Raw genomic sequence first — 144,179 nt, forward strand, 5'->3', positions numbered from 1 at the left:
GAAAATGTTAACCAAATTTTTTCGTTGTCCTATGTCAAGTCAGCTCCCTCAAAAATAACTGTTATTAATACTATATGCATATCAACTATATCCTTTTTAAAAATTGGGATACAAAAAATTGTTTTGATCAATCCAATTAAAATTCATATGTCAAATTCCTGGGTATTCACTACTTGCTGTTGTTAATGGCCCTCAGCTCAGCCTTGGACCATTAACTTTTAACCGGCAGTAATTTTAAGTTGCTGCTGCAAGCTGTTATTGCAGAGTTCTGTTGAGAAATCAAAATAAGTTTTCTCAAAGAATATTACAGACATTGTCAACTACTACATACTACTAGGGTGAAGTATGTCACAATATACTGACAAGATTAAGAAATCATTAGCTTCCTTCATTTAGCTATTTCTAGCTATTCCAGCAAGGACTGTTTGTCTTGTTTATCCGATCCAAGGACCCTCTAGACCACACTACATAAAATGCTTAAAATCACAAAACTACATCACACTACTTCACTGTGACAGCCTTCTAATGTATCCAATTCCTATATGAACCTATAAAATTTGCACTATTATCAGCACATTGCAATCAAGTATTTAAAAAAAAAAAAGACAAGCAAAGAACAGAACAGAAAAGAGTCAAGTATTCTTGTGGCAGTTTTTCCATTTCACCTTAAAATGCCAAAAGGGTAAGTCATCTGTTCCTCTTACTAAGCTACCTCATCTATGTTCAAAAGCCATCAAGTCCCTTTCACTATTATTTCCATCAACCTTTTGATGTAATGATTAATTGCTGCAGAATTACATGATGTAACACAATGCTTAAAAATAGGAGTATCTTTGCTTTTTCTTATTGGCAGCCATTGCTTCACGCCCACACATAACTTTGTACCTCTCACACCTTACAAAATAAATTTTTAAGCATCTTTATGACCTTCAGTAATACTCATACATCAGTTTGCTCACACTATATTCTATGCATATGTATCCATATTTATAATTATACACAAAACAACACTGAAAGAGTATTAAGACTAAAACATTAAGTGCTGAAAAGTTAGCAGTTACTGGAATTAGGGGTTTTGGTGCAAGCCTACTTAAAATGTTACAGTGACAAGGGCCTTACAAAAATTTTTGAAGAAATGAGTAATTCTGGCTTTTGATGAGGATTTGAAATGCCTGCAATAAAAAGGGCTTGAGGCCATGCATGATAAGGACAAAGCAATATATTTAATAGCTGCTCATTAAGTGCATCCTGTGCGAGGTAGGAATTCTGTGGAAAAATAGTGTAATCTCATAATTAAAAGCAAACATATGAAGGACCAAGTTTACTCTATAAACAGCTCCCAGGCTCTGCTTCCTTCCTTCTCCCTATCTACTATCACAGTTCTGTCATCCCCACTGTCCATCCCTCTCCTGTTCTTGTCCCAGTCTGTTTATTTTATTTACGTATTTGCCTTTTTTGCCTCTCTACATTCCAGCAGAGAAGAAAGAAAGAGCACATACAAAACAGATTCCCTGAGCTGTTCCAGTGACTCGACCTAGATCCAATCCAGCTTAAAGCAGTGCAGGAATGTATATGAAGCAAGAACTCTGTTCAAGGTTGGTATATAATGAAGAACGTAACTGAAACCATGATTTTGTCATGGGTTGTACTGGGCAACTTCAGTAATATGAAATACCATCAGCTCACCTACAACAGTAGAGATCGTGCCTTAATATGTATTTGTCTGTTCCGAGCACTGTGGAACACAATGTATGAGATCATGTAATTAAACATAATGCATACACAAAAGTTCAAATTCAACTGCACAGGTCACATTAATCTAGTAATTCCTGTTATTTGATTGCTGAACTTGATAACTTTAACAGTGTTCTTTTAATACAGGTTGTGTGTGTATGTGCCTGTGTATGTATATGATTTGCTATGTATACGTATAATAAAACTGAATTTGATCTATGCCTTAGGTATAGAAGAGGTTTGACTCTCTTCTCACAATGCTTTATACTAGTGAAACTACATTGATTAGAGTGAAGTTATTTCTGATGTATATTAATATGATAGGAAATCGTGGTTTTCTTTTAATACAGATAAATACCCACACACATACATTGTGTTTTACACATACAGTCATATACACACATGTACATGCATACTCACACATGATAACAGAAAGAGAGTACAAATCGTGTTTACTGTGTGTTGCGTATTGCCACCTTTGACTATCATTTGTTCCTACTGTGTTTTCTGGAAGAAGATTATCCTACTATCTAAGATCCTGTTCCAGCTTGCTGCCAGAAATTTTCAGTTTAGCCCTAAACTAAAAGTTAAACTAAGGCAATAAACTAAACTTGCCCCTTACTCCCTGAGGGAGTCCAACAAAAAAAGGCATAAAAGCTTCTTGTTCAGCTGTGGCACTCCTCTTCTAAAACTACTGTATGACTGCTGTTATTTTAGTGACACATACTGCTTTGTCAGAAGGTGATTGTCTCTGTCATATTTATTAAAAGCAGTTCTGGTACTAAGCAGTCTTAAATAGCTTACTAAAGACATAAATTACATATGACATTATATGACATGAAAAATGGTTCTCAAATTAGTTACCAACCAGTGATCCGGCTATATTTTATATATTTATATACTATATATTATATACTTTTTTTGGTATATTTTTCTATAGATTTATGTACCAACCAGTGACCAACTATGTTTTAGCTACACAAAATGAACAGAAAAAGTATTGACTTAGTGGGCAGGAGATTCAAAATTCTGGATGTCAAAAACCATCCTACCCAGGAGTTAAATTTGATTTTGCCTCTCTTTGATAACTGAAAAGGTATAAAATCTTGCAGGCTAAAATGTTTCTGTTGGGTATGCCTTTTGAGACACTCATGAGAATTGTTCCAGTATCTGATTAACTCTATTTTTTAAAAAGTGTTCCTGACTGTTTGCTGATGAAAACATGCAATAAATGATGCTTTGTTTTAAAAACTACTTACTTACTAAACTTCTTCTGGAGGTGATCTTCTAATGCATTATTTTTTACACAGCAATAAAGTAACATTTAAGACTGGTATGCCATAGCCAATTTACAGAATGTCTGTACAGAAATGTCTGTACAAAGTCTGCAGCGAAGAGATGTCCAAGCTCACTTTAAACAGCTACAAGTAGCCATCCTGCTGAATGGTCGTGGCCACCATATCAACTTATTTTCTGCTGAAAAGTTTCAGGTTCTCCCAGCAAGAGTTCTTCCAGTACTTAAACCTTCTTAGTTATAAAGGTATTTGGGTATCTCTCCATTGTACTGTGTGCACAAGTTAGATTTACACATCTCTGGTCCTGCCTGAATTTAACAAGACTTCTTGATCTCGCAGAAGTTGCTATGTTGTTGCTACTACAAGCTTGGAAAGTGGATTCCATTTTCCCTTGGAGATCCCTACTGTGCAGTCTTGGTACTTGGATCACATACCCCATTAAGTTTTATAAATACACTATTTTTCCCATAAAGTACCTAACACTAGTCCATTACTGGGTTATCATCATTAAAAATGGAGCAGATTCCTCATGTCTCTTGTTCTGAACAGTAAAAAAAAAGCCATGTATTTTATTTTGTAGTGTCTCTTTAACAGTATATTTCAGAATATTTTATGAGGCTAAATATTAAACATGATTGTGTTAATAAGAGAGCAAAAGAGATGCTTACTAAAGAAAAGGAAAAATATTTTTGGCTGCCAGGTGAAGAAGAGACTCTGTAAAAGTCCTTCTTATAGTATTTACAGTAAAGCAGAGTAAACTTGCAGGTAGAGTGGCTTGACTGCATGACACAACAGAAACACCTGATCTCTGCTTGACTAGAGGAGAAAGATATGAAGTAAGTCAAGCAGAGCAGGGGTAGCACAGAGGTTGAAGTGAAGTCCTAAAACAAGCTTGAAATGAATCAGAAGGGTGTGACATACTGCAGCTTATTTCCTTCTGCAAGGAGGTAGATAGCAACATTCTACACATACTGGAGTCCACAGATATCAGGTCTTGAAATTATACATCAAATAAACATATAACTCCAAGAAAAAAGAGAGATGAAAGCTTAATTTACTGTATGTAGTACCTAACAGTTTTCATGTTGTTAAATTCCATTTCTTATTCCTAAAGATTCTATTACCATTAGACTAAATAGCCCCATTTCTGTAAAGCTATCAAAAATACCCTATTATTAATAGCCTGGATATTTTGTGGATAATAACTTGGAATTTTAAGCCCTGACAAGAAATGACTTAGAATGAAAGCTACTGACAATTGTTTTGCTTCATGCTATTTGTTGACATTCTAGCCGGATTGGAAAAAGTTCCTTTCCTGTGGAACTCTGAAATCTCAAAAATATTTCTTCCCCACATTAGAATCAACCCCAGAAGTTTCACAGTTTTTCCACAAAATAAGAGCAAGAGACTCCAGAATAGCAAAAAAGCACAATTGTCAGTGCCTTTATTTTAAAGTCAGAGCAGGGATTTGAGACTGAGCCTTCTGCAACCCAGTCACAGTGCCCTGTTCACTTTTCATTCATTCTTTCTCTCTTCTTCATTCCCAGTAAAAAGTTCAAGTGTTCATGAATTAGCATGTTCTGGCCAAAAAAAAAAAGAAAAGTTTTTTTTCTCTCCCTACAGCTTTAGGAGAAATAAAAAGGAATTATTTTAGCAAAATAGGTTTTCAGCCATTGTACAGCTACCATGGCACCATCTACCATCAAAATTCATGCCTTTGAGCTTTAGGAACTAAATAGTTAGTCAGTAATTCATAGTAATTCAAGATAGTCAGTATTTCATCTGCTCTTATTGCCACAAGCAAAAACTTATATGTAAAAAAATATAATTATTTGCTTGATAAAAATACTTATTTTAAGCAACATGAGAATATTAGTGTGATCAGTTCTAAAGTGTGAGTAAAAAGATACAAACCATTCTGTTGAGTAAGATATTAAAATAAATCAACATACCGTTAACAACTATTTCAAATATTTTAGATTAAGTTGGAAGTGAAGAAATCAGACTAACATTATTAGCCAAAGAATTTTCATCACCCTTATGAATTTAAATTATTTAAGCCAGTTTCAACATCTGAAGAACTTTCCTGCTCTCAGGGGAGATATTAAACATATACATCAGTAATTCACAGATTGCTGCTGCTGCTAGTCATCAGAATCTGGCTTTAATTCCATCCAGTTAATATTCTCTTAAAATCAAGAGTGGGTTAATTCACAAAAACCATCTCAAATTCAAACTGAGAAGAAAAGATCTTATTAATGATAGACGAGCTAAAATGATATATTACCTTTCGTACCTGAGAAAAAGAGATACTTCATTATCCAAATTATCTGAAGAGCAAACAGTGAGCTGATTTACATAGTAGTAATGAGCATATAGGTTTCATATGATTTCCTGAAACATGTGCACACTGAGCTGACTGAACCTGGAGTCTAGAGAGCAAAGAATCTGACAATATAGGGGAAAGGAAATAGTCCAAGCAAAAGGAGATAATAATAAATGTTGGGATGCAATTTACATGGACGTGAGGAAAAACACAGGGTCATACTGTGGCAAGGAGTTCAATAATCTTCTTTTCCCACCCTTCATACATTTTAGGGCAACTGTAATGCTTGTACTGTTCCCAGGTAAAGAAAGAGAAGATAAAGTAGTGGTCTCATCCTTTCAGCCTGGGTTAGCCAGGACTCTTGGCTTCATCTTTTCTTCCTGAACAACAGTATGGTTGCAGAATGACCAGCAGAAATTTCTTTCCAAGAAATTCTTTTGTATTATTCTTCAATAAACCTAGCTATTACAGATGGATTTAAGGATAGTCTCCAACCATGGGAGAGATTAACAAACCATTTAAATGCTACGTGACTCTCTAGACGAAAGCAAGGCTTTTATATTCAAGCTCTAATACATTCTCTACAGATACTGAAGCTGACCACATTGTGAATTGCTAAAGAGTTTTCAAGGAATAGCAAGTGGCCCCACTGGTATGTGAGAATTAATTTATAGTTATATTTATTGAGCAGCAGGGTAAGTCATTTCTTTTCTATTTCTTCCTTGAAATGAAACCAATTGTCAGCTAGTGGTCATCAGAACTACACTAATTTTACACCAGACAGAAAGCTGGCCTGACAAGCCTTATTTCATGTAGAGAGTCAGATATACATGTTAAAAATTCCCGCTGAAACTTTTTTCCCAGAAAAAAATACTTTTTCTAGAAAATCCTGTACTACAGATAAATCTGGAACTTTCTGTAATGTTAGGCAAATGATGCTTTCTCTAGGAGTCTTCTAAACATGTATGTGATTACACACTTTCATTTTATGGTTTAACCCCATTTCTGTAAAAGAACAGGTAAAGAAGCTAAATTATACTGTTCTGGTTGTGATAAAAAATTCTTAATAGCTATTTCACTGAGACGGTCTTCAACCTTCATTCTTTGAAGAAAGGGCATAAAATTGGCAGGGTGATCTTTACTACACAGTCTCACCCTGTTTCGACAAGCTATAAACTACTGACAAAAATCAAGAGTTTGCACGTGTTCGATGAAAGCTAGTTCGAGGGTTTCAAGCAACATTCTCTATGGAGTCTGTTATCACATTTTGTCTTCCAGAACTGAACAGAGCTTTTCCCTGCAACTGCTCCTCTTGGCTGCCAGAAACAATTATGGCACTGGGCACCAGAACAGAAAAGAGGCAAACAGTCTTCCTGTGTTCTCAATGTTCCTCTTGTTATACACACTGCTCAGAGAAAGAATCATTTGGATTGGAAGACATGATGCTCATAAAAAAGTGAGTGAAAAGAGAAGCAGAGTGAATGGGAAGGCTTGACAGGAGACAAAGGACTACCAGTAAAGGTTGCAGGCTGTGTGTGATGTGCTAATGGACAAGAGCAGAAGTGGCAAATTGATGGGAAAAGTATGCAAAAATTTAATTACTACAACTACTTCCCACAAGAACCTGGAATAGGACCCACAGTTCTCAAGTCTCAACATTCCTCTGCTGTAGGTAAATGGTTGGGAAAGTCACTGCTGAACTGCAAGTATCTTCTGCTTGCTGTGGCCAGCCCACAAAAGAGATGATAGCTTATGGCGGATGCCAGATACTCCATATGGAGACATGCACAAGTCTGTGCTACAAATCTGTAAAAACCCTATTAGCACCAATGTTGCATTCAATATAGATCCACCTAACAGCAATTCTGTTTTTCAGGAAAGTCTTATTTTGTTTTCTATAAGATAGGATGTCACTTTAAAATCTGTATAAAATATGATACATATTGCCAAGTCTAACTCAAAATTTAGAACACATCAGCGTTTTTACCTGTGCAATATTTAATTGCCTCCTGCATCCATAATCATTGTATTGCATTTCTTTTATATGAATATATTCTATTCTGGGTCCCTATTTCATACAATAGTCAGGAAGGACAGTGTTTAGGGAATGATTAAGGCTTGGGCTTTGAATGAGAATGCTGTTATGAGACTTCTGCCCCATTTGCTCCAGAAGCTGGATGGCACCCTGGAAAGACCAAGCAAAATCAAAGATTGGCCCTCTCATGCTGAATGCAAATTAAAAAGTCTGTGTCCAGCTGAATAGGAGGGGATCCAGAGGGAAAGATCAGCACCATAGCCAATGAGGGAGTAGACTGTGGCAAAGAAAGGCAAAAGGAGAGAAAGCAAGGTCTCACTCATGAAATGGAAGGCTGCTTCGTGGAACTGTGTTCTATCTCTGAAGTCTGCCAGAAGACCTGAACTCTTACAACAGCAGCAGAAGTCAACAAGAGCTATATTTTTCACACTTCAAGTTCTATAAAACATGCCAAACGGTTCTATAAACCATGCCCTATGAGCAATTAGGCCTAAAGTTTCCTAAGCTCTGAGGATTGGACATTTTTGACAAAGGAGGATTTGCTCTCTCAGTGTTTCAAGTAGCCACATATTTCTGTGGGGACACTGACAGCAGCTCATTTCACAAAATAAATTATTTCATGTTTGCTAAGAACTCATTTAGTATAGTAATAATGGCATAGAAAATCCCATATGGAAATTAGTCAGTCAAAGCAGGGTTTGGCTAGAGGTCACAAATGAAGCAAAAGGGGAAAACATTGATTATGCAACCACAAAGCTATGCTGTGTTGTCAACTCAATTGAGGTATATTTAACTGGACCAACACAGTACCATATACGGATAGACAAGCTTGGTCTGAATGACAGACACCACTTCCTCTGGCTCAAAACAACCTACTGCTCAGTAGGGCTATGCAGATAAAAGAGGAGATTCCTGAATTAATTAAAACAAACCAATTGTCCCAAATTTATCAATATTCCTGTAAACAAGAGGGGCATGCCAGGAACTAGGATGTAGCACTACAGGAACACAAAAGGAGTAAGATATCCCGAGTTCCCATGTCTATTGCTGGGACTGTCAGTTCAGAAGCAGCCAGGAGAAAAGCATCCTCAAATACAATTGCTTTTCTGCACATTTAGTTTGGAAGCAGATGAACCCTTAACTCTTCATCCTCCTCTATAATATGCTGCCCCTGCAACGGGTTTTACTTACATCTTTGGAGATACTGTAGGGGTTACAACTTTCTCTGTCTCTTTTGGAGAGCTGTAACTACATGCCATTTCTTACAGGGAGTTACACTTGAAAAGCACAACCAGCACCTAATTTAGTAAACAATGTTACTAGGATAGGAGTAAATCTGCATATTGCAGAGTCCTGAATTCACTGAATGTTAAACTTGTGAAGGACTGTCTTCATCTCTGAGGATCAGACCCTTAAGGCCCAGCCGGGATGAAAGTTTGCTTACATGGCTCTTGGCTCAGCTGAGGGACCACAAACGTTGCGTACTATGGAGCCACTCAACATAATCTGAAGAGAATATTTCCTTCAGTGCAGCTGCAAAATACCATAAATAGGCATTCCCTTTGCTTCCTTACAAAGAACAAAATCTCAGACTTGGCTCAGCAGAACATGTTTCACTTGGGGGAAAGAATCCCCTTCGTTTCTTTCCTACAACTATGAGTATGTGATGCAAGTAATATAAAAAATCTAAAGAACGAGCCTATATTGTGTTCATCTTTTCTTGTCTTCACCCGCATCTGTAAAAAAGGTTACAGATCTATGATGGAGTAGTTTTCACTCACTATGTACCCTCAAAGGAAAGTTAATGCTCAGTGAGGAGGACAATAGAATAGTATGGAAATCAAACGGCTGTTGTAACCATTCTCAATCCTACTTGACCTCACTCAATTTATGGGTAGGAAGCAAATGAAGTTTTGTAGGAAGCAAATGAAGTTTTGTTCTTTCTGTCAAGTGGCTTTCTCCTTGAACAGATTCACCTGTCAGGAAAACTGTTTAGGTATATACATTCTGTAGAAATAAAAGACATAAATGCATGGATAAATTAGATACTGAGACAACTTAGGCATATTTCAATCAACAAGACTAGAGAGCCCATAACCATTCACTGTAAAGAATTGCCTGTTCTTTTTCTGTTACTGTCTTTAAACTGCTATAAAAATGAATCATTCACATGTTAAAATAACACCATTGTTATGAACCTGTAATATGTAACCTTTCTCCAGATAAAATGTTCCTTTTTTTAAATACATATTTTCAATCTATTGTATTTTTCTCTTTCTTGAGACAATAGTTGAGAACACTTAAAATATAAACAATGCTTACTCTTCATTCTTTATGTCTCAGTCCTGTAGACACTGGTGAGAATTCTGTAGCAGAACAAGTATAGACTGCAGTACTTTGGGCTGTCTTCCTTTCTATCTTTGTCTGTAAATTTGGTTTTCTGCAAAATGTTGCATATCTTGTTGATATTTTAATTAAGGATACGCTTCTTTTGCCTTCATTTAATGAAACTGGTGGTACTCAGGTGTGTGAACCACATGTCTAATTTCTCGTGGTACTACCATTTCCTAACACAATACTTTTAGGAAATATGACTTTCAAGCAGAAAAATGTTCTGAGCACAAAGGTTATGCTATCAAATTATTCACTATGCTGGGAAACTACAAAGGATTCATTGGTATTACTATGAGGTTTTCAGGAAACAACATACTACGATAATACATACCACCTGATCATAATCTTTGATAGTCAATGAGGGGTGACTAGTATTTTAGAAATACTGAAGAAGCTACTAAAAAGATCTTTTATTTTGAAAACTGATTCCCTGTGCAATTGAAAAGTCTGTGACATTTTTATAGGTCTGTTACTCCAGTTATGCCAGTGACTAGCTAGATTCTGCCTGTGGTTGTGATTTCATTAAGTAAGGGTAACAACTTTGAAAATAGATCTCTCCTCAGAAATCATGAATACAAGCAACAAAATCTGAACAAAACCTTGAGACCCTACTATCACCAGTAAAGTTAAAGAATATTGAGAAACCACTGTCCAGTGGATAAGTATGACCTAAATTTTTCTAGTTGAGCACTTTCTGCCGTTCAGACAAAGAATTTAATCAGCATGTGCCATATCCTCTTTGAAACCTATGCAGCTTCCTAGCACTTCATTGTCTTACCAGATAGCTTTGTGTCCTGCCTAAAATTACTTTAATGAATAGTGTGTGTCTGGTACCTTCAGTAAGCTGGTTCTGCTGGCATTTCCATTGCTCCTATTTTTTCCATCTTGTGTAACAGAATAATCACTGCTTTTTTTCAGTTCTGTGGTACTTTTTCTGTTTTCAACCTGCTCCAAATACTTGATGCAGGTCATTATTGCATCTGATTCATCAACTTTTAATACTTCAGTTATGACTGCATACATTCCTGTTCTTATTTCTGTGCTTATTTCTTTCACTAGCCTCTCCTCATCCTCCAGCAGCATTTGTTTCTCTACGTACATTGCCAGAGACACTCACTGTACAACTATTTAATAATTGTATTTTTGTTCTGCCCCTACTTAAGTTTTATCTGTTTTTAAATAAGCTGTCATGTAGTCCTTCTACAACATTGCTGACTGTAATTTTTGAGTAACAGGATTCAGATTCACTAATGAATACTTCTGCAGGTTTTTTTGTTGTTCTTGTTTGATGCTTCCATTCAATTATTTTTTCCTGAACAAAAGCTTTCTCTGAAAGTCAGCCTATGTCTTAATTCCTACAGCTGTTGTCTTCCTTTCCTCTTTTCTGTCTTCATCAGTCATCCCCCCAGATGTAAGACAACGTTAGGGAAGAGAAAGGGAAGCAAACAGGTCTGCAGGATAGAATGTAAAGTGAACAGGGCAGAGAGAAAACTGAAAAGACAGACTGAAGGATATGGAGAGAAAACTACAGGCGGGAAAAGGAACACCAAGGAAGACAGGAGTAAGTCAGTATGAGAAAAATAGGTGACCGTTAAAGTGGGAAATGAAGTAAAGGGAAAGAAAGATATGAGGAAAACACGAGAGCTACAGATAGTATAAAGAGTAAGTAAGAAGACAGCAAAAAAGAAGAGACAAAGAGGAGACAGAAAACAAAGGAGATTAATCAAGACAAAAAAAAAAGGCCCTAGGGAGATGATCTGTATCAGAAATAAAAATTTTTTTAACCAAAACTGGAGATGCAGAGTACAATGGGGAACACTACAGACCAGTGTAGAGGGCCTAGGACAATAAACAGAAGAAATATTTTAAAATAAATGAGCACAGAGTGAATAGAGCAGTTGTGCTGCTGTACATGCTAAACAGGAAAGGGATTATAAGTTATGACCATTAGTCCAGCATTTATCTACAATTTAAAAGGTAAGCAGGATGCTAAAAGGCATCAGCAAAGAAACTTACATGCTGTATTATATCTTTTTATTTTTCTACTGTATGCTCTTTGATAACCCTATGTGGTACAGTGTACTCAATAAGGAAGCTAAAACTGGCAGAGCTCTGCTGTCATCACTCAATGATATATGTTAACAGTAAATGCTCACTTGGGTATATTGCTTCTGATTGCCTTCTTAGATTTTGCCAAGACGTAGTCTGCCTCATCCCTGCTAAACATTATAAATATTTTTAATGGAAATGGAATACACATCAAAAGAAGTGATATTACTGTTTTATGAGACACTGGTTAGACCTCGTGCTTAGTTGTGCTCATTTTTCCACAGAAAGGCTATTATTGTACATTATAATGGAATAAGTGGGATAAATTCAGCTTTTGAGATAATTTCTTACGAGGCGTGTTGGCATGTTGGCAGATGGACTGATTTAAAGTGAGGCACCCATGCACATGATAGGTAGAATATTCTCCAACAAACAAAGACAAAAGTGCGCAGTAGCTAAATGAAATCCTTTGAAATTATATACTGTACAATTTGACAAAATATAGTTGGTTTTTATGGTGCTTTTAATGCATAGTGCTTGGTAATTATCATTATGCTCATCTTGCATAAGGGAAAAAGATACAGTGACTTGACAGAGGGCACTTAAGGAAGTCAGTGCAAAGCCAGCAACAATTCCAGGAATTAATATATCAGCTTTGTTGAAGTTGATATTAAATCTCCAATTAGCTGCAATTCACCCAGGACTTAAGCACAGCTTTCCTGTCACTCTGTCTATTCATTTATCAGTCTAACCAGGAAAAACAACAGTGGCCAAGCTTCCTTAGGGACAGGTGCTAATTTCCTTTTGTGGCACCTTCTTTGAAGATTGTTTTGAAAGGACAACTTGCACATCTACACACTTGGCTGTGCTTGAGAAAAGGCATAATTCTAGTCCCAAACACTTTTCTGTGTGGACATGGCATAACAGTTGGGCTTTAAGCATCTAAAGCTTTATGCATCTAAGCAATAGGTAACATTTGCTTGTGAGGGCAGTGCAGTGCCCTTACAGGCATTTCCTAGCTCCTCCTTGGCAAATGCAGCAGGCCAGATGGAACTGTTCCTTGGGCTGCCAGTTGGACCACCCTGGTTTGTACCAAACAGGATTTTAAAAAACCCAAGGGGATGGAAAAAGTCTGAAAAGTAGCAACTAAAAATAAACAGGAAATGTAGGCAGAACCATTTCACATGAAGTGCCGTTAAGTACATGAAATAGAATTGTCCAGTTAACATCATCAAAATGATGGATTTAAGTAAAAACACTGGGGACAGCAAAAATAATGCTAGGACAGAGAGGAAAGGAAGAGTCACATTTAAACAAATAACCCTAAACAACCACAGCTACAACAATGCTACCACTAGAACCACACATGGAATTTCCTTGATGTGAGGTAAAGGAATGTGTCCAGAAGTGTAGGATTTTGAAACTCTGAAACAAGATTCCTGTAACCTTCAATGGAATTCTTTATTTGTAGCAGCAGGTATGATTTGTAGTTTGAAGTTTTTATTCCTTTAAATAATAGCTTTGGGATATTAAAACCCAGGCCAAGTAGATAATGGAAGTTTGTATTCTATCACTTGCAATGCATAAGCAAGAGCAGTTAGACAGGAGAAAGTTACTGCATAATAAAATAAAAAAACCTTTACTTATTATCCAGTATCAGTTCTTAAGATTTAATGGTGATTTTTTTCCATACGGATATAAGATGTGGGCTGCCTGGGACAATGCTATTTTCAATACATATTATTTAATGAAAATGTAATGCCAAATAGAAATTACACTACCTATGATTTGATAATACTGTTTAAAGCTGGAAAAGTCAGAAGAAGCTCTCAAAAATATATGGCACAATCCTGTATTGCCAGGAGAGAAGCTAGATGTTCTAAACATGACCTTTTCTTTCTGCAGATCCTGTTAATGAAAGAGCTGTGAAACTGCTTTTTGATCATGGCATTTAATACTCATCCAACAAAAAGTAATATAGAAAATAAAGTATAAATTTACTTTACACGACACACCATATATGCTAATGTTAAGATTGTAAAATACTGCAATATGCTGTGCCTGTATTTCACTGATATGAGACCGTGAGATACTTAAGACAGCCTCCTTTCTAATTATGGAGTTTTACACAAATCTCAGCACCAGAAAACTTTTGTTATCTAAACAGTTCCCCCCAAAATTTAAACACAGTGAAGCACAGTCAAGCCTTATCAGATAGATTATTAAGCAGGACTTGCTAGGATACTTGAACTGCTAACCAAAATAACATATGCAGCATATATTTGTGCAGCAGGCTGAGAGTCTTAAAAAGTTTTCCTGCCCTGCAAGGTGAATTCCACTGAGTAACGCTTTGTTCTCCAAAAGAAAAAAAAAAAAGATATTCCTTTTCTGCAGGACACAGGGAGTGCAAAGCATCCAGGACAACAAACTAGAGAAGTATCACTTCAGAGTTCTTTGGATTTGGTGAGCTCTCTCCCTACAGTTACGGCCAACAAGACAGGCAGAATCTAAGCTATTTCCATAGCATCTTTAAGTCAGCACTTTTTTAGCCAGCTGTCCCTGAAGTGGTGCCATAAATAAAACAGTGATTATTATCTCTCAGTGGTTATGCTTGTGTACCAAAACTCTTAAGTTTGCAGGTGAAACAGCACTGGATTTCTTTTTAAGCCTCAGTGCTACAAGTATAATCTGAAGATGATATTATATTCTTTCTGGTTCACTCTGCCTTATAAGTAATAATAATATATCTATATTTGTAATTTAAAGACATGAGGAGAGAACAGTAATTCAGTACAACAGGGGCTGGCAAGCAAAGAGGACATCCTAAGATCATCCAAGATGGCTGATATAAAACTGGATCCTGCTTTGGTTGGCAGGGTTAAAGTATACCACCTTCCTTTCTTCCGCAATCTCACTAGACTTTAATATTCTAAAAGGATTGTGAAAAAGATACAGCATGAAGCAATTTTTTTGTTGTTTCATGGTGGGGGAGGGAGGGGGGGGTGCATTTCAGAGAAAAGAGTACTGTAAGGTCTTTACAGAGAGACCCTGGGGCAGATTCTTACGTAGTAGAAGTTATCACAATTGCTATCAACAGAGATATGGCAGTTTCAACCAGCCGATGATCCTTCTCTTCTCTTCTAGGAGTGGGTCCTGATAATGGCCTGAGCAAGATCATAGGCAGTCCTAACACAGAATTCCCATGCCTTAGTCATCTAGGATAAAGTTTTGTCTCCACTACAAGTTTTAGCAAAAGTGCTTACTGATTTTAATGAAGTGCAGCTGTTTTTCACAGAATCACAGAATGGTCGAGGTTGGAAGGCACCTCTGGAGATCATCATTTTTACTTGTTAGAATGGTAGAGCATGAACTTCTCAACAGGTTAGAATTTTTCAAATTTCTGTAACTTAGAAATTTTCAATTTCTTAGAGCAGTAATGGCTTATGGTTTCCTTTCCCAAATTTAAGAAACACTTTAGAACCTAGACAAGCAATGAGGAAGAGAAGAAATGCATTAATATTTCCATTTTTTTCATAAAATGTAATCTGTAATCATTTACTTAGAATTAATCACATCACAAAAACAGGAAATCACCATTCTGCATATTATCTATAGCTCAGAATTCACACTAGCATTCCGCAAGTCTCAGTTACTACCTACACATATATAATTTAATAACAGAAGGAAGCATTTATTTTCTGCATATACAAGACTACTCTAATAAATGTTCCTCCTATAATCTCCATACTTCCATGGCTTCTTTAAAAAATACTCTAATATTACTCTGTAGACTACTGTAATATGAATTAGATGACAAAATCAAACATATGTTGCCATTGTGCTGGGCAACATATAAATACAGATAAAATAAACACAGAAAATCCAGGTCCAAGAGGCCTAAGAAAAGATTACAAATATAGTAAACCGATTTAGATTATAAAGGTTCTTAAAATATTGTAATCAGCTTTCCATTTCATTATATGCCTCATTCCAAGGCACAGTTTCTTCACAGTAATCATTACATTTCCAAAAGCTAGGTATTTCAAGACATTGTTTCACCCACAACAGCGTGTGAAAATAAAATTAATTTTGATGTACATTTTACCAGAAACTCAATATAGGTCCTGCAAATAGTATTCTGTAGCAATATCTGTATTCTTTAGCGGCAACTAAAGTTTTTAGAGAAAACTAATTACCCGTTCTCAGTATGAAACATCGATGGAGTTGGCGGTGGAATCATACTTGGGTTGCAACACTCCTTACCATCTCAGCCAAAATTCATGCAGCCAAGGGGTTTGGCTACCTGTAAAACAGTGATATCATCATTTCCAGTTGCCTCCTTTTTAAGAAATGTAAACAAAATCACAGTATCAACCAACACAGCTCTTAGCAAAGCTGTATTTCCACACGGAAAGCAAATTCAAGAAATAGCTATTCCAAAGTGTTCTGAAAATGCGACTATGAAAAAGAAGGAATTTTCATCAGTCACTTGTATAGGAATATTTGAGTATTCACCTGCTTCTGACATATATTGATCCAACAGAACCTCAGTTCTTTTCTGTCCTGTGGATAACAAATATTTTAAAATGTTTATGAATATGCACAGTCCTAAAGCATTAAGTCTATATAACAAAGTACAAGACCTCTTGATTTTTTGAGTTATATTAAAACAGTTATTCAGAGCACTTAATACTTGTGACAGTGTGCTCCTTCCCCCCGCTGACATGCTCTCTCCCCCTCAATCTGACCTCCCCATAAACAACACATAAGCAGGGGCTAATTGAGCATGCACCAACTAAAGCCCGTCTAGTATGCAAATATGACTATGAGTCAATCATCTCCCCCCCCCTAAACAGGGGGCAGCCCAGAGCCCATTGAGCTCTCCTGCATGGCAGCGGGCTGCACTGCAGCACCTCCTCTTGAGCAGGGATGCCTCTCGAGGTTACTCCTCGAGGCTGAGAGACTCCTTACCCGCGACAGATCCTCGGTAAGTGATTAATAGCATGCCGAACTTTTGCTAACTTCGTGAAACTTTCCTGAGTTATATCTCTGATTGATTGTGCACATAATCCCTTAGACATAAACCGTTGACCAAGTCTGAGACTAGGACTGGATCCAGCCACACCCAGGCTCCTCTGAGGAGGAGTTTGGAAAGCAAGGGGGTCCTTTCCAAACCTCGTCACTCAACAGGAGGGTCTCCTTTGCACTTGCATCTGACCCTGTCCTCCACGCAGTAAATAGCCTAGTGAACCTTGCCAATCAAACCTCGTTAAATCATTCTTATTTACAATTGAACTTTGTTAAGTCACTATCTTACTGCAATAAACATAGTGCTGCTTCTCTCTTACGAGTGAAGTGCATTACTCCACTCATCCACGACAATACTGATGAAAAATAAATGTTTATCCCATATAATAATATAATAATATAAACTGCAGTGCTACAGTTCTTTCCCAGTTTGTGGGTTCTTCATCAGCAATAATTGACTGTATCTTACATGCCAAATGATGCAATGAAACCTTATTCTCATTTAAAAACTGTGGAAAGCTCCAGCATAGCCCAGTTAAACCATCTTACAAGAAGGTCTTAGTTCAAGAAGCAGAATACAAGAAAGATTTCCTATTATAAACAGTACTTAGCACTTACATAGTGCTTTGCATTTTTACAATACATCCCAAACAAGCAAGTAAATATTGCACTCATTGTACAAGTCAGGTCACTAAAACAGGGCATTCTTCTCTGAGGTTTAAAAATAAATGTTTTCTCAAACAAGAATTAGAATATCTTACAACAATTTCTGTTTCAGAGCTAACCAGAAACCATGGCTTCCTGTATTGTTCAAAAGCTAAGTGGTACATGAACCAATTTTCTTGTCCTATCAATGCACTACAGAAAACATACCATATTAATGTGGTATGTAAAGTATATATATAAGTATATAAATAATAAGAATATAAATAAATAGACATTGTATGTGTAGCTAGTTAACACCATTGTACTCATAAGGAATAAAATGTCAAGGTGTTGTAAGGCTGAAGTTTTGGCCTAGGCTACAAGGAGGTTACATAATAAGGGAATGATCTAGATATAACTGATAAATCTAGAGAAAGCTATTCAATGGACTCCAGATTAAGTCACCTCTAAGAGGATAAAATAAGTCCAATAAGAACCTTGACTTCATTATTCATTTTTCCTTCTTATTTTATCATTATTTTTTACCCATTAATTCTACTTTTCAGTGATAGACTCATTTTCCTTTCATTCATATATTTTTATTTTCTTCAAAGAAAAGGACCGTATCTTAGCTCTACTATAAAATAAACGTATAAGGTAATCAATGGGTGAATTTTGGCTTACTTTGAAAAATGATGTCAAAAGTCATAGTTCAGGCATTTAAATGTTACATCAGGGGATTTCAGAATTCCATTTAATCCTACTGGCTGTAGGCAGGTGGATCTCAAGATACAGTGTAGAATACCATTTGATAAATCTATAAATTAAAGATCAATAAGAAACAGCAGAAGCACAGGACTGTTTGCCCATCAAGTCCTCTTTCTAGAAGTGTCCTACGTGTGAAAAATAAACTTTATGGCTCCCTCCCTGTAGCAAAACAGAAAGATATGTAGCTCATTATGTCATCTGCTTGAAATCACCACATTTTAAACATCATGTTAAAAAAATGATTATTAAAACTTTTTAAAACTCCATTTCCTACTCAAAAATACTGGAAACTTTAGAATTATTACCTGTCCACTCAGCTATGTCAAAACAATTTAATTCTGAAGACTTCCAGACTAGTTCATTGATTTCTCGGTACAACAGCACTCTTAGGGAACATAGAGCTGTCACTTAGAAGTGCTTCCCAAAGTTTTGTCTGTACAGATTACCTACTCTTGAGACATACAAATGCCCTTAATGTTAAAGTTCGAACCCTTTGGAAAGCCATGCTTGGTGGAGCAATACACAAGCCTCCCAGAAGAACTGAACATTTAGTGTAAGGTTATATAAGAACCCATAGGTCCAGAGGGAACAACCCACACAGTCCTTCAATTCCTTCAAGCTGCCAGAGGCACAGGACCAGACTGTCCTCTGTGCCTTCCTCCATTAGGTATATTCAGGTAAATTTATTGTAAACAGTTCCACTGAAAGTACAACGTTAGTATCTCAGATTTTGTATTAGAAAAGATGATTGCTAGAAGAAAGTATTGCCTTGGGAACAATCAATTGATCCTTGAGTTTCCAAAAAATGTTGAATGGCAGTATAAACTCATTTGCCTCCCACCCATACTTGACTGATTTGCTAGTAAAATCCCACAATTAGTCCACGAAATACACATTGTCCTGCAAACACTGTATTCTCATATTAAAATGTATTCCAGTTGATGGGTCTGAAAAACTGACCCTGACTGTCATCTTTTATGGAAGTCAACGCTGAAATCATTGATAGCAATATCATATCTGTGTGGTGACCTCTACCTATTAATCTTGTCCCATAGCTAGAAAGTGGTTTGTATCTTTGTACCATCCGTAGAACATTATGATCCCTATTTTAATTCACCATTTAGGTCCTACTCTAGATAATTACATTGGGAGTAGCAGAGGTTAAAATGCTAGAATCATGACCACTTTAAATCATGTTTTTGCCAGAATCAGAACCAAATCTCTGCAGTAAGGGTTAAGTGCAGTCTATTAACTTCAGTCAGACAACATGTAGCCTGCAGTGACCATTCCTTGGGAAATGAGGGATTCCCTCACATCTGTAACAAATTATGTGGAGCAGTACAGCTCATCCTTAAAGTTCATTTGATAGTGATTGTAATACATGCCTTAAGGTTAGGACGGAGCGCTTAACTCAATTGCTTGATTATATAAAGAAACTCAAATCCTGTAGAAGCTAGGCTGCATGTAAAGGTTCTGGGACTGAGGACAACTCACGCGGACTTCAGGGACTTTCTTGTGCCTGTCTCATCACAGGCAAACTGCACTCAGACAGACAATACTACTGAAATCAACTACCTATCTTGTATTATTTCATAGCTGCTAACTCAGAAAGGTGCTATATCCATTAAGAGACCTCAGCTGTTGCTCCCTGCTCCTGGAAATGACCTATCATACACACAATTTAATTAATGTGTCCAGTATAACCGGACAACTGAAAGATCCTGAAGTTGGATTTTTACTTCTTGATATGGAATTTATTTTAGTGTAGTTATGGTAAAAGTGAATATGAACGGTCACTGCTTCTATCACCAAGGAAGAGGGCTCTTAGGTTCCCTGAGGAATATTTTTGTGTTGGGTTAGAGCCATGAGTTCTTCTATATATTGACTTTGATTCCTGAAAATAAATGAGATGATAAAAATGAGCAACTGGTTTGCTGGTAGCTCCTGACAGATTCATGTAATTTTTGGTGCTCTGTCCTTCAGTTCTGGCAGTAATGTAGCCCTAAGTTTGACTTGTGGTCTTCTTAAGTTTCCTGCCCTAGGTGTTTGCTTGCATCATGAAAACTTGAAAGAATGAGACTATTAGTGCACACAGAAGGTGCAGCATATTCTTTTGCAAACCACAAGCTAACAGGGAAACACACAATAAACTAGAAGGTTTCTATTAGAGCCATTCAGGAACAGATGGTTCCAGCATCTGCTACTGTGTCTCCTATCCTGGCTTATTTATTTATTTTTTTTAAATATGGTTCAGCCTTAAGTTCAGTCAAAGTTCATCTGGCATCCACATCAGTTTACATCTTCTTTGTTCATACATCTTACAGTCAGATGAAAGAAATGATTCACACATTGCCACCTGCGTGTGAACCTACCACCTACTTAGATTTATTTCTCACCAAAGTTAATGGAGTCTTCATCTTAAGGTTGAGAAGAATGTACACGGTCTACTCTGTCTTTGAAGACCGCATTCCTGGCAAAATAATATCAGTCAGGAGAATCAGAGAGTTCCAAAACCTAATGGTTGGACAGTGTTCCACGTGGATAAAGCAGCTTTATGACCACATCCTAAATTCCCAGCCAAACTGGTGTCTACATTTCATTTTAATTACAGCTAAGTTGAGCACCACTTTCTAGTTAAAGACTGACTATTGTAAATAATCTAAAATCCACATGCTTGAAATTTACTGTTCATCACAGTAGTATGAGGGATGGCTAGCAGGCCAGACTCAGTCACTTGAACGATAGGTTCCCAAAAAACAGCCTCTGTAAGAATTAGCTGTTTACAAAATCACCTGCTTCTTCCAACTTTTTCTGTGCATGACTGGGACTCAAACTATAGATTTAATCCTCTCCAGACTGATTTCATTCAATCAGGATTTAGGTCAGCTAACACAATACTCCCAATGCTCCTTCAGAGAAGCAAAATAGAAAAAGGTATTTAGGGTAAAATTTTTAACTCCAGGTCAGTGCAGGCTAAATGGACACTTCAAAAAGATGGTACTATGTATGCATTGCACTAGTATGGAGAAGACACCTAAAGGTGTACATGAGCTTGCAGAAGCATGTGTGCCAGAAATATGAGGGAGCTTTCAGCACCATTCTGTAGTCATTTAACACAGCCCAAAATCATTGATTTTGCGCCTGGTGTTGGCATATGTCTGAGAATGATTGTTAGATATTGTTAGGTACACTGATACTTTCCCCCATATGCCAAAGGACTTTATAGTTCTAAGAGTCATGTGTGGAAAAGCATATATGTTTGAGATGAACTCTTAAGTATTTTCTGAAATATAAATTATTCTGCTGAACTAAATAAATCTTACTTCTGAAAGCTAAATTACACATATGAATTAGCTGCATGTTGTTCTATGAAAATATGTAAAAATAGTTGCTGATTTCACTGTTAGTTTCTATCTATCTGTGGGAAAAAGGTTTTTCTTTGCTTGGAAAGTAGCCTCAAAGAGCATAGTTAATATAGAATATATGTTCTCTATGCAACAATGTTGTATATGGTGCCTTAGCATGTATTATGCAAAACCTGCTATGGAGAATTTCCCAAACCAAAGCTTCCAAATCAAATATGGACTGACTCACACTGACTTATATATAACACAGCAAAATGCACATGCACTGCATCAACATGGAGAAAGTGTGTGGAAGCCCATCTGACATCCCAGTCACTGAACAGCTCACAGCGGAGTTTGGGACTGCTTCGCCTTAATGCTGCCAGGCTGCAAGCTCCATCCCCACCCTTGGCAGACAACAAAGAACACCAGGCACAACTATTTAGATCTATTGTTTAGTTTTGTCATGCACAATATCACATATTCAGAAATACCTTTACCCCTTTCATAAGTATTAAAAACATCTAAAAATTTCCTTGTTGACATCTTATACAAAGTGTTCCTACAGAAAGTTGAGGATTCTTCCAACACTACAGCAAGGGATGGCACACGTGACTGGTAAACTACAACAGGCAGTGGAGTTACTACAGTTCCTGGTAAGAATGAAAGATTATTCCATGGCAGCTTCCTTTGTCTCTTTGTAACACACATAAATAGAGACATGTTGTTGAGGTGAATTACAGCAGGTAGTAAAAGTACACAGTCCATAGGTAAGAGGGCCTCTTGAGTCTTCATTCCCTCACAAAATGGTTTGCTTTATCTACCTTCTGGTTAGCCTAGCCTACGTTGCACAATCGAACACAAGTAATTGAGGGTTTGTGTTAGCAGCTGATATGATGTACTAAAATAATCTGTAGTTCATATTCCCTGATGGGCCAATCAACTGGACCTAAAATCAGCCCAATACTGCTGCTGTAACCAAAAAGGACTCAGGTTTTTTTGAAGTCATGTTTAGAGACTAGACACATTAGTTTATAGTACCAGATGTTCCAGGTGGCTTCAGCTGTTTTAGAGGATTTCTGTTAAGAGCCTAGGGGAACTCTGTGGTAAAGACATACCCTAAAAAGCTGTCTGTGACTGTCTGGGCACCTATTTTCCCATAAAAATATCCTAACAAGTCCTGTTCATTCATGTTATACCAGCTTTCACACCTCGTATTTGTGGTATGCAAAAGATAAGCAACATGTTATTCTCAATGCTGTAAAATGATGTGAGCTATGGTATATGATGGATAGAATCAACCAGAAATGTTCTGACCAAACTGAAAAATTCTGTTACATCACAAACAAAAATATAAGCAAAAATATAATGGTTTTACAAACTTCTGACTAACCACAAAATATTTTAATGAAACCATTCCAACAGTTTTCCTTCTTCATTACCAGAGAAGCTGCTACAGAGAACGGACTTGGAAAAGTCACAGCTGTGGGGAACTCCTGCCATAAAGACTGTCCCAGAGTCAAAGTTTCCTGATATTCCAGTTCTCTGCCTTGAAGCCATGGGAAGCCTAGCTCTCATGATCCAGCAGAGAGCCTGGAAAACCCCTCAACTTCACTTCTGATGGAACTATCAGAACATTCAGACTTTCACCCAGAAAAGCCAGAAGGACAGGAACTCAGACTGCCAAACTGTGACATTCCTGTCCAAGTCCTCCCTCCAAATTTCCAGATTCCTGAGTCTCTGTCCACCTAGCTGACAGGGAGATGGGGAGATGAGACCATTAAGTTTCAGAAGCCATAGCTGAGGCAGAAGCTTCAGAGCTTGAACTCTCAAGCTCAGTTTTGTTTCAGAATAATCTAAATGAATTATCTGACTATTTTAGAAAGATTTTTCTACTTTCCTTTCTGAGTGAAACCTATAAAATTTAAAATTTAAGGCTTTTTTTCAGAATTGAATCTGGAAATGGAACTCCAATTCTGAGCATCTATAATGGAGAATTTATGATTGTTTGACCATTTCTCACTGGTCTGTGACACAGGGTGGCCCCAAAAAGAACAGGAGTAAGTAATGAAGTAGAATCATTGGCTTCACAACATGTCTCACACTTTAGGAAGAGTTCTTTAAGTAACAAGAATAATGTTAGAATGGACTCAATGAGAAGAATAATGTTGATGAGATATGGAGCTATTCCACCCTCATTTCATCTAACAGTGAAGTCGTTCTGAAAACAACTTTTTTCTTAACAAAGTAAATGGCACAATAGAACTGTGTTTGAGAAGTTCAGCTCAAATGTCAGCTAAAACAAAAGCAGAGCCACTCTCTAAGAGCTGAAGTGGTCCTGCTTAACCTAGTGAAATGTCCCTGACACCAAACAGTGATCTTTCTGTTCCAGTATCTTAAATGCCATAATTTCGCAGATACAGATCAAGGCGAGCATTGATTTGCCTCCTTGCCTGCTCCAAAGCTGCAGCATTCCTCTTGATGGCATGCCAGGTGTTTTCCACCAGTGTGGAAGGATGGGATCTGGCCTTGGTATCACTGCTGAGAAGAAGCTATCTCATATTGCATGGGCCTAGCTGTAGAAGTGAGCTTCAGGTGACCATATGTGAAGTTCTTCTGTGAATCTTAAGAATATGTAAAGGTGTGCTGTCGAACTACTGTACATCTCTTAAGCGTCTGGGAATAATTCAATGCTTCTGATTGCTTGCATCAGACCTGATCCTCATGATGCTATGAGATTCCTTTGCCCAGCTTCTCTTCCTATCTGCAAACCCATATGATAACTATTCTTTCCAAAGCTGACACTAGCTATTACATGTATCAACATATTTCTTTTTCTGTTAAAAATGGTAAGGAATTCACTGACTCAAAATCTTAAAACAGGTTTCTTGGTGCAATAGAATTCCCTTGCAAAATACCTATGACTATCCAAATTCAACCGCTGAGCCACAGAAAGTAAAAAGAGAGCACACAAAATAATCTGAAACACAATAAAGTTCAAGTGCATGCCACAATCTTAACCCTGTCCTCTGCAAATGGTATTCTGACACATTTAACTTGCATGCCATAGATACCATAATATATCATGATAAAGATAATAATCTAGATAATGAAGGTAATGGTATAAATAAGCACTCTGCTTATCTTCCAAGACAAAACTAGAAGAAAATCTAGCTACAAACACTGTAGCAGCAATAGCTTTCTTTTTAAAACTTTCCAATTCTCTCACACATAATCGTAGTTTAACCCAAAGATGATTCCTATGTACTCTGAACAAATTACAGAACTTACTCATCTCTACCTCTTACGGCAATACCACATTTAATCATTTCCAGAAATGAACTTCATATGACAGAATACAGTTGCCTTAAAAAAACTGATGTGCTTATTAACTATATTTCCTATGATGTATACTTTCTACTTCATTAGTATTCCCTTATCTCTGTTCATCAGAGGCTAAAAGTTGCCTGAAGTTGACACCCTGAAATGACAAATACTAACACCAACCTTAACTTTGAACTATCAGAAAGGTTTATAAATAAATTCATGTATCAACCAGCCTATGGAAAATATTTTGTTAAAGAAGCTATCATGTACTTTTTTAAAATGTGAAAAGGAACAAAAGATTAAATCAGGTATTCTTGCACAAAACCCCATTAATCAGCAATTTTAGTCAGAGATTTTAAAGAACATTCAACCTTCTTCAAGTCTTGCTTATACATCTTTATATTCCTGTATCACTACAGTGCTTGAAGTTTTGAACACTTTATATTATACAAGGTCAACAGTACATTCCTCAGAATTTCTGGGAAATGTCTCCATCATAGATGTATGTAAAATTTCTATGTAGAATGTGACCTTCACAAACTGTCAGTTCTTTCTGACTTCGGCAACTTGACCTGAATCCCATTTCTGGAAATCATTCTCTATTTAATTAATACACCTCAAACTCACTTCCTCCAAGAGCTGGTACGGTTATACACAGAAACGGATCTTTATGCGGGCAGCACTTGAAGGAGGAGAAAAGGTTATTTACTAATAGCTATACTACTTTGATCATATAGATTTATATTCCTCACTTCCTCTCTCCACTTCCCTCACAGAGACAGGAACTGTGTGGACCTGGCCGCAACTCCTCACAGAAATTTTCACTCAACATTTGTTTTTGCATGAGGGTATCTGCCCTATGGCCACTTCCTTTGACAGAGTTCCAGTTTCCCATTCCAGTAAGGTATATGCAGAACTGAAGCATGAAATCTAGTGTAAAAATATGAGCATTGCCCCTGCCTACAGAGGGAAACAGACATACAGACCTTCAGCTGCGTACTTACGCCACTATAACACTGCCAGTATAACCCACTCTAAGGAGACTGCTTGGGAATATAAGTGACTTTATCCTGATATTGTTGTTCTGCTTTATACAATAATCACTTTTATTTCACAATAATCTATGTAGTAATCCAGAGTAATAAAAATGTCATAGGTATCGTAGTATAATTACATAGCTACAGTTCTGCCAGCCAGGTTGCTTATGGCACAAGTCCCAGTACTGCAAAGTAGTATTTTTTTCTGAAATTACAAAGCAAGAAAGCTGTATTTCACTCATCAACATGAGTGCTGGGGCCCATGCTGCACCAGGGTCTTCTCTCATTCATTATATTTGATGTAGCTCGAGCCTTGGTCGGGAGCACTTTCAACCAAGTGAGAGGCAGTAGTAAGACAAGTGGTGGTCAAGAGTTTAAGAACCACTGCCCTCCAAGAAATGCACTAAAAGGGATAGGAAGCAGTTTTTATGTCTACCCAACGATTTATCTACTCAATGATTTATCTGATGTACTTTTTGTCCATGCCAAATTCCTATTTAGTTCAGTGTGGACTGTTTAGAGATAGAGTTCAAAAGTAAATCTGAAGAGACTCATTTTCTTTGGTTAAAAATAAATGTGAGGAGAACAGTAACAGGCTGTAGTTTCTTTAGAACAAGATTACTGCACATCAGGAGCTCCCTGCAATCCTTCCTTTTTGTCTCTCCCTCCCCAGGAGAGAGCCCCAAACGGGCCCCCCGGATGCAAGAGATTTTTTCCCCTCTATTTCAGGGATAACCAGCAAGTCCCCATAAAAACCCCCTGGGGTTCTATTTGCCGCCTTCCCCTGTCTCCCTGAGTCAGTGGCTCTAGGTGCACCCAAACTACATCTTTCACTGGCAACTTTCCATTCCTTCATCTCTCCCACGGGAAGAAGCTAATATCTCCTTCCTGTGCTATAACTTCCTCTTCCCATCTAAAGGATCTGTATGACCTCTTTTCTAGGGACCTCCACCCCTACCCTTGGCTAGAGCTCTGTGTGCTCTCATTTTTTCTCTTTCCCACATTTGCTCCATTCCCATTCACATGGGATTGCCCATTCCCTCTTCGTCTTATTCCTGGGTTCCTGTGTGCATTCCTTTCACCCAGTACTAGGCACTCTGTTTGTCCCACTCTTCCCATTTAAAAGTCTCCCATTCTTAGTACACTACGTGCACACTCACTCCTCTACACGCTGCTTCCTCCAGCCATTAGTAACTGCCACATGTTAACTGCCACAATATTAATTTGTAATACTTTAAACTCGCTTAAGTTGGACAGAACTAAGATGTGAATATTATTACACTGAAAGCCACTAAGAGTCAGCCAGCTGTGCTTTCTGTAGAAAGCTGCAGAAATAATGATGCTGGAGCTGTGCAAAAAAGATACCAGGAACTAAACATGCCTCCCATGCTCTCCCTCATAGCTTCCCAAGTTTGCCCCTCATCAACACAGTTTGGTCCCTGATGTCTAGAACATTCCATGAAATTTGGAAGTTAATCAGAGCTGGCAACAAGAAAAACCCCGAGAACAAAAAACCTTTGCCAAACTGGTCAAAAAGTAGTTGAAGGCCGCGGACAGGGCGCCTCGTCGGGCCTGCTGGCCACGCGCCTCAGCCGCAGGGGAAACACCCACCTAGCGAGCTCCGCTTCCTCCGCGCGCCGCGGCGGCCCCATCGGTTGCCGCAGGCCGGGCCGCCGGGAGAGCGGGCACCGCAGGACGAGCAGGGAGGGCACCCCGCTCCCGTGCCCGCTGGCAGGGCCCCGAGGGCGACTCCCTGCCCGCGGAAGCGCGGGGGTCTCCCATTTCACAGGCGGGAAAGCTGAGGCGAGGCGCGGCGCTCCCCGCGCGCCCCCCGCCGGAAGACCGTTACGGGGCGGGGCGCCGCCGCGGCCCCCGCGTGCCCAGTAACGGTCCCCCCGCGCGAGGGGGGGGGGAGGTCACGCGGAGGGGGGGTCCGCCTCTCCCGCGCTTTCCGCGGCCCCTTCTCCCCGCCACCAACGGCCGCCCCCCGCCACCAACGGCCGCCCCCCGCGGCGGCGGCGCGCGCGGCCGGTGCCGCCGGGTGACGTGCAGGGCGCGCGGTGGCAGCACCTCCCCGCGCGCTGCTTAAAAAGAAGAAGAAAAGAGGGAGCGAAACATGAGAGCCCTAGTGAGCCGCAGCCGCCGCCGGCAGCGGAGGGGGCATCGCCCGGGCCGGCTGCCGCCGCCGCTGTCCTACCTAGGCGACATCCTTCCTATGGGACGACAAGTGAAGCGCTGCCGCCGCCCGCTGCCCGGCCCGCCCCGCGCCCCGGCGCCTCGGCGCGGCAACTGCTAAACCTGTGCCACTTGCACAACTTCAGCCCGCCGCCTCCCGAGCATCCTCCCGCCGCGCCGCAGCGCCGGGGCCGCGGCTTTTGCTTTTGCCTTGCTCTTTTTTCTTTTTTCTTTTCACTTCTGCCTTTTTGCATCCTCATTTTTGGAAGCGCGGGTGACAGAAGTTCCTTCCCTCCTTAGTTTTTTTTTTCTTTTATCATTATTCTACTGACTTTCCCCTTCTGGGGGGAGGGAGGTGATTTCCTGATTTGAAGTGCAAAGAAAAGTCAGTGGGATTCCCCTCCTTCCCCCCCCCCTTCGCTCTTTTTCCTTTTTTTTTTTTTTGGGTGGGGGTGCATTCACACGCTCCCTCAGGCATGATGCTCAAGATGCTGCCGTTTAAGCTGCTGCTGGTGGCCGTGGCCCTGTGCTTCTTCGAGGGGGATGCCAAGTTTGGGGAGAGCGGCGCGCGGAGGAGAAGGTGCCTCAACGGGACCCCGCCGCGGCGCCTGAAGAAGCGCGACCGGCGGCTGATGCCCCCGGAGGCGCCGGGCGGCGGCGAGGCGATGTGCCGCGGCCTCTACCCGCGCCTCTCCTGCTGCTCCCGCGCTGACACGCAGGGGCTGCTGCTCGCCGAGACCAAGGTAGGCACCGCCGGGGCTTTTTTCCCCTTTCCTTTTCTTTTTTTTTCTTTTCCCCAGGGCTGCTGCCCGGGGCGGGGGTGCTAACCTGCTGCTCGCTGCGCGGCGGGCGGCACGCAGCGAGGGGCTGATTTATCTCCCGCACGGAGCTGCCCCCCGCTCCGCTCCGCGCCCGCGGCCGGTGCGCGCGGGGCTCCGCTCCGCGCCCGCGGGGGGGCCGGGCCGGGGCCGCCGGGCGGGCGGCGGCAGCGGCCGCGCTGCGAAGGGACTTGGCGGCGGTTTCCGGTTTGTTTTTCTGGGGCGAGAAAAGCGCGTGCGGAGCTTGCTGCACATGCTGAGGCAGGAAGGGTTTGGGGTAGGAGCAGGAGGTGGTTGGTGCTGGTGGAGCGAAACCCTGCGGTCTCCGGGCTCCCTGGGAGCGCCCGTGCTTACGCGTGGCAGCTGCGAGAGCTGCCGGTTTCCGCCGGGACACCTCGCTCCGGCGGCTGGGCTCTCCCCCGGGGCCACGAGGCTCTCTTCCTTTTCACATTACCTGGCAGCGCCCGTGCCAAACTTCAAGCCGCGGTCATGTGAAGAGAAGCACCTCCTCTGCCTACTGCTTTTCTAAAACGCTCAGCTCTCTGCATCCTTCAGCAAGTTGGTATCTGCTTATCAGCCTGTTGCTTGAGATTCTCAAACGCGTCGGTACCTAACTCTGCAGGAGCCTGTTTGATGAGCGGTGCTGTGCTGGTCAGTGCTGCGCCCCGTGTGCACCCCCGGCGAGGGGACTGCTGAATAATGTCATTAAGAATCACTGCACGTGAAATAAACAATCAGGTGTCTTTTTTCTTTTTCTTTTTTTTTTTCCATCCTGGTTTAGGTTTAATTAAGAATTCCTCAGTTACAACTCTGTAGTTGTCAAGGTCTGAGAGACTCTCGGAAAACTTGTGTTTCAGTCTTGCTGGCCCAAGCATAATAAAAAAAAAATACCCAGCCTGAATCGAATTTTTATGCTCAGTTCACGGTAGATTTCACTCCATTCTTATGTAAACAGCTTCTACGAATCAACATATGTGTCTGGGTGGTATCTCTCACTTTGTTTTGTAACAAAAAGCCATATTGCATCATTTAATTTGCTCAAGTCATGCAAATAGGAAAAAATCAATAGGACAAAAAGGGGTCGACTTATCCTCCTCCCCACTAAACTGCTGCCCACACACAGAGTCCTGTTGCTTATGGCAAAAGAATAACAACAACACCATTGTGTTTGTTAGTTGGTTCACTAATGGGTGAAACTGGAGAACATCATTCTCCTTCAGTCCCCAGCTCTGTCCAAATGTTCATGCCTTTTGAGGGAGCATTTGTCCTGCCCCCCCCTATTCCCAGATGAGTGAGAACTGTCTTGCTGCAGGTTTTCAGCTGCAGATCTCTCTTTATTCATACCATATGCAGCAGCAGTTTGAGATTCAAGGCAGATATATTTCTTCATGTTGTCTAGAGACAGCGTCATTAAGCTCCTGTGTGATAATTGAATTAAACTATAAACTAACCACATGCAGATAACCTGAAAGATCTAGCTGAAATGAAAAAAAAAATACGGACTGGAAAATATGTCCTTGGTTCACCCTGTTTGTAATAGCTCAGTAGCATATATGCTACTGAGATTATTCAATGCTTGGAGACCCTTGTACTAATTAGGTTCAATGCAGTAAATTAAAAGTTGAATTTCAGTCGGTTTTCAATTTCCAGGCAGTTGTAGGGTTTATTCTTCTCTAATTACTTGAAAATATGTTTTAATTCCCTTTGTTTTTTTTGACTAATGGTATTAAAACCTCATCAAAACATGAGAAGTGTGACCATATATGCCATAGTATCTATTTCTGAGCTGTTGAACCTGTTTTATAAATATAAATATACACGTTCTAAGGAATATTATCTTACAAGGTTTTAAAATTGGACTTTTTCACCAAAGATTAATGGTGATGACACTCTCAAATCTGCTTTATCATATCATATGTTTAGAAAAAATGTCAAAGTATATGACATTTATACTTGACAGAAGGAAGTGACCATTCCATAAAAGACATTACAAACTATTATGCAATACATTTGAATGGAACTTTTCAAAAAGCACCTTCTACTAGAGCTTCAGTATGCTACTAGAGTTCCCAAAGCATTTTTTGATGTTGTACGCCATCGTGTATCTACAGTTTGGAGTGGCTATGACATAAACAGAAATCTGAACACTAGCTTCTTAAAAAAAAATAAGTTGAGCATGCTCAGTAGACATTTTCATTTTCTTACTAGCTTTTTGGTTAAGATGTTGGGTGTTTGAGAATTTTTATGACCAAATTATTGATATGTATTTATAATGAAAGCCCTACCATTGCCTGTGGTTTTGGGAACAGAAATGGAGCTACCATAATAAGCAGCTACAACATTGAACTGTCTGAAGTAAGATTTTTGTATACTGTTGTTGACATTTAACTCTTTGTCTTCTAGTTTTCTGGAATATCTCCTTGTTTATGTATGGCTACTACACCCCAGTCAAATATTGCAATATCAGATTTTCTAAAAGTTTGCCTACAGCCAGACAGGCAAAGTCCTTTCTACCTTAGATGGTTTCACAGCCAAGGCTGTCAAGGAATGGCTGAAAAGTAATTGTTTTCAAGTGTGCCCTTTTACAATCATTTGTTTGCTCTGCCTCTTTCACGAACAAAGGCTATTGTTGAACACATCCAACTAAACAAATAACTCATCTTGGGGCCCTTTAACAGCTGCCTTAGTACAATGATCTATTTACATATTACCCTAAATTGAAACCGAACTCTTTAATGACATAATCCAGCACTATAATACAGAAGAAGCATATGTTCAACCCAACAGCTGAACAATCTCGTAGACATATGATTTTTAGACATGAATGCTTGTATATCGAATACAGCTTAATGCAATGATTTATTTCACTGTTGTCTTCTGTTAACATCAAAATTATATTGCCTTTCTCAGACTAGATATGACAGGGTACATGAAACAGAGGACTATATTCAATGTAAAGAATTTCTGCCTATAGTGCATCTTCTGTTCCTTCTTCTTTGCACTATTCTTTTTGTTGATAAACCAATTTTGCATGCTATGCTTTCCTGCGCATTCCAGGATTTATCTTACCTTTAGTCTACCCATTTTACTTTCATGTGGCTAGAGATTAAAGGATGATCTTACAGATGTTGTAAGTTAGTCAGCAGCAGGCATAATCATTATTAGGCATGTTGCAATAAATGTTTGGAAGTTTTACATATTTTCCAGAGCATAGTTAGTTTAAACCACTGCAGTCTGATGGTTTCACATATGACTTTAAAAACTGAAGCAGGAAATTAGTTTACATTTCTTCAAAAGACCAAAGCGATTGTCAACTTTAAGGTCATTTTGAAAGTAGAGATCCAACAGAAAGTGCCTTATTCAAATAAGTATTTCAGCTTTTGCTTAAAACTGCTTTAATATTCTTGAGGGTAAATAGATTATCAGTTTACTGAGATTCAGGATAGAACGGTTGCCCTGTCTCCCACCCAGTATAGAGTTATACATCAGACCTCACACAGAGCAAATGTTAACACCCTATTTTGCTGGAGCATTCTAAAAGTTAAATAACACTATACTTGATTTTCAGATAATTGATTGACTCTCATTCCTTAATCTTCCGATTAGCTATTATATGACCAAGATTCATTCCAGAAACGACATGAGGGGGTGAATTCCTGTGGTTAATTCCTGGATAGCAGCTGCTCAGGAGGATTAGGATCCTTTTGTCTTAACTTTGACGACTGAAATGTTGGCAAGCATTTCTTCGGCTGTATCACCAGGCAACATCAATTAAGTTTTCCACAAGAAACAGTAAATTAGTTTTGCTATCCTGTAGGTTTTTTTCCTGTTCAAAATGTGCTCTGGAGTCTTCCAGTAGATATACAGTGTTATGTGTGCATCACTGTGGAGTTAGTTCAATAAACATGCTGAATATTTACCTAGTAATACCTAGTGTTTACTTGTACTTCTAAACATACCACCATACTGCTACCACAAGAAAGCCTGCTGCCTGAATGAGATCGACTCACAGATGAAAACATCTGAGACCTGAGTGAAGCAGGTGATACTACTGAACAGAGAAAAGTACTCTGAAGAGTTTGTAGTCACGGTGTGATTTTCTTTGGCGGAAACACCCCAAACTGGTCATTTCATCCTTACTTTAGGAGAGTTCCCAGATTCTTTGCTGACATCAAATTCTGATAGACTGGCATTTATGAATAGTGCTTTTGATCATCCCCTGCTGGCTTAAGACTTCATGCTATTTGGCAGATGATGACTTGACTGAACTATATAGGTCACTGCCCGTCAAACCTACAGCAATGCAAGGTACCTTGTCAGAATGCCATCATCCCTTAAGAAAGCGCAGCTAATACAGCATGGATTGCTGTAAGCATATAAAGTCTGTTCTCTACTACCTAGATTGGAATGCTGAAAAATATCAAGTCAAGTTCAAAGTTTCAGTTATTATGTATTTTGTTTTAGTTATATGTTATTACTGTTATATTTTTAGTTCTTGTCTTCAAGGCATTTCTTCCCAGATCCGCCATATCTAGAACAACACCTGAAACTCAGGAAAGATGACTAAGGTTAACAGTTCTGCTACTATGGCCCAGACAAGCAATCTAGCAAAAAGAGTCTGAGCTTTTTCAGCAGATGAAGGGACTAGGGCTGTGGAAAGAATTCCCCAAGAATTCAGGGCCAAAACAAACCTTTTACCATGCATGCAACATGCAATTAATTGATTACTGTCTTCAAGGTAGAAAAAGACAGCCCCTTGCTAAAAAAGGCATGAGACACAATTATATTTTAAGGAAAGGTCTGAAGAGAGATAATTAACCATATGTGGCAGCTGTTAGTCACATTACTTATTTTAAAGGTACTATGAAGCCAAGGATGATCTGAGAACAGATAGTCTAAAGGACAGAACATTTAATGCCTAATCCTGGCAAATTCGGGAGAATTCTCTCTGAAGCCAATGGCAGCTCTTCCGGAATAAGAATACAGGCCAAATGCTGTTCTAATCAGTGGTTTAACTTTCAGATGGTCACTAAACTTTTAGACGGCCTTTTGACAATATATGGTAAGACTAAATGGCTTCTAAATTAAGGTTCCTTTAATTAGGATTTTGTGTAACTGCAAAGGCCATGTCATTTTTAATATTTTGAATACGTAACTATTTAAAACAATGGGGGGTGCATTTCTCTCAAATGTTTTATATTTATGTAGTTATGATCTGTAAATAAAATGAGTTCAGAATTACATTATTGAAGTAGTGCATCCTAGAAGAGAGCTGGCCTGTGAGACAGCACACTCAAGTTACAAATCAGAAGTCTTCACATATTGAATATTCTGAATTATCAGAAGTAATTTAGATAATTCCAATCAACGTTATACTGCAGGAGAATGACACATTGCAAAGGTCTTCTACAAATCAGTTCAGAGATATGAACCATTGCAAAACTGTGTCAATATTTTCAAATGCAATATTTACAAATATTTACAAATTTTACAGAATACAGATATTTGCGGCATTAGTATTTCTTAAAATAAGTCTCTTAAAGTATTTTTTTATAATTGTATTAAACAAGTAGCAGAAAGAACCTGAGCTTTGTTTTTATATTGGAACAGATTCAGTCCTTCTCTGCTGAGAACACATTTCTTATTATCCACCATTGGTATGAATGATCAAAAAACAATCCATGTGGTTAACAATAGATTAACAAAGTGCACTGCATTCAAAGACTAATAAAGAAGACTATGCTGTTTTCCATTATTTTTCATGATTTGATGACATTATGCTCCTTAGGCTCCTGTGTTTACTTAAACACATCATCAGTCGTGGTTTAGTGCTTCTTCAAGTACTATGCATAATATATGCTTTTTTCAGGACAAAGTTACAGTTTCAGTATGGAGACAAACAGGATGCTACTTCCTACTTATAAACAGAAATGTCTGGAAACCTATGGCTTTTCCCATTTCCAAATAGTTTCCATTAGAAAGTGCAAAGACCAGAGCACCATTTGAAGCGTAAAAAATCAAAGGCACCTGCTGAACTCCACAGCAATCATTTCAGTAGCTGGACTACAATATAATTCAAGATACGCATATTTAACAAATAGCTATATATGGTTTTCCCGATGTGTTTTGATAGTAGAATTTTAATTTTTGATCTTTAAATTGCTTGAAAACATCACCTCCCAAGTTGTGTTTTTAAGCATTTCTCATAGGAGGAGTGGGCAGAAGGCCTGTTCCTCTAGCTCGTCCTCATATGAATGATGCCTCTAGTGCAGAGATTACCTACGTCATTAAGAGACTGCAGGCTTGTATCCATAGAGAACTTGAGTACAAATATCCTTATCTGGGAAAGAGAAGCAAGCACTTAAAATCTCACTGTACTAATGACATTTTGCACATTTCATAGTAATAATTTTTGCATTTGATTATTCCTGAATGGTGACATAAAACATGATGCATTTATACTAACTGTATTGGTTAAATTAACATTATTTATTACATTAGATCATACAATCTTTTTGTGTAAGATGGGCAAACAGATCATATGTTTACTTGTCTCTGGTTTGTGGCTTGCAGATACTTTCTGTTACCAACAACACAGAATGTGCGAAGCTACTGGAGGAAATCAAATGTGCACACTGCTCACCTCATGCTCAGAATCTATTCCATTCACCTGAGAAAGGGGAGACACCTGAAAGAGAACTAGCTCTTCCCTACCTGTGCAAAGACTATTGTAAAGAACTCTATTATACTTGCAGAGGTCACATACCAGGTAAAACCTCTAACAAAATACGGGACTAAAAGATGTCTACTTTGAATTGTTGATATTGCCTGAGAAGTCATAGATCCAGCTCTTAACTAGGTAAAATGTCCCTTGATATCCAAGGGATTTGGCCTGAGCAAAGACAGAACATCTCAGGGCTGTCATGGTGGATCTTACATAGCAAGGTAAATATTCTGAGAACTTTCTTACCGCCCTCTTATTAAACTCTCCATGAAACTCAGAATTATCTGTTTTAATATTTAAAGGCACCAGAAATTATTGCCTTTACTGAAATATCAGCATGCTCATTCAAAGCATGTAAACAATTAGTTGCCCATCCAAAAGGCTCTTCTAAATGATAGAGAGCTTTAAAATGAAAGAAATAAAGAATGCTGGCTGTCCTCTGTAGGTACTAAAAGCTGATGAATAAAGTGTTTTTTCTGGTTTTGTTACCCTAGAAACTGAGGTTTTTCCATAGAGTTTAAAGCCCATTGAAATCAAAGGGAGCTATTCGATAGACTTCTGTGATCTCTGAATCAGTTCCAACATGCTGTTAACAACCAAATTCTTAACTAACCTAACACTTACTCATTGTAGTCAGTAGGATTAGCTGGACATAACCAAAACCAGAATTTGACCTGTGTTGTCTAAGGCAGTCACCAAATGTGTGCTATCACTTGTAACTAAATCAACAAAGTAACCACAGAAGATGGTTCTTTTAGAAATATTGTCTTAATACATTATTATATTAAATAACATCTTTGGTATTCTCAATAGTAAATTATTTATAGCATTACGATTGTCATTTTTAAACTATGCTTTTTTCCCTGTCCAAGTACTAGTTATAAATAATGTCACACATGAGAAAATAATTAAACTAGTGAAGATTTTTTTACTAGCAACACAGACTAGAAAGCAGAGTTGATAAGGATATGAAAAATGAATTTATGAATAATCATTTTTAACATATGAACAAAGCTTTGTAATATAACATAAACATATTTGAGCAAAGGGTATAGTTTAAGTGGATTAGATTTGGAGGAGGGTTTTTTTAATTGTGTGTGTACAGTGTGTACTTGTTTTCTCTGAAATCCCAAGAGTGCAGGGGGGTTTTTGCAGTGTTGTTTTATTGACTTGAGAAAACATTGTGAATTGAGTTACTTTTTCCCTTTAGTGTGGTCTAACATGTATCTCAAACCATTCAAATATGAAAATATTATTATTGTCTTTATAAACTAAGAGATGTTTCTAAGGCTTTCTTAAACCAGCTGTTTCTTGCTCTTTATCACATTCCCCAAAGCAAAGCAGAATAGATCATAGTTGCCAAGACTGCCTGCTGAACAGCGATAACAGATTAGATATTTTAAATGTTTGGCCCATATAAGAAGTCAGAGACTTTTTTTTTTGATGTGAGTTTATAGCTAACACAAATGATTAGCATATTCTGCAGATCATGTCCCTCATTATTTGTTTTGTGAAATTCTATGTTTCTGAGGAAACAATTTTTTTAATTGGAAAAAGTGAAAGATGGAAAAGGGAGAAAGGAGGAGGAGACAGAGAGGGAGAGAGAAAGAGAATGGGCTGAGCAGCACAGGAGCTATAGCCACAGGAACCTCACTCCTCAGATCAACATATGTGGTGACGAATGACAAATTTATTTTTCTACAAAGTTTGTGTATATGTAAAACTGCTGAAGTGCATCAAGATGTCAAGTGCTTTTTGTGACCACCCAGGCTGCCTTGAAAGATAACCAGATGAAAGCATAACTTTAGCACTGGACAGAGCACTGTGCAGAAAAAGAGCTTACATACTTTAGCATCAGTTAGAACAGGATTTTTCCTACATCAATCAGATGCTAATAATCATTCTGAATACTTGTTCTGAAAGTGGGTCATACTAACAAAAAGTTGTTCCATACTTATATCCACCAACGGGATTAATTTGGTGATTTGATTGGCACACGGTTGTTGGTACATATACTAGTATTTCCTGAAGGTGTTAAGATTCAGGTCCCTCTTCTTGAGAAGATGGCCTATAGGATTTTAATGTAATTTAATATTCTTATACATTCTAAAATACACATAATTAAAATGACAGTTTATGTGGATTTTCTACTGTACTTGTGAGATCTGTCTATCCATAATAAAACTTATTGAAAAAGAAAGAAAGAAAAATAGAAAATAATGAAGCCACGTTTTAAGTGTAGCCTGGAGGATTAAAGAAGGAGTTGGAAATTAACAGGCCCCAAATCCTAAGTCTCTGCCAGTGATTCACTGTGCATTTGTTAAAAAGTCAAACAATTCCTCTTTCTCCATTAAGGAGTGCTAATTGTTTCTGAACATCAATACAAAGAGGTTTAAGAAACTACAAAAATGATTTTATCCCTTAAGTCCTGCATAAATTAGAAATATTATTAGTGACTTAAGATGTCAAGCATCTTTTCTGGAATTGAAATTTTAACAGTACACATTAACCAAGATGACTGAGAAATTATAAACCAGTATTTTGATGGGTTAGCTCCAGAATAAACTCCAGAAATTCATGTATACTTCTTTTTCCATTTGCAAAGTCAAAAACTCTAGTAGACTCTTGGTTAATTATTTTAAAGATATCTGTTTGCCCATGAGTTATGACTGCATCACAATTCCCATTGACTTTTGGGGGAATTTTGAATATCCAGTGAATAAATGGACTTGATCCTTTATTCAAACAGGATAATAGCTGTTAGGGTTGTATGGATGTATTACCACAGGAGGGTGTAATGTTTCACAAAAATCTATGAGTATAGAACTTCCCTGATTCATCCCAGATGACTAATTAAGTGACCTAATGAAGTCTCTTTGATTAATATGAATTTTAACTTTTTCAAGGTCATAAGAGAAGACTGTCCAATATTTATTATTAATACGGCTAAATAAAGACAGGCATGGCTGATTCTCCCTTTATGCATAAGCAGAAACTTCATGCATGCCAGTGGAAGTGACATGTTCTACGGAACAAACCTGTGCCACCGCCAGGGAGGGTTCTGCCATCCATGGACATTGGATAGATTTTGAACTATGTTAACTCCCTGTTGTTTTCTTTAGAAGAAATGGGTTCCAGATGACTGTGGGTGAATCCACATCTGGGCCCAGATCTGAATCCAGGCATTACCAGAACAAATGCTAGATGTGAATTTTTTAACTCCAAAATAGTGGCACCCCAACCCAAAATGGTAGAAATCATCAGAGAAATTCTGTAAGCCACACAACACTTCCAGAAGTTCTAACATAACCAACTAATAACTTGCAGAAAAACTGTAGAGGCTCTTAATGTTGCTACTGCTAATAAGTGCAGCAAGAGGATTCATCCTGGCATTGCATGTGTACTGGTACATGCAATGTGTGACTATCACAAGGTTAGGGCGAATAGTCACTTGAAAAAACAGTAGGAAGTGATGTGAACTACCACTGCACCTATTAGGTTTTGAAAGAATCCATTTGGAATCACCTCTTAGATATAGTTTTCACTATGTGCTGAGAAGAGGGAGGAGAGCATGTTTGTTGTCAACAAATTTACATCTAACTGTAGAAAGTGCAAATCACAAAAAAAAAACAGTAAAATTTTTTTTTAGTAAAATACAAAACTGTATGCTCAAGGTCAATAATGTAGCAGGAACAAAGTAGGTGAGCCTGATGCTCTTTAAGCCAGTGTAGGTCTAGTCAAATAAGTGCACGATATTCAATCCTGTGCGCAGTGCAAACAAGGAAGGGAGAGAATGGTAACTTCACTTGCTGTAAGGGCTGGGACAAATGCTACCATGATGATTCAGTAATATATCAAAGAGAAGAGACAGAGTAATGGTTTAGCAGGCAATTCAGTGAAGTAGAATTTGGTGAAGGCACATAGAGCATTTGGAAAACCTGGACCACAAACACTAGTGGAGAGAGGAGATGAGGTTCAGCTGAGAACAGAAGTCACTTTGCTAAAAGTTCTGCCTTTGAGTTTGAAATCATGCAGTATTCCCTTGGTTTTTAAAAATGAGAACACAGAAAGCCTTCACTCTAACTACCTTAGCTGAAAAGTTTGTTTATCAAGAATAGTTTGATTCTTATTTGCAGGACAGAAAGTTTTAAAGGCACAAAAATATAAGCCTGTGCAAAATCTGACATGTACAACACTTAAACATTTTGTTTAATCTTTCTCTACGGTTCAAGTTTTCTTTGTTAGCACAGTCACTGCTCTGCCAACACCTACGCAATTGGTACGAAATTAGTAATTATATGTATGATATTTTAAAAATATAAGTACAGAAATTCACACAGGACCAAACATTGCAGTCCTCACTCAGATATATTTCTCATAGAGGGCAGTGACAGAGCTGTATCTGAGTAAACTCAGACTGAGCAAAATGAGTTTTTGGAATAATTTTAATGCGTAGGAGAACTTGTCATGGACCATTCTTCTGGACACTGTACAAACACTGAACTAAATGGCAAGCTCTGCATTAAAGACCTTAAAATCTAAGCATGACAAAGGAAACACTAAATGGCTATGAACAGATAGGAGAGTACAAGCAAACTGCATTGTAATTCTGTCTTTCCTGAAGCCGTTTGTATGTTGAATCTAGCATAGATATCATGGCAGCAGATCTTTTGTAAATTACTGTTTTCTTACAGAACAAAATTGCATCCCTAACACACAGGTGAGACTGTCTTTACAGAGGTTACATTCCTTCCTGTAATGCCATCATTTAGGAATTTACTGATAATGCGGATTTTCATAATTTAATTCAAACTCCACTTTCCAAGAACGTTCCTAAGAAAAATGGAATGTAAGCCATGCTTTTCTTTGGAACCTTATGATGGGTTTGTTAAATGGCAAAAGGCAAATGCAGTACAACACATACTTAAGCTCATGATAGAATATTTTATAGGAAAAAGTGATTAGTCTTGCATATAAAAAAGGCATTGCATAAGGCATTAGTTGAGTGAGTTTGCATCTGATTATAATTTGAAATGAACATCTACTGAGTAAACAATATGATCATCATATGATTTCAGTTTTTCTTACTGGAGATAAAATTCAAGTCAGAGTAGTTTATCTTTAATAAATAGTAGATAGTATACTTAGAAATTCTACACATCCAATTTGCTATTGCATTTTCTTTAATGATCTAGTGCATCTAGAGGAAGACACTAGTAAAGAGAAAACTGTGTATTCTTAAGTCAAATAATTCAACAACAAGATTTTAGATTACTTTTTGATTTTGGTATTATATCTACAAAACCTTGGAATACTAGTCTGTGATTATATCAGAGTTCTTCTTCAGTTGTTCCATTTGAAATTATATCTCCTATTTTCTCCAAATAACTACTATAAATTAAAAACAGCTCCTCACAGCTGATTATTTACTGAAGCTCCAAATCATGGTAATTAAACTTTTACACCACAACACACCACCATGTGTTTCCAGATATTATTTTATAGAAACCAAAGTCAGACTTTGTCATGTTATTTGTCCAATATTTTTAAAGGAAGATACATATGCAAAGAAGTATAGTTGGGTGGGAGAGGCTTTCCACTCCACAAAAATTCTGGGATCTAAAAAATTTTCCTATTCCACATAAGGAAGAAATTGAACTCTTTCGAAATTTTCCATGAAGAAAGCCACAGAGGGACCACCCCAGGATAGCTAATAAAGTGGTTGTTAGGACATTTACTTGGGAAATGGGAGACTTAGGGTCAAACTCTTGCCTGACAGATGAGGGGCACTGACATGAATATTCCTCTTCCTAATGAAACATCCTAATTACAGGACATTGGGGTATAGTGACATGAGGTTTGCTGTCTGGTTCTCTCTTTTTCATTTAGACCAGAAGTTCCAGCTTGTACCAAAGACATAATTTTAACTAAAATTTTATCAAAACTGATAATGTTTCTGAAAAAGCTTTGCTTTTAAGAAATTGGCATTTTCCCATGAAACACATCTGTCCCTGATCAGCTCTTATTGTAAGTTGTAAGCCAGAGGTTTTATGGCCAAGATCTATGGATTACTGCATTACTCACAAGTGGTAAAACCATGCATAAATTAGGCCTCTAATTCCAATTAAGTGCCAATAAAACCTCTATACTATATCATATAATTCTGAATGCTGTGTATCCTATGGGTTAAGTCCTGGACCATAGTACATCCTAACAAAGTGTGCCAATAGTGCACAGAGGAATAAAAGTGACTTAAGACAGATTATCTTAACAGATCTTATAGTAAAATAATACACATATAACTAGCCAAATTCTGCTGTCTTAGATTTGATACTAATGATTAAAAACTGGATGAAAATGACTAGAAATAAGCTTGTGGACAAAAATATGAATTCTTGCTGTCATTAAAACTAGTATAGTATCAGTAATGGCAGGGTTTTTTCCTCACAGACTCTCATTTTACCAACTTCTTATTTCTCTGGTCTTCAATTTCCTTCCCATTGTAACCTAAAACATACAGCCCACCTTTCATCCAAGCTAGCTTAAAGCCAGCTCCAGTGCAGTATGAGACACATCCCCTTCTGCAAGGTTTGGAGGCTAAGGAAGCCACAGGACTGTGTATTCAGCCCCTCCGGAGCAGGGAATCAAGCAGAGGCCAATGGCACGGCAATAAGGTGCCATTGAAGCAGTACTGAGACAACTAATTATTCACCTCTCTCGGACTGTCATCCTTTGGTGCCAGCATTCCACAAAATCTTTACTGCATGTCTTCTCCCAAAGTCTTTACCAAAGTTTTTACTACAGCAAACCACTTTTTAAAAATTAAATCAGTGAAGAGTTACCATCTTTCATTAATTTTTTGGTATAACAGCTAGTAGCAGAATATGTTGGGTTTTCCTTAAGTAATTAATGACAGTAGGAATTAGATATAAAGCCCAAAGCAAGAAAAAAGTTAAATGGAAGTTGCTTAAGCTATTCTACAGCAGATACTACATTCATTCATAGGGTTAATATCAGGGAAAAGTGTATGACTGCCTTAACTCTGAACTTTGTCTCTTAACTTTGAACTTTGTCTCTTAACTTTTTTAAGACTGAGCTGTTGAGTTGTTTTGAATGAATTGTTTTTTCTTATTTAAGCACACTGCAATTAAGGCTTAAAATAAATACAGATGAATAAACTATAAAAGGTAACACTCTATTTTTGTACTTATTCAGAGCAGGCCTCTTTGCAGATAGTACTTTGTTTAAAACTATTTCTGTTTCCACTCAATATATAATCTGTTTGAAGATCAGTTTGATGGCACAAAACTGCAGACATGACAACACACTAAATATTTGTATGCTCTTTTGTATTTTTAAGGTTTTCTCCAAACTACAGCTGATGAGTTTTGCTTTTACTATGCAAGAAAAGATGGTGGTGTATGCTTTCCAGATTTTCCAAGAAAGCAAGTGCGAGGGCCAGCTTCTAACTCCTTGGACCACATGGAAGAATATGACAAAGAGGAAGAGATCAACAGGTTCATAAAGATAAATGCTGTTTAATCTGAAAAAAAACTTACAAAGCCTGTGGTTTTCACAGTGAACCAGCTCAGTCTGTGCTTATGCTCAGCAGCTGTGTTTTCCAGATGTTATTTTCTTTTGCTGCTGCTAGTATACATTGAAAAAGTTACATTAGCTTCAATACTTCAGTACCTCTTAATATTTAAGTGACGGATGATGTGTTACAATCTTGCCTTCCCTGTAGATCATACATATGCCTTCTAAGAAGTGATTTCAACCTGAATTTTACATTAGTAAACAACTACAATAATTTTATTATTAAAATATCTATTTTATGATTTTCAAATGTGTATTTGCCATTGTGAAAAAAATTAGATTATTTAAATAAACTGCCCCATAATAACTCTTATTCTTAAATGGACTGTAGAAACCAAATTTTGTCAAACTGTGGAGTTGCTGGAATTTACTGTTTATTGTAGAGTAGAATTTTTCTATTTATATTTTGTTTTCTCTTTTTTTAATCACATATTTTCTCTCCTATTCCTCTGCATTTCAGATCTAAGATGACTTATTTTTCTCTGTCTTGTATACAAAACAAATTTTGCTCAAGTCAAGTTCAAACTGACTTTCAGTATGATATGCTTGCATGCATTCAAGGAAATAATTTATTCTGCCTTATATAATTGTGTTTGTAGTATCACAGAACATTCATTGTAGCTCTTAGGGACACTGTTGTGTCATGGTTATGAGAAAGAAGAAATTGCTCACAATTTTTTAAAATTTTTTTAGAAAACACAAGCACAACTGCTTCTGCATTCAGGAGGTTGTGAGTGGACTAAGGCAGCCTGTTGGAGCAGTACATTGTGGGGATGGATCTCACCGCCTCTTTATTCTTGAAAAGGAAGGATATGTGAAGATTTTCAATCCTGAAGGAGACATAATCAAGGAACCTTTTTTGGATATACACAAGCTTGTTCAAAGTGGAATAAAGGTTGGAATTTTTACTTATCTCTATCTGTTTATATTTTAGCATGTATATAAGGAAAAGGGAAGAAACTCTTTTCAGAAAATATTTTAATTTAAATAATATAAAGAAGAGCAATGATAACAGACACTACAATCCTAACTGGCAAAGAAATGAAGCACAGTGAAAACTCTTCTTTGGTTCAGGAAGTAAAAAGATAGCGTCTAATACCTGAGGTCACATTTTTCTCTGTCCCTCCATTTTCCCTCACTTTAAATCCAGAAGAGACTATATAACACCAGCTTCACACAGCCCTGTGTTTATATTTTCATCATTTGCATTCATTCCTATCCCATTGAATTCAGTACAGTTTTGCTGGGATTCCAGTGGGAGCGGGTTTGGTGAGGCCCTGCGAGCCCGAGCTGGAGCCTGAGCGCAAGCCGGAGGGGGCCCAGGGCGCTCTCCAGGCATCCCTGGGAGAGGGGCTGCAGCGCTCACTCCCTCTTGGCTCAGCCTCAAACGTGGCACAAGCTGCCCTTGAGGGCAGGCTCCTTCCAGAGAGTTAGTATTTGAGATGCCCCTAAAAAGTGATTGAACTTCTAAATTCAAACACGCAGGCTGACTGGTGTAACAACTCTCATTAAGTTTAATGGGAAGACTGCTCTTGACATTTATCGCTATGGGAGCAGGGCTGGTGGTGACTGGGCAATGATGGGAATACATTGGAGGGTGGAGGTAAAAAATTACATCTAGGTATGACAAAATAAATCATGGGGTAAGTACTACTAGAAACCTGTGAAGTCTACTGGGAGATATTTTACTTAGGAAATGTCATAAATGTTGTTCCATGTTGATTTCTTGTCACATTTTACAGTGGTAACTCAGATAAAATCCAGATATATAAAACAAATCAAAATTGTAATCAAGTTTTGCCTAGGACAGTCATGACTGTGCACCATAAAGAAACTTAATGGATTAAATAGGATATATTGGCCTACTCTTGACACGGTAATTTTTAAATAAAATCATAAGGAACTATATTGATTTAAAGTGCATATTACATGCTAACTAATCATTTTTGTGTTTCAGATATAATGTCAATAAGTCAATTTAAGATAGCCTTTTCTGGGAGGAAATCTGAATGGTTTTTGGCTTGTTTTGAAACAGAGGGATAAATGAAATACATGACACCTTTTTCATAAAATTTATATATTTCTGGGATTTCTTGAACACTTCCCTTTTTGTCTCTGTAGCTAACGATCATCTACAAGACTCTGAAACAAGAGGGACTAATCACAGGCATATTTGAAAATCAATCTAAATTTGATTCAGATTTTTAAATTGAAAATCCTGAAAGTTTGTACTGATGAAAAACTGACACTGAAACTTTCCACAGAACTCTTATCAGTCCCAAACAAACATTCCTAAAGGAAACTTTTACAGCTGGAAATCACAGGCAAGACTAGATAGAAGACTGATTTTCCATACTTCTGAACAGGCCATAGCCTAGTTGATAAGACTCTGAACAGCTACCCTCAGAATCAGATTCAACCTTGAGTTCTGTTTTAAATCAGTGACCTGATCTTTTAGTCTTTACTACCTTAACCATCATATAATAGAGTACTCTGCACTGGATCTGTTTCAAGTATAACATTTGGTGTAAATAATTTGATGTTCTCTAAGCTAGAAAGTCTAATTCCATATCCATGAGATAACAGTCCAGTGACTCAGGATAATTGTTTTGCACTGTTTAATAGAGGTTGGCAAGAATGGCAGCTTTGTATACCTCACAGGTAAGGAGAAAGGGAATGTGCCACGAAGCAAGACACTAGCTTTTAAATAGATAGAGGAAAGTACAGGAATTGTAGGAATTAGTATATTCAGACTTACTGGGTTCATAGTTACAAAAAAAACGCCACCAATAATTTGAAAAATAAAATAAAAATAAATAAAAAGAAAAATAAAATGACACCCAATTTATCCCTAATGATAATTTTAAAACAAGGGTTCTCAAACATTTTTTTGTTTATCCCCTGTAGTCTGATTCCTAAAATTGATGTCCGTGGTCCTTTACTTACAAAGATACAAGACCACTGTGAAAACTGTAGCAATTATTCTCATAGAAATAGAATATTCTCTCAGATTATAGATTAAATAGATTATTCTCTCAGAAATGGAATACTTGAAGGGAATTTCATTTTACTAGCCTTTTATGTACTTTAAGATTAGAAATCAGTAACAGAGAATATTATGTGGACAGGAAATGATCTGCAGCCAGCAATTTGAAAGGACCATCTAAAACACTGCACCCAAATGCAAAGTGTGAGAATCACTGAATGTGTCCTCTGTGCCTAGTCAAGACACACTCCCTGTATTAGAAGAAGCTATATGTATAGATTCTGTGCACAGGATGCCTGATTCTTCTCTTATAGTGGTGTAAGTCAAAAAGTACAATGAAATCAATGAAGTTTTAGTTGTCTCAGATCAAACATAGGCCCGTGTGTTCCAGCGCAGTGTGTTGCCAGTGGTAACCCTACCTATTTTCTGAATTCTCTGTTCATTTACTCAGTCATAGATGTTTCAGCCAAACATATAATCAACTCCTGTATAACTTCACTTATAAAATGTTATTCCTGAATTACCATAGAGACTCTTCTTTAAAATAAATGAAAACTGTTCACATCTTTTCCAGCCTTGAAACAGTGGTAGCAAGAAAAAGCAAACTATTCTTTTCCCCTAAAAATCCTGGATTAGGACTTTATGTGTTCAGATTTTCTCTCTTATATCCAGGTGTTTGAAAACAGCCATTTTTGTTCCTTTTGTACCTGTATCTAAAATACTAACAAATACTTTATTCTAGTGACAATAGTGAAAATGATATTTTCAAACTTTTATAGCTATATGTTGTATCCAGTAAATAATAATAATTATACAGCTGTGGTTGAATGAAAGGCAATTTAAATCGATACCTCTGGAGGGTGCTTTGGACAACTATCCCAATATCCCAATAAGATATTTCTAGTGCTGATAGATGGGACAAGAGAGCGGTGGTTGATTTCTTTTTGTACATGTAAAGAGGAAATTTAGTATTGATAAAATTATAACATTGTCATAGAGCAGCAAATCTGTTGAATGATAATTTTCCAAAGAATAATCTTAAAAGTCTGTCTTGAGGTTGGTATAACCAAGAAAAAGAAATGACATATTTCCTTCGTAAAAATTAACTCTGGACTTAAGTTCTGATCTCACTAACATCATTTGCCTCATCTGGCGGTTAGATAAATAGGAAAACAACATACAAAAAAAAGAGAAAAGGAGGTGACTGCACTGTAATCAGCCATGATACAATCCTAAAAAGATGCTGTTCTGCTCCTCTAATGCAACTAGTAGTCCCTGTGTTGATGAAATTCATTTGGAGCTCCTGAAGGTTTTGTTAGTGAGCTCCTAGTGCTTTTTTACTGGTGCTGCTAAGCACACAAATAGGGTTACTAGAGTTGCTTCTTGGCAGTCATTGCTGTGAAAGTCTGTAGATGTAAATGGAAATTAAGTAAATAGAATGGTACAACCTGATGCCTATGCTTTATTGTTCCATTGGCTTTTAATGTTCATTTAAGTCAATGGGGGTCTCTGCTTAAAAATTATTGCTGCAGTAAAAACTATTGACAATTAGGTGATTTAATTTTAGGGAGTTCAAATGAAAGAGAAGAAATGATAATTTTATATGTAGTCAGTATCTCAGAGGGAATTATCATAAGCACGTAAAAGTATTTCATAACAGTGAGAGAGATGTCATGAATGGATGAAGGCAGCCTGAGCTTCAGGGAGGCCTTACAAAATTAGATGCAGGATTCCTGAAGGTAAAAAAGACCAGAATCTGAAGAGCGTAAGAAACACTTTTTCTCTGCACATCTTCCAACTACTAATGCTCTTTGACAACACAATTAGCAAGAATGTGTTTTTGCTGTTCTATTTTTCAGCTTGGTTGTTGGAAGCCACAGATGAGTCTTAATGAAGAAGTTGTTAAATCAACATCTGTGGCTCTCTCCAATGTATTTTATGTCACACTGGCTACACAAATGTTAGAGTAGGTGCAGATGGATTGGACACTTGGCCAACTCCTTCCTGTCAACTGTAGCCTTTTCTTCCCTATCTCCAGAATGTGGTGAAAAGAAGGGAGCTGGGCACATCCATCTCACCCCAAAGTTGAGTAAGGACATGAGGGAGCATGCGCTTGTAATTAGAATTTAGGATATGACCCTGGGCTCTGCCATTAAGGAATATATAGCCCAGTGCAGTGAAGAAAATATTGTCTGATTCTGTTAACTGTGCCCATTGATATTACAGAGAATCCTGAGTATGTGGCATAGATGTAGAAGGAAAAAATAATATTTTACCAGCAAAAAAGCATTTCCTACATACCCTAAAAGTCTGCTTTACACACTTCACACACTTCACTTGACCCAGTGATTTACTGCTCCATTGTGTTGTGACGAAGGCAGTTGTTAGTTACAGAACATTCTACAGTTGTTCCTTCAAAGTTTTGTAGCAAAGACAATTTTAATACGAAAATGTCACTACCCGTTTTTTCTTTCAGACTCATTTTCACTTCTATTATTTTCTTTCTGTCTTAAACTATTGTGAAGTATCAGAAAGATGGAAAGGTTGAGTGAGAAGCTATTGAACTGATTATAGTAATAATTTGATTTCACTGGAGTTTAAGGAGACCTTCATTAAGTATCAAGATAGCTTTGTACATCTAAATCTACTGTTAAAAAGTTAGGCAAAATAATTGAATGCTTAAAAAATATCAGTAGTCAAATATGAATTTTACCCATAATGCACTCAGCAGAAAAAAATGCACCAGAATATTCCGAGTACTTAGATTTTACCATTTCTTGAGATGGAGCAGTGCTGAATATGGTACTATTACTAGATCAGTCACCTTGTACTCAAGATTGTATTTAACTTACACAAAAATGCTGAATACTGTAGCAGTTCTCTCTCCAAATTTTCTTACAACTGTGGCTTAATTTTATTTTATTGACTGTATTATTTCCCTAGATTTGGAAACCTTAAGGAGCCACCATATAATGTAACCTATTACATTGATTTTCACTCCCTTTCTTGTCTACTGAGCTGTATGACATATGTTGGTCTAAAATATATTGTTCAGAAGGCATCCAGGTATGATTTGGCAACAAAAAAAATGAAAAGCCTTCCATTTCTCTTGGGAGTCAAACACTATGATCATCTTCCAAAATACTTTCTGAAAAGCTAAGTAACTCTGTGGCTCTCACTGTAGGGAATTTCCTCCCAATCCTTACATCATTTTTGTGGTCTCTCCCTACAATCATGCCACTTTTCAACATCCTTTTAAAATTAAGGACCTCAGAACTCGGTACGAAGTAGCCAAGTTTACAACTCACTACTGCCAATGGTAAAATCATGTCCCTATATCTACATGGTATTTCCCTATTTATAAATCCAAGCTCTGAATTAGCTTTTTAGGTGTGGAATTGCAGTTGGGCTTCATGTTCAGTTGCTTGTCGTCTCTGAGCCTTAAGTCATTTTCAGTACATTGTTACTTTTGTTACTTGTGACTTCAGATATTTTGTAGTTTTAGTGTCTATCTGCTGACTATGGGGTCATACATTCTGCAGCCAGCCTGTGTTGTAAGCAAAGTTTTTCTGATGCATTTTGTTTCACACAGTGGCCAAAGCAGAAACCTCTCCAAAATGGGTATCCTTAAAACTGCCCTTATGGAACTACCATTTGCACTTGCGTAGAAATCAATTTTTTAAAATGAGCAATAAAGTTTTAATAGTACATCTCATGGGTGTACTGTGATAAAGGGCGAAGCCTTTGAGAGAGGAAAGGGCAGAGCAGGGAAGGAAAGGGCAGAAAGGGACAGAAAATGTCAGTGAAATGGTGTTGGAGATATGCTGTTGCATATATATGAGTTAAGACTCCTTGACCATAGTCACCTTCTTCTCTGCTCTAAGACTATCATCACAGAAAGGCTTAGATTTTAATAGAAACTTTCCCTAAATCTTAACACACTAACTTATTTTGTCTTACTTTCAAATTACTCAGTAAAACTAGCTTTCCATGCTTTTCTAATACCCAAAGTTTTAAAAATCCTATATTCCTATATAGTTCTTTGTAATTATTTTAATGGCTAATTCTCTTTGCAGTGAATAAAATGCATAAATATCTGACAACCATTATTTTAAGTGTTTACTTAGCTTAAGTTTATGAGTAATATTCTTACAAAGAGTTAAAATGCAGATATAGTCATTACTGTACGTCAGCTTGTTTTTATATCAGAGCACAAGTACCCTTCAGTCCTGCAAAGCCGTATTCATGAGTGAATCCAGTGATTCAGATGGGAATCTTCTGTGAGTAGGAACACAGAGAACACAGGGTTTTCAAGGTGAGGCCCTAAAGAGTAGCACCAAACATATGCAGTAGACCCATTTTCCACCCATAACAGTTCACATGTTTGGTAGAAGACTACTAAAGTAGACTGTCAGGTATTAAATATGCTAACTATGATGCTATGAGTCAATTATTCCAGAACTTCTCAGGGTGAAATGAGCACCTTGTCTCCATAAGCAACTTTTTACAGCAATGCAGGATTAGTAGCAAAACTTCTACTATGCCCTCTTGTGTGTTTGCATCATGATGTAACATTTAGTCATATGATTACATATTACTCAGATCATTCAGTGTAAAATACAAATCAAAAAATAGAAAAAACACCACTACCTCCAGCATTGACACGGCATGTTTCAAGCTTTTTATAGGTTGTATAGCCTCTGCAGTGAAGAGTGCTACTACAGAAAACTAAAATAAAACAATCATAAAATCTTTTTAAAACTCAGTGTGTGAATAGACTCAGCTTGTTTGTGTTATTTGCTGAATTCTATGTTCAATTTGTCATTACTAAAACTTCCTGCGTATTCCTCTAGACAGTGGATATATACATCTATTTTTGCATTATGTTGATGTAAAGACCTCAGTTAAAGCATGCACTTTCCATTGATATCAATGGGATTTCTGTTACTGACAAAGGACACTGCAATACCTGAGCGGTATTCATACTAATTCTCCCATGAAAACACAGTAAGTTCAATGAATGTATTTTCCTCTGAATTCTTATGTGGATGAGGGTGAAGCCAATGAACCCTTCTTCAGCTTCTTCTTTCCCTGACCTCACAGCACAAGGAGTTCTGCTCCATTAACCAGTAATTTATACTGCTGCAGAGGATATCCCCTGTCATCTGCTCCCTAAAAAGCCAAACTTGCAGTTGCTACTAAATTTGTGACCAATTACTCCCAAAGCAAGAAGTATTATTTTGATGCATGGAGAGAAAGGGGAGCAGCAGAAAGTATATATTTCTCTCAAGGCCTTCGAAGTGGAAGAACTGTGAGATCCTATTAAAATCTCTTCCTTCTTCAACCTAATGGACCTGCAACTCTTCAGAGTTACTCAGAAAACTATGAAAAAAACCCTGTGTCTGTGAAAACTCTGGGAAATAAATCTTCTTTGTTCTACCACAACAAGCTCCCATCTACCTATGAAAAATATGGGTAGTCCATTAAAATAACTGAGTTAGATTACAGAATATAAATATGACATATATCATGTTATGAGCAGTGTAAGATTTCATTTTCGTTTCATTCTAGAATTCATTCCACCTATGCTAAGCATAAATGCTATTTACTATCTTGCTCCTATACTCTTAACAATCGATAATTAAATTTTAAGTCTGTTTAAGATATGTGAGTAGACCCAGGCAGAGTGGCAAGAGAAATAAATTTATTGGCATATAACAGTGATAAGTTTCGGGGTACTTTTGGGGGTTTCCTGGATTTCCTCTGCTGGAGTAATGAAAGGAGAGACTTGGCTATCTTTGGTGAGAAGCTGAAATGCCACTACTGTTGCACTACTGTGCGTGTTGCTGCTTTTCTCCTGAGCTGTGCAAAAACCAACAAGGCGATCAATACACATCCAGCCCAACTTTCCACTGGGAGACAGCAGGGAGGGAAGTGATGAAGGCCGGTCTCCAGCACAGGGCTTAAACATGAAGTCATGTAGGGTAACAGGACATGTGGGTTTTTCACTCATTCCAGAGGGCAGAATGGCTGCAGTCAGACTGCAGCCCAACAGATGCCATTTCTTTGGCCCCACCTCATCCGTGACCTGCCCACTAGGAATCACAAAGAAGTAGTTTTAAATGTCTTGCCATCAATTTGGGCAGAAAACTAGGAGAGAAGTAATGGTTAGGGCATGCAAATAGCCAAATCTAAAAATACTGGGCATGTTGAAGATAAATAGAAAAGACTGCCCTGTTTATGGTGACTTTAAACATGGATGAAATAGACACAGTGCATACAGCATAACACCTAACAGCCTGCATGAGGATTCAGCCCTCTGCATTAAAAGGAAGACTTTTTTTTCAGTAGCGATGAGTGTTTTATAATGATGATTTTTGAGAGGATGATAAAACTCTTGTGAGGACTTAATATATTTAAACTGTATTCAGAAACTGTAAAATACAATCAGTGTTTTAACAGAGAACTGTATAATGACAGTGAAATAGGCCTAGATTTCCCATTAAAGATTTGCAGATCTTGATTTTTATCCTAAAGGACACAAAATAGTCCATTGGAAGAGGCTGTATTTTATCACCATATAGCACTGGTTGCTTGCGTAGAAAACAAAGGTTCTTACTACTCTGAAATGCATGTGCCCAAAACTCTAGAGACCTCTAATTTTTGTATGAGAGACTGAACTAGATAACCATACTCAAGCTAGCAATTGTGGAACAGTGCAGTGATTCTCAGGTTGTAAGCTGACCAGATGAAGAATTGCCAGTTTATTCTATGGAAATTTGAATCAACAAAACATTATTGTTTCTGTTGATTTTGGGTAGCATGTCTTAGATTTGAAGAGCTGAGAGGGGAAAGAAGATAATACTTTATCATTTTACATGCACATGTGTAGATTTTAATGTTCTGTGTTTCCTTGAGAGGAATCCCATGGTGCCAATTAACCTAACTTATTCCAAAACAATTCTCTGTTTGGAAAGAATAATTTTCATTGTGGGTGTTCCATGAAATTGTATGCCTCATACCCTGTTATTACTGAGATGTGTGTAGCGCAATTGAGAGTGCCAGTTTCTTTTCCATGCACTGTATAGATTATAGCTGTATCCCACACACAGTGCTAGATAATCCCTGTTTTAATTCTGTTATGTGTACAAATGCTTTTTGAACATTTAGCAGTTTTAAAAATGTAAAAATGCATCATCTTCTGAAAATACATTTGTTAAAACTGAATGTTGAATTTAGAAATGATCAAAACCAATGAATAACATGGTAATTATCTAATTAAAAGGCAAGTATTGCATTTGCTGAAGTATAACAGGCAGATCACGATATCCAGCACAAAATGGCAAAGAAGACATAAAGTTATGCAGAAAATTCCATGGTTGTTAGCCAACACAGTTTCAACCACGTGATTTCCTTTAATGGGAGGAGTTTTAACAGTCCACTAAGGCTACAAGATTTATCATCCATTTAAGCTCTTGGATACCCCAAAATCTGTAATGAGGTCCTAGAATACTTCAGGGAAGCCATGCAGGACTGGAGCTCTCAAGGAGAGCACCCAGTGTCCTGGAGATCTCTTCTGTGCATCTCCCAGTCCATCACAGCTAGACGATTCCCTTTCGTGTTACGTCCCTTGTACCACCCCATTTAGAAAATGGGTCCTGTCTCTTATCTTAAAAGAGATTCGGAACTGAATAATATATAAACTTTGGTAATTAATGCAGCCCATCATCTTTTCCTACATGTACTTCCCTCAGATACCACAGAACAATTTTCCTCTATATCCTTTTCCACATTTTTTCACACAAGCTCTGAAGTCCTAGTCCTTAAGCAGGATCTGCAAGTTGGTTTGAGGGAGGAACAATTCCCTTTCTCCAATGGCTCACTGGTTATATTATCACGTTTTCCACCCATTTTATTGCCTTTTCAGTTAAAATTGGAGAAAATTATCTGTCCCTAATTGAATGGTTTTATATAATTTTAGTTCTAAAAAACAGTCAGAACTAATTTTTCCCATTACTGAAAAAAACCCACCCCTCCAAAAGATGAAACCACTTCGTAGCTGACACTTATTTTTTTCACTCTCAATGCCTGCATTCTCATATTGCTGGAATTTTAAAATAAATTATTCCATAAATCTCAATAAAGTAATATTCACTCTTAGATTTAATTTGGAAAATGGTATATATGATCTGTGGGAGTGAGCCTGGCAAAATATTTTCAACCATTTGTTTTTAATTTACAGCACATATTTTTAAAAACCTTGATCTATCTTTACTGGCATTGAATCTCAATCCCTACAGTTGAATTGCAGCAAATTTAATTTATGTAATAATCATTATTTTTTATGCTAACTGAATGCCCAAACAAGAAAAGAAAGAGTGAGTAATTCACCAAAACTTTTATATTTTGACATTCCTAACAATTCCGGGAACCTTTATCAACTAGATTTTCAATCACTGTAACAGCCCAAAGACAACATACCACAAGTGCTAAAGGATGAACGGATCTGAGTCACACTGGCTTAGATAAATGGCAGGAAAAAGAAAGAAATTTTTTAGATCAAATATATAAGAAAAGTGGTACTTACCCAAACCTGAAGTAGTGATACCAATTTTTGGAAGTGTGGGCCATTTTCATGAGGTACCACTTTAGAAGGAAGTTAGTTGCTCTAAGGTCACCATTTCAAACTCTTCTTTAAAGAAGACACATACCTTTCCTTTACAATTAGGATACATAATTGTGTGTTATTAACATAAATAATATGGTACACTTCATAGGAGCCTAGCTGAAGATGTGACTAAACACTATTGACTCTCCTCATCGCCTGTCAGACAATGTTTAGATATGTTAATGCATGCACTAAATCTTGGACACTTTAAAGGTAATCAAATAAATACAATTTCAGATTAGAAGAAAGGCAATGAGAAAAAGCTAGCAGCTTCCTTTACTGCTGTTTTCCTCCCCCATAACTGACTTATAGGATATGATCACTGGGACAATATTGCTACACTGACTTTTTGAGGGATAGAGCAAGAAATCAGTGGTCTCCTAAAAAGCAAGTCTGTGTGTAAGTAAGTCAGTAAGATCAATTAAAACTTAACAAGCCACCTACAAGATTATGCAAATCTGCCCATACCATTACTTACAGATCATTGAAACTGCAATACCCTGCTGAATACAGTGAAGTTTCCAAATGTCAGGTTAAAAGTTTAAAGCAAGCAGACAAATCAAAAGGTAGGGAATATTAAGGAACTGTCTAATAGCAAGTAGTCTCTGTTACTTCTTACCCCCCTACTAGGTTGCCCCTCCCTGGGATAAATCCAGATCATTTCACAGCCAGTATCCATGTTCCTCAAAGGTCTGTGAGGTGGGAAGGCCACAGATATTTTCAGCTGGATAAAACCCATAATCTATGAATGCTTGGTAAAAAAAAGTTACAATTATTTAATTTAAAAGAAAATTCAGGCCTTGAAACAGAAACATTCAGAACCATGCTTCTGCCTTAGTTTAATAAATCAGTATTTTGCAACATTGCAACATTTCTTCTAGAGATACATTCTACTTTATGAATAATATAGCCCTTTTAATAATTTTCCATTTGAAATCGTATGTTAAATATGCATTTGGAACAGCTAAAAGAATAAAAGGAACATAGTTCAATGTAATTAATGCAGTCCTCTATATTGTGTAAAATTTATATAAATTTTATCAGTATATATAAAATTCATTATATTTTACTATTTGTATAAGTATTTTAACCTCCAGCAACAAGGAAAAACACTGGCAAATGACTAAGGGAAATGAACTGAATTAGCTGGTTACTAACCAGTAACTTCCTAAATCACTTCATATGAATGGTTTAAACAAAAAAATCCATGGAAGAAACTATTATCAATTCTAGCACTGTTAAAGTTATCGTTTAATAAGGCCTGAGAATTCCTACCTTTGTTCAGTAAAACAAATGAACCTTCAACAACCAGTGAACAATTTAGAAAGGGAGAAATAGTCTTACACATGAGAAGGCTCTGATCTGCATGCTCTGACTACTCTGCCCATATTGGCTTACATGTGAAACAACAGACTAGAATCCTTGGGACTGAATTTGATTTATTTAATTTTCTCAGGTGCTGTAATTCATCAAAATACTGATTATAGATGTCTTCAGGGAAAATTAAGAGAATACTTGATTCATGCATTTGATGTATAAGATATGTAGTGAAGGAAAGCTTCTTGGAAAAAAAACAGCTTCAGAAATGAAACACCAGATTTCAAAACAGACTCTGCAATGTACCAATTTGATGAGCAAATGTATATCTCTGCTTAGCAGTAAACACTGATAAAATAGAAAGTGCAAAGGATATTGCATGTACTATAATATCACTCTGTCTGAAGCATGTAGTGCAAAACTTACACTTCTTCTATTATGTTTGCTTGTTTTCTGTGTTAATTGTACTGTCCATTTGCAAAAAAGTAGAATAGTGCTTTCTTAATGCTGTTCTCCACTACTTAATTCTTCATTTGATTAAAAACTAGTGGAATTAGGATTTGTGTTTAATTGATTAAAGGTCTGAATCCATGATATTCTGTGTTTCAGTTCTAGCTTTTTGAAACTTCGTCTTAGTTTTGAGATTGAACATACACTGTTGTTCTAATTGCACTGGCTTTTTGAAAAGAACTTTGTATTGGATTCAGCCAAGTTAAAGGGTTTCCAAGATCATGGTCTTGGCTCAGGATAAATGGAGCCAATGAGCTAAACAAATTCCTGCTTTCTTGGTTCTCATACTACTAGAAAAAGGGAAAGAGTGGAATACTTTTACTTCTTTATGCAAGTGAAACAATTCTGGAAACTGCAAAAATACAAACTAACTGTCTTTATGTCAGCAAGATATATTATTTTAGAAATTATTTTTAGCTTTCTTTGGAAATATGAACCACAGATTATAACATTAATGAAACAAACATTTTTCACTTGGGAAATTTAAGTAGTTATTTTTAAGAATAATAACTTTCGGATTTTAAACCATACAGACATTTAGTCTAGTATAGACAAATATTAGTGTTCTTATAACATGTAATAGTCATAGCTATCTTGCACTGTGCTGAATGAAGAAATATATGTCTTTATTTGTTTCATCTTCTATTGCTGAGAATGCTTTTCCAATGAGCTAGATTTTAAAAGTGGGATTGAAATAAATGAGTAATGGAAAAAAAAAGAAAAGGGACTTCTAATCAGGAAAACAGTGTACATTCTTTCAAAGTCATGTTTATAAGTTCAGAGAAGCAGTGGATCTAGTTCAAAGACAAACCATATTTCAATTTGCTTTTTAAAATTACTATATAGTTCATTATTAGATTAAAGTTTGTTTTCAGTTGAATCTTGGCCTAACAACAATTTTTTACTTTACATCATAATCTGCTTTCAGTCGTAAGGTATCACAATTTCTATTTACTATAGGTCATGAAATCACCAATTTACAGTTTTGTTTTTAGGTTTACACAGGAATAAATTAATAATGTAAGGAATCAAGAGACATAAGGAGAGTTTACAGCTGTTTCATTAACTCTTTCATTGGGTTTAGGCTTTTAAGCTGTGGGAGCATCAATAATTTTTATGTGCTGATTTTCAGTAATCATAGGGTATTTAAACTGCAGCAAACCTTCCATATGCAAACCTGAATTTCAACACACAAGCATATCCAATTAGATGTGCAAGCGACAAACTGAACATACAGTTTGATTTGTGCACGCAGGACGAATATTTGCATTTACAAAACTCCATGTGGTTCCATTGAAAATTAAGCCCTTTAGTCTTCAGGCACTCTTAAGAGTGCATTGAATACACAAATATTTCCTGGTGACTTTTTCATGTGTATAACACAGGCACATATTTTTAGGCCCTCTCAGTGTGCTACTGGAATAATGTGTAGATACCACGCAGGTCCTGAGTGAAATGTATGAGTTGATTCAGGAAGTTAACGTGGTTGAGCCACTAAATAAAAGTGACCATAATATAATTAAGATCAACATCCTCCCATGGGATCCTACCATGAGGTAATAATATTACAGTACTTTTCAAAAAGGAAGATTTTTATATTGAGGAAGTTAGAAATAGCCTGAAGGGGAAAGTTAGGAAATTAAAATCCATAGAAGCAGCATGGAGGTTGTTTAAAAGTACCTTATTAGACTCAGAGGAAGTACGTATATACTGGAACAATTAGGAATCAAGAAGGTGAGAAATATAGCAAGGTACAAGGGAATGTTCAGGCCCCCCAAAACTAATAATTCTATAATAAAATGGAAATCCAACTCAAGTGACACTAATAGAGTGGAATATAAATTCAGAACACCAGTGTAAGGGCCATATCCTGCCATTGTTTCACTGGCAAAGTAAATAGGAGTTTCCCATAAACATTTATGGTAGAACAGTGTTTTCAGAGGTTTAAGAGGAAGTTTAAAGTGAAAAATATAAAGAAATTTTTAATAAATTGTGATAAAAAAAGATAAAAAAGAACTTCCTCAATCTAGTTTGTGGTCTTTGACAGAGGTTGGTTAACTAGACCAATAGACTATAAAAACAAAAGATTCAGCTTGATTTCTTTCCATAAGAAAGACTGGGAAAGACACACCCTATACTTGGTATTTAACATTTTCTCTGTTTCTCCACCTGTAGACTTAGGAAAGAAAAAAAGGAAGAGGGAGAAGAAAAATGATGGAAAGCACCAGAATAAATTGCCCTAAAAATAAGTGCCCTAAAGGAATTGAAAATTGTAGTAGTTGAGATAAAAAAGGGGTACTATTTATCTTCAGAAAACTTAACTATTTTCTGAGAGGTTGGCTAGAAAAGGGCCCTGAAGGTCATCTTGGAGATTACAGAGGAGTGGGAACTTAGAAAAATCCTAGATGAGAAAAATTAAGGGAATTCTAAAATTAGGTTAAAAAAAAATCTTATGTGTTAACTTGCTGTCACAAACAGAATTCAGTGGACAAATTAGTAAAATAATGAAGAAAAAAACAGTTTAGCTTTTTATAAGTTTTTATACAGTGCCTCTGAAGAAAATAATATGAGAGATTGCTAGCCATAGAATAAAAACTTAGACCTGCTGTGATTCAGAATGCACTCAGGGAAGGACTGCTCTTTACCTGTGCCTCTGGCCATATGTCCAATATTAGTACACTGCCAAATTAGGAGATGAAAGCAAATAGAAGGAATGAATAACAGATATCTTGAAAATAATTAAAAATTGCATAATCTGGGATTACTTCTAAAACATTAGTTCATCCTTCTCAGTATGTTTACTAATGACTTAGAAGAGTTCATGATTAACTAAGTGGCAGAAGTTGCGGGTTATACAAGATTAGACTATATTGGGAGGAGGTCTAAAGAAATTATATAAATCTAGGTAATGAGATAGCACATCAAATTCAACATAACACAGTTTAGGAAGAATGTTTAAACACAGGAAAAGCTCTTACCCTGTTGTATTCTCTCCTGAAAGAAATTTAAGTAGCACCAATGATAACTCAGTGTAGCTGTCTAACTATAAAAGAGCAGATATTACACAGTATTTGAAATAGGATTTGAAACACTTTGGAGAAAGCACTATGGATTACATCCTCTGGAGCAAGGCACAATTGAAGTGAATAGAACTGGAAAGGATTTTTGTTCAGTGGCATATAAAAATATATTTAATTCAGAAAAAAAAGATGTAACAGAAATAGGTAAAGTAATGAATATCACAGAGAAAGTAATATTGGTTCCCTTTCTCATCCTCACTTTTCATTGATTAAAAAGGAGTTTAACAAATTGAAACATCTCACACATAAAAGGAATGAGATTTGAACAACATAATCACTAGTCTGTTACATAATGCTGCTTTGATAGTTTTGATTCACTACCAGTTAATGAAGGCTTAGCCTCTAGCTTTCTGACTACTATAATTATCCAATTGTTTACAAAAATTCCAGAGGCCACGTAGCCTCACTGATAGTATATCATATCATATGTCAATAAAACTGGGTGTGGGTATGTTCCAGCTCTGTTGGCATCATAGTCTATACAAATGTCATCTAAAATCCATGCATCAGATTTCTTCTCCAAAAATATCCAAGTGTTTGTTTCTTTTCTGTGGGGAGCAGAGCAAAGACCTCTCAAAATTATCTTTTAAAGAATGAGAAAGTCCAAATATACTGCAAAAGCTAGGTGACTTGGGACCCATATGTAAAGTCTCTACTTTATATCAGAGTTGGATGCAGCAGCAAGCATTTGCAAGGCTATTAACAGTGACTAAGGGTTGTCTAGACATGCTCCCGGGGACAGTTATAAAGCTGTAAAATAGTGGACACTGATATAAAATAAGACAGATGAAATTCAGAGAGGCAGCTCCAAAGGCACGTAAAAGTCAACAGTATTTGCTCATAGAAAGAGACCTGCTGTCCTACTGTGTGGAAGTAATTAAATATTGTTTGGTAAAAGAGACTCATTGCTCTGCACTGATGATCAGGACACTTATTCAGATATGTGAGTTACAGATTGTAGTCCCTGCCATGATTCAAGCACAGAATTCCTCTTTCCATTTTGATGAAACTGTCATTTGGAAACCTTCTCAGGTTAAGACTAAAAATTCTAGTAAAAAGCAGAAAAGGAAAAAGAAAATGAGAAAGTATTACAACATAACCAGTAGCATGACAGATCAAGCCTGACATGGGATTTGTGAACTGCAAGTGCAGTCCTCCAGTTTGAATCAGGCACCGCTGGGATATTAGTTGTCTACTCTCAGATCACAGACTGCCATCAGAACTTAAGGGAAACAGTCACCAACAACAGTTTTGTCAGAATAACTTTTTTTTTTTTACTGATTGGGATTTTCCAATAGTAACTGCCATGGAAATGTTTTGCCAAAAATCTAGACCAGCATTAGTAAAGCAATTCTCTGTACTGGGTGCCATACTTCACTGCCCCGCTTGCTGAACAAGCCCGCAAGGCCTTTTCTTCTCCAGCTGAACAAGCCCTGTTCCGTCAGCCTCTCCTCACAGGACAAGTGCTCCAGCCACTGACTGTCTTGGTCACCCTCCACTGAACTCACTCCAGTTTATCGGTATTGTTCTTGTACTGGGGGGGCCCAAGACTGGATGCAGTATTCTAGACACAGTGTCATGAGTGCCAAGTAAAGGGAGGATCCTCACTTCCCTGGATCTACTGGCTACACTCCTGTTAATGCAGCCCAGGACGCTGCTGGCCTTCTCTGCTGCCAGGCCTCACTGCTGGCTCACACTCATTTTGCTGTCTGTTGAGATCTCCAGGGTCTTTTCAGCAGACCTGCTCCCCAGCTAGTCAGTCCCCAGGCAGTAATGTTGCAAATGTAATAGGATTTGAAAAGAGGAAGAAAAAGTGAAGTCTGCAGTTGTATATATCTGTAGTTGAAATGCATTCCTTCTTTCGATGACTATCTAACCAGAGGTAGTTCTTCACCACTTCAGTGAAGATCAAGCTTTCCCATGAAAGTTTTCAGTTAGTCTCCCCTGAGATACCATTCTCATCCTCCTGTCCCCCTTCCCACTATAAATCTCATCCAGTTGCTTTAACCACCATAAGGTCTAGAGCTGTTGCTTCAGATCAGGCTGGCTCCTCTCTCTCTCTCTTAGGCATTTTTGTATTTTTTCAAAAACTGATATTCAGATGAGATTTGCAAGTGTATAGAACTTCATAACAATTCAGAAGTAACAGACGCTGTCGACTCAATGGCTGTGAATTGCACATGTGCATAGAACCTCACCTCTGAGCAGAACACCACTTTCACTGAAGAGCACCTTTTAGGGGGTTGATTTTTAGAACTCTTAATCACTGCTATAACCAGACACTTAAGACTTGAATATTTATTATATACATAAGGCATTAAATACTTATGGTTGATTTATAGCTTGGCTTAGGATGTTATTTTTAAATAAGCCATATAAAATACCTTCAATCCTGTCCATTCAGACACTCATGAGGCAGACTCCAAAATCATGAAATGGGCTTAAAAGCCATGCATTTAAAAAAATCCATTTGGGAACAGGGGGAATAGAAATTCTCTGCCTTCTTACTTTTCTGAAAACATTTGATTTGTGTTCTCAAGCTTCTTCCAGCAATCATGAAGACTAAAAGTTTTAGATTTAAAAAAGGAAAGATGAAAACCTACTGAAATGTTTTATTCTATTAACCAGCGTTCAAAAAACCTTCTATACCTTGCAAGATTTGTAATATAATCACAAGCATTGGCTTACACTATATAGTTAGATAAGTACACACATCTAAGTAGCTGAAAATTCCAGAAAATATTGGAATATTAGTTGTAATTTACAGAAGACTGGATTGCTGAGGTTCTGTGGCGTGTCTTCAAATGCTTGAGCCCACATTCATTCCGTACACTCAGCTCTGATGAAGATCATAAGAGTTCTTCATGTAGTGAGACTGTGCAAAGAGACCATATGAGCAGAGAATAGGGGAACCTGCTGCTTTTCTGGAGAGTATTTGTTTTGTTTTAAGCGTCATAAGGGAAAGGACAATTTTCATATTGTACTTGTTACATTTCACATGTCCCTGGGAGATTTTCCTCTATCAGTTCCAAGAATGAATAATTGCAAGGAAACGTTTGTGAGTTTATGAATTTGTAGAGGAAGTGAATTAACCACTTTTTAAATATGTTTAGGCAGTTTCATTTGTATTCTCCAGTTATAACAAATTGGGTATAGCCTGTCACTTTTTTTCCAGTAGTTATTGTTCTTTTTCTTTTTCTCTTAAGGGAATATGATTTCTGTAGCTCAGTGAAGCAGTTTTAATTCTTACATACCGTGCATTTCTAAAGAAGAAATTATATTTTTGTTAGCTATTTTACTTTTCAGGAAATCCATTCAGTACTGAAGTATAGATTGCAAATGGGTGAATTCCTTTTTTTTTAGGTAATACAAAATTTTGGCATTCAAAGCATTTCTAGAGGGAAGCATTTATGAAGGAATAATGAATCAACGTATCACAACATTCTGAGAACACTAGGCATTTTTTCTGCTCTGAATAACTGCCACATTTAGGTAATCTCTATTCAAATCCAGAAGTTACCTTGAGCACCATTTAAAATGTGTGCTCAAGTCTTCCAAAAAATTTAAAAAATCACTAATAATGAGTAATGTTTACATAATTTTCAAATTTATATTAAGTAATGCAATCTAATATCTAAAAGAGTTAGCATTTAGTCTTTAGGATTAAATTGGCCCAGCTCATCTGTGTACTGCCTATTTCCAAAAGATGAATAGAAATGAAAGGTATAACTCCAGTGGAAGATAATTTCAATAAAAAATGAATTCAACCGGTACATTTTTGTCTAGATCAAAAGTATGTTCAGGACAAAGGAGTTTGATGAGCCAGTCATGCCATGGAGAAGAAAGAGCACAGATGGTTTGGGGAAGGGAACCATGTCTCACCACCATCTCTCCCCCTCCTTCTTGGAGTGGGGAGACTGCTCAGACAGCACTGGCCTACACAATGGGCAAGAAACAGAAAAAGCAAAACTATGCACTCCACAGAGTGGAGCAAGACTTATTTCATATGAAATACAACTTCGTCAGCATCTAAGTATGTTCTTTGCATTTGCTCTTGCTTAGAATTCTGAACTAACATAAATATAAGGCTAAGATTTTCAAATGTGAGTTAGTATTTCAGTGGGCACCTTGAGACTAGCTTTCAGGAAATACTGATCACCCCTTCTGTAACCCTTATGTACCTTCCAGTTGTTTTAAGTTAAACCTTAAAAATATGGAACTGTTTTGGGAAATGTCCCTTAATGCTTAACATCTCAAAGCAAGAGCAACAAAAAATGAGCCCATGGCTATTCTGACACATTTTTTTAAAGTCTGGGTGATTATAAGAAGCTTTTGCAGGTCAAACTGTGATAAGTGGGCATATATCGCATGGAGGGGAATACTGTTTCCTGACTAAAATAACTATGATAATGCTTATTTCTTATTAAAGAGAGCAGTACTGAAACTGTTCAGGTATGATTCTTTTCTTTTGTGAGCACACAGACTTTATCAAAACTGGACTGAAACTTTGGTTATTACAGATGCTCACATTTTTGACAAATTGCTACTGCTGTACTCTTAGCATTCCTGGCCTGATATTTTTTTCAAACAACTTACAAAGATGGCTTAACTTCAGAGAGGTTTTCTTAATGGAATCCATTCCACCCAGAAGGTGTTCTCTGTAACAAATGGGAAACATCACTAAATTTAACCCAAAGTTTGAGCAATGGAAAGCCACATAGATGATGTCAGACATTACAAATATTATTTGTACTTGGTAGTTTACTTCAAGGGAAATTATGAGAATGACATCATAACGATGACTATTTTTATTAGTGTTTTCTCTCTGAAACTCTAGACTTACAGCTTTTAAAATGCTGTACCTGTTATCCTCTTCTAACACTCTTGGTGATTTTATTTCTTATTTGTAAAAGATATTAATATGTAAAAATGCCATAGATACTATCAGATCTTGTTCCACTCATTTCACATGTCAAATATTTTTGGCCAAAATATTATATTATATTATTTAATGCTCATAAAAGATAGGAAATGATCACATCTTCTTTTAAATTAATTGCTGCTTGGGTTGACCTATGAACCTATAAACTCTGCTGGAACAGTTGTAGTCAAATTTCTTTATAACAATTTCTTGCTATGGAAATGAATTATGCTCATGAAGGGGTGCTCACCAGCCCAGGAACTAGTGATATGTTTCTTCAGTCAGCAGAGGCAAATCATCTGCCATAGCTCTAGAAACACCCAAAATCTGCAGAACCAGTGTAGCTTTATTTTACAGCAAGAACACAGTAATCCAGGGTTGCACAAATGTTTTTCGACAAGGTCTACTGGGTAATTTTGCTGAGGACCACTTACCAAGAAGTATTGTCCCAGCTCCAGCTCTGAAGGGCCACCCAGGCATTGCTTGTTATCTTCACAGCTGGGGAGGGCAGTAGCCAAAGAGACCATAGAACAGTGAGTATCTCCCACAGCAAGGTAAGAAACATCATTTGTCCAGGTCCAATCAAAGGGAATCCCTACAGCAATATTGTGAGCGTCAGCAAGGGACTAGATGTGCTGATTCAAGTCAGAACAGACCCCATACCTAAAATCTGGTGGGCGGCACAGCAGCCTAAAGGCTGTCTTTTGTAGAGAATTCCTCTCCCTATTTTTTGAAGTTCCCAGCACTGGGCTGCGTTCCTTGGTTCTTTGCTGAGGACAAGATTAGGCCATCATACCAGCTAGAGTCAAATCTCCGTAACAGGATCTGTTGAAGTCTTTATCTCATGACCATATTAGTGTATTTCTCCAAATACTAATGTCCCATCAGCAATATGTTTGTAGTTAACCTCAAAGGCAATGGAATTATCAAAGTGCTTTTGGTCGAGCATGTTCTTATGTGTTTCATGTACTGGAACCTCTGTTTATCTAAGAAAACTCAATACTGTACTCTAATGGAGTCTTCGTATGAATGCATTACCTTGATATGCAAAAACCAGGGAGGGATTAGATATATATAATCACTGACAACCCTGTGTTTAGGGCTCTAACTACTGGAGTGAAATGATGAATTTGCAGTCTCAACTTCTACTTAAAAACACATAAGTGTATGATTAGCCTCAGTAAGCAAAGGCAAGGTTGAAAATGTGACTCCTATGGCTGAGATCAAACATTACTGATAAAGCAGCTGTAGTGGTTTGAGAAGTTACCCCCTCTCAGTGTTCTTTATCATTCCCCTGCTTCGGCTTGCTTGATTTGCATATTCTAAGGCTTAAATAGATGTGTAAGTGCTCCCAATCCATTTCAGTGCAAAGTGAATAAAGTCCAGCAAATAACGAAGGGGTGGTACCTTCATATCATCCTATGGATTTTTGCCTTAAGAGAATCTGACAATATTTTGGGTAAATGATAAGTATTTGAGTTCACAGTCATCCCAAAGCAAGAGGTCTAGATAGTTTCAATGACATCATTCATCTCAACACTGAAAGATAGTTCTGAGACTGATTTGCAGAGCTCTTCTAAACAGAATTACACCACCATATAATGGGCATACGTGGCAAAGAATGCTGCCCTAATGAACCACACATGTAAATAGTTTTCAGGATAAAAATGAACACATTATCCATAACAGATAATAAACAGCTAATCGTTATATCACACATATCACATCAATTAATGCAGATACGCTTATTAAACCTCTTTTATATAGATGACCTATACTAGAGCATTCTGTTTTATCAAGGATTCAAAGGGATTAGACTTTAATTTGTTATTTTAGTATACCATACCTTTAAATTGTTGACATATAAGCTGTATAAATAGAAACACTATAAATCTCTTAAAAAAATGTACCATAAATTTTTTATGTATGACCTTTAAGTAACAGCAGTCTGTTGCATAACTCTGCAGGGGAAGTCACATGGTGGAAACCTCATATTTCCTTAAATTTATGGTTGTTTCTTGGTGGTCTGAAAGACTTTTTTTTTTTTTTTAAGTTCCCTTTCAAAGTCGTAATCTTAGTAAATTGTTTAATGTTTGGTCTAATGCAGGTCAATGTAAGTTCTTATTTAGATGTATAATAGGAAATATATAATGTCAGATACCAACAAAGCCTGGCTAATAACGTCAGGGATACCAGTGTTGAGTTTCATTATAATGATGCCTTTAGCTGCATAACCACCACATTAGCTACAGACCATAAAGAAATATTTATGAAATCTCAGGGTCAGATTCATTAAAAGAAAAGTCTCAATTTTTCCCAGTCACACTTTTTTTTTTTTTAATAGGAAGCATTTTTGATTGTTAAAATCCCTCATCACCTTTGTATCAGATCTCATTTACTGACACCAAAGGATGTGTATAAAGTCTAAAAGGGAGAGAATCAGCTGCCACATGTTATCCCGTTTTAGTACTAGAAAAAGTCAGCGGAGGTTCTGCACATGCTTAAGTACTTTCTGAATTAGGGCCTTATGAAACAAGATTTTATATTCAGGTAATGATCATTTTCATTACTTGGAGGAAATTTGACTCTTTCCTGCACCAAAGGAGTTTGGTTTATATTCGGAACAGTGTTATCAGCATCAATGGAAAAAGTCTGCTTCAAGTTAAAATATGCAAGTGAATATAAGTTGCGTGAAAAACAACAAGAAATTATTATGGGTTTTCCAACTCCATGAAAATCCTCATGATCCAAAACAGCAATTTACAGTGCTTGGCAGAATAAAAATTATACCCCACTCAGAAATGTCAATATTTAAAATACGTGGTACAACCATAATTTAACAAGATCTTTAAAAAACACAGGCACATACATGAAATGCACATTTTTCAAAACTTTTCCCAACATTGGAAATGAATATCCTACGCATAACAATATTAACTAACTCTATACAATAAATGTAAACTGTTCTTTTAGGTAGTTGCAACACCATCTATTTAAGCCTTAGGATATGCAAATCAAGCATGTGTGCACTGTTTATGTCCACTTATTTTCCTCTTTTGAGACTACGAAAAAGAATTAAATTTGATTAGAATTTAAACTACAGGGACAAGCAACTTTGTGTTCACCTAAATACTGGATCCATGTTTATGTTTATATGTGTGATTATATGCATAACACATAAGCATAAACAACTTGGAAAATTCAAGCCTTGCACAGTCATAAATTCTCACCTGAAAGGGAAATGTGCACATGTTCCGTAGTAGATGCAAATGAAAGCAATGTTTCATGCACAGTCTAGCAAAATACAAATTAATATTATTCAGTTCTACACTGAGGCTGAAAGAGGTGCTGATAGTTCATTTCCAAAGAACAAGGAATTGATTTAATAAGAAATGGTTATGATAGAAGTAATACCATCAATTCATATATTCATAGTCTACAGGTTAGCAAGCACAGAACTCAATCCTGATGGTGTGCTCGAACTTGCAGTTGTAATGAGCTATTTTCAAGCTGCTATTCATACCTCTGGTTTGCCTTCTTTTTCAGATAGCCCATGCCAACCTGAATTTAATCCATCAGTCAAAGATATGCAATGGTATGCAATTAGTGTGTTGATAACATTTTATTCCGTAGACTTTGATCATCCTGTCCAAAGATCTCAGGTGCTATGCAGGTTAAATACATACTAAGAAAGGACTGAAAATAAAAGAATCAAAATGGCCACTTTAATTTTCCATTTCTTTTTGGATTGTGCCTCCCAGATAAGCACTAAAACAATGAATACAGCTTAAATAAATGTCTTCACCAGTGTTTAACTGTGATAAGAATATGCCTGCTCAGGTGTGGCAAAAATGTGCTGAAAAATAAAGGAAGATCAAGATAGAATAACAGTTTACCATCATCAAATGAGCATTGCTCAGTTAAGGAACAGGTTATCTGTATAATGAATGGCCTTGAACCTGGAACAGGGTTAATCCAGGATTTTGACAGAGTTGCAAGAATGGCGAACCTTTTATCTTCTCAGTAACTTTCTTAAAAAGAGCATTTAGAGACTGAACATCAAGAGAAAGGACAATAATACCAAAGGCTACTCTTGAGAAGAAGTCAAACGAGCACCAAAAAGAGAGTCTGGAGCGATTCCCTGTCCATACAAGGCATTCATCAGCCTCACAAATAACTGAAAAATCAGCACTGCTGGGGCTTTCACAATTAGATGAGGGTGTCAAGGGAGAGGCAAAAATCCATCCCGCAGGCAGCGAGTCTCAGGAACCTCAGAATGCTGGCAATGGCTTTGTTAGAAACCAGAGAGCCTTCCCATGCCAGGAACAGACACTAAAAACTCAGACAGTTAATGCAAGAACAGGATAGAAAGGAGTGAGAATATTCTGCAATTTTGAAAACATACTCTCACCAACTGTGGACTGAAAGGTTCTCAGGATGGGCCAAACGAAATATTCCATTTCAGTGCTGACATTCTTTTAACTAAAACAATTTTTGAACTGAAAGCAACCCACTGAAATATCCAAATAACCCAAATTCCCAATTTTACAAATATTAGAACTGGATGTTTCAACAATTTCAAAACTTTTTTTTTTTTCAAAAATACAACATGTGTCAGAAGCAAACCCTCCTTTCTATCAGGGAAAGCTGTAGCTTAGACAAATCAGCATTTTCAAATACAGTCTTTATTCAGAAAGCTCCTGGTCAGTCCTTGTGAAGATATTTTTCATACCAATTTACTGGTTGTCTTAGGAAAAATGAATTCTGAAGTTCTAAGTCTGCAGCAGCTATTGACGCACACAAACATATTCCTCTAATTATTCCATATGCATGCAATGCCTCACCCTATTTCATTTTTATAACTGTGCATGCTCAACGCATTCCTTCTCTGCAATGTCCAAAACTATCTTTGCATTCTCAACAAGAAACATATTTCTCATTCACACATCTTGGGCCAAACCCAGATGGTATTAGTTTCCTACAAGGGTATTTCCTGTATGTCTGAATTGTCAACACGGCTGTGGATTGCCATCATTCTCCTCTTATATACAGATTCTAGTCATGAAGAGCAAACCGTATATCCTCTACCACCCCGTTTTTTTCCATTTGGCACATTTCATAAAAATATTCATGTCTGTCTTCAAATTATTAATATTTTTTCACAATTTTAGGTGAGAGGTTAAGACAAGATCTGTATAAGTGATCCACAAAATGCCTGAGTATTTTAGCTTCCTCTTTTGTTCACAAAATGTTCATGCAAAAATCTAGATTTCTCTAGATTTATTTATTCCTTGTGTTCACGTAGCTGCCAAATTACGTATATTTTTAAGACTTATTGAAAGAACTCGAATTATTGGATTACTTGGGTCAGTATTTGAAATCTGAGCTGTCGCTTAACTGCAACTGTTTGGGCAAATCGCACGATGTTTCTTCTGCCCTCAAACTGGCTGAACAGCTCAGCAGGCACCCTTAAAGGTGCCCCGGCATCTACAGAGTGACATTGTGAAAAATAAGCAGACAATATCAGAGCTTTTTCCTTCTCAGCTCCCATTCAGGGTTTTTTTTTCAGAAATATGAAGACGCTGGAATTTAAATATATTTTTGACCTAGGTACCAGATGTGATGTGATGTGCACGCACAGTTTTTGTTACAAATGATGCAATAATAGCATTTTCTGGCTTTTCTAGCTGCCTTTGCGTCAGGGCTCCAACAAGTGCAGTGCTTATGTTTCAAGCAGTTTGATTTCAGGTAACACATACTCTTCCAACACTAGTTCTCACAAGTGGAAGCTTAAAATTCAACATCACATGCTGGACTCCTGAATTTATTTTCTGTTTGCATTTGTGCCAATAATATGAGATTGATTACTGTTTTTGACAATTGAACAGACAAAGAACAGGTATAAACAATTTTAAAATTGGAGTAAACAGACATAACAGCTGCCTCGCCTTCATACAGTAGATCTGTTGTATTTGTTATGGCAAAACATTGAAAAATACTTACAGAGCTTCTAAGAGTACCAATTCTGGGTTTGCTATGTTTAGCATAATCATCTCTTAAAAAAACAGTACCACATGCAACCAGCATTTGCTTTGGAGATATGACACATCATTATCAAAACTATGCTGAATGCTGATGCTAAATATAAGTTGAAATACATCTCTCCATGCATCCAGATTTCAGCAGTTCGAAAGTTCTTTGGATATTAGGGAACTAAAGAGCATTTGGTTTATCTCTAGAATTTGCACACACATTCTTTGGCAAATGAAAAACGGTGATGTGTTTCCATCTTTCTGTGCCTTCGGGCAAGGCTCAGACTCTAGGTGGTGGCTCTGTCTTAAGGAGAGAATCCCAGACAAGGTCATAGGTCGAATATAAGCATCAACTACAGCTAAGCTTTCATATGCTTCCTGTCTCTATCACATGTTTTTAAGTCACCTGAACTTTTATCTTTCAAATTATCTCTCACTTCCCCACCAAAAACCATTCAGATAATAAGACTTTCCAGTTTCTAAAAATAAGAAGGAAAGGAAATTTTAAATAGCTTGCAGAAAACATTTTACAAGCTTTGTTAAATAGCTTCAAAGCCTTAATGACTAAAGGTAGAAATTTGCTAAAGCAATAACCTTCATTGAAGAGGAATGCCTTTGCATTTTACAGTGAAGATTAGTATCTGTTTGATAAGCCACTGAAATCACTCTTCCCTTAAAACAGTGTGTTTTAAGAGTGACAGAGCCAGGCTCATAATGGTCCACAGTTGAATCTGGGTTATGTTGCAGATACAAATGATTACCGTAGCAATGCACTGGGGAAAAAACACAAATGGCATGGACTGAATGAAGCGACTCTAGCACTTTATTTCACTCTGGCAAAAGGTGCCTTGATTAAGGTGTGCATTTTTGTGGCAACTGTTTCAAGATGCAGAGTGCTGGCAACATTGCTGTATCACTTGTTGGGCAAGCTTCAGTGTCTGTTAGCATACAGACAATAGTAAAGACATGGGAACTCATCTAAGTGGAAATCTTTCACTTTTTCCTCCAAGTTGGGTGTGGGTTGCTCGGAAACTTCTACCCCCCCCCCCAATATTTAAATACATATCCCATGTGAATGTAACACTCCCTTTACAACCAGAAAGGCAAGTACTTGCTTTCAGAGACAACTGTTCCCTACCAAGAGCTGAAGGAGAAAGGCAGACTGTTTGCAAGAGAGAGTAATGCCATCAGGGCATCTTTCCATTTGCATTTCTCTTTTTGAAACTAGGTATTTTTTAATGCCTACAATTAGACAGATCAACATTTCTGGTTTTAATTTAATGCAGAGAGTATGATAATTACTGTTATTCTGTTCTGAATTATATCCCTAAATTTCCATATAAAGTGGTCATGGTAAAACAGCATGAATTTGTTTTCAATTATTGGAGTATAGAATTTGTTGTAGGTTGGTTCATTTTACATAAGCACTGTCAAATTTGCTATGTGTCACCATACATCCTTTTTTTTGTCCCTCTCTCAGCACAAGTCCTACAGTTCATTTTAAAGTTTTATAGATTTTTTTATGGACATTCATGAAAAGTCTCACTTTAGTAGTCTAGGGATATCTTTGCACCATAGTAAGATTTTTTTTCATGGCATATTTTTTATTTTTAAGTAATGATAAAAGCAGCAGTGATTTGCTGAAATGTCATGCCATTTAAAGCAACTTACATATTGAATTATAATCCTTAACAAACTCTTCTGACAACTCTCTGCTGTTAGATACTGTTTTAAAGAAAAAGAAAGATTTTATGAAACATGCTATTGAGAAATAAAGATATGTTTTAGATACATAGCCAAAGAATGAAAGCATGAGAAAACCGAAGTAGACAATCTGAGAGTACCATAGGCAAATCAGAGCACTGACAGAACTGTAAATCACTAAATGAGATTAATTTGTATTATTTGTGTCTCTACATAAAAACAATGTTACATAGCATTAAAATAGCATCCAATTAAAAAATTGAATCACTCTTTTCTGACTGATACAAATAAGAGGTAAAGTCACAGTTTTGGTGAATGAAAAAGGGTTTATTAGTCTCTTGTTAACGGGCCATGTATTTGTGAATGTTAATGTAATGTAGCCTGTTCTCTCTTGGGCATCAGCTGAGCCAGTTTTACTGGACTACTCACTGAGACACAGTATTAAAATTTGCCTTTATCACAGAAGTGGCATGGAAAGGTGGGTAAGGCCTAAAAGCTCCCAAAGGAAGGAGAACAAACACAAAGGTTTGTCTATTCTCCCTATTAATGAGGGATTTTCATGGTCAGTAAATTTCTTAACACTTACTGCATTCTCCTTCACTTGAAGGAAGCTTTATCACTTTCCTAGAAAGATATTTCTACAACACAACAGACCTCAAACCAGTGCAGCTGGAAGGCTGTCAGGAGAAGACAGTCTATGGTGGAAGAATACTGAAAAGTATAGGAGAGCAGAGAAGCCAAATAAATAAATAAATAAATAAATAAATAATGGCCAGCAAGTGGAGGAGAGCCAGGGAAATAAGAAGGAATATGCTTATTTTTTGCCTTCCCTTAGTGGCCTCCGCTGGTGAACCACTCACTAAATTGCTGGTGGAATGTAAAGCTTCCTAGAAAATAAATCCAGCTGGGGACAGAGGTGGAATCACCACCTGTGTTCCCAGAGGATAAATCCTGCTTACAGCTCAAGAGGCCTCTGTGGTGTAGGGAAGTGTGTAATTCACACCTTCTTGAGCCAGCTTTACTGAATGCAATAATCATCTGGTCTTTATTTGAATCTCCCTCTTCCGGGACTGATTTCCACTGTCTTCTGTTATTCCAATTCTCCTAAAGTAGTACAGTACATAAAGTTTCTCAGTCCAGATGCAGACCTCACATGGGCTCATGGCCACCTCCTTGCAAGCACACTCACAGTTGTATATCACTCTGCCCAAAACCTCTCAATTATTGGCTGGCTCTTGGCAGTCTCAAAGCTTTTAGTTGCTTCTAACCAATAATTGGGAGGGCTGTCAAAGCAGGATTCATGTCGTATTGGATGAGTGTGAAGGAGGCAAGCTGTGGGTTTGTGTTGGGTTGGTATCTGCATTTATAAGTTTCATATACTTTCTTTAGGAGGACAGGAAGAAAGAATTGTATTATCAGGGGACAAGGATTGTCATTTGGATTAAACTAAAGACTTGCCCAGCAGAACAGCAAAATCTGGAGTTGAGGAATTAAAAAATGAATACAGAGGACTAGGACTAGAAGTGAAAGGTCCTGCATTTAGTTACTGGTATCTTCAATGGACTGTGAAGGTAAGGAAAACAAAGAACAAATTCTGAAGTGATCAAGGCCATATGAAAATTTTGTTTGCTGCAACTGAAGTGAGAAGAAAAACAGAACTAATTTTTAGGTTTTGGTGCTATTTTTAGATCCTAAAGCATTTTATTATACTTGTTCAAGCTATAGCCTCTCCAGACTTCTTCTTTTCCTGGAAAACCAATATATCCATAAGCATAATTCCAGTAAATATGTACTCTGACTTTTCTACACTTGCAGAAAAGCCCCACTCAAAATCCATGCAGAATTCTTCTTATGAATCATCTTTGTAATGCCTTTTAATAGGTCTAACTTTTGGATCCACTGGTCACTAAAGGATTGAGACTTCATTGCTTTATTGGAGAGTTGTCCTGTAAAAATTTCACTGCAGGCATCAGAGCAGACAATTTCATTTTTGTGAAAGATGCATTTTGGCCATCAATGACTTTCAGCCAAATCCTGCCCTGCACATAACTGAACAAACAACACCTCTAACTTCCGTAGGATTTGTGCTTAAATTCTAAGTAGAAAATATAGCCCTCCAAGTATTTTTCCTACTTAAATCTAATTGTAAAACATTACTGTGTCTGCAGTTATTTTTAAGTGAGGTATTAAAATAATGTATTGGTTAAATCAGTAAGAAATAGTGACTATTTAAAAATTAAACCCTTAGGTAAGTGCAAATCCCTTATAAGTGAGAAGAAAATGAAGCTTTGCAACACAACAGGAAAAAGGAAATGCTTTGGAGATAGAGTCTAGTATGTATCCTATACTGAGCCATGACATCAACATAATTATTTTTCTCTAAGGTAAATGTCTTACGTTACAAATCCTTCCCTTGCCAGAGGCCTCAAACTCCACAGATGTTCAGATAGCAAATGACTTGAGTTTTCAACACCCAAAAGGTCTATAGGAGCGCTATTCCTACGCCATACCTACAGCCCAATCAGTTTCTGGTTTTCTCGTTCTGTAATTGTTGCTCCCTTTCACCTGTCTGAGGGAAATCCTCCTTATGTTTCTCAAGATGGTTGATACAGCTCTGAAAGGCAACGTGTGCCCTTGCAGCAGACCTTTTGCTGGTTTCTGCTTCTGCCATAGTTAAATTTCCATTCTGCACTGGGGCCACATTTCCAAAACATGTTGATTAACCATTTACCTCTGAGAAAAATATCTGACACTGATTTTCAGCCCTGTAGTAAGATCCAGTAAAGGAAGGTTCAAATGAGCAGAGAGTCTTTTGGGATCTCCTAATTAGTAGTCTTTATCTGCAGAGTTCATATGCTACTGCCTGATAAGAGTTTTTAGATGTGCTATGACCCCTTCTCCCATATCTTTCACAAATAAAACTCCTTAAGATCCAACACATGGTGATGCATATTAGTCACAGGACTTAATACAGGGGAAATAAATGAAATTAAGGTAATACCACCTGAATAAATTACCCAGTATTTGTTGTATAATAATACATGAAACAAATAATGTAAATGCATTAGCTTAGAATTAGTATTTTATGTCAAAAATGACCTTTGAATATACATATTTTAAGCACACCCCCTTTTTAAAAAGTTGATACTCATTGTATAAAAGTGGGTCAGTCCAGACCAAAAAACTGTTAAACATAAATACCACTAGTTTATATAAGAGTGAGTGAACTGTGAAATCAATTTTAAAGGAAGACTCTGAATCTCTGTTACCTATATTGTTTGATATTAAGCTACATAAAGCAATGAAAATAAATGGAGATTTCCAGTTTTGTTTACAAAAGTGACTTATTATTAAAGTTATGTAATTAAGGGTCATGCTTAAAATATGACCTATTTTAAATGAAATAATGATAAACTTACCAGTTAAAGCATTCTCGTGGTACTCTATATTTATGATAGGAAATAATACATATATTGATGTAAGGAAATGGCAGCAGCTCTTGGTATCACTGCTGCATATGTGTTTCTGTATTATATGTATAAAGTAAACACCAACGATATACAACAGTGCACTTGGAAACGTACGGATTGAAAGTGGAGTCCAGCTCTAAGGAGTGCTTATACAAAAACAGCACTTTTCTATAAAAACCCAGTGTTTGTGTGCAACAATTATTCCCCTTAGTGTTGTTCACAATACAGAGTGGGTAATGTTGTGCAGTTATTGAAGATTTTTACAATCATGAATATATTAGATCAAAAATTCCAATGCAAAAAGATGCAATGCAAAAATTCCATACTAAAATATGTAGTCAAATTTACATACCAAATATATTTCAGTTGAGAGCACTTATTGGTAAAATAGATATTTAGGACTGGCATAATGTACCTAGCCAACAATAGAATAGAATAGAATAGAATAGAATAGAATAGAATAGAATAGAATAGAAACATTTTATGCTAAATGCATTCAGCTAACCTTTACGTAGCCTGGTGCTGATTTAAGATAATAAACATGCAATTCTGACTAAAAGATTTTCATGCTTGTGTTCCTAAATTAAATCAAATTGTTTTTTAAAGAAATGTTTTTCCTTTTACAGAACTCCTTATCTGAAGCCAATAATCTAGCACAAGGAAAATCAGTTCTTAAACAAATGTAGTATTGGTGCAAAATATGCAGTTACCGTGGCTAGAAGATAAAGTGTTGAAACTATAGAGCTGCATAGGCACAGGCATCAAATGTGTGAACTTCCAGGTTTAGTCATGACAGAGATTTAACTTTGGCCCCAGTCCACAGTATATTTAGGTAATTAATACTCATTTCAACCAACCTTCATTCACTGTGTTCAACAGACACTCCAATGGAATAAGAAGATATATTTCATTCCTCTCATCCTTCCTTAGACGACAGACAAATGTTACTGGTTATTGCTTCAAATAAGGGTAGCACAGAATCTCATGCAAACTAATATGTGTCATCTACAGTTTGTTGGTGCTGGTTTCATCTAAGGGGCAACTTAGGAAGAAAAGGATGTCAATAAGTTATTAAGCTGCCAAAAGAAAGATAAGGATATTAGATACGTGGTATGTAATTCTAAAGAACTACAACAAAGGGTGTGAAGTCTGGGATGCTGTTTTCAAGTTAGACATCAAAAGTCCACTGACGAAAATTAAAAGTGAGGATTATTCTATAAGAGAAAATCTGAAATTTGGAAATTGAAGAATATATTATTATTCACTTTGACAGTATCAAAATGAATGCTCCTAAGGGATTTTGCTGGGTAATCTCTCAATTTACCCCACAACATAAGAGGCATAACACTCCAGAAAACTATATACTTTCTTGCATAATAGAGATCATTTCAAAAGCTATGGAAATTACAGCAGTGGTTACACTGGAAACAGTAAGTTTGCCTATTATTGAAGAAGATGAAAATTTACATTAAAAATTGTTTTCCAAAACCAGAAGAAATAAATATTTTAAAAATGAGCTAGATTTCTAATTGACCATAAGTCAACTAATGGCTTGATGCTACACTATTTCAGCATCTTGGAGTGATGTTTCCAAAGATTTTATTAAAAGCAACAGTAAATTGACTTTTTAGAATATAATGGGTCCAGATCACTTTGGGAAACAGAAGGTAACATGATGTTTCAGGGAGCAATAGACACATTCCACATATAAAGAAAGTAATATATTGCAATCTAAAAGAATCATGCAAAAACAGCAATTAGTAGAAATACTGGCCTGATCCAATAAATGCAATGTGCCATACTTATTACCTCAGAGCTCCCATGTTTCAGTCATTTGTCAAGTTCCTGCTTTATGTGTACTTCATTAAAAGCTCTTAATTTAGTTCTTACCTGTTTGCTCTTTCAACAACTTCACTTTCACACTGAAATGAGAGTGCTCCCATGACATAAAGTGCTAAATCAAATCTTCAGCTTAGGCACAGAACGATCTCCTCTAATACTTTCAATAACTCACCTTGAATGGCAGGCTTAGTGTGACTCACTGACATTCCTGGGCCCTTAAATGAGTTGAACTCATCTCTCAGAAGAAATAGGACTGTCTTTGTCTGGGCACAACAGAGAGAATCATTCATCAGGAATCTTTGAAATACGCCTTACTGTTCCCAAAGCAACCGATTTGCCGCCATTTGCTTCAGACTTTATCAGAGTAACTTGGTCAAAACTCTCAGAAACTCATATAATAATATCCACAAACAGTTTAGACTCAGCTGCACAGTTATTTTTGGCTCATAAAGGAGAAGGAGATAGATTACCGATCCCTTCATCCACAATGACTGCAACCGATTTGGCAGCTCTAACTAGGCCTTCAAAACTAACCTCACTGATAACCCCCCAAACTAAATTTTTCTAGCAAACAAATTAGCAAATTCTGGCTGCCTCTAAATTAGGAGGATCCAGATTCCCTTGTACAAACCTCTTTGTACTGAAATCTCTTGGCCTATTTATATTTCCATTTCTGAATCAGCTTTCTCTTTGGATGTTGTGATTAAAAAAGAAGTATGGCAATCATGCTGAATTACAATAAATTAAAGCTGTGCACTTTCCCAATTAGGCCTTTTTGTGGGATATCTTTCAACAGCAAGACAGGCCCATCCATCACTCTGTATTGCAAATACATTTAAAAATCTTCATTCTCTCTTATAATTTAAAACTTCAGAATTAGTTATCATGGGTGTGGCTAGAGTTGCAAAATGTTGCCTGCTTATGGGTGCAGCTAGAGTGCTGGAATCTACAACAGTGTCACTAGCTTTGAAAGGCTGGCAAATCCTGAGTTAAACTCCAAAACAACTATCAGTTTGTGACTAATCACATATGTGAATTGAATGTGAATTGTTTATTATTTGTTTATTTCTGTGCCTCAGCTTCTCTCCTCTGTCCTACCTCAAGAGCAACAAATGAATCTAAGATACATTCTTTACTTATACAATACAGTTATATTTATATAAATACAATTTTAGCCATGGTAATACTACATATATTTTTAGAATTCAAAAGAAAAAATTGCCTTCTATTTAACTACAGAGGGTATTTGCATTGTCACAGTACATTGCATGGATTTGATGCTTAACATATAACTGTACTAATCTTTGTGGCGAACATAATAAAAGAAAGTTGTTTGGAGATTTTTCTATTTTTATTTAAAAAATAACAAAAACCTTTCCACTGAAGGGCCACATGTAAAACTATGGTTTCTCTGCAGAGAGACCAAGGCTGCTTATTACCTACAGTATACTAACTATGACGAACAGACCACCATAGTTGTGACAACTGATGTTGCTGCCTCCGGGGTAAAACAAAGGTTTACATATTACACAAGCAATTTAACTGTTTTCTAAACATATTGCCAAGACAGTGGGAGTTGGCAGCCAGCACTATGTTTTAGGTTCTGGATACTTGGATTAGAAGTGACTGCTGATTATAGACCTTTTTATTTGTCTTCTACGAATTACAAGCAACCTAGTAACCCAGCAAAGAATTCTTCACAGCACTTAAACTTGTCTTCATGGCTTCCCAAAGATTACATACACAAATCACTCCACAAAAGTGGTGCAAGAGACTTGTGCATAGATAACTACACAAGACAATTGTCTTGTTCTAACTCTTTAAGAGTTCCCCAAAGTGAAATGTTTTATAATCCTTTTTGTGCAGTAGTCAGCAAAGAAATAAAAGAGTTTGGGCAAAGATTATCCACAAGAAAGAAACTTTTTTGGGGGGTTCCAGCTGAAACACAATAAAGAACATAATTAACTTCACAATTCTTTGTGTTTTTCATTTGACTGCAGGGAGGAGATGAAAGAGGACTGTTAAGCCTTGCATTCCATCCCAATTACAAGAAAAATGGAAAGCTGTATGTGTCTTATACCACCAACCAAGAACGGTGGGCTATTGGACCTCATGACCACATCCTTAGGGTCGTAGAATACACAGTATCCAGGTACCATTAGAAGTCTAAAATTCACAAATCCTGTATTTATCAGTGGTCTTCTTTATTTTAGTATTTCCTATTTCTAAAATGAACTATCATTCATTACTTGGGTATTTGCAGAAAAATTATTTTTGATTTTATTTCAAACAGTAGTTTTGGAACACCAGTAAGTACATGGTTTTATTCTTTTTAGGAATTCTTTTTAATTATTCTGTCATTTTTAATTATAGCTGTTTCCTACTTACTGTATATAGGCTGCAAAATAATTTTTTGTGAATGCTGGAAAATTGAAATTTCTCAGAAAATTGTTTTGACGTTTTTCTACCAAATTACAATATCCACGTCTTGAAGTATAATTTGAATGACTCAAGTTATTTTTAGAACATAAAAAACAATGATAGTGAGCTGCAAAAACTGTTTTCATATCTTTATATTGCAGGAAAAATCCACACCAAGTTGATATGAGAACACCAAGAGTGTTTTTAGAAGTAGCAGAACTACATCGAAAACACCTAGGAGGACAGCTTCTGTTTGGCCCAGATGGTTTCTTATACATTTTTCTTGGCGATGGCATGATCACTCTAGATGATATGGAGGAGATGGATGGTTTAAGGTACAAAAACTACCAATGTGTAGACTTCTGTCTGCTTTTGCACAATTCTTGGGGTCAGAATCAAAAATAATCAGCAGTTATTAGCACAGATCTTACTCACCTTTCCTATACTGCATAACCTCACTATCTTCAGTGCCTGAGTTTAGCAAGCTGCTATTTTCAGAACATTCTTACAACTGAAATATATCTCCCTGTACTTGTGTGTTATCAAACCATTTAAATATTGGAATCCTCACCAGTAGATGCAATTCTATTTAAACAGAGATTCAACTTCTTTCTCCAAATATTTTTCTAGGAAAAAGACTTTATCAAGCAAATGTGCTAAAAATGTGCCTAAAGACACACACCAGAGTCAATAACAACTCTATATCACTCAGGAAAATGTCTAGAGAACAAATGAAGCAATCTTATTCTGGTTCAACTGATACAGTTTAGTCAGCTTGCTTTGGCCCTCTGTTTCATTATGCTATGCTGGGCCATTGGCCCAACATTTGCTTTAATTTAGAGAAAGTGTTGTATTGAGCCTTTACAGACCTAAAAGTAGTTGCTATGCTCAGAGGTCTCTTTGGCTCAGCAGAATAGCAGGTGCTCCTGCCTTTTGCAACAATGATATATTTAACACCAAAACCAAAGAGCAATTCTAATACTTTAATTTAAATCAATATAAAATAAGGGGGGGGGGGCTGAATTAATGATGAAGAAAAGACAGAAAAGAATCAATTTGAATATTTTGTCTATTCATGTTTGTAAAAAGAGTTTTGATGCTCTTCTATGAAATAGGGAGCTCCTCTTCCCTGCATTCTTATTTCCTTCTCCCTTCCTCCATCACTGACATGAACGTAAGGCACAATGTTTTACTCTCTCCTGTTTCATGTAACAAAGAAGTTCTGATTCCTCAATGAAAATACCAACTTCTCCATTTAATCAATAACATTACTTTGAGTCTTCTTTTTTTTAAAATTAATGTACAATTAACCTTTGGAATGTACTGTCACGAGAAATCACTGAATTCAAGCACAGAATTGAAAATACTACCAAATACACTTTAGGTAAATATATAGTGAGCATATTCAGAGTTACTCTAGAGGAGACAAAGTGTAAAAGGGCTAATCACCTTATGTTTGAAGGCATAAAACAATGATGAGGTATAGACAGGAACTCTTATTAGTAAGCTGCTTCACAGAGGAATGCTGAGAGGAATTCAAGTATACACATAACAAGGCAAAATATTGGCCTAAATGAATCTTTGATAGGTTCTGCTACAATTCTTTGGACTTGCCTGTACCATACGAGTAATCTAGAGGTGATTATTCAGTAAAGTAGAACGTTCCTTTTGCTGGTTCACAGTAGTATTATATGGACTAAATATGCTTTTAAAAACCAATTATTTTATCCTCCAATTTTCTCAGTGATTTTACAGGTTCTGTTTTACGCCTTGATGTAAATACTGATCTGTGCAGTGTCCCTTATTCCATACCTCGGAGCAACCCACATTTTAATAGCACAAACCAACCTCCTGAAATTTTTGCACATGGACTTCACAGTCCAGGCCGGTAAGTAAGTTACAGTTACACTCCATTACTCTGCAGCAGATACTGTTTTCAACCAGAAATACTTTGTACAGTCTGGCAACAAAATTTTAGTAATAAAAGCACTGATGAACTTTTTAAACTTTCATTCCCCCACCTCCACACATATTTCACAGTTAGAAACAAATGGACATTGGCAAAGGGGAAGGAGAAGAGAATGCACAACTTTTAAAAGTCAGGACTGTAATGGCAGAAACAAAGTTCTGAATTTTTGTTTTTAATGGAAGATAAAACGATTAGCTTTACAAAAGAAGAGAACTTAAAGTGGAGAGTTGGTAAAAGACAGCTGAGAATGGGAATCTGAGAAGTTAGAACAGTAGAATCTTGGTGGAGGAAAAAAGGCTTGTAGAAAACAAATGAGAACATCTGGTGAAATCTAAACAATAACAAGCGGAAGAGCAACACTAACTAAACAACACACAGTTCAGCAAATTAGGTGGGTGGTAGTACTGAAGTGACATTTAAAGTCATGTTTTGAAAAAATTCAGAAATTCAAGTCATTCAGATAAAGACTTGATTCTTGCTCTTTTTTACAGTCCCAAATTTCTAGCCATATAGGTCAACTCATTTAGCACTGCTCATTTCAGGTGTTATTGAGCAGAGTACATTTTACCACTAGGAACAAATACAGAGTTTTACTCCACATTTTATAAAAAAGGGTGCAGGGATAGGAAAGGTATATAAACTTATGCATAAGAAATTGATGCGCTTTTCAGACGGCTGGGCACAGTATGAAATAGGTGCCTCAAATGAGTAGGAACCACAAAGAAACAATAATTCTTCAAAATGTTATGCTTCATACCATTAATAGAGAATTACACTTCATGAGCTCATATGTCTTATGGACTTGTACTTTTTGTTGCACAGATGTGCTGTGGATCGCCACCCAACAGATGTAAACATCAATTTAACTATACTTTGCTCAGATTCAAATGCAAAGAACAGATCTTCAGCAAGAATCTTACAAATAATAAAGGGTAAAGACTACGGTAAGTTCTAGCCAGGGTAAAGCTACTGGGAACGATAGGTTTCTCTGTCCATGGACAAATAAATGGAAAGCACAAAACAATATAGAAAGGACTGTACAGACACGATAGGTAACTTACTGCATAGACAAGATAGGCTACCTACAAAAGATAGAACTTATGAAAGATATGGTACAAGTAGATGAAAGATGCAAGATAAAACAAAATTTAGGTGAACTTTGTTCTTGTTGGTGTATTATATCATGTAAATAAGATTCAAGAAATATGCATTTCTAGTCTGTCAAAGATCTCACTGTTTGTTGCTGCATGTGATGGCTCATAAAGAAAAGATTTGGGAAAATAGGAAGTGATGGGAATGTATTCTTAGTCATTCACAAATAACCTTTTAAGATACAGAATGTAAGCCTCATGTAATGTGCCTTCTATTAATGGAAAAAATGAGATAAACAACAACTGACCAAAACCAAACAGGGAAATGACTGAACTCTGTTTAAATGTTACTAAAAATGATCAACTTAGAAAAATGAACTACACTACTAGTTCATAATAATAGACTAGTTTAGATTAGATTGCAATAGGATAAACATACTTGATTAGAAACTTATGCATTTTATGTACTCTCTGAATCAGTATGACTGTCGCTCATCATTTTTAACTTATCCTTAATGTTTAACTCTAATACTCACAAAGATTACTTGCTATTTCAGGCAAGCCAGGTGACAGCTACTCTGAGCTATCATCTGCCTTGGCTGAACATTTAACAGCTTCTAAATTGATGGTAGTAAAAGGTGGTAACATTCAAGGTGTGTAAAGGCATCAAGAAGTGACCTGTTTCCTGGAACATAGCATTTTCAGGGTTTTTTCACATCCCCTGTGTTCTCCCACCTGTGCTGTACTTGAAAGCAAAGCAGCTGTGCTGCCTAGTATAATAGTCCCAATGTGTAATGCAATTGTTCTACTTTAGTTATTGCATGTATTTTCTGTGTGCATTTTATAAAAGCCAAACCAAAGAATAATATTTGGTAAACCACTGTTCCAACGGAATTTTGACTGCATCTTTATTGCAGAGTAAACTAAGCAATATTGTGTCTATCCAGAACAGCTTGCCAATATTAATACTAGGCTGTGGGTCAAATGCTGAAATAAAAAGAGCTCATCATCTTTTTCTCCCTGATATAATTTCAACTCTTACTCTTGTAAAATAATCTGGGAAATTTTATCAAAGACTTGCAGACAGAAATCCAACTAAAAATATTCCTATAAAACAAAAAGATCTATTGGCTGTGGCTTTGATTTAAAATTACGCTGTTAGGATCTTAATTTGAGCCTGCTTTTACCCTAAGCAGTATTTTGTTTGCATAAATAGGAACATTTACATTGAAACATCCTTGATGAGATTATTTGATATGACTAAACGGTGCAGTGTAAGAGTGTAAAGAATATAAGAGCCGTCAACTACAACAGCAGCATAGACATTTTTACCGCAAGAAGCTACAGCCAGCAGTGCTAGTGTTTTATGGGACATAACAATCATAGTGTGTTAAAAAAGTGATTTTTGAAAGGGTTTTCAAAGAATTAAATGGCTTGGAAAACAAGTTCTGCTGAAAATTAGTAGAACTTGTGCCCTTAGATATTGAAAGGACTTTTCAGTGAAAGTGGTTTTATTGTAATCATGAAGTTCAAGAGAGCTATTCTGTAGCCTGGGTTGACACATAAAAGTTAATTGCAGTAATCTCATCAACTCCAGTGAATGTAGGACCTAATCCTTATACAGTTTTATACTCCCAGCTTGTGCATGCGGAAGAGGGTAATTATAGCCTTCCCATATGATATATCTCGACCCCAATTGATTGTTTCACAAACAACCTTTATCGTAATTTTCTGATTTTCTTAACGCTTCATTTTCAGCTATGCTTCTTGAATTTGGGGGAATGTTTGAATGGAATTAAACTCTTATTTTGAAGTAATAACATTTTCATCAATGTGAATCAAAATACGAAACTGCATATGATCTAATGCTATGGTAGTTCCTTTCTAGAAAGTGAGCCTTCGCTTTTAGAATTCAAACCATTCAGCAGCGGATCACTGGTTGGTGGATTTGTCTATCGAGGCTGTCAGTCTGAAAGGCTCTATGGAAGTTATGTATTTGGAGACCGCAATGGGTAGGTATCTTATAATCTCAGTCTTTAACAAAAGTCCGTAAAACCTATATTTAGTTATCCTGTATAATAGCTGTAACAAGCTATATTTAGTTTCCTGTATAATAGAATACCAACAGTCTTGCACATTACGTCACTTTGCCAGCTTAGCGCTATGACTACACAGATTAAACTCTAGATTTGGAAATGAAGTAGCACGGCTTTCTAATGAATAGCAACATACATATGTAACATATCTAATCCTTGGAAGGAAGTAGAGACAAAGACACTAACATCAAGGCTCACTTAAGATTTTAGTTCTGCAAACACTTGGATATATTATTTATATTATAATTGGAATATATGTTAATAATGGAAATGTTTGCCAGACTGGGGTCTAACTGATAAGAGATACTGAAAGCTTTCTGGGTTTTATGGAAACATCATTGACAGAGCAAAATGAATGCTTTTCAAGTGAACAGACATTGTTTTCCCATGCCAAATAGTTCAGTATTCACAAATGGCTATTTATAGGATAGCTTGAACTCAATTTGGCAATGTTTGAGTGACAGGAAGGGAAATGCTGTGCTTTTTAAGCATCTGAAAAATACAAGGCAGGAAATTGTAAGATGATGAACCACATAGATGTATCTATGGAGATATTTCCTGCAAGTGTTTACTTATTTATCTGGATGGTGAAAATTCCCTATTCAAAATGAAACATAACAATTTGCTTTATGTGTTTTTGAATACAGAAATTTTTTAACACTGCAACAGAGTCCTGTGACCAAACAGTGGCAAGAAAAACCCCTCTGTCTTGGCAACAGTGGTTCCTGTAGAGGTTTCTTTTCAGGTCCCATCTTGGGATTTGGTGAAGATGAGTCAGGTAAATAGAAAAAAAATGTTACTAAATTTTAAGTCCTATAAGTATTCACAGAATCACAGAATTGCTGAGGTTGGAAGGGACCTCTGGAGATCATCTAGTCCAACCCCCCTGATCAAGCAGGGTCACCTAGAGCACGTTGCACAGGATCGCGTCCAGACGGCTTTTGAATATCTCCAGAGAAGGAGACTCCACCACCTCTCTGGGCAACCTGTTCCAGTGCTCTGTCACCCTCACAGTGAAGAAGTTTTTCCTCATGTTCAGATGGAACTGCCTGTGTTTCAGTTTGTGCCCGTTGCCTCACGTCCTGTCACTGGGCACCACTGTCTGCTAAACTCTTCAAAATTATAGTAAATGTTTAAAAAGAAAAAAATCCTCAGGCTATCTCTCCTTTGCCAAAGCTGTCTATACTGCTGTCTTATCTACCCCCTACCAGCTATGCAAGAAGAACTGAGGAAAGAAAGGGTTGCTGGAAAGGGCAAGAGTCCTTACCCTCACTCACATCCCATGAACTGTGTCACTCACTATGACACAACCTGTCATATACCTGCTTTTATTCACAACATCATGGGTTTAATGGGCAAAGACACTGCATGAGCAGATGGACTACCCTCTTCCTGTTTTCCCAAATTTTATATATTTTTATCAATTCGATACAGTATGAAATAAAAAATGTTCATGATAAAGTCTCTTTCACATTTTTAGCATCAATTTGGGGAAAGTGCTTCTTTAAATTTTCAAATAGCAATTATTCTGCTGTATTTTTCTGTGGTAAGTGTTTTTAAGTTTTTTCAATTTCATCTTGCAAATAGAGCTAGATAACAATAATCATGACTTATGTGTTTGGCATCTTAGGAAAGGAGAACTAATCTATTGCATTGGTTTCCTTAACAGGTGAGATATATATATTATCAAGCAGTAAAAGTATGACACAGCCTCACAATGGAAAACTCTACAAGATCATTGACCCCAAAAGGTAAGCATTGCATTACTCACTAAAATCAATCTTTCCTTCAACAGGTTAAAAAGCAAAAGGTAACCGTAGTTCTTTCCACATAGCTTTACTTGTGTGATACTTGAATTAAAAAACAAGGGAAATTCTCCATGCAGGGGGCTTCCTAAATGCAAATGTACCATCAGCAGCAAGTGGTATAGATACTTTGAAAGTAATCACTGTCTCATAGAAACTGAATGTCAGAATGAGGTGTAGCCTGCATTAACTTCCTGAAATTCTTCATCTTTGACATTATTCTAAATGCAGGCCCCTTTCCCACCTACACTGACATTCTTTATATGGTTTCCATTAAATATGTTTAGACATATTTAAAGTAGAACCATATGGATGAGTACAGGTAAAAGATACTTCAGGTAGTTCTGAAGCAGAATGACTTGTAGCTATCACAGAGGCTATACAGTATCTACTGAAGGCAGTACAGTGGGATTCCTCCCAGTGCTACTGCTGCCTTAAATGCCACTGTGATGTGACAGCTCACAAATGAAGCTGGTTCAGAAGGTTAGTACCAGCTGACAATGCCTACCCTGTATACCGAACAGCTACTATAGAAATTAATTTGACAGTACTAGCTGGTGGAAAAGCCATCCTGGGTCAATTCCAGTCTGACAATTTCAGTTTTTCCATAAGCCCTGAGCACAAACGCACTCTTTCCCAAGCACCTCTTCTTTTCTTTCATGGGAGATACCACAAACCAAGAAGAATACAGAGCACTGAATCCTCAGTGGGTGTGAATTGTCATTGCTTACTAGTTTTCAAGATTCTTCCACACCGCTGCATTTACCTGTCTTTCTCTTGGGAGGTTTGGAGCACAAAGAAAGAATCCAAGAAAGGAAATCCTCCATCCTTGGACTGTGTGCCAAAAATACACTAAATTCTTTAACAGTTCCTAAAAATCAGCAGCTATTTCCAAAAGGCTTATGAATTCCATCCAAATGATTTATAAGATACAGAATAAATATGATCAGCATAATTATTCATACTAATTTACCAGCTGTAAAATGAGGATAAGTGAAAATTACCAAAACAGTTTCTTGAGATATGATCATCTTTAAGTTCTTTGCAAGGCAGGTACTGCTACGAAAATATTAGGGAAGCCGGAAAGACTGCACAAAGCCAGTCCCCTACACAGCCCATTGCCCCCAGGAGCAATAAGAAAAGGTGACTAGCAGACACTCACGTTAGCTGGAGAAATACCATTTCCTTCACGGTGGAACATGCTGCTCTATCAGACCAAGCCCGTAAAGCTACTGCATCCATCCTGCAAGAGCATCAGAAATTAACACAAAATGAAAGGGGCAACAGAAATTAAATTGGTTGTATTAATTACTTTGACCCCATCATCTTCTACAAAAGCAACCTAAGAATTCCTATCTGCCTATTTGTGCAGCACCTACTTCAGCAAGCTTCCCCATTTGCATCGTAGTTAGGCTTCCATTTTTGGCTTTGCTGTTGACTGTTTAAGAGAGTAATTTATTTTCTTGTCAGAATTTAAATTCAAAAAATTGTTATTGGGACAACACGTGAATTCAATAATAAACTCATGAAATTGGAAGCATGCTGTACTCTAAGTTACAGTAAAGTTTCAGTGATTTATAATTATACTACCCAGACCTACGGCAATTAATTTGGAAGCAGATGTTACTGCAGGTTACTGCAGTCTGTCAGTCAAGGTTCTTATGTGTGTTTTATTTATGCTTTCTGGTATTAAAAACATTTTTGTAGAACAAAACTTGCATTCTTATTTGGATTGTTTAGTCTGTTCGTGTATGGTTTTAAGTGAATTTTACACCTTAAATCCACTATTAGTATCTAATTACATGGGGCTGCCTTGTTTGACCTTGGCTTTTTGTTCTTGTTACCTCTTCCAGTAGGGTGGTCTTCAGCTGACATACCTGAAAGGCCAGACCTCCCATTGCTGCACTCACGGTTGGCTGTTTTCATGTATGGAAAAGGGTCAAGACTGTGTTTGGTTACTGGTGAAAGTAACCAGAAAACTATAGAATTCTCTTTGTAAATTGGCACATATTTGAAATTAAACAGACTCTGGCAAAGGGATATAGTTTTCCATAACATGTTATAGAAACATAGGATAATTTTCATTCAGGCAAAGTTTTGAGTTTTGTTTTGTTTTTCAATCTCATACCATTGCTGTTTTTTAGGGGAAAGATACTCAGTTACTTGTACACAAGAGCACTGCAACTCTATTTCATGCTAATTTCACATTACATATGTCAACAATTTAAAAATTCCATGCCTTTGGCAAATGCTCATGTAAAGCTTTATTAACAAAACATTATTTGTTATCACATACTAATATTTTTTGCATACTAATATTTTGTTGCTCCTTTTAGTGTCTTCCCCATGGTAGGTGCCTTACAAATATATCAAATAAAGATGTAAACCCTAGCACAGTGAACTTTATAGAACACAAAATAAGGATGCTACAGGTGGACTGTGAGCATCAGATATAAATAAAGTCATCAAGGTATTGATTTGTCACAACTTAAAAATTCACTGCTTACTAAAAAGCTTGGTGATGAGTGGACCCAGGCAGACTAATCTATTTGCAGAGACAACCTTGCACGTATGGAGCAGTGTAAAACAACCCAAATTCAAAAAACAGTCTTCTTGTGATAGTGGTAATTGGTAAACTGCTGCAAGTTTATGAAATTACTCTTTTATCCCAAATAATAAATATTACATGGAGATGCAGGATTTTGTTTCTTTAATCTTTGTAGAAAACTACTGTATCATCAAACTTGTTCTCAAAAATAACTGTGGCCATGAGTTCCTTGTCTCAAACACAACTTAAGAAAGAAGCCTACTACCTGGATATTGCCAAAGCTAGAAAAATTTTCCAAAAAATTGGCTTGTTAAAACTTTAGAAGATCAGAGGATGATGATTACAGAGAACCTTTTGCATGAATCTTCAACAATCAGTAATGGGAAGGTCCTGGCCTAAAAAATTCCTTCATATGTAATAAAAATGAGGTGTTAAACTGAGGTGGTGTTAGGACAAATGTATAAATATGATCAACACTGAGGATCTGAATCACTCCATCTCTAAGGCAGTTTGAATCATAGAATCCAAGGTACCACAGGAAACTTTTGTTCAGTTCCTCACCCCTCTAACATGTTTCCTAATACTTCATCTCATAACTAAAGAGCCTCTCATCATGACTACACACTTCAATAATCCTTTACTTCTTAACAAGGTTGTTGTAAGGAAACATTAGTACTTGGGACTTCTCAGAAAATGAAGTGATGAATCCCACAGAAAAATTAAAAACAGAATTTACAAACTAAATACGGGATGTGAGGTGCTACAAAATACACATATATTGCCTACTACCAAAACTGAGATGAGTGGGGAGTATCACAGCTAACAGCACATTTAGCTTTCAGCTTAGAGAAAATCTGGAAAATCTTAAGAGTTACAAACTCAATAAAACAGCATTAGGTAAATTCGTTTAAAGAGCAGGCAAAAGAAAAATTTACTAAGTTAAATTGCACCTCTGAAAATATATCCATTCTTTGGGATATATCAAAAAATATAATGTATAATATAATGAGAAGGAAAGTACTTTCAAGCATGATAAACTAATGAGGAAATAGAGGATAAAAGAGGAAAGACGTATTTTTTCAGATAAATGTAGTGTTAGTGGGGTGTCCCAAAGACCAATGCAAAAACTAGCATTTTTAAAATAGTCTTTGTGACTCATATATTTTCTTTTCATATATTTTTTCTCTCTCTCTGTTTCAACAAATATATACCAGTATCAATTACAAGCACATTTGTATGCACATAGAAAAAAATGGTAAATAGTGATACAGAAACTGTATAAGCCCAAATTAAAATAACCGAGAAAATAGGAGAAATACCTACTAGAACAGAAAAAGTAGTGCTTTTGTAGTAAGGTAAGAGGAGCAAATCAGCTGTTGGCAGTGTTAAAAAAATGCATATTTAAGCAATAAATATCTGTTGATAGGTTCGTATCAACTGTAATTTAAACATTATTACAAGCCCTTCCATGAAAGCCATGTTTCAAAAGACAGGGACAGACCAAGAAGTAAAGTAAGAAAATAAACTTTGGAAGGTGGCAGAACAGTCATAATGTGGCTTTGTAAGGCTCATTTTGGAACGCTTATGTTATGTTCACTTTTATCTCTACACAAGTTATAAATAAAATGAGATTCAGAGAAGAATACTAAAAGTGAAAGATGATGCAAAGGACTTCCATTTAAAAGATGAGAATAAAACCAGATTGCTCAGAAAAGTTTAAAGGAGGACTGTCCTGCACTGCTGTATCCCCTGTGAAGTTTGAATTGTTTGCCACTGTCTGGATCGTGATTCCAAACCCCGTGAATTTGGGATACTGTGTTTGGAACCAGTATGGCTCACTGTGACTAGCAGTTAACTTGTACAATAGAGAATAGAGCTTAATTAAATGACCTTGCATATGTTAGAAGAATAATCCCTCCTCTTCTCCATATGCATAACACTTTATAGATCTGGATTTCAATATGTTTTGTATCAACAGCCAGAATAGCTGCTTTCAGTTGGAGTGAAACTTGAACTCGATTCAAACCATCTCACTCCTCTTTCATGACCCTCCAAAGTATGTAATTCCTCTTATCATCCTTTCCATCATCACCATCTGGGATTTCCACTATCAGAGAATATTTCCAAACAGATTTATTTCAAACCTTAGGGGACTACATCTAGGTTATTTCTCATTTTTACCTTCTTCAGGCTCTTTTCAAGAACCTTGGTGATTTTTGGTACGACAGACAAGAGTTTGACAGGAAGGTATAAGAAGAGCATTTATGAAAGTGTAGCCTTCCTGAAGACTTCAGTTACAGTGGGAATGGAAACTCAGAAACATGCACTGTTAGCCTAATCTGCATAACGATATTCAGTTCTGGTGGGTTATAGATATATTCTGAAGCTACTACTTAAAATTGTCCATGGAATGAATCATTTTTGTTGGTGAATGCTCTCACCAACCCAGGTGGGCCATATTTCTTTCTTTCTGCTCAGAAAGTTACTATTCCTTAAGTCATTTCAGGGAATGAAAAGCCAGAATTAATGTCTAATTATGTTTAGTTTAGCCTTAGCATGCAAAATTCTTATCTCATTTACCTACCCACATGCAGTTACTATTCCCATAAGAGACACTAAAGAGAAATTAGAGCTTTTTGTGAATACCAGTCTAGAGAGTTTCACTTTACAGAAGTACTTCACAAAAACCCCTTTGTAACCACGATGGAAAAACCTGAGGATTTTTTTAATCACATCACAGCTCATGGACTGTAAAAGTTTTTGTTTTTGTTTTTCATTTTCTGAGTCTTTCTAGCATTGGTTATTAAAGAGTTTTCACTTTTTCTCACTTTATAAGGAAAAAACAGCTCAGTTGATCTTTTACTTATTTTCTGGAGCCTGCAGGAAGCCTCTGCCACCCTAAAGAAAGTCATACATAATAGAGCAGCTTTAGCCCAGTAAGCCAGTCTTTCCCAATTCATCAGTCAAAGTGTTATGCAAGTGGCCCCCTAAATTGATAAATTCCCACAGTGCCTGTTGACCCAGCTGCCAAGTGCTCATGCAGCAGGTGTTGTTTTCATGACCACCCTGACAGTAATACAAACTGTTTAGCAGTTGCATTGACCTCTTAGCTATTAACATTGATACAGGCTTCACTAGGGACTAGTTTTCAAACATGACAGAATTTCTTAAGACGAGAGGTCATGAACAAGTATACCATATAAGAATGAATTTGATATGCTGCTGAGTTTAAATCTTAAAAGCTGTGAGTTTTTTCCACATTATTCCCATGTAGTAAATCTGGAGACAAGTAACAAGCTTTTGGCATCTCTCCCAGGACTAAAGGTATACTTTTTAATTTTAGAAACTGTACCTGAAGAGATGCTATATTTATTCTGTGACAAGTAGTAAATTACAGTGACACAAAATTATTTTTTTCTTGAAATTTTCCCTTATACAGGAAAAAAAAGTAACACACACATTGTGGTGGTATACTTAAGCATCATTTTAATACTGAATATCTTGTATGCAGCTAATTGAAGTATAATACTCTTTCCATGTATTTTGTACCACAATCAGGATTTCTGTGGCCATGTCTCTTGCTTGAATTTGAACATTTATAGGAATTTTGCATGGTTTTTTTTTTCACTTTAGCAGGAAAGTATAAATTTTTAATATTGTGTCACAAGCATGATGAGAGGAATTTTGTGTTCTGTTCAGTACCATTATATTATGGCTGAATTCAACCCTTCATTTGCATTGATTTATGTATGCCTGAGAAACAGGCCAGTGCATACAGCAACTAAATCACTCTGTGCATTCAGTGGAAGTGAGGAAAGATGTACTAAAGATAGCATGAAATGCTAAGAAGCTATATGATGAATTTTGATCTATTAAAGCATGTCATATTTTGGTATGCCTTAACTCATCTTAACTAACAGTAGAGGCTACTTTTTGATACCAACTATAGTAAGGTAGTAAAAATTATTTTACACATTGTACAGTCAAGAATTCTCCGTTTACTGAGCCTGTTGGTGCAGGGACCCAGGAAGGGCCCCAATCCCCCCCCACACACACTTTTGCTCTGTGTTCCATACATCTAGAGTTGTCACACAGCTCCATGAAAGCATGTTTTAACAAGCAAGATATACTGTACTGTACTGTATACATGAACAGCTCTTTAAGATAACTAGAATTGTACAGACCATATAAATAGTCATTATCAGCTGCATTTTTGGCTGACTTACTGCAGGCCAAATACTGCTTACTGTAAGAGTAATCAAGCTGTGCCCTTGAGAGTTTTATAGATTGAGGAAGACAAAAAATTTCTCTCCGGCCCATAGTGTGGCTACATCTATTCCCCTCCATTTTGCACATCAAGAGACACAGTGAAGCACCAGTTATATAAACAAAATCATACACTTGTGTAAGTGCTGCAAAGATCAAGTCCCAACAGTCAGTTTCAAGACTTACTTTATCTTGGTGAGATTCAGTTCAAGCACTTACACTGAGCCAGAAAATTTCCACCCCTTAAAGCCCTAAGAATGCAAAATAAAGTGTTTGGGGCAGGGACTTTTTCCTATTATGTGTCTGTGCCACAACAGCATTCAAATCCTGAGAAAGAAGTGCGTGCGTCTTCTCCCATAATACAAATTGGGGAAAACAGGGTTTTTTTTCACACACTAAAAGGACTCTGCTGCAGCTGCATTTGTATTACTCTCGTCCCAAGGCACTCTGCCAACCAGAATTTTTTCCATCTTTGTTTCTACTCCACCCCACCATTAATAAATATTATCCAAGGCTGAGGAGTGCAATTTATTGATTGATGGTAGAATAAAAGGCAAGGTTATATTCACAAGTACCAAGAGCTTTAGGAAGCTTTAAATCGTAAAAAGAGACCAGCCATGCTTTGGTGGATACAAAAAAGTATGATTTCTTTCTCCCTAACTAAATACTAATAAAAAAGAACCTAACACTCCAGCGCTATCATAGACAATTACTATACATCTCTTAAGAAAAATAAATCATTATCTTTACAAATAATATATTTATGTGACTTGTGAGGTCATTCTTTGCTAAAGATTTGCCTCTGGAGCTCTTTTCCAAGAGATGCTCCAGATGAGAAAAAGAGAAGACTCCCATTTAAAGTAACTTGAAAGAAATGGGCTTTAACAGAGACAGTCTAGCTGTGAACATAGAAAGTTGCCTCCTACACAGATGGCTATAAAGAAATCAAGTCAAGTTTAGATCTCTTCCTTTGCAGAGCTAGGAATTAGAACACATATCTTTTTACTTTAAATCTAAACAAGTCTCCTATGAAAATCACTGAGACAGCAGCTCTGGGATTTCACATATCGTTTTGTGGAACTTTTCAAAACAACATTGCCTGTGGATCTCGCACATAGTTTGTAAGTCTACAAACTTACCTAACCCGATCATATATAATGCATTCATTACTACAGAAATGGAATTCCTTAGAGCTCCAAAAAATAATGCATTACATTTAAAAGACAGCTGTGGAAATACGTAAACACAAAAACTGAAAGGGTTTCTCATGTGATATGTGAAAGGTGTCAAAACATGTTTCAAAGCCCCTAAATAATACAGGAGCTTAAGTATGATTCTCAGAAGTGCTTTCGAAATCAGAAGTTGGTGCCACACCAAATGATGTATCTGCACATTCCTTCTATCCTTAACATCATTAGGGAACCAGCTCTTCTGAATGGATGTTTAAAAAATCATGTTAGCAATTAAGACTGAGAAATTGCTAGGGTGAAACAAACCAGTGGTCCTGTAATCCGCTCTGCTTCAAAGAAAAATGCTAGAAAATCTGTAATGTAGCATTAACAAACTGCATGGCAGAATGGGGGGAAAAATGCAAGCCCAGTCAGCTAGTGAAGGGCTTCTAGGACATTAGGTATGAAATCTTACTCTTCTTAGAAACCTTTACCCTAGCTAATATTACTTTGAACAGCCCCATTGTACACAGAAATATCTTTTCAAAATCCTACTAGAACATGGGCTTCACTGATACCTTAGAAGGCATGGGTTCAACTAGTTAATTTTATTCTCTTGAGTTTAATTTTTTTCTTCAATATTTTGTCTTCTTATGTTGAAATGGGAGATAGAAAAGAATGCCTCATTTTTCTCCTCTTTTTCCTGCCATTGTTTTCCATACCTCCATCATACTCCTTCTTTCTCATACTCCAAAGCCTGTCCAAATCTTTTCTTTTTCTCCACACAGGAACATCTATCTAGAATTTTAGTAACTTCCATTTTGATAGGGTAATCAGTGTACAAGTTGCTATTCCAGCTATTTGCATATAATAGGGTTTTTAATACTGATGTCAGTATAATGAAAAATGTTATTTTCTGTTCTATTCTCACTACATCATAAAATTTTGTTTTGTTTTGTTTTGTTTGGATTCTAGCTGGACACTTAGCCAAGTTTTAAGTAAGTTCTCCATGAAACTATTACAATTTTTTTCCTGCAAATTTCAAACTTAGGAAACTATGGCAGTAGTTCAAATTATTTCCTTGAGAATGAATTATTTTGTATTTGTCACTAATTAATTTAATTTGCCATCATACTCCTATTCAATGACTTGTTTAGATCTCTTGGGAATTCCTGACACGCTTGTCTCAAGTTATTCCTGTGCAATTAAACCCACCACAGAGACAAAATATGGTACCTGCAGCAGGTACCTGTAGCCTTGTGGGAATCCTATCATTCTCTAGCTGCAAAATTCAAAAAGCAAATAAAATCAGTAGTCAGTATGGTGAAATGCAACTGAATTAAAATATATGTAAAAATGTTTTTAAGTTGCATCAACAGTTAAGGCAGAAAACACTACAGTTATTTCTTTGTTAAGGCACATAATACTGTGCTTTGTAAATAAAAAGTCTACTGGAAATCCAAAATATTTTGTAGGGATTGACATAAAAATTGCATTACATAAGACCTGACACCAAAAAGTTCCCCAGTATCAGAAGTATACTTTCAGCTAGTTAAACTTGAATTTCCTTCAGGTATACTATTCCCTTAAATAAGCACCCAAACGTACATTCCAAATATGATTTCACAAAAAAACAGAAATTAAAAATCTGCAATATCAAACTATATTTGTAGATGGAGGCAAAATCCTTATGCATGTCATAGTGTATGACATAAAACTTGCTGTTCAGATTATTATTTTCAGGATACAATTGGAAATATAAAAGTCAGTTAGAAAAGCCAAAAGATACAAGCAAAAAATACCATCAGATTCTGGATTGAATTATTTGTGCTCTCTGAAGAAAAGCTATACATTCAGTAGAATTTAGCATGTCTTATAGTGAGTTCTTAAATAAACAAAACATGAAAAAAGAAATGCTTTAATTTTATGTTTTCAAGACATACACTGAATACCACATACCACAATAGGAGCAATGTTTAGATCAAATGACTAAAAATCTAAGATGTTGTACTTTATACATTTTATGTGTACATATGTACACATATTTACTGAACAAAAGTCTCTCAAATTGGAGAATTCCCCACAAAAGAATACTAGTAAAACTTATGACTCTAACTCCAGCATATTACGGACTTTTCCTCCACCCATCTTTCAAAGATATCAGCATAGTATTCAATTTCTTCATTTTTTAATTTTAACATTTCCAAATGGCAAGGGGAGAAGATAAACTCTGCAGTTTGGCTGGAGTTAAACAATTCCATTCTCTGATGGACAAATGAGAAAATGAAGTCTAGAACCAAGGAGTTCTTTCTTGCAGAGAATATCATTTTTCATTCAAGTCCGGTGCTTAGTTCACTTAACTTTGCCATGGAAGCAAGATAGCTTTTCAGATTTATTAAAATCTACTTAGCGTCTAGCTGGATGAAATTATTCTCTTGAGCTCCATCAGAAATCTCTTCATAGGCAATTCAGTCCTTGAGCTCTGGAGATGTATGCTATCTGTGATACGCTCTTCAGCAAGCTATTTTCCCCAGCTTCAACCTTCAAGAAGTCTCAGGGACTATTATTTAATTTTGTAAAAGACCTCCAAAGTTATAGGAAAGAATAGTAGACTGTATTGTATTTTTCTGTAATGTAACATGCCATCTCTATTTTTCTGGTGGTTTTGAGAAAACACCAGTCCTGGAAGAGAGATTTCTCCCATTGATACCATAAAAGAGAATCAGGCAGGCTTTTAGTCAAAAAAAACAAAGTTTGCATTCTATGTTCATTGTCAGTGTCCTTCTAAATATAAGAAAATGCATGTGCTACAAGATAAAGTACTTCAAAATTTCATTTGAGAACATTTGTACAACCCTCATATTAAAAGAGATGTGGGTGTTTCTTATTGTATACATATACTTTCTGTGCAAAAAAGCTGTACACATTCCTGCAGCATCCACTTTAAACAGCCTTAATAATAATGAGTGAAAATTCCAACTTTGTATTTCATGTGTGAAAGCAGTTTTTCTCCTTGACTCTTACTTTTAATGATATGTTTGGTTCGTATATTTTTATACAGACCTTTAGTCCCTGAAGAATGCAAAAGAACAGCTCAGTCTGCACAGACACTGACATCTGAATGCTCGAGGCACTGTCGGAATGGGCACTGCACTCCCACAGGAAAATGCTGCTGTAATCAAGGCTGGGAAGGAGAGTTCTGCAGAACTGGTTCGTATATAGATTCATGGCAACAAGTGAAAAAAGCAAAGACATGTCATAAGCTTACTTTTAATAATTTGCTGAGAGAAATTCTCAATATGTGTCATTGACCATTAGTTTTAAAACACCATAAAAGAGATACTGATCTCACGAGTAGTGGGTGCAGAATTTAGATGAATACAATAAGTGACAGTTAAAAACAAAATATCTATTACAATGTGAACCATTACAGAATGCAGTTAAGTAGTATGGCAGACAACAGTACTCTTATTTTTTCACCCTTATTGTAAAATAAAAGGAAATACATATTCAGTGTCCATACATTCAGCTCACTTGTGCAATATCATTATTGTCTGTGTCAGATAGGAGTACCCAGTCAAGAAAGATTATTAAATCAGATCTGCAGGTTATTATTTTGCGTATTTTGGACTTTGTGAATTTAATGTGGCTATTTTAGTTTTGATACCTACTTATTTTTGATCCTACAAAATAAGATGACTCCAATTTGTTAAAGAGAATTCTGTATACAACTTACACAAACCAGTTAATAATCAGAAAATTATAATCCGTCATAATTACTCAAGATGCTTTTATTAAACCCTATCTTGTTGCCATAACATATCCTTTAAAAGTCACTTGAATAAGTGACTGTGATTAAACTTGATGTTGGGTATGCCACCAAAGGGTTGAGATGAATGAATAAATGACCTTGCATGCCACAGCTGTGCTCTCAGTGTCTCACAGAGGCTGTGGTTATGTCTGTGCTGTATAATTCAGGCTTATACCCTGCAAGCCTGGGTACCAGAAACTGCTATTTATGTATCAGCACAGTCTTCTGACTGAGCGTATTAGCTCAGCTAGTTTGACCAGATGCCTGTACAATGAAAAAAGATACCTAAGATACCACCTAATGGCAGTAGAACTCTAAATAGGAAAAGAATTATGGAATAAGATAGAACAAAGATCACAGGATGGGTCATAGGATAATTCAAAAGTTGGAAGGGCCTTCAGGAGTGCCCTGCTGAATCAGAGTCAGCTACAAGGTCAGACCAGACTTTACCCAGTGAACTTCACCCTTCCTTATAGACTAGAATCCAAATTTCAGTAACCTTAGAATTCTTACTGATGAGCAGAAGTGACTTAGTTTGGAACAAAACCCCAGTTTACAGTCCCTTAAATTTAGGGCTGTAAACTGCTGAGGTTCATGAGCTGACCATCACACAGCTCAGCTATCTGTGCAGCAAAAGCAGCTTGGAGAAATGGATGAGGTAATTTGGTCAGACATCCCAACCTCAGTTGTCCCCACCTGTCAATCAGAGATTCCCTAGATTTAGAGAATGAGGTCCACTCTACAGCCCTTGCCCAGGTGGCATGCAAAGTAAAAAAAGTCTCCAGTGTGAACATAAATGTATCTTGAATAATCTATTTTGTTTAAAAAATTACAGCTGTATGATAAGAGTTTGATATATGTAACATGCAAGAAATCTACAGAAAGATATTTAGACTGAGGATCTCTCTTCACTGTATCCCCCACAGCACTTAACAGAGATATTCTAAGTTTTATAGTTTAAATAAGAAAAAGTATTTATGAGGCATCAGTTTCCTTCTAAGGTAATTAAGAAACTCATAAATAAAATCAAGAAAATTCATTTTATATAGTATATTAGAAATCTCTGTAAATATATATTACAGTTCTCTTGTATGAGATAACACCGAACAGCAAAATGTCTGCAAAAAGAAAGATACATTGTTTTTATCACAGTGCAATGACTCTAAGCCAGAAGAAAATTCTTCCACAACTGAAGTTATTCATTATTGGTGTTACTAACACTGGTGAGAATTTAATATAGTATTTAAATTTCAAAAACTTAAGAAAGCTGAGTAAGCTAGAACTCTATTGGTTTATTGTCAGGCATCTATTAAAGAGATAGGGAAAGACTTTCAAACTTGCCTGACACAGGCTGTCTAAAAAATACCCTGGTCCTTTTTTTTAAAGGGGATTCAATTTTGTTCCAGGCTTAAATGATTTAGGAGCCAAAGGGCTGCATCTGTGTGGTCAATCGCAGACTGCTCTGCTGACGAAATGTGCTTCTGTAATGTACAACTCTGCATGTGCAAATCAGTCTACCTGAGATGTAGGACTTGCTAGCTTGGACGTGGTCAGGTGCTAAGCTGTCTCAGCAACTTCATGACGTTTTGACTTACCAGCAGAAAGAATGAGATGAGGCAGACCACCACTGTCTAAAGCTCTGTCTACAGTCTAGTGCAGTCTGCCTCATTTTCAAATGATATGGGTATTTGGAGCCTAAAATCTTTTGAGTTGAGTCTTCCATGTACTCCAAAATCATACATGGTAATTGGATATTTTCCAGAATTTGCTATTTGAGTTTCATGGTCTGTCATGTATGATATTATACTGTTCTTTCAGCCATACAAAATCAGTTACTTCCTTCCTTTAAAACTTGAAAAAATATGCCTTCAGAACTTCTAATGTTTCATCCTATTTTGCTGTTTTTTAATTTATGCCCTTTCCCGTTATCAGTTTAGAAATGTAGTTCTCACCTCGATACATGTTGTACCTTTTCTGCTTCTCTGTGAGATTCTGAACATTAACGAGAATATTGCTGTTGTTTTACCCACAGCAAAATGTGACCCAGCCTGTCGACATGGAGGTGTCTGTGTAAGGCCTAATAAGTGCTTATGTAAAAAAGGCTATCTCGGCCCCCAGTGTGAACAAGTGGATAGAAACATCCGAAGAGTGACAAGGGCAGGTATTCTTGATCAGATCCTAGACATGACATCCTATTTGCTGGATCTAACCAGCTATATTGTATAGTTTCTGGGACTATTTGGAAACAACACTTTCAACGGGCATTTATTTTGAAATCTGCCATTTTTTAAAGACTGTTTTCCTGCAACAAATACCAGTGATTTGATTTACTTTATTAATTTAACTATAATATCCTGAAATGTGCAGATAAATTCTTTGCATGTGTGCAAATATTTCTGTACATCGGCACAGATGTATAGATATCCAATACATACACACATACACATGCACACACTCTCACAAATATGGTTTTGCAGCTAGTGCAATTTTTTATATATATTTCTTCATGAGAAATAGTTTACACAGCGATTCCACTGTAAAGCACATTTTCATCAAAGGACTTTCATGGTGTCATAATGGATTCTTTGACATCCCAGAAATCTTGTGTCTGTACCTATCTGATCATAGCAATAAGAGAGCAGTTTTGAAACATCACTCTATAAACTGCTGGATTTAATAAAATCCAGTTGTAATAATTTCTAAGGTAAAATGAGCTACATTGTGAGACAATATTTCAGAACTCCTTAATGCATTCCTACGTAGGCAATTCATTGTAAGATTGTAACCTTCACCTTCATCAATGTAACTCTATTACAGAATGTTATGCATTTCTTTATCTAGCATAGATGCAGAAATCGGGTTATCACAGCTTAATATCAAGACTGTTTCAAGTGTTTAATAATTAAATTATATTCACATATTTCAAAACCAGTCATCCTAGAAGGTCTGCTTTTTATCATATATTTTATTTAACAGTGGGCACTGGGTTCATGTTACATATTTATATTATTTTATTTTATTTTTATAATATAGACATCACCTAGATGAGACAGCTTTACCATGTCCTGTAAAATACTAAAGTTACATTTTTCACCAACTTAATTGGAAAGACGGGGAAAGAGAGAGCAAACACACTCTTTAATGTGTTGTGGATCTAATCTAGAAATGTATCCTTGTGTCAACTTCTATTCATTTATGACGGATGAAAAAGTAACCACCAACCAATCATAATAAAATTCCAGCATATCATAAAAATGTTTATAAAGTGATTTTCACTATAACAGGATGGTCCAGATTATACATGATTAGACTGCTACAGATTTCACACTGAATGGAACTTCACTGGACGAAAGCTCACTTTAGCACATCTTGGCTGCGTAAGATATAACTTGTACAAAACGTTATATGACAATTATTGCCAAATATGGTTTTAAATGTAAATGTTCCTTGAAGAGCTAACATAAAATTGATTTTTTTGTAAATGTATCAATAAATATGGTGTACATGCTATAGTCAGGTTTTTTAAAGTATTAATATTCTAATCAGATGCATCTTCGGAAGTGGTGCCCTCTCATCTCCAGCTCTGTGACATTACTGGCAGTTCCTTTGTTCGCTGTTTACCAGCTATCAGACTTCTTTGCACTACCTGGCTTTTACAAAATCCTGCCTACGCAGAGAGAACAGAGTAGCCACAACGAACACACGCTGTAGTTGTACAAGCAGCTGCTCAAGCCTCCACAGTTTACAACGTTATAGGCAATAGCTTCTAAAATGCGTTAGCCACATTACTCTCCAGCAGGGAAATCATCTTTCTAGGGCAGTGATATGTAACTAATTTTCCATTACAGAAAACTGTCAGTCTTTGATTTGGTAAAAATTAAATCTTTAAGTAGCGCATGACTGATACTTGTATTTAATCTGTATTAAGTATTCCAGCTAAGGGGAACAGAAAATTACATTTCCCTTCCATATATGTTTGCTTGGGTCTCAAGTGACCTCATGCCAAATGGAAATTAGTTGAGAAATCTTGGTTAAGTGCTTCGTGAACAATAGTCTGCGTAAAAACTGCATGCATAATTTTGCACAATGTAGATTCAACTGACAGTCCATTGAAAGAGATCTCAGGATTAAATGAGCATGGAGACCAAATTGCCCTCTCACCCCAGAATAGGGTGGTCCCTTCTAGTCACACGAGCACTCCATTGGCCAAGCAGTGTGACCAATCTCAGAATGAACCTTGCAGTAGCATCTGCAGGTTAATAGCAGCTCTTTGTCTCCAGTGCTTTCTGCCTTTAGTCTTTTTCCTGAATTCCATCACAAAAAGTTTTACAATTAAAAAATGTCCTGACAACCATTTTTATAAATTGACCTTACCATCTAATCTTTCCTTATTCAACGTGTGTGACAAAAACGTGAACTTCTCATGAATAAGCCAGCTGCCTAAATCTGTCAAATAGTGCAGTTTTATTACATATTAGACTCTTCATAATCAGCAAAGCAAGAAAAAAGTCACTGAAATATTTTAGCAACATCTAAATATCTGGCAGAGATAACATCTTTAACACTTTCTTTAGTGAAATGTATTTAAAATATAAACCCAACTTTAACCCAGCTGTGACTAACATTTTCAATAACCCACTGGGGAGATCCGATAGTTCTTTTCTCACTGCTCAGTTCCTAGAGGCTTTAAAAAACAGTAACTGGGATGTAAATAGAAAATTTCCAGTGATCAAATAGCATAGTCATTTAGAGAAAGGATAGCAATGATCACAGAAGTTGGATCTTAATAATAAAATAATTTAGTTTACTAGTGAAATCAAAAAATAAGACTCCAGTAAAAGCTAAGGATGAAACCCTGGCCTCATTCAAATCAATGGCAAAAAACTCTCACTGACTGCAATGAGGTCAGAATATCACTTTTAAAATTCAGGCAAACACTTCAGTTTATATAGAAAAATCTATTTGAGTCATTCCATCAAAACTTCAACACTGAGAAGTAATCTAAGAAGTGAAAAAAAGGGAGGAAAGGAGCAAACAGTTTGCGGAATGTGTTTTGCTTCATTTTCAAGCCATCTTTTATATCATGTGAAAGCAGGCATTTGCATTAAGGGTACATATGAAGTCCCAGTGGAAAAGAAGCATTCTCAAAAAAGACACAAAAAAATCTTAGCTGCTTATTTATCAAAAGAAATTATACTATTAAAAAGAGACCAAAATCCTTTCCCCTAGGCCTAGCCACCCAAGATGCTAGTTTAAAAAGGGCAACTGCAGTAATTGCCCTGAGAATTGGCACCAAAAAAAAAAAAAAAAAAAAAAAAGGTCTGTAAAAAGCTTGTTGCCAGTTAGGTCGTTCTACAGCCACTCACACAATCTCTGAGAGTGTCCCAGAATAAAACTGAGCTTATAAATGAAACTAGATAAATGAGGCAATTAGATAAGGGCCTCTAGAAGGGATTTCATGTATGTGTTCAAGTTGTCTCTGCCTCTCTCCTAATCTTTTATTCCATTTATATATTCCTTTATTCTGAGATACTGCCTTGTCTCTTTCCAATACATTGTACATTTCAAGCATTCTTTAAGGGTTTCTGCTGCTAAAGGAGAATAAATATACCTGTTGCAAGAAACACAACTCCACTGCAGGTGTCTGCTAGTTTTCAGCTAGCCCTTATTTTATTATTTTACGATGGGAAACCTTCCTCCTTATTTTTTTGAGATGTCACTGATAAAAAAGAAAGCCTATTATCTGAATATAGGGAGAAACATCTTTAGTCCATAGCTGAGTACTGAGACAAAAAGAAATGGTAAATCAGCTCCAAACTGTTTTACTTCTATTTCAGAAAAATATTATATTAACTCCCTCCCTCCCTCCACGCCTGAGAAAATATAGTTCTTCCATTAGCAGTCAGGGACGTAAACCCTTTGTATCTTCAGATTCTCACAGGTTACTCTATTTCACGCATCCAAAGTATAAATTAGGTATAAATAAGAATATAAATTCTGTATTGGCAACCATGCCAGCTCTGGTGTTTAGCTCCTTCTTTCATTCACTTCTCTTCATTATGACTTTGTAGATATTCCTTTCCAGACCGATAGCCAAGGCCAATATCCCTTGGTTGTTGCAGTCATTGCTTTTTATTTTTCAAACTACGTAATAGAGGCATGACTCAAGGAAACTTCCCAGAGGATGGGGATTTTTATCTTGTGATCATCCTGCAGAACTTTGATATTTTCTATACTAATACTGGCGCTTAGCTGAACATCGGTCATTAACTCCGTGTTACAATTCAGGAGTAACAGCCTGAAGTCCCTCACTCTCAGGCTATGGAACTCAGCTATAGATACACTAAAGCTGGAAGAAGGGGAAAAAAAACATTTGTTTGTGACACAGTCACTATGCTAGACAGAAAGTTACTGATTTCAATCCAATAATCAGATGCTTCCAGCAAAAAGCAGAGGATATTCCTGGCATGATGAAATGTGGCTTTTCAGTAAACCCTTTCTCTAGCTTGGATTTAGAAATGAGGACAAGCCCCATTCTATGTACAAATATGCAAAATCTAGATTCTGAAAACACTTTAGCATGGATAATTTTTCACAGGTGTGAAGTCCCAATAAGTTGAAAATAAATATGCACATGTATAATTCTGCTTGCATCCATAAAACAGGCATTTGTAAGATCAGACCTACATAGTAAAACCAACTCCAAGGAAATCCTGCTCTGATTATTTCTCCCTAATGATGTAAATACTTTAAAAGATGTTAAAGCATTATAATTTAATATCCTTTAGTTTAACTGTGTATCAGTTGTGTTAGCAATAATACTTCATTGATGTTCTGTCCAACTAAAAAGATGATCTTTGTTTTAGAAGAAAGGGAAGAGAGTCATGAATAAAATAAAAAATAACTTCTTGTATTTTATAATATTAAAAATTGGCCAAAATTTCATTTTTGTCAAATATATATATATGTATGTATACATGTCTTGCCAAAGTAGTAAACAACATTTTAATTTTATTCTAAATCAGATTTTCAGGAAATATTGAACCAAATAATATGGGTGTTGACTATAAAAACTGATAAATATTTCCATAAATAATTTCAGCAAAAAATGTAGAAACATTGAAAAACCCAGGACTGTTTTGCCAAAATTTTCATTGTTTTCAAAAGGGGAGTAATTCAGTGAAATAATACCAGTATATTTTTCAGGATATAGGTGTGAAACAGTAGAAGCCACTCAAAAGCTTAGTACAGGATTACGTTAATCTTTCTTTGAGGGCCTGATTTGAAATCCATTGATGTCAACTGAAACTCTCCTATTGACTTCATTAGTTACAGGATTAAGTCCTTAAAAGATATCCACTTAGCTGGCAGAAGAACCTCAGTGCAGACATCACTGCACACATTATCCCTCTGTGTCTGCATCTGCAGTCATTAGACTTGCTAAGATTTTCCAGAATAAGACTGCAGATTCAGGCCTGCCTTTAAGTACAGAACATACCCAATCCTGTTGCGTTGCCGTATAGATATTGCCAACAGTTACACAAGGAGTCTGTTAAATCTACCAGATTCTTTGATACCTCTTTAAAAATGTTGAGCAATTAGCTCACATTTTTTTCTCTTTCATGCACATGTTCATTTTAAATATTTAGCATATGCCACCAAGCAGGAAAGTAATTCAAATAGCAAGTCAGTAGTGCCATTTTATGAAATACACATAACGAGAAATGGAACAAAGTTCTTCACACATAAAGGATGGACTCTGCACTGACAAATGTCAGGGGAAGACTTCCATCAACTGGTTTGAGTCCAGTAGTGCAAAGCCTGAATGCAACAGTTCGGCACACTTTCAAACCCTTCTTCCTGCATTAAGTAAGAATGGCGTAACATTTCAATCACAACTACACCCTAATCCGACAAAAAAAAATTTGTTCTCACCCTTACTAATAAGAATAGTAAGATTGAAAGCAATGGGACTACTCAAAGTACTAAAATGACAGGTGTAGGTTATTACAGGATTGGACATGAGTAGGTATCTATAGACATAGGCATGCTAGGCAAAGGTGTACCTGCATGTCTGCCTGTTCATTGACTTCAATTAATATTGTGCACACAGAATTCATCCTGTTATACAATACACCACATCCAAGCAATCTTAGTATAGCAATTAATTCTCCATAGACTTACACTGAGCAGACTGACTAATTAGATGGTATTGTTAATGCCTGATCTTGGGAAAGGGAAACATTGCTATTTTACAGCACTGTATAAATGGTTCAACTGACACATCAACCTTTTCCTTCAGTTCACTCCTGAGTTATTAATAATTACTAATCTGGGTTATATATCAGGAGAGGATTATCTTGTTATTCCTTAATCCAAATAAAATTCCCATAGACTTCCATAGGAGTTTTTCTTCACATTAGACTGTACAGTTTGATTTGAAAGCCAAGTGACACACCCGCTTACCAGATCTCTAAGTACTGAAAACATATAGTTCTAGTGATCATTTCATACCATAGGTATTCACAGAAAATTAACATTTTGTGTTACGTATATTTAATGCGTGTCTTTACCGACTGTTTACTGTACACACACAGGGTTCCACAACCAAACATATCAGGAATTGTTGCTAAGAATGTGCTCAAACAGCAAGCTGTATCATTAGAGAAGAGTTTTATTTCTAGTGCTAAAAAACAACTTCCCACCGGTTATCAGTGATCAGTAGGGTCCCATGTATCATATATTTGAGTTCCTTTTACAGTCTATGAAATTTTCCCATTTATTTTCATTTTGTGATGAAAACAAAAGGGAACAAAATATTTAAGGGAAGAATTGTTTAAATTCCCAGGAAATTTCAAAAGAAGGTGCCAGCTAAAGCATGCGAACGTACGTAGCGGCTGTGGTTACAATATTCTTGGGCGGGAAGAAGATAGAGAGAGGAATACATTTGGGTTTTTTTAAGTAGGATGCACTTTGTTGTGGGAGAAAAAGGTGGTTTGCATCACAAGGCATTGACGAACAAAGCCAATTTTCTAAATGTTCTTAAGGGGAGTTGCTAAAAGTAAAACAATCTAGGTGGAGTAAAAATTGGTGTGCAAATTGGGCTTCATTCATGTCAAGATATATTGAGAGCAGGACCCATCTGGTATTAAGTCACCAGATGCATCATGTAGTGATCACCATTAATACCAGAAGCAGTAATTCTACCCTGTGAATTAGCCAGAAATACTATTAGCCACCCCCCACAAAATGTACTGTAGGATTAAGACCTCAATTCCCTTTTGAGAACAATTAGATTTTAATGAGAGCCAAGCAAAAAAGGAAAAGAAAGTAACAAAAAACCTCTCACTTGAGAACATTATTGTAGCAATACTCCTCTGTTCAACTAGTTTTATTATATAATAGCCATCAGGTACTGTATGTACATTTGAAATGTGGGAAAGTAGCTTAGAAAATATCTTCATTCAAACTATGTTTAAGCATCTTCTACAAACTGTATTATACTTCTAAGGATATAAAGGCACCAATCTAGCAGAGCACTGGAGCACACAAGTGATTTTAAGCATATGAGTCTCACTGAAGTCATGTGCTTAATGCTATTAATATAGTAAGTGCTTTCTTGGTTTGAGACCTTAAAAGTCTTTGCAAGTCTACCTATGTAGATTACATATGCGATATGTGCATTTCTTTTTAGGGAGACAGCATGGCTGAAGTTCAAAACAAGAGAATTCAGTTACTGTCTGTCACAAATTCTATATAATATTAAATATTTGCATCTTTGTGCCTCCCTTTCCCATCTGAAAATTAGTGAAATCAGTCTTTGTAAAGTGCTTTGAGCTCTTCAAATGAAAAGTGCTATAAAAAGTACAAAGTATTATTATATTATGGAACACCATGTATGTATACACACTATTATGTAATATATAATATATGTATAATGCATATAAATTCTAACAAATGTATTTGTGTAATATCTGAGAAATGGAACAGTTGTATCTGGAAGTGATAAATGCATAGAGTTGGATTTATTGTTAATCTGTGGATTTAATGATTTTTTAGACAAAAGGATGTTTAAGTGTATAATTGCTTTTCTTAATTTAATATATTTATGTAAATGCATGCCTGAAGTTCCAGTTAGATAGTTAATCTGTGTCCCTTAAGCTAATAAAATATATTAAACTTTATCTTACAATAGAATGTACATGTGCTGCTTTAAAGTTTTTTCCATATTTTTGTTATGACCAAATGCATAATTTAAATTTCTTGGAAATTTTAATTTTGAATTGGCTCCTTGATCTTTGCTGTAAAAGCAAAATGCCAGCATTTTACATGTTCTCTGAAATGTATGCTAGTTTTATTTGCATAAATTATAAAATGCTTTCATAAACTGTGACTGAACAGTGCTAATATTTTTGGAATGGGAAGTATGTATCAATTTATGGGATCTTGTTTGATTCTAGATAAACGAGAGTAAAAATTAAGACCTCCATATTGAAAAGATACCTGTTTCACTGCAAGCAATCTGTGTATGTACATACATGCTTGAAGAAAGGCATTTCAGGTACAGGCGTCTGAAGTATGTATTTTGGAGAATTAGCTCAGTAACAACAGGAAAAATGCTGGGGATCTTTGTTTTGTTTTGTTTTGTTAATATCTCTGAAAAGAGGCATGTTACCAGAATAATGTTTGTTAAATTCAGAGGAACCATTTCCAGGGAGTTAAATAGAGGCCATAAAAATGAATGTAACATAAAATTCTTTCCATTTCTTCTCATCTCAAGTAACAGGTTCTGTTCCCCTGAAATCAACACCTAAGCATATCTGTGGGAGGAGGGCCAACTGGGTATATGTATATCTTTTATACAGAAGAACATTTATTCAGGACAATTAAATACAAACTACACTTGCAACTTACATTTGCAAAAGTAAAAACCAATTTGGACAGGAAGCACTAAAGAACCAAGGGCTTATTCACCCATTAAGTTCACCTTAGTGATTTTGAAATACTATTAAATTAGTCTTATGCACTTAATTTACTTGAAGTGTTTAGCTTGTCCTGCATTTATTTCCTAGAGTGAAGAATGAAGGATTATTGAAACTAAGGTATTGATGCTATCTCTACATTTCAGATCTAAGCCAAAACAATCTTGAAACTTTCATGAAATTGTTTTTCCATTTTTCAGCTAGTTATACCATTAGCGATATGGGATGGTGGCCAGCCAGAGAACTAGGGTCCAAAGAAAATTTGAACCTCACCCAAATTTGAGGGTATTTTGATACCGTATTTTACTTCAGCTTCTCAATGAATAAAAATAACAGCTGCAGCAACTGTTCTTTTAAATACATTTTCTTTAAAAGATGCATTTTCTTAAGTTGAAGAAGGGCTCAGAACAAGAAAACAGTTGGAAGCTGACAAATAAAAAAGAATGAAAAAATCCATGAGGATTGTTTTGATTTATACATTCAGTTGGAAATTAAAAAAAACCTGTGAGGTACAGTACATAATTATAATAAATACAGTGCAGCATGCAGTTCTGGTGGCATCATGAGTCATTTGAGTTTGCTCTTGTAATTTATTAAGACATTATGAAAACCCACTGACATATTTATAAGCCTTGGAATTAACAGCTACCTTTCATTTCTTTTACAACACATAACACATGAATTTTACATAAAGAGTTATGTACACTCAACTGTGTATAGCAAGACTGTAATTCTATCTAGAGCTTCTGATGACATCCTAAACGTCATGGGCCAAATTCACCTCTGCCTTTAGATAAATTAAGCAAGGTATATTTGGCCTCTTGAATGAGGCTTGTGTGGTTTGTCAATGTCATCAGAACCCTCAAATGGAATTGAAAGCTTAAATGCATGATTCTGGAGCATTTCATTTTAGTAATATAGTTACTAATAATATTTTTGCTTCACTATTTAACCACCGTTCCCAAAACATATACTTCAAATAAGCTGCTTCTGTCCTTTTGCTGCCTTCTCTTTACTTCTACTTACAGCTCTGCTGATCTTTAATTCTTTTGTTCTTTATTTGCTTTCTTGTAGAGCTGCTTCTTCTCAATTCTACTGCACTAAATTGCTATATATTTACAAGTTTCTAATGAGATGAATTATGGCACAAGTGCTTTTTCCCTCTATTTTAACAAAAATACTAAGTAAGAGCTCAACTCCTGGTTTAACTCTAAATTAAAAACACACCACAAGTAAATATGGTAGAATCCTTAAAAGGCCAAAGAATCATTTCAGTCTATGTGGTTGCATTTATTTATTTTGGGGGAAGGGTTGGTTTGAGGCATATTTGATGACATGTCTACATATGACATACATCTCTGGCAGAATCAGGCAAAAGTGGGACATAGTTTTGGTTTTGAAAAACCTCATTGAACAGTAGTTCTCTTGTTTGGTTAGTTTGAGGGGGGGGTTATTTTTTTTTTTGAGTTTTTTCTCTTTCAAATCTAGGACTACTCCTGGTTTTGGTCTGAATTCCATAATTTTTGGCTGAAACAGTTGAATGAATGGTTCGTATACTGATTCAACATTCAATATTTTAAAAGTACCATTTATTACCTAGATGATTGCCAAACATTACTGAATATGACAGCCTTCTTCAACTGTCACTTATCTTACATTAATACAGGTTCACTGATAACAGTGTAGTCAGGAGGAGGATCAGGCCACCTTTAGTAGTTGCCTTTCCCTCTCACTGGTTTTATATCAGGTAAAATCCATTAAATTCAGAAATGTTTTTCAAGTCTTTCCCCAGTCAAAGCAGTGTCATCATACTAGCAGAGTTTGCCCCAGTTACATACACAATTCTAAACGTTTCATCTTTCACTACATAAGTTTGATTACTCAGTAATGGATTGACTGAGGGAGGGAATGTAGGAGTTGTAAGCCAGTCTTCCGTTAGATCTAGTAGTATGTTCTCCCTCCAATATTAGAAAATTAAAATTTGGTGATATATATGTAAGCAATTTCTACTTCAGAGAAGGGGAACAGCCCATGTGAGTCAAAGGGCAGCATTTGGTGCATGAGATTTATAAAGAAGAGATCCAAACTCCACAAACTGCAGTCGAATTAGTACTTTCCTAGTCAGATCAATAGAACAGGTGCAGATCCAGCTTTCAGGTCTTTAAACTACACCAGCCCAGATAAATCACAGCTATGGAGTGTGTTTAGCAATCTCAAGAAAACTTTAGAAATGCAATGCCCATGGTGCAGATAAAGTGCTTATGAAAAAGGTGGACACAACATCTGTACTGGCACAGAATGCCTGTTTTAAAGTAATAGCTGCAAAATGCCTCCTATAAAGCATAAGACTGTTAGTACAGCTGCAGCTTTTAATAGCTATTGAATGTCTTGATCAGGGAGGCAGATCCAGAGCAAGGGAAATGGACAAGTAAAACTATAAACTGCTATTTTACACCTATGAAAGTAATATCAAATATAGTCAAACTCACTTTTTTTTTAAAAAAAAAAAGAAATTCATCCCTGGAGAGCTTCGTGATAGATCTTACCTAGCAAGCCATCAGAAGGCACTTATGTCAGCCTAACCCTGAGGTTTCTAAGCGGTATAACTGTACAGTCTACACACACCTATTGCTTATTATATCTGTGACAGAAATACGCAGCTAAATATACATGCACAGTACCTCATGCATCATGGCGCATTTTTCAAATCTATGTGGTTCTAGATCAGTGCAAACAAGGAGAAGTAGTTATACAATCGTTTAGATAGTTTTTAAGTTGGCTATGCAAGAGAAAAATTATCCTGACGTGATTGAGTTGCCCAGAGACTTGAATATAGGTAACAGGATACAACTAGTAAACTCATTACTCATTAGCTTATTAAAATTATTCTGAAGCATACAGTTGTCTGACACTTTTCTGATTTTTCCTGTTTAAATTCCTTAGTAGTAAGATGAATTTGTGTCTAATGTGACCCTAGTGAATAATCATATTTACTTTGCATTTATGATTACAGCTTTTTGTTTATGATGGAAGTTCTTTTGAATTATTAGCTTTTCAGTGTGCAGATAAACTGCCATTTTAACATTTTCTGAACTTACTATTGCATTATAAATTCTTCACTTATTTTATTAGCCCAAAATTATAATACATCACATAATGCTCAACAGTTACTGCTGGGATCACAGATTGACCTGTTAAGGCTTTCACTTGAAATTATCCCAGATAGAACACTCCTAATGTCTTGTCTATTAAACTTAAAGGTCATATACAGATAAATTTGACTGGAATTTTTTTTTTGCTTGGGACCACTTTTTCCTCCAAGTAGGCATCAGGTTTCAAATTATGTGCTGTTGATCCAGCCTACCTAAACTGGGTCCCAGCTATGTAAACCCTTCTGAATCCCAAAGAGCAATCTAGTCTACTCAATTTCCAGTACGACCTAAATGTCCTGGCACCTACGTTCACTAAGTACCTTTTAATTTGGCTGGAAATTTTTCTGGCTGGCATACATCCTCAGAAGTAACTCAACATTGTGGAGATAGATATTTATCTCCTTCTAAAAGTAATCCAGGATAAGACATGCAACTGCCAAAGCTTTCTTGAGACCTTGGAGAATCCTGAAAAGTTAGTCATAGTCAGCACCTCAATTAACTTCATGGGTGGCGGTGCCAGCTTTGTGATAAGGACAACTCAGAAAGAGGTAGATCTAAACTCCTCTAGTTACTTCCCAAGAAACTGCCCTGACTGCAGTCCTTCCGGCTGAATCTGAGCTGCTACACAGCCAGAAATGACAGAAGTCATAGGATCAAACGAAAAGAAAGAAGAACGGAGTCAGAATCTTCTGGCCTAGGGAGCTCATCTGAAAGTGAAAAGGCCTAATGCTCTGCTCCTAAAATAGTTCTTTTCTTCAAATCCAGTCATACGCACTCCAAGAAGCAGGATCCAGTGGCATAGTTCTTCCTTCCAGGTGCGAGTCTAGCTCCCTCTTCTTCTGCCTCTACAACCTATGGAGGGTGGGGGGTGGGGGAGGATTACTATGCACATGATAAAAGCCCCATTTCAGATGACAGGCACACATTTACAAGGTAGACAAGATTAAACACAGCAACAACAAAAACAGCAGAAAAACTAGCAAGGAAGAAGTACCAACATAAACATTTTAGCTCCTGAAACTATCACCTGAGAGCTAGAAGTTATTTCTTTTGTTTTTCAAAATCTAACTACCAGAAAAGATCATGGTGAAAACCCAGATCTGTTGGTGTCCATAGCAGCTCTGCCTGTGATTCCAGTGGTGCCAGGACACCAACCCATACAGAGATTAAAATCTGGCAAAGTATAACAGACTATTTTGGAAGGCAAGTTCAAATAATGATGGGCTTGTCAGCTTTAACAGGACTGTGTGGCATTGTGAGTTTCAAACTTCAGCTTCATGACAAATTAATGTCCCTACAAAGCTCAAACTGAAAGATTTGTCAGATTATTGCACATTAGAAACCAAGAGCAAATTAATCTTTTTGTGCATCTTCTGAACAGCTGACAGAAAAAGTGATGAAGTGCTTTCCATCTTCATAAAAGGAAAAGAAAACGAAGACACGTCTTCGCTGAAGCTTTTAGTGACTACTGAGTTGTACAGAGATGCCTGAGATAACTTTAAGGTAGCTAGCTTGAGTACAAGTAGCAGTCTAGCAGTAGCACCAGGGAGTTCAGAGAAGCTCAAAAACAGCTCAGGTGAGCCCACCAAGCTCTATATCATAATTTTTGACTGCAACCAGTTTCCTAAACTTGCTTACTTGACACCTCATTTAGACACTTCCACAATGTGCTGCAGTCACTACTAACTGCAGTGTAGACACAGCTAAAGATACATCTTCCGTAGTATTATTCACTTAAGTAAAACCTTCCACAGATCAGAGAATTACCACTCAAATTAACAGGGAAAAAGCCAACACTGAAATAATTACTTCCAGTGGTGGTGGCAGTAGAAAATTACTGAGATGGCTTTATTTTAGTTTAGAAAATCTGCTGCTAGCCAATTAGCAAATGACGAATATTAAGCCAAACTGCCTCTAGGGCATTAGTTTCCATGTCTAGAGTATACCACAGTGCAGATGTAAACAGTATATTGAAATCTTTGTATTGCTACATTACTACAAAAGTACATTGATTTTGGTCTAAAATCACATTGACCTCAGTCTAAAACAATAGCCTTCATCCAGCTCATTCAGTTCAGTCAGTAGGTAAGCTTTGTCCATTTGCAACGGTTAATTCTATGTCTCCTTGAAGAAATTTAAAGTAAACCAAGAAGGAGAGAAAAAAAAAAAAAGGAGCAAACTGTTTGACAACAGAAACAGATAATACTAAATATACGAAATTATGCCTACCCTTCAATGAAGAAAGATTACAGAATGGCGGCTAGAATAGTATCCTGTCATCCTACAGCTATTTTATCTGAGAATTTTATGTGGCTAGGCACTAGGGAGGTCACTGCTTCATATCTGAGAGGAAAACTATTTTCAGATGTTTGAATTTGGATGTAATATATAATATAGAATGCACTCTGCCTTCTGCATAAAGAGAATGAATTTGCAGTGGGATAAGCTACAGTCCCTGCATGCTTCAGATAGCATCCTTAGCTTTTCCAATGGATTTTAGATTTGTTAGGGCTAGAAATACATCTTGAAGTAGAAAATCTACTCCAATATAATCATTTTGTATCATATGAACTTAACGTAATTGTAACGGTGTGCTCCTTTCCCCCACACTGATGCGCTCTCTCCTCCTCAACCTGATCTCCCCGTAAACAGCACGTATGTAGGGGCTAATTGAGCATGCACCAACTAAAGCCCGTCTAGTATGCAAATATGACTATGAGTCAATCATCTCCCCCCCCTAAACAGGGGGCAGCCCAGAGCCCATTGAGCTCTCCTGCATGGCAGCGGGCTGCACTGCAGCACCTCCTCTTGAGCAGGGATGCCTCTCGAGGTTACTCCTCGAGGCTGAGAGATTCCTTACCCGCGACAGATCCTCGGTAAGTGATTAATAGCATGCTGAACTTTTGTGAACTTCGCGAAACTTTCCTGAGTTATATCCCTGACTGATAGCACACGTAATTCCTTAGACATAAACCGCTGACCAAGTCTGAGACTAGGACTGAATTCAGCCGCACCTAGGCTCCTCTCTGAAGGAGTTTAGAAAGCAAGGGAGTCCAGTCTGAACCTCGTGACTCAACAGGAGGGTTTCCTTTGCACACACTCCTTTAGATATGAACCGTTGACCAAGCCTGAGACTAGGACTGGATTCAGCCGCACCTAGGCTTCTCTTTGGAGGAGTTTAGAAAGCAAGGGGGTCCAGTCTGAACCTTGTGACTCAACGGGAGGGTCTCCGTTGCACATGCATCAGACCCTGTCCTTCATTCAGTAAATAACTGAGTGAACCTTGCCAATCGAACCTTGTTAAATCGTTCTTATTTACGATTGAACTTTGTTAAGTCACTGTCTTACTGCAATAAACGTAGTGCTGCTTCCCTCTTACGAGTGAAGTGCATCACTCCTTTCGTGACAGTAATATACATGCAAATGGTTCAAAACCTCTTCTATTTAAATAATAAAAGTTTGTGCTGATGAAAATATTATTGCATTGTTAAAAAAAAAAACCCAGCTATTCAACAACCACGTTTTTCCAACCTTCCTAATTTGGCCAGAGCAAAATTAATTTTGCAACTGGAAGTTGCTATCCAAACTGAAGAATTACATGACTCTCTGCAGAACATACTACCTACAGCATCCCATTCTTAGCATCAAGTGGCCATTATATCACAGACATGCAATGAGAGGAAGTGTTCCAGGCTTTCTGCCCAATAAAAAATTAAAGAAAATCCAAATTATTTTTTCAGTTTGCTTCTAGGCAAGGAATGACCATGAGAATTTCCAAGCAATATGTAGGGGAATGTTTTATGAACAGGAAGAAGGTGAGGATTTAAAAAAAATTATTATAAAACTCTGAGAATCAGAATTAGGGGCCGATTTTTAAAATGATTTGCATGGGAAAGAGATGTCTAGATGACTTTGAAAGTCTGGCTTTTATTGCCTGATCCTACATTGCCCTACTTGCTGACTTGAGAAGTATAAGCAGTTGAAATGAACGCATAGCATCCGCTCATGGATTTAGAAGTTCACATATATGTATCATCTTAAGTTATCGTTACCATTTTCATATCTTGACAACAAAGAGCTTTTTCTCACTTGTGATTTGCCAGCGATAACTTTCCATTGTTTGAGATATAAGATGTAACTTAAAAAGACACACAGCACAAAATGTGTTTACATTATTTTAGACATATTGTTCACTTACAGTATTTTTTTTTCATCACTCTTGATTAGTGTGTATCCTAATGCCTAAGCAGCCCAAACATGAATGTGAATAGATAAGCTAAAATCTGAGAATTTCAGGAGTGGTGAAGTGCATGCTTTCCCCCCTCTCCTCCTTTAAAAAGTGTCAAATGCTTCCCGACACGCTTAGGCCCATGGAAATGGAACATATTTTCTCATTAGGTTAATTAATGGGTCTGCTTGGGTGGTATAATTCAGGATAAATTTCCTTTAGTATTCTGTCATACCTAAAAAGGATCTTATTTTTGTTATGTTTTGTGATGTCTTTAAATTTTTATGACTTCTCCTCTGTTTAGTCTGTATGTAATCCTTCTTTTGAAACCTAATGTCCTAGAAAATCTGCAGGTTTTCCTCAAAACTGGCACACTATAGTTTATAGTCATTTCTTTTTCTTGTTTTCTTAGAACTCCATGCAAGTCCTAAAGGTGTAGTTCACAGCTCAGGGAATTTATGATTACATCGTCAATGTAAACTAAAGAAGTGCGATATATTAAAACTGACAAGATGCTGTTCATTAACCTCTGAAATATAGCCAGGTGTGATGTAATTAACAGAGGCTTCCAACTAAGAAAAACCTAACACGGCTCCTAGCTCAGCTTGACGGTGGCTTCCCTTACCTCATCTGGGAGAAGGACTGCCTGGGTGGGGACTCTCAGTGGAAACGTAATTTCAGAAAAATGTGGTTTGGGGAAAATGAGACAGGGTAATCCCTTTCCATGCCAATGTTTCTCAAACAGTTCATCTTCTGCTTTCCTTTCATTTCTAGGGTAGGATACTAACTTGGTAAGGTTGTAGTGAACCACAGCTTCCCAAGTTCAAACTAGTTTGATGGGCTGGAGGTACTACGTCTATGAAAAAGAGGAACATTTTAAGTATTGGAGTCTAAACTAGTGGAGAAAGCAATGGCAGGCACCGAACACAAAACAGCAAGTGCTGCAATTCATACATGCTATATAGCTTGATCAAAACAAGGCTTTGATTTGATTGTGACAGTTTTGGTTTTTTAATAAACAGTTGTACCGTTTCGACACAAAAATGGCAAAATCACAAGAGACCAAATATAAAGAAAAGCACAACACTTACACATTATTAACTTAAACTTCAAAATAAATGAGTGTTATTGCTTAACATTATTTTATTAACAGTGTATGTGGAATATGCACCAAACAAAAACAAAGACTTTGAAACTCATCCCTGATATAGTGATAGAAGAAACTTTGTGAACTAAACTCATATTCCTGAGGCATTTTTCCAAATATGGAAATTAAATGTGAAAATAAGGTTTTACACAGTCCATGGTTTAGAATTTTGTGTCCATCCAACATCGAGGTCCACATCCTAAAATGATTTATGGTCATTAAATAGCTTTGCTCTCCACAAAGTTGGCTATTGCAACAATCCAAAACTAGCTGATTTTCACAGAAATCGCTTGATTTGATCAATTTTATCCAGATAGAAAAGATTTTTTTTGAGTATGATGAACAACCTGGGAACAAAAGACAGCTTTTCTTGGAAAAATAGGATTTGGATAACCTTTGCACCACCTTCCTACATTTCTAGAAAAGTATGAGGACCAAGAACAGCCTTTGCATTTTCTTCTGACCAAGGACAAGTTACAAGGAGAAGGCTCCTCCTTTTAACTTCTCTTTCTTTGTCATCCTCTCCTGTTTATTCCAGAGGAGGATTTGGAAATGATTGCTGGCTCCTTCTGAGCTCCTCATCTATGGAAAATGTGGAGAAAGACTGGAGAGAAGACTAACAAAGACTGTGGAACTGGAAGCAAACAGACTGGTGGGAAGAGATTAGGGGGTCAAAAAATGAAGAAAAGTGAAAGAGAATGAAGGATTATAAAAAAAGAAGGATTCATAGGATAATGAGATCTGAAGAGGAAGTTAAGGATGTGAACAGTAACATTCTTCCTTGTATTCCCATCGCTGTGAATTACTTGTGCTGGACTATTATTATCTAACGTTGAAAAACTAACCTAATGGAGTAATTGTAGAACATCAAATAGTATTTTAAAAAGTTTTTTTTTTTTTTTTTTTTAACATCCAACCCTACCCCAGCATCTTACAGACTTTTTTGATGATACCAGTATTGAAAATGGCATTGTGTAGTACCAGTAGCAGAACAGCAGTGAGGAGTAAGACCATTGGCAGTGGCAGTTTCCACCGCTAGGTCAAACTACGTATTACTCAAAGCCACTTGTATGTTACTAATGCTTTGTTGTAGTAGCAGCTGTAGTAGCATTTAAGGGCCTGGAAAACGTTTATCTATTCCTTCCTATCAGAATTCAAATCTTAGTAATACATGACTCTTCTACATCAATAATCAGAAAGTATGCCTTCTTCTATCACCACTGTTTCTGTTCTTCCATGCATGTCCCCAGTCACTGAACACTATCTCTAAAAGATAAATTACATAAGTAAATAGATATGAATATATTAAAACTGGTCCATAGAGGAATATTATACATAAAATCTTAAATTTCTAAAGTATTTACTTCATCTGTGCTCAGGACTTACAATTACATTTTGTAAATATTATGGCATTTTACTTGCAGAAATGATTTAGAGTGAAAAAATTAAGCAGATACTGATAAACATTCCTGGAAAGTGAATCTTGTATTTAACAAGAAACCAAATTCTCAGAATTGTACTCATCCATTAGATTAGAAATATCTCTTATTGGCTAGATTATCTATCAAAACTAATTTTGAATATGGCATCTAGTAAGTACTGTACTGATTTGTTGGTTAATTACCTTTAATGTAAGTATATATCTCTTATTTAACTATATTAACTGAATTAAATGTATCAACAAATTAAATGACTCATTGCAGGCATTTCATTTGCGAATATCTTAAATCTGGAGAAATACTTTGAGCCCATTGCAAATAGTAAAAAGATGATATACATCAAATAAATTAACCCGTCTAAGAATACACCCAACGATGGTCAAGGTCCTTTTGCAGCTTCCTAAGCTAACATTACATCTTTTTCCATGCAGCAATTAGACCAATTCCTGCCTTGGGACTACATTCAAGATAACTTTGCGCAGAAGCCCTTGTTTTTACTATAGGGGTATCAGTTGAGTGCAGTTGTCCCACAATACTCTATGCAGAGTATGCATCTCAGTCTTTTCCAGGGTATTTTCTATTACAGAAAAGGCATTTGGCAAAGAAAGCATTATTTTTTTCTTAGCTAAATATCTCAGAAAACTATAACTGTGTGGAAAAAAAGTACTCCAAAACTGACAGTACTGAACACATTTTGACATGTCATTTCTGCAGCATTAGCCATACTTACAACACTTCAAGACTATGGACAAAATTTAAATTATGCTGATGCCTCACCAGCAACCCTCATTAAACTATTGCGTTGTGTGGGCCTTTTTCTGTAATAATGCTACACACATGAAAAATCTCATTTTATCAGACAAAAGCATGACAGTAAATATTTGGTCAATAATCTCAGGTGAAGGTGGATCCAAAACCATTAATTCAGAAGTTAATCCCAGACTCTGTAAAAACTTAGATCAGCACAAAAATAACTAATAGAACAAATCATTAAATTCAAGTATATGAACTCATACTCCCAAACAGGAAAATATTAAGCATGGAAAACTTTGTCCAAAAGAATGAAACTTGCAGAAACTGATCTTAGTTGCAGTAATCAGGAACCAATTATTTCATTTCATCAAGTTTTAGCTGACAGACTGTAGAAGATTTTTAAACTAATGTGGACATGTTATCCTTCTAATATTAAATCCAATTTCCAGTAAAATGATAACAGAAAACCATGAAGTTCATGTTAATTGGGCACAAAGGTTGGGTTTTTTTTTATTACTCATAAATGTTCAAATCCATTGGAAGAGATTTATCACAATTCCATTTACTTTAAATTGCCACTGTCAAATGATATTACAAATAACCTAAAGTCTTGTTAATATTTCACACAAACATTAAGATTTATTTATTTGTTGAGACACTAATGGAATATTTAATTACACACACAAGGAACAATAGAAAAGTTACTCTGAGTCAAACTTCAGGCTCAAAAATTCACTGATTTATGGTAAAGGAAATGTACGCCTTTAAGAGCATGTATTTTTGTATTATGTATGTTTTTCCACAATCTCTATATTTTTCCTGCAATGATTGTGTATTTAATATCAACTGTTTAAAATTACAGCATTAGGCAAAAGCTCAGAATACAACAGATTGCTATAACAACTTATACAAGTAGTGTTGAAAGGGATTCACTCTTGATGGTCTTAGAGACTGTCAGAAATACCCTTCATCACCTAAAATTTGACTGCTGTCCCAGATGGAATAAAAAGTCTGTGAAATTCCAAGAATTCCAGGTCTCTTGCAACTGCAAGTGACAGAGCTCTATCAAAATCTTTTCAAAGTTACAGTGTTTTCAGTACAGTTGGCCAACAACACTGAATTTCAACTATAGATGGAAATTCAGATTTAACTAATTACATCTCAATAGCTGCTACAGCTATCGTAAAGATGCTTTATTCAGGTAAATTAATAGCAAGTCAATACAACCTCCTACACATAAAACCTATTTTTTATAGAAATAAATGACATTCCTTGAGACAACAGCCATTATGACTGTTTGTCTTTTTTTCTCTTTCACACTTGGCTACCAAAAAGGTTCTGGTTCATAATCTGTATCTATATGTTCACCTTCCACACAAATTTCAGATAACTTTGAAAGTGCTAATTAATTCTCTAAATATATAATAAAGTAAATATTAATCATATCTTATAGAAAGGGAACCAAAAAGAAACCTGGCATAATAAAGAAAATTTGAACCTGATTTTTGATGTTGACTGTTCTTACTTCCGAAAACACCATTTCTGTTACTGGAAGAATACAAGCATAGATACTGAATAATAACCTTTAAGTTTGAAAAACAGAAACTAAAAATGCTGCTTGATACACCTGGAAAAACAATGACTGGCATTATTCAACAACTTTTTTCTCCTCTGCCTTATCTTAATCATCACTCTAAGCTCATGAGCTCCACTGGTCACAGGAAGATTTTGTGGGAATATTTTTTGTTTTTCTGTGTCTTTGAAAAGAGTCAGTTTTCCACACAAAAGCAGCTTGTCCCACTCCCCTCTGCAGGTTCCTCTGAGCACTGCTGCAAGATTGGCAGAGAAAGGTTTGAGATATTTACTCATTTGTGCTTGTGCACCTCACCATCTTTCACATCAAGTTTAATATGAAACCTCAGGTGAACTAGAAGGCTTTTCTAAACATCTGTGGAAGTTTGTCATACCTATGCCCACAAACTATTTGCCTGTTGAGATAGCCAAAAGCTGTCATGTTCTTAAAAAAAACTAGCTTCTACTGAAACAGGATAGCTCTCTAAACAGAGTGGGAGGTTAACCAATTTCATTCTATCTGCTTTTATTCTTTGATTTTATCTTTAAATATTAATATTTTTAAGACCACCCACCAGCTAACTTGTCTAACAAAACTTACTCCTGAGTTATCTGATCAACAACTGGTGTGAGGCATAACTTCCTAAAAAGATGCATGCATTTTAAGGTAATTATTTAATTACATTCTTATATCATGGAACATTATATTTGACTTTTTTTTATATAAACACTCAAAACAATATAGTGGTATAAGTTACATGTTTAAGCCAGTGTGATACTTAGCACTGAAACTTGCTTCATAAAGACACTTAACACCAAGCAGATCTATACAGCTTAATTTGCAAAGAGTAATCCTCAAATTTCTCACTCTTGGAACTGATTAAAAATAAATTCATCCCCTCTAAAACTTGAAAACTTAACTTGATGCAATTAAAATTTTTTTCATGCAATATACAAGATTTACTAAATTATTGAAAGCTAAAAGGATGTAAAAGGACTATTTTCTCAAATTTTGTGGAGAAAATCAAGAACCAGTGATATATGTTTTTATCCTGCACTGTAAATGCTACTGTTGCACACAAATTCCAAATGAAGGAGACTAAAATGTAGCATTTTTAAAGTTCTATGGAGTCTCAGAAGATTGTAAAGAAAAGGGGTTCACATCAAACATCAGTTATTAAAATAGCTGACATTTTAATCTGGATATTGTACTACAGTCTGAAGCATACTAACACATTCCTAATGCATTACTGGTCTGAAAATGTAGCCTACGTTACACAAGAGGAAATATCGGATTAAATAATGTTAGTCCACAGAGCAAAATCTAGACTTTTTAAAGCATAAAACATATGTGATGTATAGATTAAAAAAAAAAAAAAAACTTTTTCCATAAAATTGTACTAATGTATTGACAACACCATGTCACCAAGTCTCCTAAAATATGCCACCTAGTGGAGCATACGAATAAGCTCTAAAATATATAAACAACTTGCCCTGTACCAGTGCAGTTTTTACCATTTAGCATGTCATTCTGCTAACCTTTGAGCTCTCATCTAAAAGAATAGCTTTTTCATTTACTATTTCTGTTAGTGCTGCTAGTGCATCTGTTCTCCTTAGCCCACCCTGAAAGGTTTGATTTGCTTAAAATTAGAATTTAATTGAAAGTTTCAAAATATTTAGTATTCATTAATAAAAATACATACTCCAAAACAAGACCAAAATTAGTTGAAAATGTGCAAACAGACAAAACAAAATGCAGCAGTTTCTCTGTTGTCTAGCTAAGCTTGGAAACTGCATGAGACATTATTCAGATATTGATATTCTTGAAAATATTTCCCTAAGTAGCAGAAGTATACAATCAAATGCATCTGGAGCATGAAGAAGAGAGATAAGACCAAATAATACATGTAAGGCATGTTCATACATCCTAAAAGACTCTGAAAGTTGTAATTTCACTATACACTTTTATTTCCCCAGAAACTTTTCTGGGCTTGAGTATCTTTAACCATTTTGTGTATAGTGGAAGTCACAGTATATAATAAATCTAAGAAATTTCAAGAGAAGTAGAAAAATCCAAGAAAATATAAAATACAACTACCTAGATGTCCCCTGACAGTTGCACTACTGTACATTCATAGTAAGACAAGATCCATATAAACCTTAGGAGAATCACAATAGACCATTTTCTCCTCTTTTTTAAAATTAGTTTTAAGTAGAAGTAACAATGAAGAACCAAAGGAACAGAACCTGCCCTCCACAAAACACCGCTAAGAAACAATCTGAGGCACTAGGTCAACATATTAATCTTGCAGTTGTACTTTTCCAGAAGATATGTGTGGGTATGCGTGTGTATATATGTGTGTGTGTGTGTGTGTATGCTCACATGCATCTATACATTTACATACGCATACACATTTGCTTCAGCAGTCAGAGACTTATGGAGTTGCACAGCTTTTTAACACAGACCCAAGAGAGCTTCAGTGTTAAACTCTTTTTGTTTATGCTTCAAAAAGGAGTAGTTTGTCCAGAGGATTTGATAACAACAGAATAATCGGGAATCTAACATCAGTGTGTCAGGGATGAATATTAAGCATCTGCTGAGGAAAATTAACATACAGTTAGATTTTATCATTATATTGTCTATACTATGGCAGAGCCCAAACACTCCATCTGATTTGCAGTCACATTATTCTGAACAAATACAAAAAACAGATAATCCTTGCCATGCAGCCTGATAATCTAAAGGACTCCAACGGATGAAAAGCTAAGGAATACTTTCACACTCTAAATAAAAAGAAGATCTCTGCAAAAAGAAGTATTTTTGCAGAAAGATACTGCATGTTCTGAGGGAACAAAAACAGACTTTGTTATTCCTTATAAAAAATAAATTAACATGATTATTTTTTCTGCTATCTTGAAAAGCTTATGAACTCTATTCCCAGCACTAACGTGTAGACTGGGAAGGTAAAATGCTTTCACCTTAGGCAGATGCAATTATGAATCAGATATTCTACAACATGGTGACAGCTGGAAAATTACCTAACTGGTCTCATGAAGATTAAATTCCTTTGCCTCCGATCCATAAAACGGTGGTTTCCTGTTCTTATGAGACTCTTCAGTACTTTCATAAGTATAAGCAGATCACAGGGTTTCCACAATAATTTGGAACTTCAGGCATCTCATTTTTCTACCATGAGAAATGGCATGTTCCTCAAGTTCGTGAGAGCTAGAAAAAAAGGCGCTGTCTAAAATGAAGAGTCAGTTTCAATGAGAAAGAATCACCAAATTAATCATCACATTTCTAATCACTTTCCCATACACACTTGCCCTTAGCTATCCAGTAGTGCTGGACAAGTGTCAGTGTGTGCTTGGAGTGACATATGGATGCATACTGCAGTAAACATGAACTAGTTCATTCATTAGTAACTAACGAGGGATGAGCAAAACCCAGTGGTAACAGTTAAACCAAGTGTTCATGGACTGTTTTGAATGGATTGCTCTGCATTTTTTCAAAATGAACAGGGAAAACTATGATTGACTCCATATGACTGGCAAAGGCGATGATAACATGACTTATGAGCAACCTGCCAAAGTAGTATTTATCTAACGATATATTTTGCGTACACAACCAAAGATGCTCTAGTGGCACATCACAAGATAGTTAATCACATAGTTTGGTAAAGCAATTACCAAATCACTTCAATACTCATATTAGGAAAGAATGCTTACAGCCACAAGAAAATCACAAATAGCAGAGCTGTGAAGAAAGTGATGGAGTTCATGCACCTCCCACCTTCAAAAACAAATCTCTTTTAATCTCAGACCTTGCAACTAGTGCAATTTATCCACCTAATCACACATGTATCATACCTGGAGAAACACTTAGAGAGCTTTGCAGGTTAAAAGGAACAACCACATTTGTGTCCTGTGGCATGTCGCATTACCACAAAGTCCTCTCCTTGGCTACTTTTGATCTTTCCTAATCTGTTGCAGTCTGGATTCTGTTTTCTCTTACTAGTTGCACTTTTGGTTGTTTCCTCTTTCAAGTCAGTTTCCAGATGTTGTTGCTTATCCATTTTTCCCCGCCACATTTATCCTTTCCTGAACTTCTGCACCATACCCTTCTGTGTTTCCCCGACTATTCAACTCATGATCTAAGTCAAGCTTTTGAAACCTGCTGTAAATTAACATTAATTGGCAGTTTTTTCCTCCAGCTGTGTGTATTTTGTTAGACCACATACTTAAGGGGTGGGGGGTTACCTTCTTTGGACAAATTTTACACTGCATCAAATTGCATCTGCTTACAACACCAGCTGAAGAGTCAAGCTGGTACCTTTCAGGGGTCCTTGCAGGGTCAGTTTTGTAAGTATTTTGTATAGTATTCAAGTGCAAAAGAGATCCACTGGAACCTTAAAAGGAAAACTGCTTTAATCATAATATGCTTGAATCACTTCATACTATCATGAGTACCTCACCAATAATTTCCAAACTGCTAATGCAAAAATACTTTAAATAATAATTTAAGAAGCTTGCAAAAAAATCTATGAATCATCAAGTTGTCTATAAAAAAGTGAGGTGGTGTGAGTATGGGCAGAGAATTTTATAGCTCTGAAGAAATTCTATTTAGAATCAACTGAATCAACACAGCTTGTATACAGTTTATTGCAAAAATTTAGCTTACCTTAAAATTACAGTATTAATTTCCAACTTTCTGAATGCATGTCTATTATTATTATTATTATTATTATTATTGCCTTGTAAATTAAAATCAAGATCCTGAAAATATTCAAAGAAAACATGATTCACTTTCAGAGATCAGGCCACAGAACTCTAGCAGACCAAAAAAACCCCAAATAACCCTGCATCTGTCAAATATCATTGAGCACTGAAAAAAATCTTTTATCAAAAGATATTCTGCTTCTTTATATTTTCCCCAGAAAATCAGTAAGAAAGTAACTGGGAGTACAAAATTAGAGGATAACAATTTTCAGCTTAGATTGTTACTCTTCATATTGACATTTTCCATTCAAAACTAGAAAAAACACCCTTTGTTGATGATACGTCATCATTTTCCAGAAGGTTTTAATTTATACATATGCCTGAATCAGAAGACTCAATAACAAAGCGTGGCAGAATGTCTTCTGCCAGTAAGGTTAACTTCAGAAGGCACCTTTACTCTAATTCATTTTCCTCAGTAAAGTTGACCAGTCAAACATCTAGATTACAAGTCCAAGAGACATCTTTAATCATGCAGGGAAACTAAAATTGCCTCCATTTGTCTTCAAGTCCCATGTATTTTCCAAGAATGGCTTCTCCCAGTAACAACGGCTGCAGACGGCTCCTGGCCTATATCCCCAAACCATAAAACAGACAAAGACAAGGAAGTGAACATACGGAGAGGCCAAGGGCTGTACAGATAGGAGCAGAGAATGAACCTGCTGACAAACATATCTGAGGTCCCCCAGTCCTGAAGCAGCCAACTGGGCGATAAAGTATATGTTATTCTGTGAGCAGGAGAACAAATGAAGCCTTGCTCACTGCAGGATGTGTGCCCTCTGCCTCTGCTTCCCTTTTCCTTCACTCTCTAATACTTTTGGGTCTCTATTCTACCCTCTCTCCTCCTTCATCCTCCAATATTCCCTCTACTGATCTCTTCCCTGAACTGCTTCTGATTTTCCTAAACTTTTCACAGTATTTTTCACAGTATTTTCATATTTTGTCTCTTAATCTTCTCACCCAGTTATGTCACCTCCCATGTCAACTTCTACAAGTAGCTGGTTGATGCTAAAGCTGTTTTGGAGGTACAGATGTGGCAGCTGGCCAGCCAGCACATGTTTTGCCAACTGGCCAGTCACTGGAGCAAATAATACAAGTGACTGCCAAGCTCAAACCAATACTTTTCCTTCAGTGAGAGCGCTAATGGGGGCCTCTATCCAGTCACCAATCGCACTGTGTTATCAGCTTTCCACTATAAAGGTCCTCAAAACAAACAGATTGAACAGAGTTTCAACTGATGCATGCTTGAATGCAGTGAAGCTCCACTGTTTTACACCAGCAGATCCACAAGATATTGTGCACAACATGGTTTGCTTTAAAAAAATATTTTCACAAATAATGTGTAATTATACAGAAGTGGTGTGCATTTTTATGATTACATACAAAACCTTGGCAATTGCAACTTATCTGAGGCTTGCCATTGCCCTAACATGGCTTATACGCTGAGGCACCAGTCTGCTAGCCAATCTATAATAAATCAGAGAGTTTTAGTTGCATACAGTTTTCAAAAGTGCTTGGGTTCAACTATCATCAAATCAACTAATAAAAATATAAATATTCTTAATTAAAAAAAAACTTGTATTATTGATTAAAATACTTGGTTTAAATCAGCTTTGGAATTTGGACAAACAAATAAGAAAAGTTTTATATAGCCAGCTGCACATCAAAAGTAATTTTGCAACACAAAAATTTTCTGGCCAGACCTGGCGTTTAGACAGTTATGCATCCCAGTGGAGGCATGGGAAGACCAGAGTTCAAATTCAGTTTACTATGGCAGTTCTCCCAGCTCTGAATCTTAGCCATGTGACTGGCAGCGCTTACTGTCACCACAGGGGAGTCTTAACAGGGAAAAGTGGTAGCTCAGACATTCAAAGAAAAAGAAAATACTACCATGCATAACTCATATAAGAGCAGAATAGTCACAGTAAAATTTCAAACTATTTCTTAGTGTTGTGTAGGTACCTTGTTGCTGCTTAAGGATTATGACAGATATAGAATAAGTATTAATATATAAGAAAGTGTATTTGTTAGTATATCTGCATACCCTGTATAAACTAGATACAGCTTCATCATGAGGAAAGAGATACAACAACTATGTCTACATTAGCAAGCTATGTGGTACGATAGGAGTGGATCTATAGATTCAAGTAACTGCTACTGAGGACCTGACATCCATGCCATATGAATTTTGAGGGTTTCTATTTCAGATTTGCTGTAATTTGAAATTGTGGACTGAACACCCAGTAGGGTCTGGAGCGTTTCAGGTGCACTCCTGCAGCACAAGCTTCACTTAAAAGGAACCAGTTTTTGCCCTCTGAGACTTCACTGTGATACAAACCAAAATGCAGTACAACACAGGACACTTGTGAGATTTGTTTCAAAAGCATACCCATGAGCTGCACTAAAATGGCAGTGTAAGTGTACCTTAGGTGAACAGCATGACAAAATGTTCCAAAGTAACAAAATAGTTCCTATTATGATAATTCTCAAATCATGGAAGTATACCATTATAGCAACACATTCATGCAATGTGCTGAATAATTTTGTGGCTATCTAATGACAAAGCAACATTTGGCATTTGTTTGACTAATTGGCATTTTCGATTTTTTGTGAAGATTTCAATTTTTTTCCTAAATTCAACATTTTTCAACCAGTTCTACTGGATGCTGTTCTTCTATATTTTTTACATTAATTATAATTTAGGGAGACCTCCTTTGCCTTCTTCTGTTAGCCTTTTTCAGTGAATTATTTATGCTGTGTTCAGCATAATGAGCTAAAATATACAGACTACATGTTTATATCGATATAACTTGAAAATTGTTAATAGACCTGGAATCAAATAATAAAAAATGGACATTGGCATTATAACCCACTATGGGTCAGATTTACCCTTATATCACTTTTGTTATATACCTATGCACCAATTATACTGTAACACTGTTGAAGTGGAGTGACTCAGAGGTTAGCTGTAAGTAATCATAAGGAAACAGGTAAATATTTAGCACCTCTCCATATCTGGGGAGTATCACATATGAGGACTGAAAATAATTCTCATTTCAGGTTACTGCCACTATACTGTGCTGGCTGATTGTGAACAAGTAAAGCAAGAGTTGTTAAATCTCACCAGCGCACAATAAAAGCCAAGATTAGTATAAATGCTATTGTCATAGAAGGTTGTTCAGAAATCAAAATGCAGCATTATAATGCAAATGGAGTGATGTGATTTTGTGAGGATAAACTGCACAATTCCCTGTTGGTTTCTATTCAAATTTTTGAGGGAGCTAAGTGTACAGCCTTCTATGCCCAAAACACACCAAAAATGAGCAGTTTAATAAGATAGGTATTTTGCAGCATTTTTGAGAGCAATCACCAGTACTAACCCATGCAACAACTGCTATTTAGATTCCTCATTTTTTACTCATTCATATAACCGCAAGTAATGATCTCTTCTCAGCTTTAACATTATGGTAGTTTAACGCTTATTCTGAATCTCTGGCAAGCTAGTAAGCTAGCTAATTACAAATTGGAGGAACTGATGTACTCTCAGACTGACCCTTGGTTAAGAAACATCATACACTACCTCTTCTATCGCTTTTGAAACTCTACAAACTCATAAATGCAAAATCATAAACTATAATAGAAGATTCCTGTTAATGAACAAAAGACATCATTTTCATCTACTTAGAATTCTGAAATTCATAGAGAATGCAAACTCCATTGCTTGAAAGTTATGGATTCAACTCAGTGTCTTATGCAGCATGTAATTCAGTCTTTTAACTTGAGTCCTCCTGAAGGCAACAAGATGGGAGGAATACTGGAGAAAGAGGACCTAGCTTGCTCTCTCACGATTCCTGCTTCTTGGTCTTAGCAGCAGCACTGATGTACTCTGGAAAGAACAGTTAATTCCTTATCTCAGAAAGCTGCAGACAGGCAGTCTCTTGGCATCAGTATATAGTGTAGCTCACGCTTTTGATATGCAGCACTAATCACCAAAGTTGGTAGGTAGTGGCCCATTATATGGCAGGGATACCAATCTTAATAGCATAGTATGTACTGAGTCATTAGACCAGGAAAAAAGGCTAGTGCCAGGACTATTGTGTCATATATGTATATATATATCAGCAGACTATACAAAAAGACAACAAATTATTGTGATTTGTACAGCTCTTTTCAAAGTCAAATCTGTCCAGATACTTCAAAAAGAAATGGAAATAATGTTGTCATATGGCAGCCAATTTGTACACCGTACAAATACACTTGGAAGACTTTCCCTGTAAAAATCTTTAGCTTTGCAATTTTTTTAATAATTCAACATCCTTCCGAACGACAATACAAAAGCTATTGATATGTCTCCTTGTAAAACAGTGCCTCCAATTCTGTATTGTAGAGTCAGTGACAGCTACAACAATATGGCTTTGGTATTTAAACACTCTCAAAGGCAAAAGTATTAAACTGGGGAAAAGAATGTTTCAAGAGGTTCAGAGAATATAGGAACCCTTCATCTTTAGGTTACTCTTCACTTCTAGCCAGGCTATCAATAACCAGCGCTTTAGTGACTTCAGTAGAAGGGTTTGGTGTTCTAGCGGTAACTAACAGGTAATTGCCCATATCAATAAAACTATCGCTATAGTTGCCATCATTTGCGAAAAAGCCAGCCAAGAACCCAAAGACTGCATGGGAATAAAAACCCAGAGATTATATTTATTCAAATGATTTTTACAATATATTTTAAGTCTAAACTGCTGACGGCACTATAATGCGAGTATAAGAACAGTCAAACTTGCTTCAACAAGCTAACTCCAGGACTAGAAACGATTCTGCTGAGGTATCACAGAGCACAGTATTTGGCTAATTTACCCTGCCAAAAAGCAGAGTGATTAACCTAGCTAAGTGCTAAGTCCAGGAAATAGCGCATGAGCTCTGCTACATACACTGTACCTGTCTGTATAATCTTCAGATTACAGGGCTGTCAGTCTGCTAAGCACGCAGCCTACATTCACAAGCAAAACTATAAAAAAGCTGGTCTATGCAAGATCTGCGCACAGAATAAAATCAAGAATTTTGGCAGATGTCACTTCTGAGTCAAAACTGCAGTCGTATTTCTTAAAATAATCTAAGAGACTTAAGAAACTTTTTTGTTTCTCTCTTAAAAATCTTATCTACAGGTGTGAGACATCTGACATAGTACTGACATATAACTCACACATAACAATTTGGCTGTTGCCTAATCCCTACACGCTATTGCTGCGTATTTTTTCAATTGTTGCAAAATTTCTCTTCCAAGGAAAATACTAGTATTCCATTTTTTTCCCTCAAATCAAGAAAGTTCACAAACCTTGAAGTTCTGAAAAATATTACAAACTTTTCAAACGGTTTCTTGCAATGTTTTTCATCTGTGTGAAACTGTCACCATTCCCAAACTGAAGTTAGATGGGGGAAGGTTCAATAGCAAAGCTACTTCCAGTGCTTAATAGCTCTTGTTATTTGGGTTCCATGCAGCACATATTTTACTTCCATGGCATTATGGGATTGTACCTCCCATGATACAGTTTGGCAACTGCAGTAGAAAAAGCCATAAAGGAGAGAAGGTCTGTCAGAAGAACACAGTCCTTAGGAAGAATAGGACTGTTACCCTGGTACCACAGATATTTTGCTATTGGATTGGTAAGTGACTAAAGTGTTTCTATTATTTTTAACAAATCAAAAATGTTCAGTTAAGGTCAATGTGACTGAAATTTCTTTTCCTTGCATATCACTTCTTAAGACAGATATTTTCGGGAAAGAAAACATCACTGATAGAGACACAAAATTTTCCATTCAAAAGACATAAAAAGAAAACTAGTTAGATTTATATTTTAAATTCTATTTTCAGTGGACAAAATATAGCTAGGCATGTGTGTACTTAATGTTCTTTCAGATTAGGAAAATCCCTGCTTGGAATCAGCTCTTCAAAGTTCAATGGCAACAGTCAAACTGCGTCTCCACAGGCTCACCAAGGCATCCATAAAGGAAGGAAAGATAAACTTTTTAACAAGTTAACAAGTTAAAGGAGGAGAATGCATTTTGATTCATCCCCCTGGTTGCGCCACAGCCAGAGGGACTGCTGTCCTCATGGTGAGAGTGAAAAGATACCGTTTTTTTAAAAGCCCAGAGGGCTGGAAGTGGATAACAACAAAAGTGATGGCTTGAAGCCATCAGTACATTTCCTTCATTTACAGAAAGAATTTCAATATGTGTTTGAAATGCTTTGTTTTAATTTGTTAGCTGTTCTGCAAAGATCTCTTGATAATACAAAATGTTTCCACAATAAGTGCTGGCCAGAACAAGTTTACTCTAGAGTTTTACTCTATCATTGACCGTTTACAAAATAAAATAAATTTAAATAAGTACGGTTGGCCAAATTCAAACCACAAATCAGAAAAACACCAAGTAGGGCCATTCTCCCTGCCAAAGCTTAATGTGACCTAATGGGAGGACTGCAAGAGGTTAGAGTTGGTTTTTATGTAGCTTCATGTAATATTTGGCAAACCAAAGGGGCTGGGTCAGGACTTCTGATCCTTAAACAAACACTTGATGTAATTTTTTTCACTTTTTCATCATAATAATACTCTGCATTCTACCCTCCTATGACCTAAGCCTCTTTTCCCCAGGGTGGGTCAGATTTAGATTCTCCTTCTTCACTTACGAGTGTCATTTGCATCAGCCGGTTCCAGCTGTGCTTCACCTCCACCCACAACAGAGTGTGCAGGTCCAGCAAAGTGCAGAGGGGGAAAGGACGATGGGGAGAAGGAGCTGTGCCCTGGCAGCACATCAGTTGGCTTGAAATTTCTCACTGAGTTTATTATTCATAGCACTGGTGGGAGGGCAGGGGGCAGGGTGACTCACACAACATCTTGTCTAAATTGAAAACCAACACCAATCCACACCCCCGCAACTGAGAATCAGAGCTGCGGTGGGTCAGTGTGGTCAGTTTTGCTTCAAGTGGATGTCAGGGCCCCAGAGACTTGCTGCTCCAGGCTAGGCAAGTCACTTGCTATCGTTAAAAACAGAGAGAATGGCAAGTTTAGCTTTCTCTCCAGCTCCTTCAGAGAAACAATCTCCACTGCTCTGTTCTCTATGAAAGAAGCTACATGTGTTTGAAAGTCAATATGAGGTCTCCTAATTTGTATGAAGCATATAGAGAACTGTATAAAAAAAACACCATTCCAAATTAGTGCTTTTGTAGTAATAGGTATAATAAAGTAAACCTCCTTACCAGCATGGATCTAACTAGAAAAAGTGATATTATTTAGCCTAAACTCCACAATATTTCAAATACAAGTGAACAAAAAAAAATCTATTTCCTAACTGTATGTTAAAACAATAATGTAATAAATCAGTAATAAAGTAGTACTTCATTTCAGGTACTGCTATAGAAAAACAATAGTTCAGCTTTATTAAATTTAATGACATAGCATTTGCTTAATGAAATAGAAGTTAACATGCTGTTCTGACTATATGTTAAATCAAAAACTCTAATGTTTTTGCCACCCTCAGAGAACTTCATTACTTCAACATATCACATATATTTAATAGCAATTATATGACTTTAACTTGTCCCACTAACCTGACTTTCTCCTACTGTTTAACAATTTTGTATAATCTTGTCTTCAGTTTGCCCCAGTGACATTTTTGGTAACCAAATACCTAATCCTATCATCAGCACTCCCTGCCCTGAGGAGGGTAAGGGCAAAATAAAGAGCTACAAAACACCTGGCACCTGGAATAGGTGCTCCCAGTTGGATGAAGAACTATGAACTGGATTAGAGCAAATAGGCTCTAGGATCAGTCGGTGCTAGTCCTGGGCTGCCAGAGAACTTGCTTGGTCGAGAAGTGATAGAAAGTTCCCGGGATGCTCGAGGTTGTTTCAGTCAGCTGCAGTGAAGCAAAGGCAACAAGTATAGGAAATGGTCCTGCCCATACACGGCTGCTACTTCTACCTCCCAAGAGCTCCTTCCTGCCCGAGATCCAACAGGGAGGAGATGCTCCATGTTTCCTGCTCAAGAGTGCCACAGTGGCCCCAAGTGGTAAATAAGAAAAACTTCAAGCAGAAACCTGCAAGTCTTCCTGAAGCAGAGCCAAATCCTAAATTACAGGAATGTGTGACAAAGCTGCCAAATGTGTGACGCTTGGCAGCTCTCCCAGCTGCCTTCTACTACTTCCCTTCTAGCCCCCAAAGTATTTGTGATGTGAGTAAGGGGCACTCTTAAGTAGCTGCTGGCCCTTTCCCACTGCAACTGCTTGGAAGAGGACTCTGCACCCTTCGCACATCACTAGGGTAAGGCAGAGAATGTAGCTTCTGGGCCCTCTGCCCGATTCCTATTCAGATGGTGGAAAGCACAATAGGAGATGGCTGGCTGGCTCTTTCCAAACTGAGGAGAGTTTCTAACAAAATCAGGCCCCTTTCTTCACAGAGCTACGCAAAAGAAAGCATCAGCCAAAAACCTCTGCCCTTGCTTTCCCCCAACTCTTACATCAATTGGAGTTAATTTCCACTGAACTCTGTATCAGCTGAGGATAGGGACAGTTCACTCCCTTCACACCTATATCACAAACTGGAGTCCACCCTGTGACTTCTCAACTTTTTGCTATATATTCACAGTTCTCACGCCTTGGAAGTAAGATACCTATGCTTTAGATGTTCTCCCTGTAGGTAGCACACTCACTCCTCACCCGAGTCACAAAGCTGTAGAGAAAAATATCTCCCACCTCACCCCTGCTTATAAGCTGTCTCCATCTGCCTAAAATTAAGCCAAAATTCTTTCTTCTCAACTTAGATTGATATTGCTAATATTTCATTTCCACAGGGGGAGAAACACAGCAGATTACCGAAGTGTTTCATATTATGTTATACTTAGTCTTGAATTAAACATCTCATTGACTCCTTTCCACATAAGGATAATTGTGACTTATCCACTAATACTAAAAAAGTGTAAATATATGCCATCTTTTACCCTGAAACTAGAGCACAGTACAAATATATAGCTATTCAATCAACACAGCAAGCTACAAACCAATGGAGAATGAGTATTTACATAGACAAAAAACACCTCACAAAAAAGCAGAATAAAAATGCAAGTATATCATTCCTAAATAATCAAAAGGATAATTTAATTAATCAAAATGTGGTTTTAGTTAGTATAGATACATACACACAGAACTCTGTATTTACAAAGCATTCAAAGGGCTGACAATGTGTGGGCAATTATTAATATTATGCTGAGACACTGGCATGTGATTATTGATCCGGGGGGGGGAAAAAAAAGGGTACTGCATTATTCACATTAACTCTTGCAGTTCTTCAGAAAATCCTGTCCTACCTATCTGACATTACTCTGCTGAATTTGAGATACCTGATGTAAGGATGATATACAACAGCACAACCGTAATAAAGGGTCGCTCTTTATTTCATAATTTTATATAGACCAGAAGAAACAGCCTGGTCTAGGGATTTAGGTTCTGATCCATACTGAGCCATTGACTAATTGTGTGAAATCAGTAAAGTCTACTAATCCTGTAGGGATCCCGATTAGTAAAAAAAAAAAAAAGGGGGGGGGTTTTGTGACCTCTAAACAAAATGCAAGATATTTTTATTGCTGAAGTGACCTGAGGAATTTACAAACAAGTTTAAAATTGACAGAGCTACATCAGAGAAACACCACTGATATTCCTAAACAACACAGGGAAAACTTTTCATATATGAGATATTCAGATATATTGAGACCCAAATCTATGCTTTGAGTAGCCTATTGTTACAAAGAGCATTCAGAAGAAAGTAAGCCAAAGTAAGTTTATCTGTTTTACATGACAGACGTCTTTGATAATTGGGCACTTCACAGATATAATTTAAATGTGTTTCAGTATGGAATTTTTAATTGCATCTTGTGAATATATTTTAAATAGAAGTTGTTTTTAAAAACTTCAGAATCCAGTTTAGTATGGAAGACAGTCATTTGCCTACTGGAAAGTCCATCAAAGGGTCTAACCGTGGAAAAAAAACAGAATTATCCCTCTTGTTCTCAAATTTTGGATCTACAGTTAGGTCTGAATGCCAAAAGTTACAGGTTTCTATTCCTACCTCTCCTCCTTAAAGAAGTGACCATATAAAGGAATCATACAGAATTTTCATATTCCTCATTGTTCTATAAGCGCACCCGCTTTCTGTCTTTGTAAATTTAGAGACTTCATGAAAAAGTTAAGGCTGCTCTTTCCAGTGATCAATCTTCCACTTCCTTGATCCTTAGTGACACAAGTTCATTAGGAACATTAATTCTTAGCTGAAATATTAAAGTTCTATTTGCCTGGTCTCTCATGAGTCTGATGTTTAACCTTCAGTGGTCATGGGTTACTCCAATGTAAACTTCATCGCAGGGGTGAAAAGCAGCCCTATGTATTAGCATACAACACAGATGCTTTCCATGAATTCGCAGTGTTGTTTCAGAAGCTGGAAAAACATTATGGCTGAGATTACTACTTGCATCACAAACTACCTATGCATGACAAGCTCAAAAGAGTATAAAAGTATTGGTTACTGTCATCCAGCCTATTGTATCACAACACAGAAATGAACAGAGAACAGCAATTTTTTGGATTCAGTAGGTGTATGGAACATTCAACTCTGCTTTAAACTCAGGGATTGTGTAGAACATGATCAGAGAATTAAAACTGTTATTCTACACATCCCAAACACAAGTAGTTCAGGAACACAGTGGTACCATAATTGCATTGGGGGCACTGTCAGAAAATTATTGAATAGCTGAAGCATTAGGTATTTTAAAATTTATTATATTTTGTGACCAAACTGGCAACTGTGGAGGGGTTGGGACTATATTACAATGTAATAAAAACCTCATAAAACATTTAAACAAACTCACACATCTGCAGACAGATGGGAGGTATTATGTAATGTAAGTCATTGCTAAAGTTACCTCTCACCCTACTAGCTGCTGCAGGAGCACTGTTCATTATAAAGTGCCTCTGATTTCTCACACACACACACACACACACACACACACCCGCTGCCACTCTCTCACGCATGGATGTTATTTACAAAAATGACATACTTTGTTTTGTTTTTTTGTTTTTTTCAAAAAAAGGGTCAAAAATCAGAAATGGGCAAACTTGGAATGATTTTGGTTTCATAAAACAAACTCTAGAGGCAATCTCATTTTATCCTACTCCCCATAGTTCAGTAAAGGATGTCTTGAATACAGGTCTTTCCTTTAACTCATATCTAACAACATCCAGAGGATTTAATAAAGAATATTCTGTGGAAAAATTCTTGACCTACATCCTAGGATGGCATTCCCTATTGTGTCTGTTCTTAGAAAATGTAACAACAGCTCTACAGCATTCCTTTTGCGGATTGCCAAAAAGCTTATGTCTCAATTATATGCAAATGCAGATGATAATGTGTGAGGTAGGATCCACAATTTCACTCAAGGGACTACCTCAAAACCAGGCCAACAATCAACAACCCTCTGTCCAAACCACAAAAGACAATGAGAGATGAGTGTGTGGAATGTTTTAAAAAATTATGGCCGCCAAATTGTTTGAACACAGTCAGGAATGTATACTGAAGATTCATTAGAGTTCCTCCCTGGCTGCTCTCTTCACTCCACTATATTCAGATCAGCTCCCAGAAGGCCCTTGATGAAATATTAAGTTACTGAGCTGGAAAAAACAAATATCTTCAAAGTTTCATTTCTTTCATTCTTGATTTCATATTGACCTACTCTGAGACATGATACAACACGGGATATGGAACACTCTGCAATGCAAAACAGCATAACCACCACCTTTGCTATAATTGAAAATACAACTGTTTTTGCCAGCTGGAAGCTGGGCAGTAGCTTTGTAAACTCTGAAATCCTGGTATTTTATGTGAATAGATATTATCTTAGAATATGGAAGACTTCTATGCACTTAGTTCCCTTCTTCCTTTCTTGCCATCTTTAATCTTTTAATTTAAAAAACACATTTTCATATATAAAAGATACAGATTGATGTCACCAAAGGCCAAAACCCTACAAGCAGAGTGAGTAGTGGCATTATATGCTTATTCGTATTCTCCTAGTAACCTCTTCTTAGTAAGAATACTCTGGCACAGGGCAGAGAGAAAGGCATGAATACCTGAAAAATTCAGCATGCAGTTGTGATTTCTTGACTGCTAACTTGTTCCTGAAGCACAAGTCTAAGACAATACACTCCTCCCACCTTTGAAAATATTTTTCAGAGCTATCATGACATGAAACAACCAATATATTAAAAAAGCTGTGAATACACCTAAACTCTGAACAACTTATCTACATCTCTCAGCTAGCAATCAATTCAAATAATTTATAAAGAGACACAATAAACAGACAGTTCCTCTTGTTTACCAACCTACTTTAAAATCATTTTGTGATCATGGATTGAATCTGTTCTTAAATTTTTTAATGAAAATTTGAAACAGACCTTGAAAAAGAAGTTTTAGCTTTATCAGTTTATCTAATGAAAATAGGTTACTTCTTTCAGACTTTTCCTATTATATTCCCAATATTTTGTTCTTTCCTAAGTCAGGCGAGCATTGTGCTTCACTGAGTAATTCTCCATCAGACCATATAGTTTAATATTATCTGACACTTGGGTACAACTAGGTTGCAGTACAAGGGCCATTCACAGCATCTACTTTTGGGGGTTCTCACTGAAGTTTTTTCAATGCCTGTGATTGGTCAATTTCTCCTTCAGTGGTTTGGAAAGATCAATGTACATGTACAGCATAAGACTCCATAACATATGCTCCAGGTCTTACGATTTTGGGAACTTGCCTAGATGGCCTCTGCAGAGAACGTGTTATCTCTGCTCAATCCTTTAGGCAGATAAAGGTATTCAAGGAATGAGCATGCTGGTTTGGGAGTACAAAAGCTTAGCAGTACTGTTACCATCATGTCTTCTTTCCTAATCACCTCTTGGCATGGCTGCTATAGACAGTGATTTATATTGGTGCAAACTGTGAAAGTTATGATTGTCTCTCCACAGTCCGGCAGTTCCAAATTAAGCTTCTGTCCAAGACAAAGGCTGCATATATAAGACAAGAGCTTTAAATTATCTTTATGGACACTAAAAGATTTGAAATGCCATGGATGGATTACATATATTCCAGCCTTCTTACAAAATACTTCCATGTCATTTTTCTGGATCAAATTTTTTAAATACATCATTGTTAGTCTGCTAACATAAAGAACAAAACAACAGTCATACAGGCACATAGATATACCTACGGATACACACACACACACACATTTACATATAGCCCTGTACCCTACCTGCAAGTGGTCATGGTGATTGTTTGGGGGTGGAGGGGGACATGACATGACCCGGCAAGCATAGGTGATACTTCCCAGACATACTCTCCTAAGTCATGTGTTTGAGCTGATGTTGCTGATCATCCTCATTCCCTTTCTAAAGTACCATCAAAAAATGATTTGTACCTCTTATGCTACTTACAGTTCTACAGGATATTTTTTGCTGGGATGGGGGTTGGGACCAGAACAGCACAGGAAATTCAAGATGTGGATACACTAAGAATTTATGCAGGGTCTTAATGGTGTTTTCTGGTTTTGTTCCACATTCCTTTTGGAGTAATTCTTAGCATTCTATTTGCATTTTAGTTACCACCAAACACTGAATCAACATTTTCAAGGAACAACTTAGTGATCAATTTCTTGACTGGAAATGTCAGATTTACAGCTCATTATTGTATATATAAAATCAGGGTCATTGGATGATACAATACAAAAATTCCCACTGAACTCAGTGGAGATCATGAATGCATTAGAATCCTGAAAAGGAGAGAGGTTTTAGTTAAGTAAATACAAAATAAATATGAAAAATATACTTCACAGCTTTTAACTCACAACAGCTTAATTTAAAACCTGATGTCAGTTGAGAAATCTTCTGTTAGCTTAAATGCAATATGAATCAGGCTGTAAAGATGTGGGTAGCCAATGCACAACACAGTCAATATGTCTTAATTTTACAGTAAAGCATGTTCAAGTTACCTGAAAGAACTACTAACATTCCATAGCATTAACCACAGTCTTTTCTAATCTGCAGATGAAGTGGTATTTTTGATTTAGATAAAATTAAAGCAATTACAGCCATTGACTTTCAGTTTCTGCTGGAAAGGGCACCTTTTAAAACTTTACAGTGCAAGCCCAATAAGTTCCTCATATCCAATGCAAGTAAGATGTTTAGTAACTTTTGATGGAATTGCTTATACTTTTTTAATGTAGAAACAAGCTGCTTAAATTAATTTTTCTTTTCATTATTGTTTCATGTTTTTTCCTACTTCTTGGCTCACACCTGAATACTCGGAATTTAAAATTTATCTCATAAGTTGCCAGTTACAGTACACTTCAAAATGTTTGCCAGACACCTGCTGTCAAGCACCACATGTAGAAGGCTTATGATGCAAACAGCCACTCATTAGAGAGATGTGCTGAATGCCATCATAAAGAAATCTTTCTTCAGCTCTAAATTAACATTTTCTCAACAGTGTAAAAGTGCAAATAATTTGGTGTTCTAAAATATGATGAACATATTTATCAACAAAGACTGTCTTTTTGTAAGAGAGAAATGTCAGTGAGTTGCTGAATCTTACAGCAATTGGTACCTCAATGTTTCATATTAGCACAGTACACTTACAATTTATGTATTTAAAATGTATAAATAGTATCTGTTACAGCAAAATTAATAATGAAATAACCCAAGACCTCTCAGGAGGAATTCCGATGTGACATGAAGAAATAAAACCAAATACACAGATATTCAAAGAAAATACATTTTGTCTTAAAGGGTGCAATCTCCTGCTTATTAAGATTGTAAAACTCCTTACTTCAGAGCAGAGATTGTGCATAGATTGCTTTCAAACTAAGTAACGTGGTCTATATATAAAAAAATGGTCAGCAATGGTTTGGTTGTGAATGCACAACCAAAGAGACTACACACAAATATCAGTGTCTTGCTATTAAAGATAGTGGACCAAGATTCAGAAGTACATACTATTTACAAAACCATATTTTACTAATTGCAGAAATCATGTGATGTGATTTTATAATATTCTTGGAGGAGATAAATCACAGTTCACAGTAATCAGTCTTGCTCCACTGATGTGCAAAAAAGCAGCACAACAATATGACTGTTGCACCTGATTCCCTTGACTGTTGCAAATTAGAGTAATTCTGTTGTAGTCAGTGAAGCCACTTCAACCAATGTTAATTATGTCAGTGTAAACCTGAGAGAATATTAATAAACTGTGAGAATATTAATCTAGCCTACAGCTCTTTCAAGTAGGTATAGATTGGTATTATATAAATTAATATCCTTCTCTACATAGGTGTATTTAAGATAGTAGAAGTGGGGAATGGAGTTGATGATTTAGAAGGTTTCTTCACTCTTGTATTTGTATCTTTAGGAAAAAAATAAAAAAGCTTCTAGGACTATGATTGTCAACTGGAATTCTAAACTAATATTTAATGATGTTGGTTTGTTTGTGCCTTAACAATAATGACAAGCAATAGGAACAAAAATGAATTCTGAGTTCTAACTCAGGGTCTGTCTGCTCAGTTGAGAATGAGACAATTTGAAGGATTCTACAGAAATCTCTTTGAAATCACATTAAAATAGAAAATGCTATTCTTCCACAGAGCATGGAAGGAAGATAAATACCACATAGAATATTTGTCTATTAAATTTTTCAGGTTGAAAAATATTGTAGAATATTAACTATTTCAATTAAATTTCCAAAAAACTTTCTCTTAAGAAACATTCCTTGATAAATATACTGTGACTATGCTGATGTAGCCTGGTGTAGCTTTGCTGAAAATCAGAACAATGTGCTGTGGCAGCAGCAGGTAGGGGCATCACAACAGTATGGCTCATGTCCCCTTCTGAGCCACATTTTCATTTTCAGCATTGCACTATAGTCTTAAACACAAGAACCAGTAAAGTGGGCAAGCAGAGCACATGCAACCATATTAACATATCTGTGTATACCAGGAAAAAAACCAAATAGTCCAGCTTGCAGACTATCTCCTGGTCAACAAGAGATCATGTTTTGTGGGAATTTTCCCATTATTCCAGAGAAATAGAGGGGGAAGGTTTTTCCTGCAACATAGGTGTTAATAACAATGGAGAGCTGCATTGATTTTGGTAGGCAGTATATGATCTCCAAAGTTCAAACCAAAATCTGAACTCTGATGTGTCTGCTTAGTTCTGCCTTCCTATGGCTAAACAATAGATATATTAGACAGTAGAAGTAATTCTAGAAGTACTGGCAGTATGTCAGTTCATATTCGTTGAGGATACGCTCTTTCACAAGAAAATCAGTTCTGATAGTATTACCAGCTCAGTCTTGCAGTTTCAAGAGCTGTTACACCAGTTAATGCAGATCCCAATTTTTGAACTGTTAGAACACCACTTCATACAACTGAAGAAATGAAAAAAAATCCAGTTTTAAACAGAAACTATTCAATCTCATTCCAGCTACCACTGGTAATTACAGCTGGTTTCAGCAGCTGGTGACTGCTGTGTCTCTGCACCACATCACTTCTGCTTTTTTCCCCCCCAACAACAAGTCTTAGCAGAATTTGAGAAGAGGTGATGCAGGGGCCACTCTGGTGCATATCTAGGAGTACATCTCCTACCTAGCTTTTATACCTGCAGGAAGTATGCCACAGTAATGTAAAGTAGCTTATCAGCAGACCCAGCGTCTGCTGCATACGTAAGGAAATGAACATTTTTAAATTCTCCAGCTACTACTAACATTATTCCTCTATAAGAGAGCTGGACTACAGCTTTTGAACAATTGTGTGGCAAGTGGGAATGAGAAAAGTTTACAACTGCAGAAGCTCACCCAACTAGCAATTAAGCTAGTTGAGACTGATATTAAACAGAACTTGTGAACAAAGAAAATATAATTCCACATTCCAACTTCTTCATTCGTATCAATTAGACTAAGTAATATTTTACAGACCAAAATCTGTATGACTGATGCCGTTAAATTCCCAAAGATTCAAGCATATAATCTCAGTCAACTAGGGCTTCTA

At 36.6% G+C, this 144,179-nt stretch overlaps 1 protein-coding gene across 2 annotated transcripts; it reads left to right on the forward strand.

The window, feature by feature from the left end:
* The first annotated feature begins 28,164 nt into the window (after positions 1-28,164).
* HHIP (hedgehog interacting protein) lies at positions 28,165-102,499 on the forward strand. 2 transcript variants are annotated; one of them, XM_067297112.1, is made up of 14 exons: positions 28,165-28,900; positions 35,549-35,744; positions 43,060-43,216; positions 43,989-44,190; positions 79,826-79,977; positions 80,408-80,581; positions 81,991-82,134; positions 83,038-83,159; positions 85,195-85,318; positions 86,050-86,180; positions 87,072-87,153; positions 98,252-98,400; positions 101,034-101,162; positions 102,035-102,499. In XM_067297112.1, the coding sequence occupies exons 1-14, from the start codon at positions 28,634-28,636 to the stop codon at positions 102,043-102,045; spliced, it is 2,040 nt and encodes a 679-aa protein (XP_067153213.1). In that variant the 5' UTR covers positions 28,165-28,633; the 3' UTR covers positions 102,046-102,499. The 2 variants fall into 2 exon arrangements, with proteins under 2 accessions (XP_067153213.1, XP_067153212.1); XM_067297111.1 differs by having other exon boundaries at positions 101,034-102,499.
* The last annotated feature ends 41,680 nt before the right edge of the window (positions 102,500-144,179 follow it).

This window comes from Apteryx mantelli, chromosome 5 (genome assembly GCF_036417845.1).
Source record: "Apteryx mantelli isolate bAptMan1 chromosome 5, bAptMan1.hap1, whole genome shotgun sequence".
In the NCBI taxonomy this organism is placed as follows: Eukaryota; Metazoa; Chordata; class Aves; order Apterygiformes; family Apterygidae; genus Apteryx; species Apteryx mantelli.

Coding starts and splice junctions, on each gene's coding strand:
- HHIP (XM_067297111.1), top strand. CDS start 28,634: ATGATGCTCAAGATGCTGCCGTTTAAGCTGCTGCTGGTGGCCGTGGCC. Junction 35,745..43,059: donor TTGCAGAGGTCACATACCAG/GTAAAACCTCTA, acceptor TGTATTTTTAAG/GTTTTCTCCAAACTACAGCT. Junction 43,217..43,988: donor AAAGAGGAAGAGATCAACAG/GTTCATAAAGAT, acceptor AAATTTTTTTAG/AAAACACAAGCACAACTGCT.